This window comes from Neltuma alba, unplaced genomic scaffold (assembly GCF_004799145.2).
Source record: "Neltuma alba isolate B1F8T4 unplaced genomic scaffold, ASM479914v2 tig00012167_pilon, whole genome shotgun sequence".
In the NCBI taxonomy this organism is placed as follows: Eukaryota; Viridiplantae; Streptophyta; class Magnoliopsida; order Fabales; family Fabaceae; genus Neltuma; species Neltuma alba.
Window position 1 is genome coordinate 361,734 of NW_021636714.1, and position 103,257 is coordinate 464,990.

General features: G+C 36.8%; 17 protein-coding genes, 1 long non-coding RNA gene, 2 other non-coding genes and 1 pseudogene across 29 annotated transcripts; 13 read left to right on the forward strand and 8 right to left on the reverse strand.

Annotated features, from left to right (window-relative positions):
- Positions 1-8,421: 8,421 nt before the first annotated feature.
- LOC114724133 (TSL-kinase interacting protein 1) lies at positions 8,422-14,948 on the forward strand. 5 transcript variants are annotated; one of them, XM_028910438.1, is made up of 15 exons: positions 8,422-8,574; positions 9,652-9,846; positions 9,961-10,046; positions 10,137-10,184; positions 10,318-10,427; positions 10,564-10,648; positions 10,740-11,019; positions 11,218-11,352; positions 11,441-11,589; positions 11,681-11,919; positions 12,441-12,795; positions 13,204-13,425; positions 13,512-13,703; positions 13,780-13,908; positions 14,251-14,948. In XM_028910438.1, exons 2-15 carry the CDS (start codon positions 9,723-9,725, stop codon positions 14,413-14,415), a joined length of 2,319 nt encoding a protein of 772 aa, XP_028766271.1. In that variant the 5' UTR covers positions 8,422-8,574; positions 9,652-9,722; the 3' UTR covers positions 14,416-14,948. The 5 variants fall into 5 exon arrangements, with proteins under 5 accessions (XP_028766271.1, XP_028766273.1, XP_028766274.1 ...); XM_028910440.1 differs by having other exon boundaries at positions 11,230-11,352; positions 13,204-13,432; positions 13,519-13,703; XM_028910441.1 differs by having other exon boundaries at positions 11,233-11,352; positions 13,204-13,432; positions 13,519-13,703.
- Positions 14,949-21,913: 6,965 nt separating this feature from the next.
- Positions 21,914-23,731, forward strand: LOC114724052 (squamosa promoter-binding-like protein 13A). The gene is made up of 3 exons (XM_028910319.1): positions 21,914-22,612; positions 23,006-23,142; positions 23,229-23,731. Exons 1-3 carry the CDS (start codon positions 22,149-22,151, stop codon positions 23,729-23,731), a joined length of 1,104 nt encoding a protein of 367 aa, XP_028766152.1. The 5' UTR covers positions 21,914-22,148.
- Positions 23,732-26,946: 3,215 nt separating this feature from the next.
- On the forward strand, positions 26,947-29,387 carry LOC114724053 (F-box/LRR-repeat protein At5g63520-like). Its single transcript, XM_028910320.1, has 10 exons — positions 26,947-27,144; positions 27,235-27,342; positions 27,448-27,540; positions 27,656-27,799; positions 27,952-28,053; positions 28,140-28,179; positions 28,275-28,424; positions 28,506-28,687; positions 28,771-28,856; positions 28,946-29,387. Exons 1-10 carry the CDS (start codon positions 26,947-26,949, stop codon positions 29,385-29,387), a joined length of 1,545 nt encoding a protein of 514 aa, XP_028766153.1.
- Positions 29,388-30,234: 847 nt separating this feature from the next.
- Positions 30,235-35,887, forward strand: LOC114724054 (F-box/LRR-repeat protein At5g63520-like). Its single transcript, XM_028910322.1, is given in 12 exon segments — positions 30,235-30,545; positions 30,548-30,602; positions 31,333-31,440; positions 31,521-31,613; positions 31,694-31,828; positions 32,041-32,142; positions 32,258-32,276; positions 32,279-32,296; positions 32,777-32,932; positions 33,840-34,015; positions 34,596-34,712; positions 35,243-35,887. Coding segments are annotated over 12 exon segments (1,755 nt in total). The 5' UTR covers positions 30,235-30,249; the 3' UTR covers positions 35,723-35,887.
- A 689-nt stretch (positions 35,888-36,576) lies between these two features.
- On the reverse strand, positions 36,577-38,886 carry LOC114724100 (gamma carbonic anhydrase-like 2, mitochondrial). Its single transcript, XM_028910392.1, has 2 exons — positions 38,489-38,886; positions 36,577-37,356 (listed from the first exon to the last, which is right to left on the reverse strand). The coding sequence occupies exons 1-2, from the start codon at positions 38,862-38,864 to the stop codon at positions 36,980-36,982; spliced, it is 753 nt and encodes a 250-aa protein (XP_028766225.1). The 5' UTR covers positions 38,865-38,886; the 3' UTR covers positions 36,577-36,979.
- A 4,562-nt stretch (positions 38,887-43,448) lies between these two features.
- On the reverse strand, positions 43,449-43,959 carry LOC114724122 (uncharacterized). The gene has a single exon (XM_028910418.1). The coding sequence runs from the start codon at positions 43,801-43,803 to the stop codon at positions 43,594-43,596; it is 210 nt and encodes a 69-aa protein (XP_028766251.1). The 5' UTR covers positions 43,804-43,959; the 3' UTR covers positions 43,449-43,593.
- Positions 43,960-46,020: 2,061 nt separating this feature from the next.
- LOC114724055 (CBS domain-containing protein CBSCBSPB1-like) lies at positions 46,021-50,761 on the forward strand. The gene is made up of 14 exons (XM_028910323.1): positions 46,021-46,154; positions 47,172-47,340; positions 47,420-47,552; positions 47,645-47,815; positions 47,932-48,010; positions 48,128-48,241; positions 48,414-48,480; positions 48,693-48,798; positions 48,892-48,950; positions 49,411-49,526; positions 49,616-49,743; positions 50,037-50,119; positions 50,209-50,298; positions 50,480-50,761. The coding sequence occupies exons 1-14, from the start codon at positions 46,021-46,023 to the stop codon at positions 50,759-50,761; spliced, it is 1,731 nt and encodes a 576-aa protein (XP_028766156.1).
- Positions 50,762-53,017: 2,256 nt separating this feature from the next.
- Positions 53,018-55,669, forward strand: LOC114724132 (non-specific phospholipase C6). The gene is made up of 3 exons (XM_028910436.1): positions 53,018-54,381; positions 54,774-54,950; positions 55,054-55,669. The coding sequence occupies exons 1-3, from the start codon at positions 53,286-53,288 to the stop codon at positions 55,350-55,352; spliced, it is 1,572 nt and encodes a 523-aa protein (XP_028766269.1). The 5' UTR covers positions 53,018-53,285; the 3' UTR covers positions 55,353-55,669.
- Positions 55,670-56,807: 1,138 nt separating this feature from the next.
- Positions 56,808-58,625, reverse strand: LOC114724098 (mediator of RNA polymerase II transcription subunit 30). 2 transcript variants are annotated; one of them, XM_028910388.1, is made up of 3 exons: positions 58,077-58,625; positions 57,487-57,576; positions 56,808-57,189 (listed from the first exon to the last, which is right to left on the reverse strand). In XM_028910388.1, the coding sequence occupies exons 1-3, from the start codon at positions 58,458-58,460 to the stop codon at positions 57,091-57,093; spliced, it is 573 nt and encodes a 190-aa protein (XP_028766221.1). In that variant the 5' UTR covers positions 58,461-58,625; the 3' UTR covers positions 56,808-57,090. The 2 variants fall into 2 exon arrangements, with proteins under 2 accessions (XP_028766221.1, XP_028766222.1); XM_028910389.1 differs by lacking the exon at positions 57,487-57,576.
- Positions 58,626-60,766: 2,141 nt separating this feature from the next.
- Positions 60,767-62,256, forward strand: LOC114724097 (thylakoid lumenal 17.9 kDa protein, chloroplastic). Its single transcript, XM_028910385.1, has 4 exons — positions 60,767-61,126; positions 61,237-61,351; positions 61,465-61,534; positions 61,814-62,256. Exons 1-4 carry the CDS (start codon positions 60,855-60,857, stop codon positions 62,032-62,034), a joined length of 678 nt encoding a protein of 225 aa, XP_028766218.1. The 5' UTR covers positions 60,767-60,854; the 3' UTR covers positions 62,035-62,256.
- Positions 62,257-63,091: 835 nt separating this feature from the next.
- Positions 63,092-66,030, forward strand: LOC114724096 (protein NUCLEAR FUSION DEFECTIVE 4-like). The gene is made up of 3 exons (XM_028910384.1): positions 63,092-63,440; positions 64,159-65,066; positions 65,161-66,030. The coding sequence occupies exons 1-3, from the start codon at positions 63,096-63,098 to the stop codon at positions 65,633-65,635; spliced, it is 1,728 nt and encodes a 575-aa protein (XP_028766217.1). The 5' UTR covers positions 63,092-63,095; the 3' UTR covers positions 65,636-66,030.
- A 272-nt stretch (positions 66,031-66,302) lies between these two features.
- Positions 66,303-66,376, reverse strand: TRNAR-UCG (transfer RNA arginine (anticodon UCG)). Its single transcript has one exon. It is a non-coding gene; the product is annotated as a tRNA-Arg (tRNA).
- Positions 66,377-69,607: 3,231 nt separating this feature from the next.
- LOC114724056 (uncharacterized) lies at positions 69,608-71,742 on the forward strand (annotated as a pseudogene).
- Positions 71,743-72,787: 1,045 nt separating this feature from the next.
- On the forward strand, positions 72,788-76,237 carry LOC114724078 (nuclear transcription factor Y subunit C-1). The gene is made up of 2 exons (XM_028910354.1): positions 72,788-73,673; positions 75,929-76,237. The coding sequence occupies exons 1-2, from the start codon at positions 73,015-73,017 to the stop codon at positions 75,930-75,932; spliced, it is 663 nt and encodes a 220-aa protein (XP_028766187.1). The 5' UTR covers positions 72,788-73,014; the 3' UTR covers positions 75,933-76,237.
- Positions 73,681-75,322, forward strand: LOC114724080 (uncharacterized). The gene is made up of 2 exons (XR_003738291.1): positions 73,681-73,760; positions 74,930-75,322. It is a non-coding gene; the product is annotated as an uncharacterized LOC114724080 (long non-coding RNA).
- A 902-nt stretch (positions 76,238-77,139) lies between the features above and the next one.
- On the forward strand, positions 77,140-78,785 carry LOC114724079 (protein transport protein Sec61 subunit gamma-1). The gene is made up of 3 exons (XM_028910355.1): positions 77,140-77,349; positions 77,458-77,573; positions 78,453-78,785. Exons 1-2 carry the CDS (start codon positions 77,256-77,258, stop codon positions 77,571-77,573), a joined length of 210 nt encoding a protein of 69 aa, XP_028766188.1. The 5' UTR covers positions 77,140-77,255; the 3' UTR covers positions 78,453-78,785.
- A 557-nt stretch (positions 78,786-79,342) lies between these two features.
- Positions 79,343-81,328, forward strand: LOC114724077 (probable methyltransferase At1g27930). Its single transcript, XM_028910353.1, has one exon. It carries the CDS (start codon positions 79,906-79,908, stop codon positions 80,926-80,928), a length of 1,023 nt encoding a protein of 340 aa, XP_028766186.1. The 5' UTR covers positions 79,343-79,905; the 3' UTR covers positions 80,929-81,328.
- Positions 81,329-81,409: 81 nt separating this feature from the next.
- Positions 81,410-84,692, reverse strand: LOC114724076 (TITAN-like protein). Of its 2 annotated transcripts, none has more exons than XM_028910352.1 (7): positions 84,256-84,692; positions 83,864-83,990; positions 83,359-83,686; positions 83,170-83,243; positions 82,980-83,025; positions 82,340-82,755; positions 81,410-81,843 (listed from the first exon to the last, which is right to left on the reverse strand). In XM_028910352.1, the coding sequence occupies exons 1-7, from the start codon at positions 84,570-84,572 to the stop codon at positions 81,808-81,810; spliced, it is 1,344 nt and encodes a 447-aa protein (XP_028766185.1). In that variant the 5' UTR covers positions 84,573-84,692; the 3' UTR covers positions 81,410-81,807. The 2 variants fall into 2 exon arrangements, with proteins under 2 accessions (XP_028766185.1, XP_028766184.1); XM_028910351.1 differs by having other exon boundaries at positions 83,170-83,249.
- A 4,019-nt stretch (positions 84,693-88,711) lies between these two features.
- On the reverse strand, positions 88,712-92,724 carry LOC114724121 (protein indeterminate-domain 14-like). 3 transcript variants are annotated; one of them, XM_028910414.1, is made up of 2 exons: positions 92,165-92,724; positions 88,712-88,955 (listed from the first exon to the last, which is right to left on the reverse strand). In XM_028910414.1, exons 1-2 carry the CDS (start codon positions 92,632-92,634, stop codon positions 88,721-88,723), a joined length of 705 nt encoding a protein of 234 aa, XP_028766247.1. In that variant the 5' UTR covers positions 92,635-92,724; the 3' UTR covers positions 88,712-88,720. The 3 variants fall into 3 exon arrangements, with proteins under 3 accessions (XP_028766247.1, XP_028766250.1, XP_028766249.1); XM_028910417.1 differs by lacking the exon at positions 88,712-88,955 and adding an exon at positions 90,903-90,924; XM_028910416.1 differs by lacking the exon at positions 88,712-88,955 and adding an exon at positions 91,365-91,955.
- A 1,867-nt stretch (positions 92,725-94,591) lies between these two features.
- TRNAL-AAG (transfer RNA leucine (anticodon AAG)) lies at positions 94,592-94,672 on the reverse strand. The gene has a single exon. It is a non-coding gene; the product is annotated as a tRNA-Leu (tRNA).
- Positions 94,673-96,934: 2,262 nt separating this feature from the next.
- On the reverse strand, positions 96,935-102,637 carry LOC114724082 (ubiquitin-like modifier-activating enzyme 5). Of its 2 annotated transcripts, XM_028910358.1 has the most exons (14): positions 102,328-102,637; positions 101,850-101,918; positions 101,643-101,756; positions 100,703-100,831; positions 100,430-100,498; positions 100,141-100,293; positions 100,002-100,038; positions 99,497-99,579; positions 99,190-99,264; positions 98,875-98,949; positions 98,713-98,799; positions 98,499-98,614; positions 98,017-98,063; positions 96,935-97,287 (listed from the first exon to the last, which is right to left on the reverse strand). In XM_028910358.1, exons 1-14 carry the CDS (start codon positions 102,415-102,417, stop codon positions 97,148-97,150), a joined length of 1,284 nt encoding a protein of 427 aa, XP_028766191.1. In that variant the 5' UTR covers positions 102,418-102,637; the 3' UTR covers positions 96,935-97,147. The 2 variants fall into 2 exon arrangements, with proteins under 2 accessions (XP_028766191.1, XP_028766192.1); XM_028910359.1 differs by lacking the exon at positions 102,328-102,637 and having other exon boundaries at positions 100,703-100,838.
- Positions 102,638-103,257: the final 620 nt, after the last annotated feature.

Sequence of the window (103,257 nt, forward strand, 5' to 3'; positions counted from 1 at the left end):
CTCTTGTCTTTAAGTGAGATTAGCTAATACTACTTTCAGTCCTAATTATAAGAGCTGGTTGACTAATTTGAGGAGATTAAGGAACAAAGTTAAGTTAGTTATTTGTCATAAATAGGTGTTGTATTTCCTAAAATATTATTGCTAATCAAGTATATTGGTTAAAACTATCATTGTTAGAAGGACTATTTTAAAAAAATGCATAAATATTAGAGACAAAGTGAATTGGAGTCTTATATTTAAGACTAAAATAAAAGTCAAACGAGATCTTATATTAAGAATTGGAGGTAATACTTCTGTAATTCATATGAACATGCTCCACTCAGAGAAAAGGACATGTCTTATGGTTTTTTTTTTTTTTGGATTACTCCATCCGGTATCCCAGGGAAATAGGCGTCTTTCAGCCGTGACAACGTCCCCAGACTAATCCGGATTCGGGGGCTTGCAAGGATCCATACGGACGGCGCCCCCTGGCCCCTTGAAGTGCTGTGTTCCCACGTCTCGAACCCGAGATCCGTGGTTAAGCTAGGATGACCCCAGCCAGTCGATCTAACCCCGCGGGGTTAGCATGTCTTATGGTTATTGATCAGCAAAGAAGAGTCTCCACTCTGAGTTACCCATCGGGAGGGCTACATTAAAAGACAGGTTTTATAAGGCCTTAGATCAAGAGTATGGTTTTCCAAAAAACTTACATTCGTTACAATAATATGCTTTTATTGAGAGCTAATTAACCTAAAAGAGGGGAACCTTGCCCGAGTTTTTAAAAAAAATAAAAATTGGAGAGTGTATAATTGACTTGCTGCTCTCAGAGCACCCAATAATTTCTCCCTCATACGGCATCCAGAGAACGTTTTCGCTTGATATGTTTGGCTGCTTCATCTTCCTGGCTATCTTTCTCTCTAATTTCCTCCATATTTGTTCCCCGTCACTTTCCAATCCCACCACAAAAATTAATCTAAATGTGCATGCGATATAATTTATTTATGAAATGGTAGTATTCATTAACAAGTCTAGAAGCAGCAATATATTATTTCTTCATCAAGATCTGAATGCGGAACTCTATCGGACTTAGAGTATATCATTAGTCACTAATCCCAATTATGACACTGATCATGCAAGTCACATGCAGCGCTTTAACTACATGATTCAGCTTCAGCGTATACATCGCATATTTTTAATAAATATTCACCCACGCTACGCTTCCATCTGCTGGGACGCCTTTTTAAAGCCATCACCAGCACAGGAAATTACATCTCAAGTAGAGACGAACCAAAAATTTTAAAAATTTTCTGTTGTTTCTGGAACAAAATAAATGAAAGTTGACGATATAATAACTCTTGTACTACTTCCGGTTCTTAATATAAAAACTAGTTTGACTTTTAATTTGGTCCTATATATATAACTCCAATTTACTTTGTTTTTTATATGTATCTATTTTTTTCAAAATAATTCTTATAGTGACTATACATATTAAAGATTCTATTAAAAGATAATTCTAGTTAATATACATGATGAGTAAAGATATTCTAATACAATATCTAATTATTACAAATAACTAATTAACTTAAACTTTTTTAATATGGTCAAATTAGTTAACTATTACATTAAGGAGTGGAGGAAGAATATATATATGTGTTGTGTAAAACATGGTTAATGATAATCTTGTGCTCTTTGTTGGGGGGGTGGTTTTCATGATGGGACGATGATTCAACCTTATTTTAGTCGATGTATACCTAACTGATGGGATCAAGGTTCGTTCTCATCTCATCACTTCCCGGCATCATGAGTGCCGGATAATCTTAATGATTAGCTTCCAGCGGCGATGAAGTACTACTCCACACAGACAAAAATAGTTTTTAACTTTTGACGCAATAGATGATCATGTGGCAGTGTCTTGCTCTTGCCCACTGTTTTGAGCCATTAGTAATAAACCAAGACTGTGTACTTGACAAACTAAAAAACTGATGAAATGACTATGAAGATGTAACGGCCATGTTAATTGTTTATTTGGATTTATCATTTACATATGCTTTAAATTGGACCACTCATCAACTAACGCATATATATTCATCCGCAAAACACGACAAGAACAAGAAATTAACCCCATCATCTCACTTGATTGATCGATCGATGCAGACAAAAACTAGCCGTATTTGCAAGCCACTCTCTAGCCACACGAGAAACTGTGAATCTGTGATAATTCCATCACGAAGAATGAACATATCAAGAGTCTAGAATTCACTTACGTGAACTGCTTTTACGCCAACAGTAGTGAAACTCAGCAATCAATGTTAAACAGCAGTAAGGACAGATGGGATCACCTAATTACAGGACAAGAGAGGGAAGCGACCAAGACTTCAAAAAGGTGGGCAATAAAGCTTACGCTTGATGACGAAGCAGGAGAATATGGCGGTTTAAGGGATGGGATAAGAAGGCAATTAAGTGGAGGCCACTTTGTTGCCTCTCATTCCTATCCAAAAGTAATGATCGATCACATACATCTGTCTGTATAGATAAGAAAAAGGCCATTAGAAATCGCATATAAAGTTTGTCACTTATCTTAAAATAGATGTACTCACCACTCGTATATATAGGTGTAATCAACCATTTAGGGTGTGTTTGGATGAAACCAAACCGTGGTTTGGAAAAGTGATTCTGGAGAATAGATTATGGGGAAAATAGATTTTGTAAAAAAGTGATTCTGAGAAGTGAGAGTGTTTGGATAGTTGTTATCAGAAGCACTTTTTATATATACAAATTACTAAAAAAAAGACATAAGTTAATATGATAATTACAGAAAAAATAGATTTTATAATATATTTTAATTTGAAGGAGTAAAATTGTTAATAATATGTTTTTTACCAACATAATTAATAATACATAAGATAATATAATTAATAAATAATTAATGTGTATATATTTATAAAATATAAGATTAAATATATTTATAAAAAATATGTTTATAAAAAAAATAACAAGATACATATCATATAGGCCCTCACACTCTCCCTTTTCTCTAAAAGCAAAAAAATTTTGCTTTTTCCAAAACCATGGTTTTGGAGTCAAAACCATGGTTTTGGTTTTTAGAGGGGGTGTTTGGGTAGATTATTCCCCAAACCATGATTTGGGTCCCCAAACCATAGTTTGGGGTGTCACCCAAACACACCCTTAATCACACCATCCATGTAGGATTTCAAAAGAGCATGTATTTCAGTTAATGAGCGTGTGTGAAGAAGCTAACCTTCTGATTTGACATCTAATATTTTTACATGTCCGCGTTCATTCTCTCGTTGTTTAATTCACACACACACACACACACACTCTATCTCTCTATTCTGAGGCTTTCGTCACTTTGATCTGACTCTGCAATGATATCAAGAAGTCATCAATGTTTAAAAGGACAATAATCAAACTAAGCAAAAGTTTCAACTAAACTGTACGTGTATACATAAGGGCAATACATATTGACCCTATTGTACATGTTAGGGACACGTAAGGCCCTATATATGTATGCACACACGCACATGCAGTCTACACCATCAGCCGAACAGCTAGTAAAGTGCTAGTATGAATAGGAATCAAACTATTTACTTTTTCCGTTTCAGCTAGTTTTATAGACTTTCTTTTGTGAAAGTAATGCTCCCAGTGTGCAACGTCAATTGACGAGCAACAATACAGTTTGTAGTTACTATATGTAGATTCCTGTATATAAGAGATTGTTTTTATATAGAATGACAGTGATGCTCTGGAAGGAGACATTGTTAGGATTAACTTTTGACTGAAATTAAATACTCTTCTCACCCTTAATATAAGATTTATTTAGCTAATATGATTAGATTAAAAAAATTAAGTTAGTTAATTATAAGAAATGTTACATGTTTTTCCTAACACTATAATCATCTTTCTTAATATCTTTCCTCTCTCACTTACTTGATTATGATTAAGAAAGTATTCATAAAGGTAATTTAGAAGGAAAAAAACTGATAAATATGAGAAATAGGTCTTATATTTATGACCAAAATTAATTTAACAATTAGGTTCTATATTAAAAACTAAATGAGTATATAGCTAGGTCATAGGGTAGGATTATATGGGTGCTAGTTGGAATATTAATGAGTCATTAGTAGATGAGGGTGTCCCTAAATAAACATCATGCGTCATTAGAAATTATTATCCAACAATAAGAGCCATATGTATAATTTGATGGAAACAAGAGTTTGATTCAAGGAGAATGAACTGGAGAATCATCCCAAAGTGCTGGCTTTTTTCATGCGTGTTTGTCTCTGACACATCATCATCCCTAAGAACACGAGATTTGTCATTCCGAGAAGCAAAATTCCACTGTCTCTTTTTATTCCTTCAACAGTAAGCCCCACTGTGCTCAGTGCAGAGAACTGAGAGAGATCACTGAGGGAAGCGATATTGGGCTTCACCGACGAGGCCTAAGGCAGAGTCCGAGGAATTCGGGTGTTATAATAATGATATGAGCTGGATGGGCCATGTCGTTTTCTTGATGAATCCAAAGCAAACTAGGTTTGGAAACTTTTTTGTTGGGCTGAACCATCAAATCAGTCTTTTTGACTTTTGCAGGACATGTTCGGTTTGACGTCTTTCGCCATGGAAGCCTCTAGTAGTTTTCCACGCTTTCCGTCCCAATTGAGCGGTTCTCGGCTTTTTTCTTTTTTAGGTTCAAGCCACCAGTGAAGCGGGAGCAATTTATTTATATTGAACAGAATTAAGATAACTAATTTATTTTTGCCGACAGAATTAAGATAAATATAATATATCCAAGTTTAAAAAAATAATTAATGAACAGAGTTTATATAGATCTGATATCTATATTTAGATAACCTTGAATAAAAAGTTTGACTGTACTCTTCTTATCCTATTTATAAATCAATTAACATAGATTAAGAAAAATTTTAAATTTATTAATTCCTATTTAAAATTCAACAATTTTTTAACTTTATTTCTATTTAATATATATTATATCTCATATAAACTAAGTCAATACAATAATAAATAAAGGGTAAAATTATATATCCATAAAAAATATTTCTCTCAATACATTATTTATAAATAGGATTAAAAAATATCTTTTTTTGTTTATTTTATAAATATTGATAGGGACGAATGAATAAATGATAGCCCAGATTAAGCATGTCTCGAACACGAAGCAAGCGAGTCATTATAGAATATTCGCATAATAGAACATGCCAGAAGGCCACGGGAGAAATCATGAATTGAAAAATCATATCAAGTTTGTCGATGCTTTTTTCTTTTAACGTGTTCGTTCAAATAAATGATAGTTTTACAAATATCTCTGATATTTTAACTTTCTAAAAACTGAACTCGTGTTGTGATTTTATAACGCCCCAACGAAGGAACACTCAGGATGTGATAAAAATCATGAAAAAAAAAAATGGATCTAACAGGTTTGGCTTAAGTACTGAACCGGTGTTAAACTGCCCTAACCTATATGAATTTGTTTGGATGATTATACTGTTATTACTCCTATTTTTTTCTCATTCAGCTTTTAATATTTTAATTACTTCGAGTTTGAATGAATTTTAATGATGATTTTTATATCAATAATTATTAATTTTAGTTATTGAGAAATCATAAAGATTAAAATTCTCAAGGTTATTGTGTTTTGTTATTGTTATAATCAAATTATTGTTATACTTCTTTAGTTTTTGTTATTATTAATTATTAATGTAATTATATTTTATTATTTTTAATTGAGTTATATTATTTTAATATGACTAATTTGACACCTAAGTGACTCCAGTTTAACCCATTGATTCTTAAATTATTACCTCGACTAGTTGTTTTGTTCATTGATAAAAATATTCTCGGATGTGGACACCACTTTATACTAATTTCTATGGATTAAGAAAGTTGGTTCAAATTTATCAACATTTTTTTAATTATAGTACAATTTTACTCATATCTTAATCCTTGCCTCCGCCGTAAGGGCTTAATAATATTCACACGCAAACACTGTTAAAAAAAAATATTAGTTGCTGTATATATTTCACAAAATAACCTATGGTGACGCTTTTAAAAGAAACTCTTCAATATTCTTACAGTTTTTAATATAAGACATATTTAACTCATTTGATTAATTTAATGAAATTAGATAAGTTAGTTAATTATAAGAAACATGACATGTTTTTCCTAAAATACCATAACTATCTTTTTTAATACCGTCCTTCCTTCTTCCAATTGATTATAGTTGAGAGAGAATATCCATATAAGTAATTTAAGAAAAATTGATAAATATAAGAAATATGTCTTATATTTAGAATCAAAATTAACTCAATAATTAGATTTTATATTAAGGACCATAAAGTATAATTTTACTCATATCTTAATTCTTGCCTGTGTCATAAGGGCTTAATAATATTCATACTAAAACACTATTAAAAAAAATATTAGTTGCTGTATATATTATGCGAAATAACCTATGGTGACGCTTTTAAAGAAACTCTTTAGTACTCTTTTGCTCTTAATATAGAACCTAATTGTTGAGTTGGTTTTGGTCATAAATATAAGACTCATTTCTCATATCTATTAATTTTTCTAAATTACCCTTATGGATATTCCTTCAATCATAATAAAAAACATGAGGAGAGAGAGGGAGTATTAAGAAAAATAATTATAGTATGTTAGAAAAAACGTGTCACATTTCTTATAATTAACTAACTTACCTAACTTCCTTAATCTAATCAAATTAGTCAAATGAGTCTTATATTAAGGACCAGAAGAGTACTTTATAGATATAAGATATTTCAAACATTTTTTTGTAAAGAGTAAATAAGAAGGGTTATATTATGTTATTTGTTTAAAAACGTCCTCATATTTTAATTATGCCCTGACTAATTAAAGGGAAACCTCGTAATGCTTTCTCAAGCTGCAAAAAAGTTGCTGAACTCATGGGAGGTAAAAACAAAACATCATGTTTTGATCGAGTGTCTTATAATCTAGATCAACTTTTTGCTGGTAAAAAGAAAAAAAAGGTCAACTTTAATTTTTGAGAGGTAAATTACATAAGGCATCAAATGGAGTAACTTATTAAAAACTATATCACAAAACTAGTTGAGAATTTAATTTGGTTCTAAATAAAGTACACACATTTACTCTATATCTTGTATTTATTTTTTATTTTTAAATAGTCTCGATGATGATTGTCTATATCAAAAATTTACATTCTAACATATGTGATTAACATAGTATCTTAAGAAACATAACAACTATTTATTACAATAATTAACTGAAATAATTTTCTTAATATTATCAAATTAGTTTAATTCTTATATTAAGTGTCGGAAGTAATATTAAATAATCTGCAAATAGTTTTAGAAGTGCTCTTTGGATTGCAAAACATATATTCTTGGCAGGCCTCTAAAGACTAAACTCATTTCTTAAAAAAAAAAAAGAAAAGGACAGGTTAAATCATGCATAAACTGGAGAAGCAAAGGGAAACAAGAGCGAGTTTTGTTTTGGTCAAAACGAAAAGAGGAGCGAGTCAAGATTGATCATTGGGCCTGGAGAATGAGCGGAGTCCTGCTTTATATTGAAGCTGGGTCAAGAGTCATGGTTGACCAGACATGAGTTGACCGAGGATTTCAAATTCAAAGGACGCCCAAGTGGCCCAACAACACCTCGTCACCCCTCGCTTGCCTCCCTTATTCTTCTCTAACCGAGTAACCGTATTGGGTTGGGTTGACCATCCTCCACCCTTCTTTTCCTTCACTCGGCAGTTTCCCCCTTATTTTCAATTATTCTTCTGCGGCCCCAGAAATACAAAATTCTATTCCTCCCACCCTTCTCTTTCATTCCTTCCTTCTCTTCCCTCTGCAAGCAATCTATGCTTCTTATCTCTCACCTTTATTTTCTTCCAAGATAGGGTTAGAATTACACCTAATCCCTCTTGTTTTCACCCCCCCGGAAAAAAATATCACAGCCACTTGTTAAATTTCAATAAATAATTAAGCCAGAATACTAGACAATAATAATTATAATGTTTTCAAATCAATTAAAGTTTAGTTGTTTTGTTTATGTCTTCAAAGGAGAATGCAATGACATTATCAATAACAATTAATAAATTAATCAAAAGACAGAGTGTTTAGATTTCTTTATTAGCAAACCAATGTGCTTAGGAAAAGTAAGCCTAAACAATTTTCACCCTCTAATTATTATATCTATTCATGTGCCAAAGCTTAAAGCAAATATGGTACCCTATTGTTCAAAGTTATCATCCACTCCAGTCGTAGCCTGGTGAAAAATAAAGTATGTGGTACTATTTATTCATTATTTTTTTTTTGACCGGATACTATTTATTCATTATTACACCTTTTCAAGTGCCCCCCCCCAAAAAAAAATCCATTGTTTTTTTTCACGGGTAATAATCTATTATCTGTTATTTTCCTGTATTTTTCTGGAAAAAAAAAAGTAAATCCATTTCTTTGTTCTTCAACTGTAGACGTCTGTCGGAAGATTGCCTCCGATCTTGACTGCTTGCCTAACATCTGAAGTTCGCGACCTTGGCTCCAAGAATTTGCTCAATATCAGGTATTAGAGTTTTTGGGTTGTTATTTTTATTACCTGGGATTGGATTAATTGGTTTTGTTATTTGAGTAATTCATTTCGGCTGATAACAAATTCCGCGTAAAATTAATTATAATCCCGACAAAACACAATCTCGTGAGTGGCGGATCCACCGTTGTCAGCCCTGCGTGGCTGTTCTCGGGCAAATAGTGAAGAATGTTCGAACCCTAGGGCTTTTTTTAACTCCCAAAATCCGGTGAGATTGATTTGTCCAATCTGGCTATGAATTAGATTTGAATTTTTTCCTCCGCGTCATCTGCTCCCTGGGTAGTTGTTCTTGCTTTGTTTTAATTTTTAGTTTAATTTGGCTTTGAATCTGGTCGTGTAATCGTTTAAACACTGACGATTTTGATTTGGGAATATCTACAGATTGGGTTTAATTTTATTTTTACTAGTTTTTGCTTGGTATGTACTTGGCTATTATACTTCTGCCCTCTTCATTTTGATTACTAGCGACTTGTATGCATTGTGTTGTATTGTTTTGCATTGGATTTTTTGTGCATGGGCATTCTGTTTATTAATCTTTTTTATCATTAATATAGAAAATTCTCAGGGTATTTGTGATGTATGATCTTATAAATGACTTGGCTCGAGTTTTGGCAACGTATCTGGAAAAAAAAAAATTAGTAGGATACTAAATCAGCTATGCATACTTCAAAGATTTCAATGGGCGAAAATCCCCCTGCTCAGTGTAATATAGGTGCGCCTATGACTACGATCAATAGTGGCTCACCAGGGGAAAAATACAACCACTTCTGAAATAATGTTGAATTTCCCGACGAACTTCTAAAATGGTTCATTTTATTTAAGTTTCTGTATGTTTGCAATTATTGCCTGTGCATGCAAAGGAGCATGTGATACTTGTTCTCGGGTTTCAATTTTTTATGGCTGCAAATTAATTTGTGACCCTTCCAGTTGTGAGACGACTTGTCTTAACAATGGCCCTTTCAATTAATAAAAGCTGTGATTGTTTCTGCTGCTGCGCCCATTTTCCTTCCTGAATTCTGATATCCTGATATCTCCCTCTCTTTATGTTCCCAGGCGGCTGAATCTGGGCTTGCGCTCCTTAGCATTGGCTAGCTCATTATAAAAGCATGAGCATATGCTAAAATATGCAGTCTACGGCGCAGATCTCTCTAGATTCTAATTCTCACCTTCATCCAGAGACTGTCTCAATTCAAAATGGTGGTCCTGGAGTTTCCTCTACCGCAAATATTGTCTTGCCACAGCAACCAGGTCAGCTTTCATATTTGCACCTCATTATTATTTTTCCCCAATCTAGAGGTTTTGATGCTTGTGATTGTTGAGACTTGAAGAATGAATTGGTCCATTCTTAACTATCATTTACAGCTCCTAAAAAGCCAACAAGGCAGTGGGCTGCTTGGACTCGTCAAGAAGAAGAAAGTTTCTTCACCGCATTACGACAAGTTGGCAAGGTACATATATTAATTGGTATATTCTTCATGCGATCAATTCATTTGTTGTAAAAGTTTTTGCTAATTACATCACATTATCTTTAAATGTAGAATTTTGAAAAGATCACTTGCCGTGTGCAAAGCAAAAACAAGGACCAGGTATCTATTACTTGGCATACCTCTCCCTTTTCCCATTTGATTTTCCCTAGCAAATTTTATTTGAAATTTATTTTCGATAATTTCTTAAAATGTTCTCCTTTTCCAATCCTTTGTTTTGGGTGCGGGATTGCAGGTCAGGCATTATTACTATAGGCTTGTAAGGCGGATGAATAAGCTTCTTGGACCAGAATTGTGTTTGGATGCCAAAAACTCTAAAGATACAAATGCTGCAATGCTTCGATGGTAAGCTTAACGACACTCTGGCTGACTGTTTACCATATGGGAGCTTATTCGTCAGCAAGATGCGGAGCGCCCTATACTATCACTCAAAGCAGAATGATGGATGATTTCTGCTTATTTTCTCTCATTTTTGTCGCAGGTGGTCATTATTAGAAAAGTATAGCTGCAAAGCCTCAAAGCTTCACCTGAAGCCTCGAAAATTCAAAATATTTGTAGAGGCCTTGGTCAGTAAAATATCTTTAACCATCTGAAGATATCATATTCTATATGTGTTTCAGTTTGTGTTTGAGCTGACTTATATATGTTGCCTTAAAGGAGCACCAACTCATGAAAGACCGGAAGAAGAATGTGCGTAGGAGACCTTTGCTGGGGGAAAATTACCCTCCTGCTGCCCCCAATACTGTTTCAAATCAAAGTAGAACCTTGGGAAATGATGCTCGAACTGTTAAACTGGTTCTTGTTGATAGTCAAAACATTCAAAGCCTTGGAACTTCAAAAGCATCATTGAAGCGCAATGTAAACATGGGTGTTAACCGAAGCAACACTAAGGGAGAGTCAACTGCCATGAAACCTTCAAGGCAACGAAAGAAACCAGGTGATTCTTTTTTGTGTTCCCCTTGTTTCTACTAACCTTCTTGATTTATCTGCTTTATACTATTTTTATACTATTTTTGTCTTTCATATTAGCATTATTGATATCCAATAGAAAACATCCTCCATGAATGCTTCTTTTATTTTTTGTAATAAGGGATTTTGTATGGCCCTTGAGGCATGAGTGACGGATTGTTAGCAGGTATGACCACAGCAGCTGCATATAAAAAATGGGAGAAGGCTGCAATGGCTGGTGTTTCTTTAGTTGCAGATGCTGCAGAACATTTGGAGCGGGCTGCCACTGTCAAAGACTTTGAACATGACCAAGGGGCTCCAGGTAGCACTTTTACCTGTTACTTGCACCCTGAAGGACTTAAAACTTCAGAGATTTATAACTTCACACTGACTCTTCCATTTTATTGCAGTCGAAAAGTGTTCTGAACCTGTTGGCAGTGTTCTGCCCTCTTTGCCTACGCTTCCTCAAAATCATGTTGTTGATAACATACAGAATATTGTGAAGCTCAAGCTCCAGTTATTCCCAATTGATGATTGTACTCGAAGAGCCTTGGAAAGGGTGAGAACAACCTGCAAGCTTCCTACTATAGAATTTTAGATGGCTTCTTAAATGTTATATATATTTATTGTTCTCCAAAATTTCTTTACAGGATAATCACAATCCATACCTGGAGCTTACTCTTAGTACTCGAAAAAAGTTATCATCAGTAATAGATCATCTAAACCGTAAATGGGGTAATTCAAGCATAGCAGTTGGACAAATAATGCTCTTTCCTTATAATACTCAGAAAGAAAACTTGGCTAGTTATCAGAGATGGACACAAGAATCTACAGTTAGCGCAGGAGATGTATATGGAATGATTGGAAGCCCGCCCACATTCCGTTTGAGGTACCTCTTTAAATTTGAAGTGACTGAGCTGTAGCTTTTAAGACATTTAATGAATGTGATTATACTTATATAGTCATTTAGATGAAAAATACTTGTGAAAAATGGTTGTATATGTTTTCATCAAATGATTGTCTCTTAAAAATCATGCTGTTGTGTGTGTTTGACTATTGGGCAGAAGTGTGATTGTTGATGCGGTTGCAAGTCATGACAAAATAGTCAAAAAAGAAAGAAGAGAGATAAAATTAAGAAACATCACATAGACCTTGAATATTTTATTATTTTCATTTTAATTACTCTGAAGAAGAGTTTGAGACACAAAATTCTCATGCAGAAAGCCAGAAATTTTGACATAATCAAATTTGAAGGTTGATTTACAGTCGCATTTTATGTAGTACCCATACTTGTTTTTACCGAGAGAAGCCTATAAACTATGTATTGGTGAACCTATCACCGCAAACTTTCTCCTTACTAGATAGTAGATACTGATTAGATTGTGATTATGTCCACGTTTTTTTGTGAAGGTATGGATGGTTTTCCCATGCTGAACTTGGACCTTCGAATAATCAAGTGCCTGTTGCATTCAACTGTATGCCTGGGCAATCCAACATTGAAACGGTCAGTGTGGAGGGTCACATTGTGGATCCTTCTCTCCCTACGACATCAAGTAATTATCACCAGGATCTTTGTGAAGATCGAGGGACGTCTGCAACCAAGAATCTTGCTCCTACCACTACTTCAACTGATTTGCCTAATGCAAGAGATGACAATGTTTCCCTAAATCCAGGCATTAGGGAGTCTGGTGATGCTACACTCATTGTTTCATCACGAGGAGTAGATGCTGGGGATGAAATTATGACAAAACAAGCGGATGAAATGGTAGCCTCCCTTTCTCTTTCACTCAGATATGCTGGAGATTTTCTTCTTTTTGCATCACATGGCCTTGAAGTGGCACTTGTAGTTTATTCACACTAGGCTAGTGGCTCATACATATAATATATATGATTTAAAGTAAGAATTGTCAATCCATACGCTAGGAATGGGGCCACACATGGTAAGTTCTGCTACCTGATTTGAATATATGTTCAAGTCATGGATATCATTGGAGTCGTGAGATAATTTGTTGGCTCTGATGAAATGATATCTGTTAGAACATAGCTTCTCTCTTTTTTGTGACCTGCCCGTTAGGCCTTATTTTTGTTCGTGAAGTGGAAGATTATCTGTGATTGCTACCATCCAAATCTATATTGTCTTTCTGTTGATGTTTATCTTCCATTGTGTGTTCAGAATGAGTTGAGATTAAGCAGTGGAATGGGTTTCTCGGCTGGTGAATGGGCTGATAGCCTTACCAACATAAGTATAGGAGACCTACTTTCAGGGGCATCCGAGGATCTGGAAGATGTTAATCCAACTGATGCTGAGAATTGTAATGGTCTTCTCCAAATTCCTTTTAGCGCTGATTCTTTTGATGCTGCTATTGCCGCTCACATATCTCGACATCAAGAAAAGATGGGACATCACTTTCAGGCATCCATATATGTTCCAACTGATGGAGCTGAAGAAACATGATGATGCTGCTATTGTTATCAGAAAAGATGGGACATCAACCAACTTTGGCATCACATATATCTTCCATCTGGGACGCTGAAGAAACATGTGATGCATTTTTGTTCAGAAAAGATCCTGTTTCCCGCGAAGCTGGTCCTTGTTTATCTCCCGCTATTTCTGCTGAATCCCACAAACAGGTTCCAGGAAGAAACTCCGATTGCTCTGAGCCTTTGATTCAGGTAGTACTCTATAGTTTTGGTAATCTACTGTTAAAAGTTTATTGGGAATTGATGTTAACTTCCCTGCTTTTTGCAGCAGTCACCTAAGAAAGAGAGGCCTGGGGATAATTTTGTTCATGCAGTCCCTATGGATGGTTTTGAATCCAAGGCGGATTTCCAGGAGCATTCAGCAAAAGATTTCAGCGGGTTAGCTGATATTTACTGGGTATGTTGCTCCTTCCTCCTCCTTTTTTTTTCCTTTTGGGTCAGAGGTCGGTGGTTCTTTTATACTCCAGTTTTACTGTGTCCGTGACCTTGTGCACCCTATTTGGTTCATATGCTGCAAGGCAATTTCAAGGAATAAGTTCACCTCGGCCAAGCGTTGCAAGTTTCTTATTCTCACAGTGTGAATTATTAATCAAATCAGTGGAATCTGGGCAGCTTTAAAGATTTGAACTAGTGATTTAAAAAGAAATTACTTGTATTTGATTTTTGAACCTTTTTTAGTGGCTATTTACACTTATTGGTGCATAATTCCAACTCCTCTTTTGTCTCTATCATGTTGCAGCCTGATTCATTGGGACCACTGGATATAGATATACCATCAACGAAGTACCATAGCCAAGATTTAATTTTAAGTGATAGTCTTGGTGGTTTGAGTCGCCTGATAGCCAGCAGCCTGGATGCATTCCAGAATTGCTCCTTTTTTGGGATTGACAAGAAGGAATCTTGATGAATGATTGAAGTTAGAGAAACTGCCGTCTTTCATATTTTAAAGTTGGAAATGGTGGTTGAGACTCGATCTGCTTGGATGTTATCAAGTATTATCCCTTTTGCGTCGTGGGCTTCGCTGGCAGAAGTTTGCTATAATTAACCCTTTCTCACTCTGACCGACACGAGGGGTTATGCTGAAGGACTGGTTGAAGCCACTGCAACACTTTTTTGTGCTGGAAATTCTTCCGTAATCAGGGTCCCTTCCCGTTTGTACATAGAAACGACCTCGGAGGGATTATACGGTACTTCTCTTTCGGAGCATATGTACATTGTACATTAAAAAGGAAATCGTGTGATCCATGTAGTTTCAAGCTGATGCACAGTAACTTGGATAGCTGATTTTGATTCACTTGTAATTATCATATGATTACTTTATAATCAGTGTTGGATTTAACCATTAACCCATAATGTGTGGGCGCATGCATGCGTGCAACCAAAATGTCATGACAACTTTACCTACTTCAAATATTTGATTCAATGAGTCATGAAAAAGTGTACATACAATGGATATATTGCTTCCGGTTTCTAATATAAAATCTAGTTGATTAATTTGAGAAAATTAATACTAAGTTACTTTAAAATATTTATAGAGTAAAATACGCCAATTATCTTTCTATTTTATCTCAATTACTGAAATCTCTTTTTTATTTTGAAAACGCATATAAACTTTCTTTACAGTTACAACATGTGTTATACAAACCTTTCTCTTATATTTAAGATTTTATTTACATTCACCCAAATCATTAGTTGACCATTATGTTTGACTTTAAATTTTTTTGACCAAAATTTCCCTTTTTAAATTAATAATTATTTAGACATTTATATTTTCCAAAAAATGTTTTTATGAAATCAAAAAATAATTATCTTTAAAATTTCTAATATGGTATAAAATTTATTAATTTTGATCCAAATCATAAGATTTTATAATTTTCATATTTTACTTTAAATTATAAAATCAGTTAAATTTTTAATCAAATCTTTTATGTTTGCCTTAACTGAATGAAATTGATGTAACTGTAAAACTATAATTTAGGAATTTATTAGAATGAGGAGTAAAATGATAAATAAATTTTATTTTGATATAAATTTCAGTTAAAAATAATATTGTTAAAATATTTCTAATAGTGTTAACTAATTGGACTAAACTTTATGTTTTTAAAATAGAGGGGAGGTCTGTGTAATTGATGCAAACCAGAAAGATAATCAGAATATTTTACTCATTTATATTTATAATTTAAAATTAATATATAATCTAATAATACATATAAATATTTTAAAAATTTTTCTTGACAACAAGAAGGTGCCAGAGAACTAGATTAGGAAGGACATGTAACGAGCTGCAGGAGAAAACGAATCTCTTCCGTGGTAACTTATTGTGATTCCATAAAGCATAGGCGTCTATTTCTATTTCTAGAAGTAATTTCTTATCAATAGTCTTATAGTTTAGTATTGTGAATGCTCTTCAATAAAAGGCTATGACCATGTTCAATCCTGCCTGTAACTCTGAGACAATAATGCATGCCTTTTAATTCTAAAAAAATAAATTTAATTACTCGTATTCTTGCTTCGTGTCCTACCCCGCGATGTTTTCTTTGAGAAATTACTGTCCATCAACAAGATGCTCGTTGCGTTGCAACTGTTCAAACGTCATCTTACTTTAAAAATGAAAAAGTGTGTGAAAAATCAAATAACAGATTATCTGAAGACGTAGAAGTTACACATTATGATCATCACCTGTCAGGTTGGGACTAGAATCCCTTCAAATCCACCATAACTTGTGGCAGATCTCAGACAGACTGCAAATACAAGCAAAGCAATGCCAAAGACACCTAACATCACAATATAACTTCCTCCTTTAATCTTATTCCTCCTGTCTGCATCTGTCGCCACACAAACTGAGTCCTCTGCTCCCTTCGCTTTCGCCTCTTCTTCGCCGGACGCAAAAGGTGAAGACGATGACGACGAAGATGAATAACAAAACGACAATGATCTTATCGCTTGACCCATTTCAACTTCACCGTCCATGGCCTCAAAAAGTCGCCGGCCCTTCAACTTCCTTTCGTCTCCGGCGATCTCTGAGGTGCTGTCCTGAAGCTGAGACATGAGGTGTCTTGGAGAACGTTGAAGCAGTTGAATGGCTTTGACAGTTATACTTGAGTCGGGGCAACATCCACGCCTTGTTCTGGACTTAGATTGCTTATAGGCGTTCCAGTGTCGTTCCAAATCGTTGTAAAGCTCCTCCAGTTCCTCTGTTTCTTTTCCTTTTGCCTCCGTGCTTCTCATGGCGGCCTTTGCGTCTTCCTTCTCCTTCCTCACATCAAACAATGGCGTTTTTTTTTTTTGGGAAAAAAAGAAACAGGTGGTTGGACTTGGAACTGGGAGGATGAAATAAAATCAGCGGGGGGTTCAATTATTTTTGAATGGGGTGAGATTATAGCGGGATTATATTATAACGAATTTCGTTATTTCCTTTTTCTTTGTAATTAAAAAAACAGAGAATAAATAGATTTTCTGCTAGTTGGTTTTGATCATCTAGATTTTTATCCAAGTTCTAATTTACAAATCAAATAAGCTATATAATCCTTATGATACAATGAACGAGAATGGAAGCAGAGATGGAGATAAGAAGGATAGAAATTTTTTGACCCAAAGAAAAATCAGTTATTATTTTTAAATGAAATGAATAATTTTCATTGCAAAATACTGTCTCTGGTACTAATTATAAGAATTAGTTGATTAATTTAAGAAAATTAAAAAAATAAGTTAAATTAGTTATTTGTAATAAATATGTGTTGTTTTTCCTAAAATATTATTGCTAATTAAGTGTATTGGCTAGAACCACTATAATTCGAAGGACTATATTGGAAAAAAAAATATAAATATGAGAGACAAAATAGATTGGTATCTTATATTTAGGATTAAAATAAACTTCAAACGAAGTTTTATATTGAGGATGAGAGGTAGTAAGTTATACAAAGTCAAGTGATATACAAGCAGCAGGATTTACATGATTAAATTTAAAATGAAAAAACTTTTCAAATAATGCTTAAATATGTAACACGAATGAATGCTAGTTTAACCCATTTTCATGCATCAGTAAAAAGATACAAAATAATCAAATTTGTCATAAACATACAAGTAATTTTTACTTATTATCCTCATTAATTATACTAAGTTTTTGACATTATATGAATATCTATTCTCTTACTCTATCTTAATTAAATATGAACATTTACGAAAAAAGACATTTAATACTCTTTGAAACTAGCAAATGCTTCAAGGTCAAAGAAACTACCAAATGCTTCATAAAAATAATCAAAATCACCTCCTTGAGTGCGCTTTATAGCAAGGACACGAGGCAATAGTACTGTTAATGATCACTATAACTATCCCAAATTTTGGAAAAAGTAGTTCTCAATTACAAAAGTAAGGAACTGAAAAATTGTAGCAAATTATTAAAAAAGTTTGTAAATAACATGTGGTCAAATTTTAAGTAGTTGACTTACAGTTTATCCATAGCTAAACATGTTTAATATTTCATTAAATGGTAGTTCTAACTAATACACATGACTAGTAAGGATATTTTAAAAAAGATAGTACCTAATTATTACCAATAATTAATTTAACTAATTTTTTTAATATACTTAAATGAGTCATGTAGCTCTTATATTAATAACAGGAGATAATATTATATCCGATCTTTAATATAAAAACTAGTTTAATGTTCAATTTAATTCTAAATATAAAACTCAATGTTATTTTGTCTCTTATGTTTATATTTTTTTAAAAAAATAATCTTGTAGTAGTTTCAGCTAATATATAGGATTAACAAAATTATTTTAAAAAAAGATAATATTTATTTTTGACAACAATCAAGTTAACAAACTTTCTCGCTCTGTTTAAACGGAGATGGTATATTATTAATTTTGTGATGCGAAAGATGATGGCATCAAATCTTACGTTGATCAACCCTGTCATGAAAAAATCCAGGCCTTGGTTTCCGCCAGGGAGGGTGCTAAGGTGGCATGTTCTTTTCTAGTGAGGGGCAATATGACAAAAACATAACATATCCAAATTATGTTCGAGGACATGTGGATTGATTTCGGTGATTGTTGGAATTAGAGTTCTTGGCTTGTCACTTTGATGTGGTGAGTAATAAAATTAGTTTAATTATTTATAATAAACAAAAATTATATATTTTTAAATATTTTTATTAATCATATGTATTAAAATGACGAAGAGGGTGTTTGACAACCTCCAAATCATGGTTTCAGAAGCACTTTTTCATAAAACGAGACAATTTCTCTATATATTTACTTCGTAACTGTAAAAGCACTTCTAAAACTATGGTTTGGTTTCTATGCAAACACTCCTGAAAACTTCTTGGAATGCACAATTATCATAAGAAATATTTAAGACAAAATAAATAACTGAGCTTTCAAGGATGGATATGCATTTGGGTGATTTAATGTTGTGGGATCGGTTCTTCTTCTGTAGCAGAAGCACATACAATAACTGAACTCTGCGACACAACTAACGCAATCACACGAACCCACGCCTTCTGCGTGTGTTGATAATTGATGGACACATTAAATGAGAAATTATGGTTCAGTCCCCCCCACCCCAAAAAACCGAAAAGAAAAAAAGAACAGAGAAATGAGGACAAAGTTAATGGGCCATGTTTGGATGAGTTTGGGCTCGCGAGGAGCTGGCCATCAATTGTCATCGCAGAGTTGGAACCAAACATCATGGGGATGATAAGGTGGGACCCACTATGTTGGTTCTGCTTCTGCCAGAGGGCAGGAAACAGTACCTACACAGTACACACACGCTCGTGAAAGACATGTTTGGGCGAGTTGGGAATTAAATGCAAATGAACGGCTGTAGGGGTGCCTATGTGACTCCCGTGGCGCGTCCCCAGGTCAAGTCAAGTCAACTGAACACGCATACCTTGTGGCTTTGCTTAATGCAAAACTCTCAAATTTTGTAGCAGCCAATACAATAGTACAATAATTCCAGGACACCCAGCGCTTCCCTTCAGCTCGGATATCAGCTCTAAAGTGCAACTTCTTAATTAACGATGGTGTCCAATTTAATATCAGCTCTAAAGTGCAACTTCTTAATTAACGATGGTGTCCAATTTAAGCCGAACAAACCTTTTTCATTTTAACACGTATTATCGTACTATTGTATTGGCTGCTATTAATATCATTATCATCACCATCATCATCAGAAGCACGCATATATTCTTTTTACATCGCGGGATTCAAAATTTCTCTTTAACGTTTGAAACTTCTTAATGACATCGAATCATGTTATGTACGTTCTTTGCACTGGATTATATCGCTCAAGAGGGATAAATAATTTGTTCAAAACATACTGTTTTTTAAATAAATTTAAACGAGAAATATGATGATATTTGAGATCAGGATGAGGTGGAATGCTGAAATATAGTGAAAGTGATTGATAGGAAGGAGGCGAGCAGTGGAAACAGACTGACAACAGCAATTACAGCTGCCACACTGACTTGCGGTTGTTGCCGATTTAAAGCCCTTGTCTCTCTTTTCCATGGCATCCCCTACTTTACCTTCCCTCCCTCCCTCCCTCTTTTTACCAATTCACCCCAAAATTGCTCCTTCATCTCATTTAAACCCCACAAAAACAACTCAATACGAAAAATAGAATAGTGATCGATCACGTTATTCCCACTTTTCACGTAAAAGGGTTTTTGGAATTATCCCATAAAAAAATAATGGCCAGCACAAGTAAAGGGAGAGAAAAAAAGTGACCAATACGCAAGCCACTTTGACTGTTTAAGCGTGAAAGTTGAGTTCCGCTAGTGTGAATGTAAATATGTCTTGAAGAAAGTCATCTCCAATTATGTCACCAGAAAAAAAAAAGGTTATTTCTAATTAAGCCCAATTATGTTCAAATCTGACTTAATTAGATAATAATAGAGGGTTCTAAGAAATAATTTTTCTGCGGCATTAAGGGGATTGTACGCCACAAGCTATTGTTTAGTGTCGTGAAAAAGACGATGGATAAAAGTTTAAGGTACGATCAATAAACAAAATGACATGCTTATGCTGAGATGTGAAGATCAGAAAGACACTTTAGAGTTTTGAGCATATTTGGAGGCATTGTTCACCGCTGCTTTTTCTTTTTTTAAAATTGAGATAGGCAAAAGAAACAGGAAACATTGGAATTGGGATTGGAATCTGAATAAAAGTTGGTTTAAGCAAAGCAAAAAGAAAGTGAAGTGATCACATGATGGGTTTTGGTTGGGGGGGAAAAAACTATCTAACCTGGAGGCCTCTTCTTCTATTCAATTGTGGGTGAGTCTGCTCTGGCCCCACCATCACCCGTCATCATTATGCCTCCGCCTCCAGCCTTCCATTTTCAAATTTGGACCCCACGTCGCCCTTTATTTCTCTCTTTCTGTTTTTTTTTTTGTGAAAATTAACAAGTTACTTCAATTTTTTTTTGAACTAAAGATTACCTCAATTTTAAGTTGGATTTCTATAATTTATTTTGTTTGAATTGTAGTTTTATAATTTATTCTGCTAGGCATTTATTCTTGGATACACAACTTGTTGTTTAACTCTCGGAATTGAGGTGGGGCCTGCAGATTATTTTCTTGAATTATTATAATATTCCCCTTAATTCTTTTTTTGAAAAAAAAAAAAAACGAAGGAAAGACATGCCATCAAATGTGAAACACAACGCCACATGGCTTGCCTTGAGCATCTCATTCTTGTACTTATTTTCCCTCATTTGTAAAAGTTGAAAGCAACCCTCACCACCCACCTCCTCTTGTCCTTATTAATTTATTATTATTATTATGTGTATATCTGTCTATATTCTACACGCTTGCTTTCTCAGCCCTGTACATACTGGGAACAGCAGCCCCTATATATGGCATCATATATAATATTCACTCTAACCATATAGTTCCGCTTCGATTGCTTCGTTATTCTCAACTCCTTTTTGCCCTTCCTTCCTCGTCTTCCTTTCTCACTATCCAGTTTTTCTTCCCCTCTCTTTTACGTTATCCACTCTCTCTCTGCACAGACCCATTGCTGCATCTTCGTCTGCGACTGATAGGTGCGTTTTCCTTTTCTATTTTCCTTTTTTTTTTAAAAAAAATATCTGGATTCTCATCTCACGTCTCTTTTATTTGTTTATCCACTTCGTTTGGTACTTTAGTTTCCTTTTCCTGCAATTTTCTGCGGCTGCGCTCTTTCCTTCTTCCTATTGCTTTCAGTTCCATAGCTTTTCCTTGTTCGCTTCCCATTTTTTCACTCGTGACTCGTCTCCCTTCTGGATTCCCGCTTCCTCGGAACTCTACTTTTGTCGTTGCTATCCCATTCAGTCATTATTACTCCTTATAAATAACCATTTTTATACACTCAAGTGTGCCTACTCGTGGGTGTATAGCTAGCTAGTTTTCCCATATATAATATATAAATATATATATCTATACCTCTCCAGTTTAATTGACTTTGAATATCTGTTCGCCTGTAGTTATATAGATTTTCTTTTCTCTGCCGGTTTCTCGCTGTGATTGAGGGTTTGTTTCGGCCATCTGGACTGTAATCGAAGAGGCTGGTTTTTTACTGTTGTCTTGGATGCGACTGTGAAGCTTGGGATACCATCCAGGAGGTGAAGAAAAGAAAAAGGAAATAAATCTTGATGGATTGGAATTTGAAGGGTGGCTCGTGGGATATGACTGAATTAGATGGAGGAGGTTTACCCAACATAGAAACAACAACGGCTGATAACTATGACGGGTCAGGCCGATTTGGATTAGTGAACGGAAGTGGAGGCGAATTTTGCGTTGATTTGAAGCTGGGTCAGGTCGGCAATTCTGGAACTGAGTCTTCAGGGCCCAAGTGGAAAGTCGCCGCCGCTGCTGGCGGCGGCGGCGGAGGCGGAGTCCCCAGGACGGCAGCGTCGACTCCTTCAGGATCATCGAAGAGAGCTCGGGCAATTAACAACGGGATCCAAACGGCGTCGTGCCTTGTGGATGGGTGCAGTTCAGATCTCAGTAATTGTAGGGAGTACCATAGGCGTCACAAGGTGTGCGAGCTCCATTCCAAGGCTCCTGTGGTCACCATTGGTGGCCACAAGCAAAGGTTCTGCCAACAGTGTAGCAGGTCTGTGCTTTCTTCTTAATCACATCTATCCATATCTACGCTGCCTTCTCACTTACTCTTTGCCATCATTTCTTTAATCACAGACATTCAGAATTTGTGGTTGCCGAAAGAAATTTAAAGTAACCGAGTTCATAGCTTTCTTTTGCTTTGTTCCAGTTTTAGGCAAAATTCCCTAGCAACAAAAGAATCAAAGTACAAAGAACCTATTCTACTTCGATACTTTTTCCCAGATTACAGAATCAAAGTCCATCTAAAATATTTACAACATTCTTTATGCATGGAATCTCATAAAGGCGACTTGCCCGTATTATTACTGCTATCTATTTATGTATGTACTTCTATATATACTAACCAATACAATAAACCGTTTTCTGGCGCATCTGGTCTGTGTAGGTTTCATTCACTGGAAGAATTTGATGAAGGGAAGAGAAGCTGCAGGAAGCGATTAGATGGGCACAACCGACGGAGAAGAAAGCCCCAGCCAGTGCCTCTCACCCGGTCTGCTACTTTATTCTCGAATTACCACCAAGGTTAGTATAACTTGCAGGATATTATCCTGTATTTGACTTGAAGTAGTTGGTTTTGTTTGATAGTGTCTGGTGATTTACATTTTCAGGGAGGCAGTTAATACCCTTATCATCGGGCTCAAATCTCTATCCTTCAAGTGCTATGGTGAACACTGGTTGGGACTGGGAATGGGATGCTAGGACGACGATGGTTCATCATAATAATAAACACCAGATATTTCTTGGGTCTTCTGAAAGCGCCAGAATTAAGCAGGAAGTGACGACATATCATGAGAAGCCATGTGCCGAAACTGCTTCTGGGTGCCACACAGTTCTGAGGACGACGGTGGTCAGGCCTGCAGGGTCTTTCTCATCGGCGGAGGAGTCTCCTCCTCCGCCTTGTGCTCTCTCTCTTCTGTCATCACCGCCGGCACCCACGTACCTGTCACAGTCTCTTGGCCCCACCACCCTCCATGATCACGGCTTACAACAGGCCGTGGACACCACGCTTCTGGTGAGCAATGGGACTCAGCCTTCAATGTATAACTTGTTAGGGTCTGATGCATCCCAGGGGATCCATACTTCTCAATCACTTCCATTTCAGTGGGAATAAAATAGACGCCTCCTCGGAAGCACTACTTTACTTCCAAGTTTGAACCCACCCACTTACACTCGAAAACTCCTATTACATTTCATTTCAGAACAGTTTATGTTGATGAAGGCAAATATGGTTCCAATAACACTTTCCTTATTCACCAATATGATTGTATGAATTTTTCTTTTTTTTTTTGCTTTCCTTGCAAAAACCCTTTTCTGGGGCGATTTTTCCGGACGTTAGGACCTGGGGTTATAATGTGGTAGGACTTGGACATCTTTGATAATGAGGACGACCAAGACTTGAGGGGGGTTGGGGACAGCTACGGAGGAAGTCAAATCTCCGTTTTACAAACGAAGTTTACGAAAAGCACATGTTTAGGGGTGATGATTGGTAGCAGACGATTTCTGGATTCCACACCCACTTCCAACCTGAGTTTACAAACGCCAGTTTACAACAGCTTTTTTCTCGAAGAAACTGATTTATAAATTAAAAAAAAAATATAAAGAGGCTTCAAGAAAGGGAAATTTGATAAAAAATCTTTTGTTTAAGAAGTTAAATTTAAGCGTGGGTAAATATGATATGAATGCAAATATTTTTTTCCCAGTATTTCTTTTACTGTGTATAAAGATTTTTATATTGATAATTATTGCAAATCATTAATAATATGTTACAATGAAAAAATAGTTACATTCGTTATTATAGTTGCGTTTGTACAAATTTAGATTTTTGTAGCTAATTAAATTTTCAAATAGCAACTTTTAACCAAATCTCCCTTCAGCAAATTCAACTTCTACCATTTTAATTTGCGAAGGATGCAACCGGAATTCAATATATAATTTGATTCATAATATGAATTTTTGAGAATTTTTATATTTAATTTTTTACTCAGAGCTTATGAGTAATTTTTCTTTTTATTGAATTTAGGTTTTATGCTTCCTTCATAATTTGGCTATCAATTACTATTACATACACACAAACACATCAATATTTCCCATTGAACTAATTAAAAATTTAGGATGGATCATGAAATGGGCTTCGTAATTACGCTCAGTTGTTTTTTAATTTTACTCATTTTATATTAACTGTGAGCATTTGGCAATGCCTACTATTTTTCGTTAGCAGCAGTAAATTCGAAGGGGGAAAATAACAAAGAAGTCTCAGGTAAAAATTTGATCAGTAATAGGTCCCAGCCTGTGACATCTATATGTCATTATGTGATATTTTGTACCAGTTATATCCACTGGTAATTAAATTTTAGCTAAACTACACTTTTAATCTCTTAACATCACATAAAGTTTCATCTTTTAACTTTAAAAAATATATTTTTAATCATTTAATCTTAAAATTATTAATAAAAAATGATGATATAGAGATTGATAAGACATTTTCAAATGCTAACATATTAAGTTTAATTATAAAAACAATCATAATTATTATAAAAAAAATCATCATGTAAAATTAGTTTGGAATAAAAATGTACAGCTTGAATTTTTTTTAATCTCGGACTTCTATGCAGTTTTCTCCAAAAAAAAAAAGAATTACGTGGAATAAAAACAGCGTCTCAAGCCACAAGCATGAACGGGTGAGATTCGTGTTTGTCATGGACAATGAAAAACGGAAGCTCATGTGCCAAGTGATTGTTGTGAATATCGTTAGATCGCTGGTCTAAAAAAAGAACATCGTTAGATCACTCAAACGGTCAAGATTTATTGTGGCATCCGGTGAATTACTTACTGCAGCGACGTAGAGAATTTGCATCCCATTATTCTATTTTCTATCTTTAATATAAGAGTAAGTTGATTATTTTGAATAAATTATAAAAATTAGTTAATTATTTATAATAAATAGATATTATTTTTTCTAAAATATTTTTATTAATCAAGTACATTGGTTAGCAGTACTATTATTACAAGAATTATCTTAAAAAATATAAGAGATAAAATGAATTAGAGTCTTATATTTAGGATCAAAATAAAAACTAAATAAAATTTTATATTAGGGATGGAGGTAATATTAAGTTTATGCATGCATCTATACAAAATCCAAATCATTTATTATCTAGTCAACTAAATTAATTATTAGCAGTTATAGATGTCTAATTGACTGAAAAAAGATTAAAAGTCCATAAATTTTGAAAAGGACAACACATTCATTGTACTTTGATTAGAAATATAATAATTTATTAAACAAGAGATTTGCTTTAACAAAAAAAAAGAAAAAGAAAGAAAGAACGGGTGCATTCATGTTTTGAAAACTAAACGTTGGTGTACCTTTTTTTTTTAAATTAGCATTCCGGCCAAAAAATAAACAAATAATTCTGGAAATAAAATTTTAAGTGGGTTGAATGTAGGAGTTCATCAAAGTCAATACTAATATGATAGTTTGAAACTGTTGTCCCGAAATATTTTCATGTCGAAGATTTAACTTTAAGTTCACCTATGTCAAATAATCAAACACATATCCAATCTACTTGCCTCAATGTCAATACCCAGTCATTCTTAGTACTACTTCCACCAGTGTGATCAATATGAATAAATTAAAAAATTTGTTAAGTTAATTATTTGTATTAAATATATGTTGTCTTTTTTAGAATGTATTTGCTAATTATGTGTATTAGCTAAAACTACCATTTCATGAAACATTTAACATATGTAATTACTACAATCATTACCTTAGAAAAAAATGAATAAATATAAGAGACGAAGTGGATTGAGATCTTATATCAAGAATTAAATTAAAAATCAAACTAGTTTTATATTAAGAACCGGAAGTAGTATTTAAATAAACTCAACTGCAAAAACTTGCACAAAACATTAATACAAAATCTTAAACAAAAACAAACATTTTTCACAACAAACAATAATCGAGAATTTTGAAGAAAAAGTCATTGAATGTTTGCCCGTCAAATTAAACACCTCACTAAATAGTAAACACCACTGCCAGTATGATTTTTTTAAACAAGAAAAAATAAAGTAGAAGCCGGAGGCCTAATGCACATGACCCAATTCTTGGAAAAGTCCAAAACTAGCCATTTCAGTTTCATTATCCATAGTATTAAATAGAGAATCCATGAAAATCTGGAAAATTGAGTGATTTCATTAAAGATAGAAGCGTTTCATGCTGACGTATCAAGCACACATTGATTGACAGAACCCAACCCCTTTACTGCCCACATGAAATGAACTCCTCCTATATATACAGCTAAATCCATTCAGATCACCTCACCGTGCATGACCACCGGAGCATACGGAGGAGGCAGAACAATGAGGCGGCTCAACGACGATATCATGGCCAACATCCTGGCGAGGCTCCCGGCCGTATCATTTGCAGCCGCAGCTTGCGTCAACAAAACTTGGAATCGTCTTTCCTCCCAAATTCTTTCTCGTCCCAAGCTCGCTTCGGCTCTCTCCCTCAATCCCTCCCTCATTGTATTTACTACACCCACCTCAACACTACTTTCCCTCTAGTTGAATCCTTATTTTGATTTCTTATTTTATCTGAATTTTGGTGGTTGACAGCATGCTGTGAGGGAGGTTCTTGACAATGTTCTGAGCAAGCCAATTCGTCCCCACTTTGCCATCGCTTTCATCAGTGAAAAATATGGCTTGAGATTGGCTCACATGCTTGTACATATTCTTCCATCTTTAGAATATTCTCTTTACTTTCATTTTATGTATTGATTGCTCTATATTCTTGATCTGATTTGAACAATGGTTTATATGATTTTGCAGATTAATGACAGATTGAAAAACAGAGTTCCTTTGGTTGTTCACATCAGCCATGGGGTGATGGGCAAGGATGTTCTCTCAGATGAACTTCGAGAAGTATATTTACATAATTACGTTTGTCTTGATGAGCTGCAAGCTTATATACTGTGTGTGTGTGTATCACTCTTGTCAGCAAATATTTAAGATAGTAAGGAACGTAGTAAATATGCAGGTGAAATGGGAGTACTTCGATTATAGTGGCGATCATCCTCGAGAGTGCAACGTATATGGCAATATAAATAAAGGGGTTGTTCTGGTTCTGGGATTTGTCCCCGGACTCAAAGTTGATGCTATACCCTTATTTCGTCCACGCCAGGTATATAAATGGTCCTATCATTAATCTTTTGAATATGGTCTGTTTTTTTTTTAATCTTCAGTTAAAATAAAAGAGAGAGTAAATTAGAGTCATCATTACGCAAAGATTGAGTTTAATATTTATTCGTTGATTTTTGTGTGCGGTTATTACAGGATCCTGGTGGCGAGCAGGCAGACAGATTTTTAGCAGATATTAAGGCTTTCACAGCCGCAGCTTCTGGCCATGAATCTCCAGCTGCCATCATGATGTTTGGAGTTAAGCATTGTTTTGTTCTCCAACTACTTCCACATGTTCTGCCATTGATGATTTTCCTGACATGTTTTGCCTTTTCTAATCTTAGGATCGTAGGAGTAACATGAATTCTGTTGTTGCAAAAATGGGTAATGCATCACAATTCCCTTTTTCTATCTTCCCGCTGCCGGAAAATTATTGTTATTTTACTTTGCTTACATATATAGAAAATCATACGTGGCAGATCATGCTCTGCCAAAGGAGACAGTCATGATTGGAGATGCAGGCGGCTGCTTTTTGTTCAACAGTATGAATCACACAATAACTACTCCGAATTCCTATGTATTGGACGCTGTTGCGCTGGTGTTTGCTGAGGACAAAGACAAGTCTCCTGGTACAATGAGATTCCTTAATGCAGTCAACACATTATTTATTAAACCAGATTAATGCTGATGGTATTACATAAACTGAGCAGACGTGGGGGAAACAGAGTTCAATGTGGTCTTGGCGGAGGGTTTGGTGCCATTTGGTCCACCATTCGAGGTGATTGTCGTGGGAATGAATCCATCTCAAGAATGGACCGTTTTCTCTGCTAGAATGGAAGGATGTGATGTCATTTTGAGCAGCGACGCAGTTTTTGAGACAGTTCTTGACACTGTATGTTGTATCAACATTTCACAAAACCCATGACAATATGTGCATTCTAGTTTCCGTCTTTTAAATTAACTGTACAATCGCAGGTGAGTGATCCCAACTTTGAATTGTACATTGGCGTCACTCAAAGAAGAGGGGAAGAAGAATCCTTATTCTTCTATCGGGTTTTATCGTAAGACTAGTGTGATTAACTTGCTGATACTGATATGACGTATAATTCTGATCGTAGCTGATGATATTTGTGGCATGATACGAAAACAGGGGAGAAGGAATCCACTTTGTGGTTGATGGGATAGGCTTAAAACCTGGAGATTCCTTTGTGTTCTACCACACAGACAAGGACGGTGCAGTTACGAGCAGAGACATAGCCTGCGAGAATCTGGAGACGTTGAAGGAGATTGGTGATGAGAATGAGAGTGACGTGTTTGGGGGATTAATATTCGCGAGCAAGTTTCGTGGGAAGGCGTACTTTGGAGAAGAGAACGGTGATGTGATGCCATTGAGTGAGAACTTCCCAGGAGTTGCAATAGCGGGATCATTCTGCGACGGAGAAATAGGACGAGGTTGGTGTAGCTTCGTTACAGAAACAGAAGCTGAAGAAGAAGAAGATGAGGAAACCAGTGGTCGTTGCTCTCTTCGTGCCTTTTCTGCTCTTTACTTGGCCATGTCTTATGTTACTGCTTCCGCAGCAATCCATCGCTGACACTAGTCTTTGGATTTACATGTTGCTTACATAATTTAGTCAATTTATGCAGTTCATCTGTTCTGATATTTGCTCCCTTTAGACCTATGTGTTTGCATTTTTCAATCGTTTAAATATAAGTTGCGACTTTATTCTTTTCGTTTGCTTAATTTGCTTTTGTATTTTTGTTTTTACAGAACACAAGGATTTGCTTAGTCACCCAATAATACTAAAAAATAAATAAAATTATTTATGATAAGTGAATGATGTAACTTATATATATACACTCCTCCGGTCCTAAATGTAAGACCCTTATATGTAAAAGGGTCTTACATTTAGGACCGGAGGAGTGTATATATATATATATAGTACCACTATTATTCTCATTAATATATTTTAAAATAGCAATTCAAATTTTTTTAAAAAAATTATCAACAGCCATTTAAATAGGGGTTATATTTGTGCATTACACAGCTCAAACGAGTCATATTATTTATAATTTTACAATATTTTAAAATAGGAACTTAATGGTATGCTTTTTATTTTGGGCATAAACAATTTGGCTACGTGCTTAAAGATGTCATATCGGGTAAAATTCGTAGATGCAATATATTCAGAATCTCCGGAAGGAATATCCTTAATTATGATTAACAAGAATAATGTTAATATTAATGGCAAAAATATATATCCATTATTCTAGAAATCCCCACCTTCGTCTTCTTAATTTTTCCCCTGCCGACGTAGAAATCCCCTTCCATGTGATGAAGAATAGCGTATTATTGGGTGTAGTGTCAGTATTCTTTGGTCTTTTTTTTTTTGGGCCCAAATATTCCTGTTTTGTTTTTCGGGATACACCACGTTAGATGCATTTTGGGCCAAAACAATGGGCCATAAGCCCAGTAAGGAAGATTACATGCTTTCCTTCACCGCCACTTCCACCAGTCATCGGAAGCTGAATTCAGGCCGGAGGATACCGGGACCGATGGAGGAGACCCCATCGTCATCGATGGCCAGAACCAAAGCTAAGGCAAAAGATTCTCAAATGTGTTTATCGGGTTTTGATGGGATGAACGAGGACCTTCTCCTCAACATTCTGAGCAGGCTTCCCGCCCAATCCTTTGCTTCAGCAGCTTGCGTTAACAAATCCTGGAATCGAAATCGCGTCCTGTGTCGTCCTAAGCTCGCGTCTGTGTCGTCCTAAGCTCGCCTCTGCTCTTTCTCTCAACCTTCTCTCATGTACGTTTCTTTGGTCCACGTCTCTGGTCATGTGCATTTCACTTTTTCTGGCAATATCGCAGTCAGGAAGAAATGAAAATTCCGCACCTTAGATTGCGTTCCATTATCAAATGGTTATATTTCTACATTTCTAGGCATTTAAACGCTGTTAATGGTTTCAATCACCATTTGTTTCCCGCTTTGCTCCGAGAACACAATCAGGGCCAAGGAAGCAATGGCAAATCGGCCGTTGATACTGAGGGTGTTGATATGTTCAACGTTGGTTAAAAATGAAAATATAAGAGGTTACTTAAGTCAATAAGTACTCTCACCTAGTAGAGCTGGTTTTGTGGAATGAGCTCTTCTTATGGTGCAAGTCATTTAACGGGAATCAAGGCATCCGGCGTTCCGGTTGGTGTCGGCGTTGCTCTCTTTGCCTGGGGCTAGGAAACTAGGAGAAGCCAATTAAATGGGCCTCATGGTGGATTAGAGACCAAAGGACCCAGTTTTTCCAGTTTGTGAATCTTAGAAGTTCATAATCAATTATGCAGAATATACTTATTTCCTTAGATGATTTTTATGTTAAAATTTTCTTTTTTATAGTGAACAATGAAATATACGTCGTGCTTGCCTCACTTTGATGATAATTTCCGTTCTTCACAGATTGCATTAACTCTTGACTTTTTCCGTACTTACTTTAACAACTTACAACTTGCTTATTACTCTTGGAAATTATTGTACCTTCAAACAGGAAGCTTTAAAGGAGGTTTTCGATAAGATTCTGTCTGAGCCCATCCGTCCACATTTTGCCATTGCAAATGTTGGAAGTGGATTTGAACTACCGAAGACTCTAAGGCTTGTATGGAATTGCTCTCGCCTTCTTTTCTAAGTCCAAGAATTGTTTGTATTAAACCATTGACCTTCAGGTCTTCTGCACAGATTGGAATGAAACTGGGACGCTCTGTTCCCATCATTGTTTCTGTGGCTAACGGTATTATTGGAAGGGACACTCTTACCAATGAGCTTAAAGAGGTTAAATATCTATCGACCTTTGTTAGTTTTTATATTAGGAGTTTGATAAACTCAAGTGCTGACCCATGATTATTATGCAGGTCAACTGGCACGCTCTTTTGAGTGACCTCAGCGATGAAACAGATGCTGTACAGATAGGTGAAGGCATAGTTATGACCATTGGTTTTTTCCCAGGATTAAGAGTTGATGCGTTGCCACTAGTTCGACGATCAACAGTAATAAATTTTCTCTTTTGCTTTTTGAGTTTCAGGATACGTGTTGTGCTTTGTCAGATTTGCTTGCCTCGCTATCCTGATTGTTATGCATGCAATGTATTTTATTTAGCCACTTTTAAAAATGAGAAACCTATCCGTTCAGGATTCCATTAGGATAGTATTGAGCTTGTTGCTGTTCAAATTGTTAAGGTTGTTAGCTCTTATCCTACCAGATACCTGCAGAGTCAGCCATTGACAAGTTTGTAATGGATGTCAAGGAGTATTCTGCATCTGTTTCCAGGTGCTCGTTTCCTCAGGGTATTCTTTTATTTGGAGTAAGTAGATGGTAGTCACTTATTTATCAATTATTCATTTTATTTTGATTAACTCTTTCCGTTTTTTATTCACATCACTCTTGGTATTGTTGCTAACGGTGAGTTGGCTGTGCAGGAAGGAAGTACTGACATGAAACAGTTATGGAGAAGTTGGGTATGTGACAGTCCATATAATTATACACATCATGTTTCTACACTATGCTGCTGCTCATATTCAAACTTGCCTTTTAGTTTCTGGGGAAAATCTGTCAGGCATTTTGTTGCTTTGTTCAGTAGAACGTCTCAAAATTGGAGTTGACCAGAGAAGATTCAAAGAACTTATTATTTAGAGGCGTTTTTTTTGGTGTGTGAGCGCGCGGGGGGGTGTGAATATGATTTTTTAGAGTTGACAGACTCTTCACTTTATGATCAATCCATTTAAGAATATTATTGATTGCTTCCCTTGTAATAGTTTTGCTTTACAGCTTCTCATTGTGGGGGAATACATAAGTAGATGGAAACATGGAACAAATTTGTATTTTGTGTTAGTTTTATAACTGTAAAGTGAGAACTTCAATGACTTCTACAATTACAACCCTCTGTTTCTTGGCTTGTACTTGGCTAGTCTGTCCTGATGGTAAATGTTTTTATGCAGATTATGCCATGCCCAAGGACACGTTCATTGTTGGTAATGAGAGGGGCCGCATTACATACAGAAGCGGAAATGACTCTAGAAATGCTTATGCTAGAACAGGGTACTCAATAGAAGCTGTTGCTCTTGTTTTTGCTCGGGATAGGGACAGATCATCTGGTACTTCTTGCTATCTTTCTGGTAGATCTTTCTGCCGATACACGGTACAACTGATACAACTGCTACAGTTCATACGATTCTATTTTTCAATGATACAACTGATACAATTGCAGTTCATATCCCGTAAGACTAAACATGTTTGCTCTTTCAAAGGAAAGTATATGCCAAATGCAACTTTGTTTCTGTGTTTTTTTTTTTTGGTTAAAAATGATTAATGAAAGGAAGAAAATATTGCGAGTGCTGCTTTTTATGTCTCTTTATCTTGTTTTGGAAACTAGACCAGATCGGCGAGTTCAGCTGTGAAACTGGTAAACTGGTTACTAATTTGGTCTGAAACTAAGCCTAAATTGGCCCAAAGGGAAGCCGGTCATAGATTGGAGTAGTCAGTCAAAAACTGGTGAACTAATTAAGAAGCAGGCGGGTCATATAGGCATACACAAGCCCTCAGACCATAGGCTCATAAAGGGAAAAAGAACCTGATCCGAGGTTTACTAAACAAGGCCGCCTCCTCTTCCTTTTTATAGGCTCAATTACCCCACTTTCCTTGCATGCTTACCTGATGTGGGACCATGACTAAGAAGGCTTGCGAGCTAATTCCATTTCACCTGATGCAACCTTTGGGAAAAGTTTATTTTCTCCCAAATAAAGCACTCATGCAAGAAGCTGCTGATTGTGGAACAGATTCCCTTTAAGGCTCAAGTCTTTATGTTTGAGAATCCTAATTCCATATCCATTATTGATTATACACTCTAAATTCCGTTGACTACAAAAACCACTTAGCAGTGTGTTTGGTTCAAGTGCTATGAGACAATATTATAGTAATATGTTGCTTGAAAGTCTTCTATTTGATTTTTTTAATATATTTTGCTTATTACTTATATGTGCCGTGGAGTAATTAATGCTACAGGAGAAATTAAGTTTCACGTTGCACTGTCAAATGGTGTTTTACCTGTGGGTGGCAAGTACAAGACAGCTTCAGTCCGAACAAGAAGCGCTGAGAGTTCTACATGGCTGACTGCTAGGAGGGAAGGGCAACAGGAAATTCTTGATGGTCAAAGAATATTGGATGATGTTAACAATGAGGTTTCTAATGCTTTCGGAGTTTGAAGTCTTGTTGCCCTGTTTTTCTGATGAACCAAAAGTTTATGTTAATCACAGAACAGAACTAAGCTTTTTCATGATGCCGTTCATCTTGTTCTCTTTCCCAATATTCAATAAGACCAAGCCAGCAAGAGGCTTATGATTTCTTTAAAGTTCAAATGCAGTATACATGAACAAGTAAATAAATCTAATTGGTGATGATGCTTTACTGGTAATGGACTTTTAACTGATCCCTTTGTAATGAAGTCTGCACATACTATCACGTCAGACTGTGATTAAATGATCCGTTACATTTTTTTATCATCTCTCACATCAGCATTAGTTTGAGGGAAAAATTAATCATTCACTTGATTGTTGAATCTTTAGTATGCTGCGTTTTTTTATAGGAAAAGTGGAAGATAAAATATTATGATGACTACTTTTACTCTGCTTGGTTGGGAAGCCTTAATATTTGAGTATTTTGATGATAAACTTGATATAAACTTGCGTTAGCTCCTGTTATTTTTCCCCCTATATTTGCTTTCTTATCTATGCATGTTTTTGGACTTCAAAACATGTTCAGCTGCTAATCATATTGAGATGCCTGATTTGTACATCGGAGTATACAAGCGAAGAAAACTGTCCGTTGGATCAGAGAAGCCAAGACAAGAACATCTATTGCTTTTCATGGAGTTATGACGTATGTTATGAAACTCATTTGTTGGCCTTCTACTTTCTCATTGATATTTACACTTTTCTAAGGACTTCTGGAAAAGAAAATCAAAAAGGCAAAAGAACAAAAGAAAATTTTGCTGCAATGGCCTGATGAGCAGGCTCTATTTCTTATTCATCTACTACACTATTTTACTTTGTTCATTTGGCTCAACCAGCGTGGGTCATTGGTGATAGTTTATAGTTAGCATACTACATAATAATTAGATTAGGGAGCAATTGGTGAGTTGTCTAAATCTTTTTAATAGAAGTTTTAAAATTTGTTAAAGTCAAATTGCGTGATAAATAGATAAACGATTTCAGCTCCAAAAAAAAAGATAAATAGATAAACGATGATGGGATTGGTAAAACATCTAAGTATATTGGAGATTGGATTTCAGACTCAACAATGTTTTTATTTTTTATTATTTTGCTCCAGCAATCTTCTAGGCCCCAAGTTGTAATTTAGGGTTAGCAAACTCTGCAGTAGAGAAAAAGCATTGACCTATGATCTTCCAGCATTTGCAACCAAAAAAGAAAAATTTAAGGTCTCTTGTTTTGTACAGAGGAGATGAACAGTATCTGTATGTTGATGGGATCGGCTTAAAGACTGGAGATGTCTTTCAATTCTACCATTCAGATTGTAATACAGCATTAGCCTCATGCGCTCGGGTGTCTGATGAACTGGAGAAGATTAAGCTTGAAGCAAATTTCAAGAATCTCAGTGGTGGGGCCAGCAATGCTACTTCTGTGTTTGGAGGGTTTATTTTTGCCTGCTGCGGTCGTGGTGAATCATTCTTTGGACGACCCAATGTTGATATTTCCCCTTTCACAGAGAATTTCCCAGGGGTACCATTGTCAGGAATATTCTGTGGTGGGGAAATGGCCCGTTCTTCGTTCACAGAGAATGGCCAATGCAAAGGAGAAAACTCCATTAGTTGCTGTGTGCATGTTTACAGCAGCGTGTATCTGTTGATGTCTTGTGCGCCGTCACAGTAATACTGGAACCGTTCATGGTTCTCAATACGAGCATTTCTGAGACGTTGATGTTTTTTCTTGCCTGTGACCTTCTAGTTCATAGTCTTCAACATGTATATGATTCAGCTATATGCTTTTCAGCGCGTTTAGTGCAGAATCTTGTGCAGCTACAACAAATGCAGGTGAATATAATATCGTTTTTTTTTTTACCGGAAAATATAATATCGTTGATGCATATGATTATGGAATAAGTTCCCCCTTTGTATGAATTTATTTGTCATTTGCTTTATCATCATAAGCCCGAGTTCTTAGGGTGGAAAGCTCATTCTTTGAGATTTTCCCACAAAATTGAGCTTTCGAGCACATCTTAGTGGATTTTTGATCTATCATTTTGCTGAGCCAGGTTTCCCTCATCATGTCCAGCTAATGGTCGATTGAACTTGGAAAGATATTGGCCAAGCAACTAAGCAAAACAGAGAGAAAAAAAAAAGGGCGAAAATTGAATCTTTTTGAATCGAGAAAGAGCCATTGATATCACGGTCACAAAGTTTAAGTCATAGAAGGTTGATTTGTAGTGTTTTTTTTTTTTTTTAAGTATCCTTCTAATGGAAGACTAAATGTGAACACATTCTTAATTAACTAAATCTAATCCCGTTGGTGAATTCTAATATATTTTTCACATGTTTCACTGTTCTCAAATCATTTAGTCTTTTAATTAAAAAAAAAAAACTTATAAACACTTTACCATATATGACACGTCCTCCAGTTCTAGATGGACGACCATAGTACTCGCTAAAAATAAGCTCTGGAGAAGGCAGATCATGGAACATGATCAAAATAAAAATAAACTGCAATTTACACTGGAACAGAAGAAAACTCAAAGGGGAAAGTGGGTTACAATTTATAACTGAAAGGCAAGCATACTGAGAGTTATGTATGCGATCAATTAACAGTCATCGCACTGTGTCAATGGAAAGATATTGGCCAAGCATGCCTTAATTCGTCGGCTGCAGGCCTACAGATTTTCAGTGCTCTTTTTGTGTTTCATCTTTCAAACAAATGGAACATACAGCACAAATTTGGGGAGAAGGACACTTCAATACTAATAGCATGGTATTCAAAGACATCCCTTGATAGTTACTCTAGTGATAATACAACACAAAACCATCAGAAGGGAAAACACTGCAAGACAAAAGCTTGCTCTTTGTTTGGATTCTTATTTCATTACAAGCAAAATTCCAGTTAAACGATAAATTGAAGAATGACAACGGGGCCATCTCATATAGAAATGCCCAAGGACTTCTTAAAATTCTCAACCTCCAAGTATACTGTGGAATAAGGAAGGAACTCTGAGAAATGCTCTTTGCTAAGATCATTTATTGCTACCGCAAGTTTGGGGATTTCTAAGGTTTCTTCATGGGTCAAAGTCCTTACAAACCTAGCTGGATTTCCTGCCCAAAGTTCACCCGATGGAATTCGCCTCCCTGGGGGAACCACTGACCCAGCTTCAAGGATTGAGTGTGTCTCCACTAATGAGCCTTCCATCAGGATGGAATGCTGGCCAATAATGCACTCTGGCTCAATTGTGCAGGACCTCAAGAGGCTATATGCACCGACTGTCACAAACCTATCTATCAAAGACTCAGCTGGCAGGCCTGAATAACAGAAGGATGCATATATAATCAATAAGAATACATCCATTCATGATTAATTGTATATAGGAACACCCCATTTACATTTTATAAAGGATCTTAAGTTCCATTTGAAAATTAAATTCAAATCCATAAAACTAGAAGAAAAACACCAGCAAATAAGCACGCTGATTACTAACTCCACTAAATAATTGGTAAAACTAAATGAAGGCGAAACACAGAAAGCTTGTTTTAGGGAAGTTAAATATCTATAAGAAATATGTTACCATATTAATTCCGACTAGTGACCCAATATCATCTCAGGTAACAGTACCTTGGTGGCTCCAAAACCAAGGGAATGGAAGTAACGGTGTGGTATGCATGGGGACATAGCTCTTACAGGTTAGGTGTCAATGAGATTATTAACAGAAAATCAATCCAATAGAATTAGCTATCCATGGAAGGAGAAAAAATATCAAAGAGTACACACTTAAGAAAATAATACGGGGGCTTGTAGCTATTTAGAAAATGAGCAACACTAAAGAAGATAAATGCGGCTAACTTGTACAATTCAAACCAACAAAACTAAATTTTTGAACCAATGCCAGGGAAAGCGAGATTACAAAAGAGTAAAATAGATACTCCTTCAGTCCTAAACATAAGACCCTTACACTACTAGTACAAGGATTTTATATTTAGTAGTAGTATAAGGTCTTATATTTAGGACTGGAGGAGTACTACAATAATCAACCAATCTACAGCAGCTAAGCCGGAGTGATTGAGGAAAAGCACCCAGGACTAAGGAAAGAAAGCTCAGGGCATCCAGCCTCGAAGCAGCAACTATAAAGTCCTCGACAATTCTCAAGGAGATCTTTCAACATAGAATGTGCACAACCGATTAAACCTTCCTCTAGATTATTTATCACCGTTTCACTTAAATTAGAATCTAGACGGCCAAAGGCCTAACTATAATATGCTTAAGCTTTCTATTCATAGGAATTTTAGGAATTTCATATATAGTCATATTGGATTTCATTTTATGAGAAGACTAGCAACGCATTAGGATTCCGTGGCGAAACAGAATTTCCTCCTTGACGTCACATTTCCTCCAATTGTAATGTTAAATGCACCAACAATCAAAACCATTAGGACAAACCTGTTGGAGAAGACCAGGCGGCGTGAATAACACAGCGCTCCTGAACATTGGAGCAGAATCCGACTGTGATCTTATTGAGATCACCACGGAGGACGGAGCCTGGCCAGACCGAGGCTCCGTCGTAGACGGTAACTTGGCCAGCAAGAACCACGTTGGGCGCCACGTAAGCATCGACGGCGACTTTAGGGTTCCACTGCCCCAAGGGGATGATCTTGCGCTGACCTCTGTAGTCCCATTTCACGCGATCTGCCGAAGGCGTGATGGCCTTTGTCGCCTCCGTCGAAAGAGCACGGCCCAATAGCCGCGGTTGTAGATGGTGTTTTGATGCAAGCACGGTTGCGAGAGCTCTTCTGGAGAAGCGACCTAGAGTTGCCATGAGTCACAACTGAAACACCCAGTGGCCAACGGAGCAACACGACAGGACAGCGAAGTGAAGGGACCCGTTTGTGGGCTTGAAGATCAAGCAGCCAATGGGCCTTTAGCCCAAACCAAGCCCTATTATAAATAAACAGGAATGGCCCCACAATTCGTGGATCTGACGAGTTTATCGGAGCTCGGTGGCAAATCCAAGAGTCCAATTTTCTTCCGACGGACGAGGTGGGATTTTTTATCATCAAAAGATTGCTTCTAAATCACATAAAATTAATCCATTTACGTAATTTATTCATACGAAATAGTAGTACTATAAATTTTGGTGTTTGCTTCCCATGTCAGCTCTTCTGCTACATGCTAGCAGGCTAGCAGCTCCACCTGAGAACCATAAATTTAGCCCAACAAAATTTATTTTGGTTAGATTTTCTTAATAATTAAATTAAAAGACGTCATTTTTAGAGTGTATTACACTGTCTTTTAAGAACTAAATAACTAATTCACTTTAAGTTTATCAAACGCACACATTGCGATTTTATAACACAAGTCTCTCTCTGGTTTATTCTAGACAGCTTTAAATCAAGATTAATTAGAAGAGTTTGTGCAAAAATCAATTTAAGATATATTTTTGAGTATATTTAATAAGAATAATGTGAAACGGATTTGTACAAATTACTTAACCATCTATTTAACGTAAACAAATTAAAATATAACGGATTAACTGTTGACATTCTGGATTTTATTGTTGACACTTTGGATTTCACTTAGCTGCTTTTACAAAAGGATGTTTATTCTGTTGTGTTATGATTTTTTCTAATATACTCATTCAGTTCTAAATATAAGACTCTTATACACACTAGTATATGAATATTATATTTAGGACTGGAGGAGTATTTATTAAGAATAATTTGATTCTATGAGAGGACGGGTCCAAAACAGGGGTAAATTGAGATGTTGGTTTATAGTCGGATGATACAGCATATATTGCAGAGGAATCATCAATCCTTGGTAGTGAGTGGAAAAGCATCAGATGCCTGCCCATACATGCCTAGCTTTGAAGCTCGTAGCTGCATAATGTTGCACAATACTCCTCCGGTCCTTATTATAAGATCCAATTTGACTTTTTATTTGGTCCTAATTATAAAACCCAATCCATTTTGTCTCTTATATTTATGCATTTTTTTCAAGATAATCCTTCTAATAATGATAGTTTTAGCCAATATACTTAATTAGCAAGGATATTTTAGGAATAACAACACTTATTTATTATAAATAACCAACTTAACTTACTTCCTTAATCTCCTCAAATAAGTCAATTGGGTCTTATAATTAGGACCGGAGGAGTATATATATATATATGCAGCTTCAATTATAGTCGAAATTCACTCTCTTTTTTTTTTTGGTGAACAGTCGAAATTCACTCTTTTGTCAAGACAAGGGTTTTCCTCCTGCAGCTCCCTAACCTGCATATATATCTCAACAAAACTCTACATTAATTCATTTTTCTTCATAGAGCTCGTGCAACTTTAATTCCATCACAATCTTATCCTTCTTTTAAGCGCCTTCATGTTCTCTGCGCTGACGCGTCTCTGTCCACCATAACCAGATCGATCCGCAAACAATGCTCCTGTGTATCACATATATGTTTCCTATTGAGTTGGGATTACCTTTCCAGAGACGACGATCTCAACGCCAGTCTTCATTTAACACCAATCACACATATTCATCAACAAGCGCAATCATTCATTTACTCGATTGAGGATAACGATGCATAAAGGTGAAAATCTTAAAGACCACCATCAATTAAAAAAAAAAAAACAGAATATATATACCTGGACGGCTCTGAAAAGTATGGATATTAGAGTGAGAGAGTCCCCACCTGACAACGATACTTGCAAATAGTGCTGTGAATGCCGCGGAGAGGATCGTATTGATGATGGATGATAAGTAGTAGAAGTTGCGGTAATGGTATGTGAAAAAAAGAAGGGTAAGGCACTTATATATATACTCCTCCGGTCCTTATTATAAGACCCCATTTGATTTTTTATTTGGTCCTAATTATAAGACCCCAATCCATTTTGTTTCTTATATTTATGCATTTTTTTCCAAGATAATCCTTCTAATAATGATAGTTCTAGCCGATATACTTAATTAGCAAGGATATTTTAAGAATGACAACACTTATTTATTATAAATAACCAACTTAACTTACTTCCTTAATCTCCTCAAATAAGTCAATTGAGTCTTATAATTAGGATCGGAGGAGTATATATAGAGAGAGAGAGAGAGAAGTATATATGCGTACTCGTGGCCGGCAAAATGGCAGGACTTGGCAGAGGAAGAGAAAATGAGAAGAGCGACCTCGGCGTCGCATAAGATGGAGAGCTCATTTGCCTTCTTCATCAGCCCTTTAGCGTCCTGATGAATCCTGATTCTGGATGAACACGTTCGCCTACTACTAAACTTGCATTCAGTTCATCTTTTTCACGCTTCTTGTTGTCCCGATCATTTCCTCAGTCACCCCATTTTTAACTTTGTATTCTTTTTTAATTTCCAAGCACTACGTAGTTCTGTACAAAGACCCATAATCACAATATATGACGTAATTTGGAGGGCTTCCAAAATTTGTAATTGGAGTATCGACCTCACTACGAGTGGTTCACAAGCACAGGTCATGAAGTAGAACTTGAAACCATCTCACAGTCAGGTGTCCGCCGCATTTAAACGCTCACGTCTCCCTTTGGTGCGTATGGATGATTAATGCCGCTTCATCCTCGTCCATTATTCAAAGCTTTGTCTAACCTTCTGTAATTATGACTCCCCATTTAAAATAAGGCTCTCATATTTTTTAAAACTAACCAAACATACACGTCACTAGAGTATTATTTAGCCACAGAATTCCCGACTTAATATCGATAAACTTTGAATCAAATTGTCACTGCAGCTTAACATCAAATGGTACGGTTCTAATTATAAGACCCAGTTGACTTATTTGAGGAGATTAAGGAAGTAAGTTAAGTTAGTTATTTGTAATAAATAAGTGTTGTCATTCCTAAAATATCCTTGTTAATTAAGTGTATTGGCTAGAACTATCATTATTAGAATGACTATCTTAGAAAAAAATGTATAAATATGAGAGACAAAATAGATTGGGATCTTATGATTAGGACCAAATAAAAAGTCAAACGGGGTCTTATATTAAGGACCGAAGGTAGTATTACTTAATGTGACGGTTGGTTTGAAGGAATTATGATAAGGGAGTTGCAACAAAAATGGAGATGGAATCTTGAGAAATTTTTTTGGTGCCAGAATTTCCCTGCACTATCATGGTCGAATGAGAAACTTCATTCTCATGTTTGGACAATACGACAACGTAAGAAACTAATTTCTTATAACTGACAAATCAGAATTTAAATCTCTATTAAAAAAGATATTTTTATTTAATGTTTAACAATGCTTCAAATAAAATTACTTTTAAAAAATGACAGTCTTTTCTAATAAAAAATGGCATTTTATTTCTGCGTGACAATTTTTATTACAAGACCGAAATATCCCCCGTTCTATGATCAAACTAATCCTTTATTCCTCCTCCGTGATCTCTTCGCCGAATAACTCATCGGACTTTTTTAATTCGCTGTACAACTGACATCATTTTTACGCAAAGTTGTTTTTCACTTGCTTTTTTTACTCAGTCAAGCAGAAAAAAGCACGCAAAGGTGCTTTTTCAATGTGAGAACTAAGAATCAAGGTCACCTTCAAATCTTTAACTCAACCGAATTATATTTTTGACTTAATAATTTGTAATTAATTAGTTACAGTTATCTTTATTTACGTTTTATAGCATCAGAAACTGAAAAAAAAAATTCATGAAAAAAAAAAGAGCACGTGCGATGCGGGTAGAATCCTGATTCAGAATAATGATGTGTCCTGCTCTTGCGTCATTTGCCGCAGAGTGTGGCTGATACTGTCAAAACTAAATCCGCGGAAGTTACATAAATATGCCAACATGAAGATTTCAGAACTACTTTCTTCAATGTGAGATTGTACTTATTCAAGTGTTCTAGGTTGAATACTAACGATGATGTTTGCCAAATAGGGGAATACAATTTAACTTCAATTAAGCGGAATCCTGCACTTATCCCAATTCCAAATTCGACGCCCACAAACAGAAAAGCGCACCACGATTAAAACCATCTATGATTTGAGACCCGACATTTGAAAAGTCGAAATAAAAGTTCAGAAAAGTGAAGCAGCACCATAGCGCCATCAGTGTAACCAATCTTTTTTTTTTTTGAGTGAAGGTGAAACCTCTATCAACGCAAGAACTACCAGAATATTTACATCAAAGTCCTAAAAGTCCTAGTGTTGCTTCCATTTTGATCAACACTGAAATCAGACCCGCCGTCTTGAAGCAAAGTACAATAACTCTGAACATTTTATTATTCGATTCATTTCTTCCTTCCACTATTCTTTCATCCCTTTTAAATTCTCGTTTTCTTTTTTTAGGGTTCAACGGGAGATTCGAAGATTTTGGGGAAATAAAATTGAGAACAGAGGGGGAAAATAATAGTAAGAAAGACGAGCATCCAAATCAAGCATGCAAACCACACGAATAGACCATCCATTGAGATCAAGAAGACGTAATAACAGTAGCAGATTAGAGACATGCAATCTTAAATTCATGATCCTTAAGAAGTTTATACCCAAGAAGAACAAGCATAGATAGTACAGTCAAACTAGTCAGTGTAGATGTGAACCCCAATGGCGATGAGGAAGATGGTGATGAGGCCAAAGTAGATGATGGCGTGAACGAGGATAGAAGCGCCGCTAGTATGCATGTTGCCGAACTCAACAACCTTGCCTTTGGCCGGAATCTGAAACAGAAGACCTGGGCTCAGCAGCACAAACAGGAGCACCGCAATGATGACCGGACCCCAATCCGCCATATTCTTCGAGCTTTTTGAACACAGCGACAGAAAGGATCAGGGGATCTGGCAGAGAAAAGGCAGGCGATGAAGGATACAGAAGAGAGAGGGGCTCTGAGAAGGAAGGATCTGAGACGCAAAAGTGGGAGTGGGGTACAGTTGTTGAAAAGAGGACATGGACCGCCCAGTGCATCGATTATTAGGAAAGAGGAACCGGGAAGTTTCGCGTGACACGTCAGGCCAAGAGTGATAGCTGAGCGCGTCAATCGGGTCGCGTGGGACGTCAACGGCTCTCATACTCCACATCGGTCTTGGGAGAAATGATTCCAAACTTCGAAAACCTTTTTGGAGTTGATAACCTCATTTTTTCCTGATAAAATATTCCGGTGTACCGTACGTTCATTCCCCAGTTCCGAAGGTAGGTGCGGCCAATTTCCCCACCCCCCACACCTCAGCTTCGGAATCAAATCAATTAATTATGGGCCCAATTGAATATTCTGGGCTCTGGTTTGCAGTCCAGTGACAATGTGATCTTAGTAACATTCCCCCACGTCTATTGTCTTTTCAATACTTGATTTAATAATAATAAAAATAAGCCTATGTAGCAATCGCTCCTTATTTGAAAGAGGAACATATTTGCCAATTGCAATGTTCCGAGGTTTTGAATATTTTGATATTTTTTGTATAGTTAAGTCCCGATAATTGAGGAAAGAAAGAAAATTGCTAAATTTATTTATCATCAATAATCAATTTCACCATCCGAAGTTCCGAACTCGAACATTATTTGAATACATGGTTTCGCTCCAAAATGCAACCAAAGTATGGAAAGACATAACAGAGGATTAAACGGTGAACACAGTTAACAAGAAAAATAAAAGAAGGAAAAAAAAAAATTAAAACTAACATGGTCTCATCGAAGAGTTCCGTCACTTACATAATTATAAGAATGACCAACGAAAAGAGGGGGGAAAAAAAAGCATGGATAAAAAAACCTGAAAGCTGAAACAGGGGAAGGTGGGAAGAACATGAACGAGCAGGGAAGCAAGGCTAGCCAGCGTGAATATGGATACCGATGGCCAAAATGAGAATGGTGAAGACGACAAAGTAGATGAGAGTGTGAACGAGAATAGCCTTGCCATTAGTGCGAAAGCTGCCAAATTCCACGAAGCGTGCGTTTCCCGGCATCTGGAACAGCAATCCAGGCGAGAGCAGTATGAATAACAGTAAACCTATCACAACAGGACCCCAATCCAACATGGTTGCCTCTCTTCTCTTCTCTTCTCTCCACACTTTCTCAGCCCTCCCACTCACCCACTTCCAATACTTCAATTCTCAACAGTTACTTGTATTCTTATCTATGCTCATCATGCCTCCGCTTTCTATTTATCAATATTCTCACGCAAACCCCTTTTTACATTTTCCTTTCCATCAAAGAAATGGATCCTCTCCCCAAAAGAGTGCGCTCCAAGTTTAGCACATATTATTTCCCTTTTTTTTTTTTAGGCTCTCATTTTATTCAAGAACCAAATTAGTTTTAAGCCATTGCAAAAATGTCAGCAATTATTATGTCATTCGATGGAGATCAAATTTGCCAACGAAACAATGGCCCAAGTTAGAATTTTGAGAGGCCAGAGGCCACAAACTTCGTCCCTTATGCCGAATTCACCACTCGTCTCGTCGATACTGAATTTAGAGGTATTTTTGATCAAGGCTGCTGACGTGGAAGATTGCTATTGGCTCCACTGTCCTCGCTTTAAATTTCTCCTACCCCAATTTCCCAAAGTCCTCTTCCCGCGCGCGCTCCCTCTTTCGCTCCCTCTCATCTTTCCCGGTCGCCGGCTCGTCGCGTCGGTGTGCCTTTCGGGGCGACAAGAGTACCGATCGCTACTGTGCCATTGCCCGGACGAATTCGTGCACTTTTGAAGTCACCATATCTCTTCGGTGCATAAACCCGGCATCGTAGTTTTTATGTAATTTTCAAATTTGACGATAACTTGGAATTTTAGTGATAATAATTACGCCTCCGTTTGATCACGAACGCATTAAACCAAGATCGTAAAACCGGATTTATAAAAGAATACATTGTTTTCCCCCCTTCCCCTTGAGGAAATCATTTGGTGCCGCTGTTTTCTTGGTGCTACGTAGAAAGAAAAGCAATGAAGGAGAAAAGATGTTTCACCACATAATATTGCTTTTGTTGCAGCTGTTGGACCGGATTGAGTCAATAAATCGGAAAAGATGTCAACTTCAGGAAGCCCTCTTAGAAGAAATAACTCCTCACCGATCATTGGGCAGGCAAAGAAGAAAGCCCATGATAATGGATTTCCAGAGTCCCTTGCTCGAAAATCTATTTCGTCTTCACGCCCACCAAAGTACGTTCTTCAGTTGTTTTGTCTTGTTATTCTGAAGACCTATCAATTCTTTATTACTGCATATGGTTGCCTCTGCGTAGTCTATGCTTGTGGTTCTTCCAAGAGATGGTCCTCGTTACGTTGAATTAATCCTATTCTTACCTTTCCGAGCATTGTCTCTCTATTTGGCAAGAAATGTATCAGGATTGAAATCATTTTCCATTAAATTTGAAATTAACGTATACCTCGTCATCATCCTCTGTTCTTTTTCTTCCATGCAACAGGAAAACAATAAATAGCGACATTTACGAGAAAAATCATTATTTTAGCCATTCTTTGTTATCAGTTTTAACTTTGGACTCAGCTTGTACATGTGCCGTAATTGTGAAGATAGGTGTTTTCAGAATGTCAGCATTACACAAATGCCGCTATATGGAGCCTTGTCTAATCGATTGTTTAATGATGTTAACAGAGGTCCTTGATGTTATACTGCTTTTGGATTAGACTCTAGTCATAATTTTCTTGTCGTCATATTCTCTCACTCCATTGCCACACGATGATGTAATGTGTTTGTATCAGGAAATCTTATATCGCAGATATTGCAAACTAATATCTTATATTATTAAGACGCTTTGGTTTAGAGGTGCTTTAGATAAATACCCGGAGATTTCGTATGTAGAAGCCTTGTTGCTTCATTCCCCTGTCTGACCCATTAAAGAATTCGAGTGAATCATCGGTGATAGTGAGAAAAGATCATGCAATGCTATCTAATCTAATTTTAATACGAGATAAATGCTCGTGACAAATTAGTTTTATCTAAAAGCTTGAGCATGCAAAGATGTTTGAACCCTCTTCACCTCGGAAAGAGTCCAGGAGTTGGTAAAAAGAAAACATTTATTCGGAGCTTACTTTAAGCACATTAGGGACAGTTCCTGCTCATATAATCGAGAACACAATGGGAAAATGAGTTAGTGAATCTATAATTAATTTCAATCATGCAGTCATCTCATCCAATTGATTGTTTTGGACTTGGATTAGGGGATTAACTGGAGAGAGAACAGTAAAATCACTTAGGCTTTCAAAGGCCTTGACAGTACCTGAAACAACATCTATATATGAAGCTTGCCGTCTGATGGCTGCCCGTAAAGTTGTTGCGCTCTTACTAACAGATTCTAATGCTCTACTTTGTGGAATCCTCACGGACACGGTATGATTTCGCCTGCAAAACAAGAACAGTTTGGATCTATTTGTTTTAACACTCATGAATCTTTTTTTGGTTGTTAAAGGATATAGCAAAAAGAGTTATTGCTCGTGAGATTAATCTCGAAGACACGCCTGTTTCCAAGGTTATGACAAAGAATCCAACGTTTGTCCTCGCTGATACTCTTGCTGTGGAAGCCCTCCAAAAGATGGTGCAAGGTTGGTGTTTTACGGGGAGGCACATTTACCTTTAAATGTTACTTGCTATCCTGTTTCTTGATTTTTGAATACAAGGATGATACATTTCACAGGGAGATTCCGACATTTACCAGTGGTGAACAACGGGGAGGTTATCGCTTTACTTGACATAGCAAAATGTTTGTATGACGCTATTGCTCGATTGGAGAGGGCATCCGAGAAAGGAAAAGCAATCGCAGCAGCTGTTGAAGGTATCGAAAAACAATGGGGAACACCGGCTTCTGGTTGGTTTGCCTAGCTCTTGCATTTTTATTCTGGGCATACTTTGGTAGTAAGGTTCTGATTTCTTATTAAACTAAGCACTAATTGCATTGTTTCATGTTAATTGGTCATTGTGCAGGCTCCAATGCATTCATTGAGACGCTTAAGGAGAGAATATTCAGACCATCATTGTCTACAATCATCCCTGAGTTTCCAAAGTAGGTAATACCTTCTTTTATTTGGATTAAAGAGGGAAAGTTATGTTCAATAATATGTGGGCATGCTTGGATTACCAGCCTATCCTAGTTCTTCCAACCGATGGTAACATCTTTCAGGCTCGTAAGAGTTTCACCAACAGAGTCAGTTTTGAAAACAACAAAGAGGATGCTTGAACATGGTGCAAGCGCTGCAATTGTAACAGTTGACAACAAACCTCGTGGAATCCTCACGTAATTATTTTTCGAGTGAAATTAGCTTCTGTCCCCTCTTCTTTTAATTTTACACAAGTAGTTTCAATTTAACTTTTGGTTCCAGTTTATGAGACTCGAAATTTTAGGTTTTTGTTGCCACTATGCATTCTTTGATTAATTCTAATGGAATATAATCTACGTAAAATTCCAGCTCAAGGGATATCTTGATGCGGGTAATTGCACAACATCTGCCCCCCGAGTCAGCCCTTGTTGAGACGGTACTTTTTTCTTTTCATGTGTACAGTTTCATGAGATACTTTATTTCGTTAGCGTTTTCCATTCTTAGATGATGAAACACCTCGCAGTGTTTAGGACAATGTCTTGCGTGCTGCGTGATAGAGAAAACGTGGCCATTTTGGGTGCTCACCCTTTTCTCGTCTTCTTCTCTCTCTCTCTCTACTTTTTGACGTCTATACAACAAAATCTACAGGTCATGACCCCAAATCCAGAATGTGCAACAGTCGATACACCAATTGTTGATGCACTTCACACTATGCATGATGGAAAAGTTTTACATCTTCCGGTGCTTTATAGAGGTAATTCAACAATTTTTTTTTTGGGGGGGGGGGGCGACAGAAGGCTTTAAGCTTTGGGTTTCTGTCTTTTCTGATTACGCTGGTTAAAAACAGATGGCAGTATAGTTGCTGTGGTCGATGTGCTTCACATCACTCATTTTGCCATTGCAACGGTAAGTCAGATGTGTTAGACTCCACTATACACACTGATGACTTCTGAGTGCCTGTGAAATCCATTCCTACTCATCTGCAAAGACATAAAGGCTGGTGGAAAGAGTTTTGAAGTTGAACTACCTGTTTCTGATTCAAAACAGTAGAAAGAATGAGGAAAAGGAAGGGGAGAAAGAAAACTCGATAAATGAGGGGATGAGTACATCTATCTCTCTTTTTCTTAAATGCTTAATGCATAGGAGTAAACATGGGTTAAGAAATTAAATTGGGAGCTTATTAAGATGTATTTTGTCTGGCATTGAGAATCAACATGCTTACTGACTATGGCTTCTAACTAAAATACTCTGTTAACGATCAAGGTTGAACTAGCGGGCACTGTGATACTAAATCTAGTTTTCAGAGATGTAAATGTAATCTTTTGAAAAATTCATGTTGATTGTTTCGTTTTCTTACACTAATCAGGTGGGAAATACCACTAATTTAAACAACGAGGCAGCCAGCTCAATAATTCAAAACTTTTGGGAATCCACCATGGCCTTAACTTCGAATATTGACGATGATGATGATGAGTCACGAAGGTTTTATATCTGAATTGATGTTGCTGGGAGAAATGATCTCAATGTATTAGTGTAGTACTCATGCATTGTTTATGTCATATCAGCAGCAGTTCCTTGAAGATGACTTCTGAGGCTGGCGAAATTGGGAGATCTACTGGGCAAGCCTCGACCAGGATGCCAAATGCATTTTCCTTCAAGTTTCAAGATAAGAAAGGCCGAAAACATAGATTTACTTGCGGTATGGTACTTAACTTTGACAGCATGCAGATGACGACATTGACCTTCTATGTTCATTTACATATGAGAAGATTCATATTGAAGAATTAATCTGCATCTGTCATTATATTTTTATTCCATGTTGCTCTGCATCAGCAGGAGTAGGGCTGTGGTGATAAGTAAACATTTCTTTGTGTTTTGTTGAGTATGATCAAAGCGTGCTACTATACGACTGGATTCCATGTCTAGATTTTGTTTCGAATCAGTAAAAAGCTAGGAGTTGAATGATTTTGATGCTGTTGATTGCAAATTCAGATACTGTGAGCTTGGTAGAGATTATGACTTCAATCATCCAGAGAGCCAATGACATTGACCCACGTTACATGCCCCTAATTCTGGTATGCTTCCGCAAGTTGTTGTATTTTATCCAGCACGACTCAACGCTTCTGCCTCTTTAATGCGAGCTGGTCGAATTTGTTGTTTATAGTACGAGGATGAAGATCATGATCACATTGTAATGGCTTCAGACAATGATCTTGCTTCTGCCGTGGACCATGCAAGGATGGCTGGTCTTAAGGTACGGTTGATATTTGTGTTCGGAGGCACACTATGTAAAAGAAGTTTTATTTAGAGCAGGAAAAGATTAATGGGCTGTTTTGACTGTTTTCTTTTATTAAAATCTGAAATGGGATTGAGAGGAGTTCCAAAATGGAATACAAAAACCCATAACCTGATTTTGGAGTGATGGGATTTTGTAGGCCCTGATGTTGCATTTAGACTACTCAGAAGTACCAAGTGTTGGGAGAAAAAACAGCGCGGGAAGTCTGGATTATGCTCATTCTTCACATAGGTGGAACTCAACATATGGTGCCATAACCGCTGGAGCTGCAATTCTTGCTGTCTTGTGCGTGGTTACATACTTGACATTAGACGGCAGCGACAATTTTTTGACTCCAAACTCTAAACTGAGGTTCAGACAAAGCCTTGAAAAAGAAAACAAGAAGAATTCCAAGCAATACAAGGAATTTGAAATATTCTGACTTTTTTGTGACATGTTGGTATCCCATTCTTTTTTTATGACCGGCCAGTTGCCAATGTGTTATTTCTTGTACCTGTACTCATACACTAAAAGTTAATGTGTATTATTATACCATCAGGTCTAAAGTGCATTGGGTCGTTGATAACATGTCAAGGATAAATAATCTTTAATGTAAAGGACATATATTTTAAAATTTTGAATTTTTCCCCCCAATTTAAAAGGGTAGTTGTTAATTTTCCAATACCAATCCTAACAATTTACGACTATAAACATGTGTGAGGGGTTTGTAGTTTCCGCGGAAAAATACCCCCATCACCCTTGAGGCCTCATTGCAGAAGTGGGCACATGAGCACCATTTCATGTGCCAACTTCTTCTCCCCATCCCACGTGTTATTAAATAAAGCTTGTCTAATCTTGTAACAACCAATAATGCCTAACATTTTTTATTCTCCTTTCCCTCTCTATCTGTAACTTCTGTGATTGTTACTTGGTCCAAAAGAAACGGGGATCCGGATTTGACTTCATCACAGCACTGTACTCTCTTAACCAGGCGGAATAAGCTCTGAAGGTGGCTTCTTTCGTAATATTATCAATTAATATAAAAGCTAATTAAGTAATTTAAGTAGATTAAGAAAATTAGTAAGTTAGTTATTTGTAATAAATAAGTGTTATCTTTTCTAAAATACCTTTGCTAATCAAATGTCATTTGATTAAACATTTAACGTGTGTGATTACTATAAGGACTACTTTGAAAAAAATAAATAAATACGAGAGACAAAATGGATTAAGATCTTTATATTTAGGACCAAATCAAAAATCAAATTAGCTCCTGTACTATCTCCGGTTCTTAATATAAAACCTAATTAACTAATTTTGGGAGATCAAAGAAATTAATTAAGTTAGTTATTTGTAATAAATAGGCGTCATCTTTTCACCAAAAAAAAATAAATAGGCGTCATCTTTTCTAAAATACCTTTATTGATAATGTGTATTAACTAAAACTACTATCTGATAGAACATTTAACATGTACAACTATTATAATAATTATTTTAAAAAAATAAATATAAAAAATAAAATAAATTATAATTTTATATTTAAAACTAAATTAAAAGTTAAACTAAGCCGGAGGAAGTATAAGATGTTTTATTTAAGAAGGGGTGGAACCGGCACCACGGCACCAACCAGGGCTTCACCTACCAGAACGAAGCCCCCTTATGAGGCTGAGAAGTTAGCCCGGCACCTCAACAAATCGCTCTGCGCTCCCGTGTTCCCTTTTTAAAATAAATGAAGTTAGGCTTATAATCCCAACCCTCCATCATTTCTTATTGTATTATTTGACCAGGACCCGGAAGAGCACCGACAGTTTAGTGTACTGTTGTTTGGTACTTCGGGGGTTGAATTTGATAAGGACCAAACTTGTCAACCAGTTCTCCTCCGTCGACTTTACAGTCAGTTTCCATCTCCAACATATTCTTGGATGCATTTATTTGACAAAAACTAAAGTATAAATATGAATAAATGAATCTAAAATATATATATATATACTCATTGTTATATGCCATACGTTACGTTCATTCATAGTTAATTTGAAGCAAATCATTTATATATTGAGCAAGTGTTTCGCGTGCTGCATTGTCTATTAGCGGCCAATCTGACTGAAGTTGGCTTCCAATCATCGGCCGTGCTCTAAACGCGCTAATTAATAACAGTATCTATTACTTTCCAGAAACGCCTCAGTATCAAACTTGTATTATTAAGTCACAAGCATATTAAAACAGGGTCTTCATCTTATTTTCAAGGGTCTAAGGTTCCCCCAAAAAGTCCCGGTCTCTTCACCGTATCGAAGTTGCTTTCATTCTCCATTAATATGATAATTAAGAAAACACGGCCAACTGAAACGGCAGGAATCATCAAATTTATCAAGAAGCCAAGAGCCAACTCTTAGCTTTAAGATTCACGTACTTCAAATCGATTCCTTCCAAATGCACTCAGAATCCCCCCTCAAATTCTGCTCTTTTTGTCTCGTGAAGCCAACTCACACCACGCCTATAAATATTTTTATTATTAAAATAAAAAATTCCCCTACCAATATTTTTAAAATCGGGTTCTTCGGTGCTCCTTTTTTGTCTTTAGAAAAGAGATTCTCTGTGAAAGATAAAAAGCCGACATTGTCTGCCTCACATGATTGTATTTGATCCCCCTACGCGGCTTGACTTTAGCTACGCAAGAGCTTTGAGGGGAAAAAAAGGTAATTGAAAAAAAAAAGAACACTTGATCAATTACTTCACTTCTTTCCGTAGGCGCCACCAAGCATTAAGGCTAAGCTGAACCGCACTAATCCCATTTCCCACGAAACCAGATGCTTATAATCTAGTCTCTACATTCGAGCTCATTAATTTAGTAGAGAAGCATCTCGGGGTGACTGGATTCAAAAGCTCCTATTTGTCCAGTGAACTGCTTCCCGAATTGAACATTGCAGAGAGACAATTCCATTTTCCCAATATATATATTTTTCTGAGCGAGCATGAGTGGAGGAAGAGCCAAACCCAGATCACTACATTTCCTTCCCTCGATTTTCTTCTGTTTTCTCATTTTGTCGTGTGTTTTGAAACCATACCGTGTTTCAGCTTCACAACCCATCAAAACTATCGTAGTTCTGGTTATGGAAAACCGGTCCTTCGATCACATGCTGGGATGGATGAAGAAAGCTATCAACCCATTAATAGACGGAGTCACCGGACGAGAATGCAACCCGGTTTCTACCAAAAACCCGACCGATGACTCCATTTGTTTCACGGATGATGCAGAGTTTGTGGATCCGGATCCTGGCCACTCGTTTGAAGAAGTGGAACAGCAAGTGTTTGGCTCTGGTTCCATTCCTTCCATGTCTGGATTTGTTGAACAAGCATCCTCAGTGTCTCCCAATCTCTCGGAGATAGTCATGAAAGGATTTCGACCCGAATCCGTGCCCGTTTATGCCGCTTTGGTTAAAGAGTTTGCGGTGTTTGATAGGTGGTTTTCTTCGATTCCAGGTCCAACCCAACCAAATAGGCTCTTCGTGTACTCTGCTACTTCTCACGGTTCAACAAGCCATATCAAGAAGCAATTGGCTAAAGGGTATCCTCAGAAGACCATCTTTGACTCTTTGCACGAGAATAAATTGGACTTCGGAATCTACTACCAGAACATTCCAACAGCCTTGTTCTACAGAAATTTAAGGAAGTTGAAATATATATTCAAGTTCCATCAGTATGATTTGAAGTTCAAGAAAGATGCCAAGCAAGGGAAGCTTCCATCATTGACTGTAATTGAGCCCAGGTACTTCGATTTGAAGGGCGTACCTGCAAATGATGACCATCCATCCCATGACGTGGCAAATGGACAGAAGCTGGTTAAGGAGGTGTACGAGACACTAAGAGCAAGCCCTCAGTGGAACCAGACTCTTCTGGTGATTACATATGATGAGCATGGTGGATTTTATGATCATGTCAAGACTCCTTTTGTTAATATCCCTAGTCCAGATGGGAACACAGGACCTGCTCCTTATTTCTTCAAGTTTGATAGATTAGGTGTTCGTGTACCAACTATAATGGTTTCTCCTTGGATCAAGAAGGGGACTGGTAAGTTTCGTCCTTACTCTCATTATCTCTTTGTCATCTTCTACACTGACAGTTAGTCTGTGTTTAATCTGCTCTTAGGAAGACAAACTGATCATTTTACTCTACTCGACTAAGTTTACTTACTTTCACAGGATCATTTTTCTCTGTGTTAGCTGATAATCGATACCTTTACTTTGTGATATAGCTCTGACATGAATTTTGCATCTAAGTGAATAGTTGTCAAGCATGCGTGCTTATCCTTTCTCCTGGGTTTTGACTTCTGAGTGGATTACATAGCAAGGGCTATTTTAAGTTATGTGTTTAAAACTCTTTTGCATCACTGAAGAATCTACGTTCTTTGTGTTCGCATTCTCGACCTTCTACCTCATTGTTTTAATTTGGTGATTTTACAGTGATAAGCAGCACCAAAGGACCTGCAGAAAACTCGGAATTTGAGCACTCTTCCATCCCAGCCACCATAAAGAAGATGTTCAACCTCTCATCTAACTTCTTGACTCACAGAGACGCTTGGGCTGGTACATTTGATCACGTTGTTGGGGAATTAACTTCGCCCCGAACAGATTGCCCAGGTATCTCTCAACTTCTTCAATTCCTTCATGATTGATGGATTCACCTAGTCGGGTTTCCAAATTTTAGTAGAGTGAATTAAGAGGGTTGACATGTGTGATGCAGTGACATTGCCAGAGGTGAAGGATCTAAGGAGCAGCGAAGCAAAAGAGGAAGGCAGGCTATCAGAGTTTCAGAGTGAGGTAGTCCAATTGGCTGCTGTTCTGAACGGCGACCATTTCTTGAGCAGTTTCCCAAACGAAATGAGCAACAAGATGAGCGTGAAGCAAGCTCATGACTATGCGAGAGGAGCCGTTTCAAGGTTCATCAGAGCCAGCAAAGAGGCTATCAACTTAGGTGCACACGAATCTGCCATTGTAGACATGAGATCATCCCTCACTACTAGATCCTCAATTCACAACTGAGAAATATGAAAAAGCAGCAACGAAGCACTACACAATTAAATTAACTGTGACGTGGTGTTCAGTGGTTGTCTTTGTATTGTATTTAGCTAGTCTAGAGATGGTTCAAGCAGTGCAATGCATGCGGCGCTAAAAATGGGAAGCAATTGTTTGTTGAGTAAATAGGTATATCCGTGAATGAGTTGGTAATTACGAACGGAGTCATAGATATTGAATATATAAGAAGTCAGGCATGTTATGTAATGAAACAACTTTGCCATTGTTTTCAAAGTTTGTTGAGATTTAATTTTTAAGATGAAAGTGAAGAGTATTTTGACCTCCGCATGAACTCAATTTCCCGAGTTTGTCTTGGCATCTCAGCAATGTGGCACCTGAAGTAATCATGCTTCATTTCCATTAACTGAATACTTCTCTAAGATTTGTTTCATAAACATGTTAGAGTAGCAAAATAATAACAAGAAACCTCATTAAGGGTCTGTTTAGCTCAATGAGAGAAAGGAGAGGGAGGGATTTTAATGAAAATGAGGGGAGGGGAGTGGAAGGATTTTAATATTATCTTATTTAGATTTATAAAAAGAAAGGGGAGGGGAAGGGTTTTAATATTATCTTGTTTGGTTCATGAGGGGAGGGGAGGAAAAAATATTTTGACATGAACAATTGTACCCTTATTTTATTTAAGGTATAGGCATAATGATCATCACATAGCAAAATATGAACATAATAATCACAACATGACAAAATATTACTTTCCCTCCAAATCCTCCCAATTTTGGAGGGAAGGTTGAGGAGGGGAGGGGAGGGAAAATTTTTAAAATTTTCCCTCCCCTTCTAAAATTTGTGTGTTGCCTAACAAAGAGAAATTATTAAAATCCTTCCTCTTCTCTTCCCTCCAAATCTCTCATACCAAACACACCCTAAGATTAGTTAAATGGATGAAATATTTTTGAAGCATACTTCTGAGACTTCTTTTACCGCTTCTAATAGGGCTAAAGGAATAAGATTTTATTGGATAAAAGCAATTTGAAAGTACTAAAATAAAAAGTACTAAAGCTTGCCTTGTATGGAAGAGTAGAGATTGTACATATACTTTGTTCAATGTTTAATGGGTGCAGAGTTTAAAATATTTCCTGTTAATATCATGAATTGCAAGTCATTTTTTAGACTCATTTAAATGCTAACAGAAGTTTGAGTGGCATATGCCTATTTACAGAAAAGGCACAACCCTCGGTCAGCCACCCTACGGCCTGGTAATTAATCTGAGCCTTGAAGCCGGAGACTGCAAACTGTTTTGGCGATTTCTGAGTTTCACATGTTACACACGGATTAAATACTAACCAATAACAATCCTGCAAGATTACACAATCGGATATTGCATACGTGAGCGTAACTTCAATTTACCGATTGTAAGGAGAATGTCGATATGATAATCAAGATCAGTCTTATCCCTGATACTTCCCATACTAGGCAAAAAGGCACGTGTCATTACTACTTCCCTGTTTAACAGCGATCAAATGATGGATTACATAATATGGTTAGTAAAGATACAATCCTACAAGGCGATGCCCCTAGGACGAATATTTACAAATCATTCCACACTCTCGCTTTTCAAACTACAGTTTCGAAGAGGTAAGCTTTAGCCTATTGAGAGAAGCATGGCTGCCATATACAGCATTTCAAATTAAGGCTTCTATTACCAGGAAGCACTATCCCGCAGATATAATCTAAGTTTTCATCTTTAACTTCAGATAGAATAAGGGCTTTGCCATGCGGATATATCACTGATAAGATCCCGCATTTGATCTATGAGAGACTTCAGGTGCATGTTCTTGTTGGCAAGCTCCTGTATTTACAAACAGAAGTTTATTGGAAGTTGAACACAATAACTCCGACTCAATTTCAAGAGCAGTTAAAAATCTTAGCCAAAACTAAACCATTTCAGAAATAGCATTTTCTTGATGCTAGCTATTGACGCAGCGAACATGATTATACAAAAATCCAAGTTATTTTCAAATTTCAACAAACTAAAACCTGGGTCCCAAGGCTAAAACGACAATCCCACCGTTTAGGCTTTTTATAATAACAAGAACACAGAGATCGAGTTTTAAGCTATTAATTAAAACCTAATCACAAAACCTACCTTTCTTAACCGCGAGGCTCGTTCTTCCAACTTCTCTATGTTAGTTTCATCCGCCGGGCTAGCAGCTGAAGCACTGTCAAATGTTTTTGCCTGTTGTAATTGTAAGAGCCAATTCAGTTTCACTAGGAAAAACAGAAGGCCTCACTACCACTGAAGCAGTTCAAAAGCTCACCCTCGCATCGAGTGTACAAATTTAGAGGCAGCACAGTAAAACAGAGAGAACCAAAAATAAACTATGGCTGCCAATAAGAGAAACATCGTAGTGTCCATAATTTTCATTGATCATATCATCTCAAGCGTCCTCAAAGCCTGTTTTTGTGTGTGCGCGGGTAGGCTGTAGACGGCAGAAAATAAATTTACGGAATGTCTTAAACGTAGATTCAGTTTAACACAGTGAATAGTTTCAAATCCGTGCACATACAAATTCCACCAGCCCACTTATAATAATTTTTCAACTAAGAGACACAAATGCTAAGAATTAACAAGAAACGTTAAACACACTGAAAATTATTAGCAATTAAGCTTTCCAGAGAAGAATAAGAGAATAGCGCAGAAGTTTTTAGTAAAGATCAAACAGATGGAGACATTACCTTCTGAGAGTTGGGAATTGCGGTGAGAATGGATCGAAGCGCAGCGACAGAATTCTTATAGCGAAACCGAGCTTCTTCGAGAGCTCCTCCAGTACCGGCACCAACACTACTCTCCGCGTGTTGGATGGAGTTATCAGAAGTGGCATCACTACTAATGGCGCCATTTGAAGAGTGGGAGGAAGGACCGTTAGGAACCAAATTAGCGGACGCAGCAGACATGGGAGAGGTGGACCACAAGGAAGGGTTGCAGAGCTCGTCATTCATGGAAGAAAGGATCTGGAAAGCGTACTCTATGGTTTCTTCCAGATACTTCTGGCCCTCCATTGCCAGCTCTTGCGTCGTTTTGGGGTTGGACATCATACCATTTACGGACTGTTCTTCCATATCCTCCCAGCTAGCAACCGCTAATTGAGTAGGATTGTTGGAATTCAGATCAAATTTCTGTCTGATCCTCGAGAAAAACACGAGACAGGTGCGATTATTGTAGACAGGGACTTAATCTGGAGATTGGAGAGGGAAAAATACTGAAACCCTAGTAGTCATAAATAAATAAGGGTGTGTTTGGATGAAACCAAACTGTGGTTTGAAAAGTGATTCTGGGAAAATAGATTCTGTGAAAAATAGATTTTGTAAAAAAGTGATTCTGAGAAGTGAGAGTGTTTGGATAGTTGTTATCAGAAACACTTTTTATATATACAAATTACTAAAAAAAAGACATAAGTTAATATGATAATTACAGAAAAAAATATATTTTATGATATATTTTAATTTGAAGGAATAAAATTGTTAATAGTATGTTTTTTACCAACATAATTAATAATACATAAGATAATATAATTAATAAATAATTAATGTGTATATATATTTATAAAATATAAGATTAAATATATTTATAAAAAAATATGTTTATAAAAAAAATAACAAGATACATATCATATAGACCCTCACACTCCCTTTTTTCTCCAAAAGCAAAAAAAATTTTGCTTTTTCCAAAACCACGGTTTCAGAATCACTTTGCAGTCCGTAAAACCATGGTTTGGTTTCCCAAACCATGGTTTTGTTTTTGGAGGGGCTGTTTGGGTAGATTATTCCCCAAACCATGGTTTGGGGTGTCACCCAAACACACCCTAAATCTCAGTAATTGGACTCGACTAGTCGCGAGCCCTCTGATAAATCCGTTGACTTGCTCACTTGATCGTCTGGTCTGAGTTTTTAATCATTGATTTTTTTTTTTCTTGACCTTGTTTTAATCATTGATTAAAGGTTTAAAGTGCGCCAGCATCCCGAACTATTTACTCAGGTGCGTCCAGTGGCCTAAAGTAATTTTGGGTGCATCCAGTGTCCTAAACTAATTAAAATGATGCATCCATATCCCAGGCTAACAGAAATATTATATTTAACCGTTAATTTCTGACTCGTTTAAAGTTGACCCCATATATTCTAAATGGTAGACATATGGACATTTGATGTGTATTATTCTTACTCAAAATTGAATTTATTTCCTTCCTCTTCTTCTAAATAAATTGACTTTTGAGTAAGAATAATACACATCGGGTGCTCATGTGTTTACCATGTAGAATATATGGGGTCAACTTTAAGTTGAGTCAAGAAAGTAACGGTTAAACATAACATTTATGTTAGCCTAGGATATGGACGCACCATTTTAATTAGTTTAAGACACTGGATGCATCCAAAATTACTTTAGGCCACTGGACGCACCTGGATAAATAGTTCGGGATGCTGGGCGCACCTTAACCCTTTATTAAACTTCGGCGAAGAGTTTACTGAAGAAAATTTATTACTGATCGACTCCTAAATATGAATCTACTTTGATACTACTATCTCTGCTCTTTAATATAAGATATTGTTTGACTTTTATTTTGGTTCTAAATATAAAACTCCAATCCACTTTGTCTCTTATATTTATGTATTTTTTCTAAAGTAGTCCTTCCAGCAATAGTAGTTCTACCCAATATACTTGATTAGTAAGGATATTTTAGAAACGACAACACATATTTATTATATATAACTAACTTAACTTCTTTCCTTAATCTTCTTAAATTAGTCAACTAGCTCTTATAATTAAAACTAGATGTAGTATTACATTGGTTTTATATTTAAAATAGGAGGAGATGCATTTTTTTATTGGCAACAAAATTTATTATTCATAGGCAGGACAATCACATTGCCAATTTTCTTGCCAAACTCTCTTGAGGGATAGAGTAATTTTTGTATCTTTGATCAACCTCCATCTCTGAATCTATAGGAGAAAAATGACGAAGAAGGATAGTTGCAACTGTTTACTTGTTCTAGGTAATGTTATCCAGTTTTGATTCAAAAAAAATTATTATTATTATTTATTATTATATTACTGTAATATGTTTCATACAATATTAAATTTAGAAAAACATTGCCAAAAATTTTGGAAAAAATATAATAAGATATTCGCCGGACGCAATAAACATAAAAATAGAAGTAAAGTCATATGATATAATTATTCTTTTACCAGCATACAATATATTTACTCCAGTATAATGTACTACCTCCTGTGATAATTATAAGGTGTTATTTATAATTTATAAATAAGATTTTATCATTAAGACTGAAAATAATAATAATTATTCTATTATAATTTCAGAAAACATATTATCGCCTATAAATTTGAGGAAGTAACTATTTTGCCCCTTGGTCGGGAAAACAAACGGTAATGTCTGTAAGGCGGAACAAGTGAGAATGGCAATAGCAACCAAGTGAAATGGATAAGGAAGCCCAAAAAAGATGAGCTTCATTGCTCGTATTCTTCTCCCGACCATCGCTTCTTCCCCACCAAACTCGATTCTGCAACTACCTACTCCGGTTCTGAAATCCCACAATCGAAACCCTACACCCGTCATCCTGCCTAATCTCCTCTCTTTAGTTCTCGCCGTATCCTTCACCTCTCCATTACCTGCTTCCGCTATCCCTTCCCTCAATTCTCAGTCCTCGCCTCCCATCTCCCTCACCACTCCTTTTTCTCAATCTAAGAACTTGCAGCTTGGGCTAGAAAATGGGTATGTCAATTTTGAACAAGATGTTCTGTTTCTTTACTTGTTTTATCATTTAAAGGAATGCCTTCTGTTGGTCTGTGTTCAGTATTTTCTTAGTGTTCTTTTGTTGGCAGAAAAATTTTGCCTTGCCCTTCGGTCAATCCAGGTTGTATATCCACGAACCCCAGGTCATCTTCGTTTGCATTCCCTTGGACGATTCCTGAAAATTCATCAGACGATGCAATGCAGGTAACTTCAAAACTATTCTATATTTCCACTACCTCAATCTATAATTGTTCCCATTTGGATTATATCAGTCAATATTCCTGATTGGTAACGTTTGTTGCCATTTCCTTACCTAGAAATTGAGCGAAGCAATCCAAAAGACCCAGAAAAATGTGAAATTTCAGCCCGTGGAAGACACTCCTTACGGTAATAGTAACCCCTAGTTTTCGGAATCTGATAAATAATTAATGCTTCACGTCCCGGATTCTGGAACAACAGCAAATAAATGTGGCATGAAACAAAAAGAACAAGCAAAAGAAACCCTGTTTTCCAACAAAATGCAATACTGGAATGAGGAAGAAACTAGTATAGAGTTCAGGGTTAAAAAGTCAATAGTTTTGCATATAAAAAGGAGGGGTTTCAGTATAATAATATGGCCAGTTAGTTTAAAACGGTGGCTTCACTGATTATGAAGCGAATGTGCAGGGAGATATTTACAAGCTGAGGTTGATGGGGGATTTGGCAAAGACGTGCTTGAGTTCCTAGTGAAAGGAGATGTGGTTACTTACAGGTGTATGGCTACAAAAGTAACCTACGTGTATCCTTTCACTACAGCTTTAGGAGATTCCAAGGGTCAGGAAGCTAGACTCAAGCAAATTAGGGATCAGTTAGGCTGGTTTGCTCCGGATTTTGATTCCATGGAATAAGCTTGCTTCTTCTTTTGCTGTATTAGCTCTCTGATAATGACATTCGCACGTTGCCGAGTGACTCTGTGCCTATATTCTGTATTGGGATGGGTCGTGTGGCTTTATTCCATATGCCGGAGGCATTATTCTGCCTTTCCTTTTTCTTGTTCATTTTCGTTATTGTTTTCACCAGTCTTCCTGCGCCGTGTTCAAGTTAATGAAAATTAAAGCGTCCTACAGAAATATCGAAACTCAGTTCAATAAGCTAAAGCACAAAGCCAGAAATAGCATCACCGCAAGATCCATTGGGTTCTAAACCGCCATTACAGCAAATGGTTAGTTTTGTGGTGGATGACGAAATTTTTTTACTGCCAGGTGTTGCTGATTTGTAACTTTTTGTTATTGATTTGATGAAGTATTCAGTTTCGATTTTAAAAAACTTACGGAACACGTAACCGGAAAAAAACGGGGAAAGAAAGGAGCTTATGGACCAATTTTGAAAGCATATCACAAACTCTGTTGCTTTTCTGATGAGGCATTGTGTAACAATGGATTCGCGGTCTTCTTTTTAAAGATTCTACGAGGACATGGATATCGTTTTCAAGTTTTCCGGAAAGGCTACCTAAAGACCAACTTCCTGATATTTCCCGACTCCTTAAATATCTATTCCATCGCACCTCATCGGAAAGACGAAGATATTGTGAATTCCATGAAATATCTTCCACAAAAGGCCCAACGTCATCGCCATCTCCAGTTCCAACAATTCATTGCTTTTAATTAAATAAAATTTAATCAAGAATCACCCTCCACACATTCTGGGAAAATTTAGCAGATGGGTTCATATTATTCATAAATCATAGTCATTAAACCCATGATACAAGATCTAAATGATCTGATATTGGTGAATACGTAAGTAAGTTTTTTTATTTTAAATTTTTATTGTTTCGTGATGGTTAATAATTGACTCGAATGACCCGGGGAAAAAGCAAGGGAGTTGACCGTAATAATAAGGACACGTCACTAGATATTTAATAAGATCCCGCCATATATACACACAACAGGGAGAAAGCAGAGAGAAGATAATGGAGAGAAGGGAGAGAGTGAGTGAGAAATGGAAGGAGTTGATGAGAGAGAGATGGGTGGTGTTCGTGTGTTCGATGTGGGTGCAGTCATTTGCAGGGATGGCTTACATGTTTGGCGCCATATCTCCGGCCATCAAAGCCACCATGGGCTACAACCAGAAGCAGCTGGCTCTCTTAGCTGTGGCCAAGGACTTGGGTGACAATATCGGATTTGTTGCTGGCAAACTCAGTCAAGTTTCCCCAATCTCTCGAGTTTTAATCGTCGGTGCCCTTCAGAATTTCGTTGGTTACTTCCTTCTCTGGCTTGTTATCACCCACAAGGTCCCTTCTTTACCCCTCTGGGCGGTAAGCCACTTCACTTTCTAACTTCTTACACCTCAGTATCAGAGTATCTGGACTTGTTCAACTCTGCTTTCTCATTTTGCCTTCATCTATTTTTAGAATATTCGGTGAAATATTCCCCTCTGTAATTATTGCTTCGTGCTCCGTCGTCTGTGAACAGATGAAAGTGTTTCTCATTGTTGTTAAAATATATTATATTACCTCTTTAATAACTTTTTAAAAGAAAATATCTCCTTATCATGTCTTGACCCGGGCCTTGCTTCGTGAAAAATGATCCCAGTGACATGACATGACACATTAAAAAATCTTAAAGTAAGATATTTGCTCACGTAATATTCTTTGAAGAAAAAATGCTAATGGACAACTTGACTTTTGACGAAATCAAGCTTCTCTCAAATTTGTTTAAAATTTGAGAGTGGGCTCTTGACTCCCCGTAATAATTTGAATCAATCAATTAATTTTGTAGGGATGATATGTTGATTTAGGCATCCATATTCTTCTACCTCATCAGCAATAGACTAGACGGCCCCTCCAGCAACATAATTCCTCCTCTTGTTTCCTGTTTCTCTTGTTGCTTTGATACTATTGGACGGAGATTAAAATCTTGAGACCCATGATAAGCTTAATTATTCATGAATTCTTTTGGAGTTACGAATTGAGTTTAACTTGAAGTATGGGAGGGTTAAAGAGAGTAAAGTGTTGACCAGATGTTAATTTGCAGTTATGCATTTGTATATTTGTGGGAAATAACGCCTCCACATACTACAACACAGCTACTCTGGTTTCGTGCGTGAAAAACTTCCCAGAAAACAGAGGACCCGTGGTGGGGATATTGAAGGGCTTCGTTGGGTTAAGCGGTGCGATTATGACTCAAATTGTTGCCATCTTCAACACTCCTGATCAGGCCTCTCTCATTTTCATTATCGCCGTTGGACCCTCCATGGTTTCTCTATCTCTCTGCTTCATCGTCAGACCCATTCATAGTCACCAACAAGCTGGAAGACCCTCTCATGGTTCGAGCTTCTTGTTCATTTATTGTGTCTGCCTCCTCTTGGCCTCCTATCTTATGGGAGTTTTGATGCTGCAGAATATGATGGACTTGAACCAGAGCACCATCAAATTATTTGGAATCATTCTTATCATTCTCATATTACTTCCCATCATAGTTCCCATTTACTTAGTTTTCTTCTCAAAACCCAATACTCCAGACGAGGAAGAAACCCTTCTTGTTGACCCAGCAATGACAGAAAATTTGAACGGGGCTACTGTCGTTGAAGATAGAGAGGAGTATACGGGAAATTCAGTAGCGGAAGGGCCCAGGCAAATTGTTCAAATGCAAGCTAAGATTTTTCAGGCACTGACGGAAGCAGTGAAGAGAGTGAAGCAGAAAAATGGGCCACAAATAGGAGACGACTTCACCTTGATTCAAGCATTGGTCAAGCCTGAGCTATGGCTTGTCTTCTTCGCTCTAGTGATGGGGTCTGGAACAGGCTTGACAATTATAAACAACATGGGTCAGATTTGCCAGTCTTTGGGAGATAACAATGCAAGTGTATACGTATCCATGATCAGCATATTCAACTTCCTGGGTCGCGTGGGTGGAGGCTACTTCTCAGAAGTCATCGTAAGGTGCTCATTCAACTAAACTCTCAACTGCTATGACAAAAATGAATGACTTAAACTTTATAAAAGATGTATCTCAGAGAATTGTGTTTTTTAACAGAAAATTTGCGTACCCAAGGCTGGTGGCGTTGGCGGCGGTTCAGGCGATAATGATAGTGGGAGTTTCATATTACGCGATGGGATGGAGTGGGCAATTATACGTGGTGACCATATTGACCGGGCTCGGGTACGGGGCCCACTGGGCGATCGGGCCGGCAACAGCTTCGGAGCTATTCGGGTTGAAGAATTTCGGGGCGATCTACAATTTTTACACGCTGGCCACTCCAACTGGCTCCCTGATTCTATCTGGTTTGGTATCAAGCACTATATACGACTATTATGCAGAACAGCAACAGGAAGGAGCCAAGGCGAAGGATGGGAATGAGTTGCTTGTTTGTGAAGGAAACATATGCTATTCTGTAACGTGTGTAATCCTGGCGGGGGCTTGCTTGATCGGAATAATGTTGAGCTTGACGGTAGTTCACCGGACTAAGAGGGTCTATGCCCGACTTTATGGCAAGCCTCTTCTGACTTGAGAGCGGAATAAATCAACTACATACATATGTATATATCAGAACATCAAGAAAGTGTCACGCAAATCATTAATGTTTGTGACGGCACTCTGTGTGTGTATGTGTGTTTCTTTTCTGTTCTTTTTGTTTATTGAGCCAGAGGTAGAGGAGGTGTTCTCGAGGATCTCCTACTGGCCCCTGTTATCATTGGCAATGAGAGAACGGCGTTTGTTTGAATTTGAAGGCCATTCTTTCATGCATCTTCCTTTTTCTTGTAATTATACAGTCGGCTTACAGCTGCGTCACCTCGTTTTGTTTTGTTTTGTTTTGTTTTTTTAAGCCAAAGTCACCTCGTTTTGTTATGGTGTAAATAATCAAGTAAACTTCTGTATGTTTCAAAGGTGTTCTATTTCTTGCAATTTCATGCGTGCCGTTAAATTTTTCATTTTCTTTCATCATCTCTCCCAGTCTCTTCGGAAACTAATCCTTTCATCGAATTCTTTAAGGAAAAAAAGGTAATATTCTCTCACTACTCTGACATCAAAGGAAAAGCTACAGTACCGTTTGTGTTATACAGTACAGATTACAGAAGTTTCTGTAATGATGCGGTGGCACAGTAAAAAAATGATTTGGTTTCTGTATCCCAGAAAAGAAAAGAAAAGGATACAGCCATATTTTGAAAGGAACATCACGACCACAGTGGGAGTCGAACCCACGACCTTCTGATCCGAAGTCAGACGCGCTAATCCACTGCGCTATGCGGTCGGCAACGGGTGCGTCGACGATTTCCTTCTCATATTGAGGATACGTAATGCGGCCGGTCTCCCTTAACTGATTGTAGGATCCTTTCGCTCGTGTGGCTCTTGCATAGTTGCATGCGGCTTTGCCAGAAAGTTTGCCGATAATGACTCAGTTTGAATTATTTTATTTGTGTTGAAGAGCTGTGGACCCTTTTCCAGCCTTTCCGTTTCTTTTCTTCTCATGCACCATTGTTGTCACTATTCCTATATATCCAAAACACATGATAACAAGCTTCTCTCGAACTCATACACATATGTGTGTGTATATATATTTCAGAATCAAACATGCATGCTCTGCCTTCGCATTATTATTATGACAACTTCTCCGAATAAGGTTTCATTATGATATTTCAAATAGTAGTTTATATTACTCCTCCGGTCCTAATTATAAGACCCAATTAACTTATTTGAGGAGATTAAGGAAGTAAGTTAAGTTGGTTATTTATAATAAATAAGTGTTGTCATTCCTAAAATATCCTTGTTAATTAAGTATATTGGCTAAAACTATCATTATTAGAAGGATTATCTTGAAAAAAAATGCATATAAGACAAAATGGATGGGTCTTATAATTAGGACCAAATAAAAAGTCAAATTGGGTCTTATAATAAGGATATATATATATATATATATATATATAATATGTTCCAATCTTTCACCATATACACATTGCTGGTTGGAGGCTTTTGGTGTTATTGTTAACCCCTCTTGTTTCATTTGCATAATTGTTAACAGTAACAGCTCAAGCATGAAACTATATACATACATATGTATGTGTGTGTGTGTATGCTGCTGATTGATTATGCGAGTCAATGACCTATAGTTTAACAGCATTAATATAGTTTAACAATAGTGAGATAATTTGAGTAATTCAATGTAGCGTCAATCCCATACAAGAGAAGGAAAAAAGAGAATCAAAAGATTGCAGCTTCACGCATATGATATTTTGGATTTCATCATGAGTATTAATGCAATACATATATCATCGAACCTAACATTTCTCAAATAAATTGTTCAGCCCTATATAAATTCGAGAATGTGATGAATATCTCAACTAAATATTAAGTAAGGAAAATAATTGCTTCAAGGTCATGTTAAGTTTTCAATTGTACATAGATATATGTCTTTTTTTTCATATGGATTTATAACTTAATGATAATATTATAAAAGCAGGACCTATGACTATAGATGGAAATTAGGATTTGCTCACCTAATGCTAATAACTTATAAATAAAACCACAGAAATATATGTTAATGACTTCCTTTGAACCTTAACATATCTTAAATATTTATTTGATATGATTTTAAATAGGATATAAACATTAAATTGAGTGCCTTTAAAAATATCTAATAATTAAATTTTGGTTAAAAACAAAAACAAATTCTCGAACGTTTAAAGCTTCCTTATATCATTTATTGATATAATAAATGCTATTACACTGAGTAAATGTCTAACCATTGTTAGGAACTGACTATGGCCAAAAAAAAAAAATAAAGGAAAGAAAGCCATGCAACTATATAAATACAAGCCATAGAGAAAAATTTCATAGCTTATTTCGGGGGTAGCCTCTTCTTGCTAGGGCTGAAAAATATTTTTACCGAGAGAAACCGAAGTCAGGATTCCTTCTTTTGGTGGTTGATCTCGGTGTTATAACTGATGAGGTCGACATCAATTTGTGAATAAAGCCTCATCAATTGCGGTGCTACAAATCGCTTATCTGCACGTAGGTAAATTTCGTATCTACTCCTAAATTCTCTCTGATACAATGTAATATGGTGGCTATTATTGCTCCGTAACGAAGTTTGTTGTTAAATAGGTAGAATTTAGGGTTTGAGGTCAGAACTATTGAGATTGAGACACATTGAATGTTTAATCTTAGCTCTTGTCTAAACCTGCTGAAACTTCAGCTTTAAGAAAGTGATTTTGCTACTTTTGAGGCTCTTAGGATATATGTTTCATGTCTTAAAATTTTAATGCGAATGTTCTTATACACTCCTTCGTGATTGTTTTTGTTTTTCATTTTCGTAGAGCTGTCTTTGAGAATTTACTTCTGCGAGAAGTATCCCTTGTTTTGCTTTTCAAATGCTAAAACAACAATTATAATAGCTGCCTGGTCTTGCATTTTTCAAATATGTAATGCTTTCTGTTTTTCTTTGCTAGTGAAACATAAACTAATCATTTTGTTTCATCAGAAACGTTTTGGCAATTCCAAAGGTTAATGGGAGAAGATAGTCAAGATTGAGGATCTGAAAATATATTGGGAACATCACACCACGAAATCTGTTATTCTTGTTCGAAAGCTCGACATAAGTATATTGAGCTTGTGGATCACTAGGTCATTTTGCAATTAGATAATGAATTATTAGACTCTGGGAATTAATGCATCACACTGAATAGAATTTGGATGTTTATCAATCGCTATATCTGTTATTTAGTCAATATTTTCACTGTTTCATTGATAATAACACCATCCTACCACTATCTGTTTGTTTTTTCTTTCCTTTCATTGGCAAAGTTGTTCTGTCATTGTAGATTGATTATTTCATTTATCAGGATCCTATAATTGAGAGAAGCACCTTTACTGTGCATGTGAATTTGTTGTACTCTCCACATAAATATTAGCCGCCAAGTCGTCATTGATATCACCGTGGTGCATGCATAAATGCAGAGAAGCAATTAAGGAAGAGTAATTAGCAGTCATTTAGAGAAAAGTACCAAGAATGGAATGTAATAAAGAGGATGCCATGAAGGCTAAAGAGCTTGCTGAGAAGAAGATTTTATAGATGGATCTTGCTGGCGCAAAAACGTTTGCCTAAAGGCTCAAGACTTGTGTCCTAATCTTGTTGGTCTTCCTCAACTGCTAGCAACAATTAAGGTTTATGTTGCTGCTACTGAGAGAAGAAAACATGGGGAAGTTGATTGGTACAAGGCTCTTGGAGTGGACCTAGTGGCTGATGATGAAACTATTCGAAGGAGTTATAGGATCTGGCTCTAACGCTACACCCTGATAAAAACAAATCAATAGGTGTAGGTGGGGCTTTTAACTTAAATCTCTCAAGCATGGAATTTCCTGTTTGACAAAGCAAAGAAAATCTTGTATGACCAAAAGCACAATTCATGGGGTAGAAATAAAGAAACTCCACATGGGAAGTCTTCTGTACCAGCTGGGGGGAATGGTTTCTTTAATTCCTTCAATAATGCCGGTTGCAGAGATAGAGACCCCAGGAGTTCTGCTCATCCCAATCCTCCTCACGCACCTCTTGTGACCACAAAGCAAACATTTTGGAGCATGTGCATTTTTTGCAGGGCAAAGTTTGAGTACTCTTCAGCTTATCTTAAGTGCAATCTTTCTTGCATGTTTTGTCGTAGGCTCTTCATAGCTTTTGAGGTACTAACCCCATCTATATACAGGAATACTTCATCCACCTCAGAAGGAAGAATCTTGAAGAATAGATCATCTAAGAATCTGAAGAGAGCGCATGAAGATAACACAACTCCTGTCGTGATGGAAGAGGCCCTTTTTGGGAAAACTCAAGCTTTTAAGATAGTCAATTTCGGTTTAGCTTTTCAATCCTCTTGTTTTGGCTCTAATTCTGTTCCAAAAAGAGATAGGCTAAGGAAAAAAAGGCACATAGATAAGTGCAGAGAGGATAATGATAGAAAGGAGATGGAAGCGGGAATGGCACCTCACAATGAAGGAATAAACATGGGTGATGAGCATGAATCTCACAAGGGTCGTTATGAGACACAGACAGTGAATGCTACTAGAAGCTGCGAACATATTGGAATGAGGGATATGCCCCAACTGCAAATAAGGAACATGTTGATGGACATGGCTAGAAAGGATATTTGAATAAAGCTTGATGAATCAAGAGTTGCTTTTGTATTAAGGAATTTAGACAAGTTGAGGAATACTAACAAGAAAGCAAGGGAAAAGTGCAAAGGGAGGAGTAGGCATGCTGTGAAATCTGGTGCACAAGAATTTCAAGAACTTGTTGATTTAGAGACCGGGGCAAAAAGCACTCCTCTTCTGATACTGAGATTCTTGTTGCTGAAGCAATTGATTCTTAGTCTGTGAGTGTTCCAGACCCGGACTTTCATGATTTTGACAGTGACCGCACTGAAAAAGCCTTCGATGAGAATCAGGTGTGGGCTGTTTATGATGATGATGATGGTGGCATGCCTTGTTACTATACTTTGATCCATGACATTATTTCATTAAAGCCCTTCAAAACGAATACTAGTTAGCTTAACTCCAAAAGCAATGATGAACTAGCGCCAATAAAGTGGATTGGTTTTGGCTTTACCAAGACTACTGGTGATTTTCGGATAGGCAAGCATGAATTTAAAGGTTCTATTAATTCTTTCTCTAGTAGAGTCAAGTGGAAGAAAGGCTTAAGAGGAGTTATAAGTATACATCCGATGAAAAGGGATGTCTGGGCTCTCTATAGGAACTGGTCTCCAAATTGGAATGAATTGACTCCCAATGAAATCATACATGAACATGACATGGTCAAAGTGCTTGACAACTACAATGAGAAATGAGGTGTAACGGTTGCTCCACTAGTTAAGGTTGCAAGTTTCAAGACAGTATTCTGCCAGGATGTTGATCCTCGAAATATCAGGAATATTCCCAAGGCTGAGATGTTTCGCTTGTCACACCAGGTGCCTTCGCACTTGCTTACTGGTCAAGAAGGTGTTAGTGCTCCTAGAGGTTACCTGGAGCTTGATCCTGCTGCTTTACCTGTGAAACTTCTTCAGGTGGTAACAGAAGCACCAGAGCCGAAAACAGAAATGACGACCAGAAAATCTTCAGAAGAAACAATAGGGGCTACACAAAATTCCAAAGAAAATGTGGAGATCAAGACATTTCAGATAACCAAAGAAAAAGATTCTGTAGAAGATATTCTGGGAAAAGTAGTAGCTGAAGCAATGAAAAAGAAGGAAAATATGCAAGAGAATTTGATTGCATATAAGAGGAAGTGTAGGAGGGGAAAGAGAGAGGTGTAAAGTAGCAAGGAGTTTGTTAGAGACAGAGCCACCTCTTCTTGCCTAGGGACAGGGTTATGCAGAGTTTCTCCCATTTATAGTTTGATAGCGGCGAGGATAGTAGAAGTCAATCTCAAAAACTTCATACCTTAAAGTCGATAGTTTAATATAAATTAGTCCAGAATTTGGTATTTATATTTTGTTTTACCTTTTGTTTCTAGTCATGCATTAAAATATCGATATGGATTTGGATCCTCAAATTTGATAGAACAAGTTAGCTGCTTTTGCTACTGTTGTCGTTCTGCAGTTTTACAGTAAAGTTTGAAGTTTTCTTCGAGGGTTATTTCTACTACAGTATTTCATTGATTTCGAGGGGGACTAGAAATAGTTTTTTAAAAATGAATTATTTCATTTCCTTCAAAAGGTTTCAGGGAAAATGACAAATAAAAAAGCTGAAAAATGTAATATTTCAAATCAGGCATCTAAGGGTTAAAAATACTAAAAAGAAAGTAGTATCTGATATGGTATTTTACAAATTAATTAAATGACTAAATGCTTTTGTATCAAAAAGTTTATTAACAAGTGTTGAATAACAAAGCTCAAAAAAATATTGGTAATGACAAATTGTTTATTAATAAGCTGTGAACTAACAATAATAAACATTGAACAGCTAATAACAAAAAATATAATGACAATAACAAGTTTGATAGCTTTTTTTTTTTCAAATATGATATAAGGGCATTTTAGTTATTTAATTATATTTGCAAAATACCAGATTAGAAACTATTTTCTTTTCTATCATTTTTAACTTTTAGATGTCTGAATTGGAAAATGAAATTCTTTTTTTTTTGTTGAAATTTTTCCAAGCTTTTAAAATGATGCACTACCGGGATTTTTTTTTTTTGGTGAGTAAACTAAATTAGTGACCTTTCTATTCAAAAGTCATTTATAACATTTAATTAATTTATTCATCTAAGAACTTTTTTCGCCGACTAGTTGAGGTAACAAATCTGTATCTACATTGGCTGAAATGGGGTGCATTTAATTAATTATTTGCATTCTGGATTCTGGCGCATAGAACGAAATCCTGAATTGACCGCGTCTCTCCATCGGGTTAAATCTCATGTTACAGCTGACTTACGCCTGACTCGGCCTCTTCGTAGTCAAGAAGATGATCATTGGGTTAAAAGTCATTCTCATGCAATAAGGGAAAATTATCTTGTTTGCCCCCCCAAAAAAAAAAAAAGAACAAAAGAAAATTATTTTCGCACATGAAAAGTGCAAACAAACAGGTCGTACAGGAAAAATAGGAAAGGGCGGTCAACTAGCGTGACAAACAATAGAAAGAGGTAGGAGAAGTGGTAAAATAAAAATCAGAAGCGCCCAAAAGAGAGAAAGGGGAAGAGGGGGAGAGAGAGATCCCGGTCGGCTGGGTTGTATTGTACCTTATCCCATCCATCCGAGCATCACATTCCAATAATCCAATACGAATACGTTTGGGTTTGTTGTCTGCCACACAAAAATCAGAAATCCCCCTGAATTTTCGTTCACCCTTCGATCAAACCCTCGAAGAAGAACACGCCCATTTGGCCAATTCTGGAGAATCCTTTGCCCCATGGAGAACAACCAGCACCAGCAAGCCCAGTCCTCCCCGTACCCACCTCAAACCCCTGCTCCTCCTCCTTTCCACCACCTTCTCCAGCAGCAGCAGCAGCAGCTCCAGATGTTCTGGTCTTACCAGCGCCAAGAAATCGAGCATGTCAACGATTTCAAGAACCACCAGCTCCCCCTTGCTCGAATCAAGAAGATCATGAAGGCCGACGAGGACGTCCGCATGATCTCCGCCGAGGCCCCCATTTTGTTCGCCAAGGCCTGTGAGCTTTTCATCCTTGAGCTCACCATTCGATCTTGGCTCCATGCCGAGGAGAACAAGAGGAGGACCCTCCAGAAGAATGACATAGCCGCTGCCATCACCAGGACTGATATCTTTGATTTCTTGGTCGATATTGTGCCCAGAGATGAGATCAAGGACGAGGCTGGCCTTGGTGGCATTGTGGGTACCACGGCCAGTGGTGTTCCTTACTATTATCCTCCCATGGGCCAACCTGCTGGCCCTCCAGGAGGCATGATTATTGGACGGCCGGCCGTGGATCCCACCGGAGTGTACGTGCAACCTCCATCGCAGGCTTGGCAGTCGGTATGGCAGACAGCCGGTGAGGATGGATCATATGGTAGCGGTGGCAACAGTGGACAGGGCAACCTTGATGGTCAGAGGTAGGATCTTAGCCTTTTGGTCCTTTCAAATTCCACAAACGAGTAGCTTTCTCATTTAACAGTTTCCGATGTCGATAATATCAATTGGTAAGTTGTTTAGAAGCAGCGAGACTTGCTGTTTTTCCCGTTGTTTGTATAGGCTTTAGGTTAGGAAAAAATTGGAATGGAATTGGAGTGCTGCTGCATGTTTGTTTGTGATGAAGTGACGGATATTTTCCTCGTTGTTATGGTACATGGCAGAGGTTTGAACTTCTTACCCAGTGACTTATGTAAACTAGTCCAAATGGGATCTTGTTTATCTGCGATTATATAGGGCTGTGGAACTTAAGGCCACCTGCATCTTCTGTGGCAAATTAGGAGCTCGATATCAAGTTTGTGAGTTTGGTGTGAGTCACGGCCGTTCTCCTCATAACTTTATACCGTCCATTGCCACTTGAGTGCGGTCGCTTAGCGCAAAACTTCAATAAGTGGACGGATTTATGAAAGCAATAGGCCCTAATAGGAAAGGACTTGTAAGAGCTTCATTCTGAAAAGCTTTTAAACTTGTAGGGGCATGTTAAAATGGTTGTTGGACGAGTAAGCGTAACGCAACGATGATGGAACGGTCTTTGTAGGAGTCTGATTTTTTGAACATGCATGTGCTGCATATCGCCTATAAGGCAATTCATGAATTTTTATAATATTACTTTATATTCATGATTTATATTGAAGCACTCTGTTGTTGGCTTTTACCTGTTTCCTAAATAGATATTAGTACTGTTCTTCAGATGTCTTCTATTCTTTTATTCTCTTAGTCAAACCGATCTCACCCTCCAATCTAGAATACAGTAGGACCTTGAGAATAAATGATTGTTGATGTTGGCCATTATCTTTGCTACTTTAGTTCGTCATATATAACTTGGTGCTAGTTGGTTCCACAATCGGATAATTTTGGTTAGAATTAGAGCAGAAGGATTAAAGTTACCAGCATGTTCAGTTGTTTCATATGATGCATAAGCTGCAATAGTCAGGTTACAAGAGATGTTTAGATTGAACTTGAAAGTGTGGCTGACAGGATTTTTAGGTCTATTTTCATAATCTAATGGTGAGATTCCTGAGAAGATAAATACATGTACTGTCAAAATATAATTTTTCTACGAGTTTTTTCATGCACCATATGCATACCTTTTGGCTCTGAAGTCATTTTCAGAATTGAAATTTGCTTTTCATCAGATGTTTGTCCTGTGTAAACATTTATAGTTTGACCACATATGCAGATAAAATTACTAGATTTAGAGTTCTCAAGTTTGTGATTTTGAGAATGAGTGGAAGATTCATGATGATGATGAGAGACTTGTGCGTGCAAGTCCATGTCTTTCTCAAAGGAAGACAACATCTGATTTGAGTTTGGGGATTCTTGTTGTTGGAAACGTGAAATGTTCTTTGTCTTCCTTCATACTTCGCACTTCCTAAGTGTAGATCAGTTCATGATCATGTTTCGGCTGTCCCAGCCCAGTCCCACCTCCACCTTTTTATGTTGTTATTTTCATAAGTCAGGGAAGAGATGACCGAAACAAATTTCAGTAGCAATCTGATTAGGCTACTGAACTTGTTTCTATCTTTGTCACATTTATGTTTAACTGAGTTTATGCTGTAACAATTAGTCCTAATTGGCCCTTTCAATTTTAGCAACCATATAAACTGTAAACATGCAATTCCTTTCTTTATCATATACCTTCTTGTTGGAACATTAATTATTGAAATACCGTGAACGGAAAATTGTAGCTCACCAGTATCTTTTAGGGCTGTAAATGATGGATTATATTTCAGATCACTATATTAAACACTGAAAGACAACATTTTTTCCCCCCCTGAAAGCATTTTAGTATGGCTTTAACCCGGAATGAAGTCGCTGCATAAATGCCTGTGAGTCTTCCCTTCATGGAATACCCATAATCTGTTGCTCCGCCTACTAATCCATTGGAAAATTTGGTATGGTTTCTCATGAACACATATGAAAAGTAAATTTCCGGGGGGTAATCTGATGCCCTCCATGAGGGCTATAATTTACTGGTTCAACATGCGTGCCTTTGCTGCATTAGGTGATGTTGGTTGTATGAAATTATTTTGCGTAGAAATTTTAGAAGAAATACTGACTCGAAATATTTCGTCCAGAAATGCGATTAAGTGGCCCTTTTATACCGTTTGGTTTGTCACGCATGCTAGTGACCAAAAATGGGTCTGACGCCATTTGCAATCCTTTGTGTTTTTTGCAGTTGAGCAGCGATTATTGCGAATGATGCCGGTGTTGACTGTTGGGGTTATGAAGTTGGTGGCGTTGTGCTTGGAATTTTTGATTGCTTGTGATTTAGAAATGCTTTGTTAACTATTAATTTATACAGGATGACGTTTCAAACCTGTTAACTTGATCCAGCAATTAAACAACATCATGATTTAACTGTTTGATGTACAAATATCCGTAACTGATGAACACTGATCTTCTTGTGTCTAACGCATCAGCAACATGTTTGACATGACCCCTTCTATCCCTGAGAAGTATTTTTATGTCATTACTTGGATTTGTATCTCTCGTTCATGCTTCTTGCTTTTTGATATCTATTAGCTCCCTCTTGTTGATAAGTTCTGCCAGCATCGACGAGGCTTTTAACGATTTAGCTGGTTATTAATTTTCCTTCATATTGTATCCTATCGGGAAGTCATTTTATGATTAGTTCTAAGAGATCCATGATCCAAGTTTGCCTGATGTCAATTCCATCTTTTGTTTTCGGGCTTTAGTCAAACTGTTTCCTTAATCTGTTTTTTTCTCTTGGGCGGTAATTTATGCATCCATCAGTTAATGTGTCATTTTTGTAGTTTATGATTCTTTCATGAAAAGGACAAGAAGATTATCCCTTTCTCCTTCTTTCATCCTGTATGTTATCGTTTTTGTCCCGGATAATAAAGTAATAAACTATCCCAGTATAGAAATATTAGTAAAATATGCTTTCAAAATAAAATCTTATCATTTGGGGGGTAACTTGATTTTTGTTATTTCGATTTATACTTTTAAATTTAAATTTTATCCAAACTAAATTCTTAAAACTCCGCATAATTCAACTAATGCGTTGGGGATTTGAATGTCGGTGCAGCGCTTAAATCCTACTTAAGCTGGGTACAATTTTTAATTTTTACATATTTATTATTTTTAATTAATTTTGACCAAATTGATACACATGCTTAGATTGTTTATATCTTATATATGAGATTGCAGGCCAATCAATATATATTTAAAGATCGCATTTTTTTGGGATGTCATAAAGTCACGAAGATGACTGGTGAGCTTTGCAACCCTCGTTTTTAAAAAGGAAAGAAAAAAATCAAAATTAGATAATTAAGATTAAAAAAAAATATCGGCTGCAAGGGCTTTTTAGTCAATCTGTCTGATGGGCTTCCAGTTTTGACCGGCGACTCTGCGAGGCTGCTCCTATAAGTTAGCGATTAGCCGGCACAAAGCGCGTGCGAATCATCGTTGGCTTCCCATAGGCGTTCATAACCCGCAAAGCCTTTCCGCCTCCGCTTCCAGATCCACTGCCATCCGTGCCGATGGATGCCATCGATTCCGTCGTCGATCCTCTCAGAGACTTTGCCAAGGACAGTCTTCGTCTTGTAAAGCGTTGTCACAAGCCAGATCGCAAAGGTATATCTTTCGCCCCTTCCTCTTCTATTCCTTCCTTTCCTTGATTTTTCTTTTTCTTTTCTCTTTACTGATGTCTGGTCATCTTCAATTCGTCGAATTTTGGTGCAGAATTCACAAAAGTAGCAACCCGTACGGCTATTGGTTTCGTTGTGATGGGCTTTGTTGGATTTTTTGTCAAGTTGATTTTCATCCCGATTAACAACATTATTGTTGGCTCTAGTTAGGTAATGTTTCGATCCTTGTCAAGCATGTGCGTGCTTGTGTATAATATTCTCTTGCACGAATTGTTGAACTATATATGCGATTTAGGGTCTAAGGTTGAGGAAGAAAGCGTGCCTGATCTATCCTTAGTTGGGATGTTGGAGTTGCGTGCTTGTGTGTAATATTCTCTAATACGAATTGGTTTGGTTTTGAAGGTTGAGGATGAATGCTAGCACGATCTATTCTTAGTTGGATATGTTGGTGTAGCTTTAGGATAGATAACACTTAAATTTCTGGGGCCTTTAATTGTCGTTGAGGATGTCGTAGGGGTTAAATGCAGCAAGGATTTTGGATGATTGGACGGGAGAAGTGGAAGGACCTGGCACATTCATTTATACAAAATTAAGTAGGAAGAATTGATTTTTTTTTTTTGGGAGGGGGGATTTTCTGTTAGATCTTTCATCTACCCAAGTTTCATAGTGTCAATTGATCATAGTCAAAGCTAAACATTTGTAATGTTCTGTTTAATCTCTAAATACGAGAGAAAATTGGATGGTGATCTGAATTACCTCTTTCGTGTACTGTATAATTTCCGTTAACCAAGATTTTGGAGAATTGTAATTTACGTTGGCTTTCAAGTTGGATTCTCCCTTTAAATGGTTTGATAGAAGTTTTAAAAGTTTGAATCTGGAGACTAGGAAGGCATACTGTGCCATTGGCTCTTAGTCAATTACTGGTTTGTAGAAACTGGGTTGTAGGTTGCGCTTGCATAAGGATAGTCTTTTATTTGAATTATGGCTTGGAAGTTATATGCTGGTTGGGATGATTGTTAATCGCTTTTACAATGTTGTCTTTATTTGTTTTGTTGGCTCTCAATTTTTCCTTTTCCCGTTCAATTGCAGGTTAGGTCGAAGTTTGATAAGGGGTGACCGGATAGTATCACATGAATTCATAGCTGCTAGCTCTTTTTGTCCTTATTTTCCATTCTTGATTGAACGAGAACTTCATAGCCTTTTTTTATTTCAAAGTATATGGAATTGTGTCTTCTGACATCAGGTGTCTTGTATCGTTCTTTATTAACATCCATATGGAAGTACTGGTTTATTAAATCGATGCCATGCCCTTGAAATCATATAGAGAACGAGGGAAGGTGAAAATACAGGAGTATGAGATTTTATATACCTTCTTATGTCACACTTTCTTTATATTTGAGATATTTCGAAACGGGTCGTTAATTCTAGTATGTGGTATGATTATCGGGACTACCATCTTGACGATGACCAGATTTGTTTCATTAATCGCCAACGGAGTTGACTCAGCTGTTGTAGCATGCGATGATTCTTACGTAGGTTTATTTTTAGCCATATAAAAATTGGTTCTTTGAATCCAGCCGTAGAATCCGAAATAGTTACAAATGCTTCTCTTTGTTTTTTGAAATAAAAAAAGGAACAACTACACACACCCACATGCCGCAATGGGATAAAACGCGCGATCCCCTTTCGTTGAGAAGAGTTTTCGAGCTATTGTTTCTTGGTGAGTAGTGAATTGCATTGATTTAGTTCTTTATTAACCAGATTCTTAAAAATGTAAAATGATGCGAAATCAATCAAAAAGTTTTAACCAAAGAGGAGGTTTCTTCACTCCTTGCTCTGGATAACTATAAAGCAAATAATCAGAGGTTCAAATGGGGAAAGAATCCCATTCCAATATGCCTTACCATCTCATTGCTTATAAAATTGGGCATCGTTATATCTGAAACCACAGCACAATTTTCCTAGGCAAATCGGTGGCTTGTTGTCAGGAACATCTCGGGGGAAAATCAGAATGGCAAGTTCCAAACTAACCGAGTAACCACCAATCATTGCTCATCATTTCCAATAATGAAGGCAACATATGCAATAGAATAATCCAGGAAGTAACATGCACAGAACTTTGATAGTGACTCATAAACCACTAACTAGCTTTCTTCAAGCTCACTTAAAACACCCAAAAAAGATGTTTAGACTTGACAGATAATGAACCGATCTTCCAATATCGTTAAGACCTCTGTCACGATGTCGGCGTCCCAGAAAACGATTGGCATAAAAACGTTTTACTGGGTGGGACACGCATCTAGATTTACTTCTCAAGTTCGACGAGGTAACCAACCGCAACAATTAGGTAACTGGGAGCAGCTGAATAAAAGGAAGGCAACGCTTGTGACAAAAGCAAAAACCATCCCTTCCTCCCTACTCAACAAGATGCAGAAAAGACCAACCAGAACAGCCACTTTCATCAAAAACCCAATACACCTAAATGAGAAGGATGTAATTGTATTGTTGTGTTGCTCAAAGGTGAGAGAAGAAAAAACAAACAATGCCACCGGAAGTACTTCATTTTCGTCCTCTCTTACCACCCCTAGTTCAACTTTCTTCTCCAGTCACAACTCAACCACAGGAAAATCAACCTTCCGGTCACAAAGTGTCCCAGGAAACCAAGAGAATGGGCCTTACTAAAAGGGAACTCATCCCCATACTTGTTCTGATTCTTTCAGTCGTGTCAGTTATCAGACTTCTGAGCATCATCGTGAGTACTTCATCTTCCTCCCATGGCTCATCGGGTCTGTATCCAGGCACTCAACACCGTAGCTTCACCCTAAATGCGCCTGAAACTGGATCCTCAAAGAAGCCTAGAAGACCTCCCCGCGTCACCACCCTAACGAAAAAGGAATTCAGAGTCCTGTCAAACCTCATTGCCCAGAAAGTCCCCTGCAACATCCTTATATTCGGGTTTCACTCCCAATACCTTACCCTCTCTTCATTGAATGCAGATGGTAGCACTATCTTCCTGGAGGATGACCCTCATAAGATAAGCAAGGTAAGATTTACCTCGAACAACACCCGAATATACAGAACTGAGTATAACATGTCAGCAAAAGACGCCTACGAACTGCTCAAGGAAGCGAGGCAGAACTCAGCTTGCGCGCCCACTAACCCCAAAATGCTTCGAAAATCAAAATGCAAACTTGCATTGAAGAATTTGCCAGCAGAAGTGTACGAAAAGAATTGGGATGTTGTGGTAGTAGATGGACCCAATGGGGATTCGCCGGAATCACCAGGCAGGATGGCACCGATTTATACAGCCAGTGTTTTGGCGAGAGCAGCGAATGTCTCCAACGTGGTAGTGCACGATGTAGATCGTACCATAGAGAAATGGTTTTCTTGGGAGTTCCTTTGTGATGAGAATTTGTTGCATTCCAAAGGAAAATTGTGGCACTTTAGGATAAATCACTTCCATTCCACAAGATTCTGCACTGATGGAACACAAACCAAGCAGAAGAACCATTCTGCACGTGACAGAGATAGTAAAACGAGTTCGAGGGATCTCAAAAGTCAATGAGCATAAATCACCTTAAACAAGTGCCAAAGGACTACCGTTGATGCCTTGGCAACCTTTGTTTGGCCCAGGATCACTCTAGCTTGCATGATTGTAAGTGACGATTAGAGAGGAACTCGAACAATCACTCCTACCTCGCTGCTAAGTCCGAGCGACGCAAGAATAGCTCATTCAGCTCATATGGGCCTGAGAAGCAGAAGCATTTTTTATTCTTTATATTGTATTTTTTTGGGACCAAACTAGAAGCTGAGTCAAACCTGGCATGCCTATTATTTTTGTTATTATTACTACTATAATTATTATTTTGTAAATTTATTGTCATGGAGCGATTGAGAGCGGATATTATTTGTATTCTTGTAGATTCGACAAGCACATTTTTAGCACAAATACTGACTAATTACTTGACAAAAAGATTTAGTTGATCAAATAAATTCCTAAACTAGCCAGAACAAAACTCACTATAATATACACGCTACTCTGGGTGTGCGTTGGTAACATTCCTGCTGCCTACTTAAGAGGAAAGTATTAAAAAGTAACCTACACCCATCATCAGACCGGTTAGCAGAAATGCAAAACACCTAATATCGCCACAAAATGCTGGTTGATCAATCATCATGAAAATGATCATATAACCAGAATATATTAATTAACAGCAGTGGAAATAGCCGCACCAAGTGTTGGTGATTCCAGACAAATAGCTCGTTCATTGCTCGATCCATTAGCATATTGGGCACTTGTACGCACAGTCGCCGCAGGCACTTTCTTCCCAGCAAAAATTCACAGAAATTCACCATGTTTCATTGTGCTGATTCCATCCGGCCCCAAACCAGAGTCTAAAGAATGCAAAAATGGGGCTTTCCAAACAAGCTGTCACCAGAAAATTCAACCGCACATATGGCCACCATTATCATCCATTTTCTGCAAAGGGGAATAGATAAAAGAAAGATTTAATTATCTAAAAATTAATTATTGGAATATTAGTGCGGTGATAAAATTACAGTCTTGCATCCGAAAATAAAATTAAAGTCTGCTGCAGAAACAAAAGCCTACATTATATTAGTAACCAAGGTCAGACCCATCGATACTTCCACTTATTTTTTACCTCTTCCGAGAAGGATTAAGTATCTCATAATTACAACCAAAGACTTTATTTTCCAGACTAGGCAGCTTCAGATGTAACATGTAATGGCAAAAAAAATGAACAGCTTGAAAATATAAAATAAAGGTCCATATAACATAATCATATATCACCCACAAATGACAATTTCTCGATATAAAGGTTTCCCATGTCAACAAAATTTCATAATCTCACTCATGAGAAAGGGAGGAAGGAGGGGAGTGAGGGACTGATAAGCAACTAACATTAGAGAATCGGGACGAGTGATCTTAGAATATAGCATGAGATAAAACTCACCATTCTTTTGCTAACATAGGGCTGTATCGTGGTGGGTATTTCTGGTTCAACCTCAACCTTAAATAACTTCTGTTTCTCCCTCTCAAATTCCTTTCTAGATTCTTTTCTGGTACCAGATTGCCAGACTCTACCAAAATTAGGAAGCCAGTTAGCACCATAATCCTGCCTTACAGTCTCTCCCCTCTTCTCCATCTCTAACTCAACCTTTCTCCTCTCGGCCCAAGCTGCTCCTACACGTTTTGGATTTAACTTTCTAGACTTCCCAGACTTGTTCAAAGGGGAAACAAGATCACCTAAGGCGGCTTTATAATGCCTATCAAGTCCATCAGTTAACCATGGCGGAGGTGCTTCAGCAGGAACATTGCTGCCCATATTTTCAGTATACCCAGAAGAGATGGGAGAGGGATCTGGCAAACCTGAAAAAGCAAAAGGAGCAGAAGTATATATATCTATATATATAATATGCATGCAAGCTGGCCCCAATCTCAGATCTTCTTTAAAGTCACTGATGACCTTTTGAGTTATGATGTCAACGTTTTCTTCATAAGGACAAATACATGTTCACTTGCCCCATGCACTTCACAAATTTGATGTCATAAATGAAGCAAAGCAAATTATGAACAAAATTCAAAAAGAATACCTTCACAAAAGCTCTCCTTGCTTAACATTCTTCCATCCTTAGGCACCTGGAACATTCAATAAGATGCCTTACTTTAATCAGAATTGGAATAAGAAAGAAATTAGATAGAAATAATGCATAAAGAGAGGTATTATAATAAGGTAACACAAAAGCATTCCAAGCTCCTGAGATTCCTGAATTGGAATCTTACCTCTTTGGCACTGGAGCAACCATCACTTGACCATTGGCTATCGCTACAAGGGAGAGTATGGTAAGTCCCTCCAACTAAGCCTCAACAAACGCAAATAAAAGAAGAAACCAAGTTTCAGGGAATCCTCTGAGATGTACGTAAATAATTTTTAAGAAGAAGTTTAAGGTTCCCCAGACAGAATACGCATACCTGCGAAGTCTTTAGAATGAAATGCATTTGCACCAGAGCATGTTTCTGAAGGTAGAGAAGAGGTATCAAAATAAGGTAACAAACGAGCATTGCTAGCTCCTGAGATTCCTGAATTGGATACCTGATACTCATTTGTATGATATTGTAAAGGCAAAACACTATTTGAAGGATGTGATTTTACAGAATGGGAATGAGTAATATCAAATTTATCAATATTTCCATGATTGAATTGATTATGGATATCACTTGTAGTTCCAGAGACTTCTCCATGACATTCCTCACTCAATAAGACAGCTTCTTTTTGTAGGGTCGTACACTTCTTCTCCCACTGCAGGAAAATAAAAAATAAAAAAATATTCTAAACCATACCAGTTGTCTCATCCTAACAATGTAAAGGTTCAATGACGACTAAAATAGAAAAAAAGAGCAACAACAAAGATCCACAACAAGGAATAAAGATGAATCGTGTACTTTTTAAACTGAATCATGTACATTAAAACACGACCTTAGCCACATCAGCGTCCGAAACCGTAAATGCCTCCAATTGATCCATGGAACCACCATATTTCCAGGAGAATTGCTTCAAATTCTTCAAATGATTGACACTCGCCAAGTGACTGATTGCGTTAGCGCTGCAACAAGAAGCAACGACCTAAGCTATCGTGGAAAGACCAAAGGCACATGCACAATGGGACACTGAAAGGTAAGGATATATAATGCAGACTCCCGAAGATTTATCAATTCAGCTAACTTAAGATCACCGTGGTATCTATGAAATTTTAGTACCCTTTCTTTACACATGTAAGGAGCAACTTGGAGCGACTGGCAGTAAGTTTCTCAGTCCGAGAGACAATCTAAGTTATATAGAACCTTAAAAACGGATTAAGGCTTCCATACCAGGCAAAGGAACTAGTCAGTTCGTCCACATCGGTATCGCAGAAAATGCACCAAAATCGATTGCGAGAAGCGTGTTCTGGCCTGAGAATGGCAGGATTTTTAAGGAAGAAGGATATATCGGAGAATTTCTTTCGGAAGCGGGAGAGGAAGTTGGAAAGGGATTTCTTGTGGCTAGGAAAGTACTTGTGTCGCAGGCCTTGATTGTGATTGAGATTGCAGACCTTGCAGAACTCGAATTCGCTTTTCTTCTTAACGCCTCCGTGCCTCCCAGATTCAATTATAGGGTTTGGTTTGTTGCTCTGCGATTGCTCCCCCATCCCTGAGGCGACCTTTCTCTGCACTGTGAGATTTGTTGGTAGCCGCAAAAATTTTCCTGCCCCTACGTTTTTACGAGCCAAATCGAGAACCAGTGAGCAACGTGCGTTCCACTCCGCAAACCCCAACGACGACTTGGCGCGGCAGATTATACGGTCGTTTAAAGGCTTCTTTTCTTCTTCTCCCTTTTTTTTTTTTTTTAAGCCTCCATCGGATAATTTCAAATTTAAATATTTTTTTGGCAAGGCAAATTCAAATATATAACATTGTCTTAAATATACGTATGTACAATGATCTATTAATGCTAAATATTATCACATGACATTGAAGTTACTTGATTTAGAATTATTTTTGTGTACTTATTTTGACTTGAATTATAGAATAAAGTAGAAATTTTCCCCGATGCACGAATTAATATATTTAATTATATTTGAAATTATAATAAATTGCATTATTTATTATAGTTTAAGATTTACTTTTTATACGAGTATATTTTTTTATTCATTCAAATGAATAGGGTACTATAAGTTTTTAAGAATATGGTTTATGATTACAATTATTTAGCCCAAAAAACAATAATATGCCTAAAATCATGTATTATTTATATACCTCGAACACGGGTCTTTATTCAATACTTATCATAATGATGAGTACCATGTGCTTATTACTGTAATGCAATCTAAATCATTCAAAATCTAATATGAATGGTTCAGATTTAAAATTTTTAATATATCATTTTTTAATGATAAAATTATTTTTTAAAGATACATTACTTATGATATTATATTTCTTTTAAATTCTATATCTATTAAAACAAAAGATTGATTAACATATATAAAAAAAATTAAATTCAATCTTAACTATCTAAAATTGATATGGATTGTCCAAATCGTAATAAGCACTCCATGCTCATCACTGATGAGCATGGAATGTGCTCCCCCTCAAACACTAGTGTTACGTTAAACATGGGGAAATATATCCAATTCAAAATTTAAAATATATATATATTTGTTAAGCACAAATACCCTTCAATTCAAAAAAATAATATTTAAGATACTGTTAGTCATTACATGTAAACATTTCTCATAGCGGAAATGCAAACCATATTGGTAAAATTTCTAAATATATTTTAAGAAAGAAAATTGGACTTTGCATTAAAAAAAAAAACGGAGATTGGACTAGAATTTATACAAGCCCAAAAGGTAGGTCTTCGAATCCAACACGCCTTTAACAAATGAGAAGTATTGAACCCAAAAAGGAAAAAAAGAAACTAATGGGTAGCATATCTAGTTACAATCTGATTAGTTTACCAAATAAAATAAAGGGATTCAACAAGTGAAAAGGAAAAAGAATTAAAAGATCTATGCTTAGTAACACACTAATTCAATAGTTTTTCTGTTCCTTTTTAAAAGAATACCAAATGATGGATGTGGGTGGGGAGGTGTGAGTTGGGAAGATAACATTGTTTTGCGGACCAAGAAAAGAAAAAGAGAAAGGGCATTGTTTAAGGGTTGGGCAATATATGGGGGAGATGGAGAGATGAATGAATAATGAAAGTGATGGAGGAAGCATGGAGGCATTATTCAGGAGTCGTTGCCTGTCCTCTCTCTTTCTCTTTCTCTGCAATTACCATAACGACCCCCCTCTCTCTCTCTCTCATCAAACCCAATCAAACATCAATCAAATGACAATAATACAAATTACATATATACTCCTCTGGTCCTTAATATAGGACCCAATTCTTAAGTTGGTTTTGGTCCTAAATATAAGACCCATTTCTCATATTTATCAATTTTCTCTAAATTACCCTTATAGATACTCCCTCAGTCATAATCAAGTAGAAGAGGAAGAGAGGGTATTAAGAAAGATAATTATGGTGTTTTAGGAAAAAAGTGTCACATTTCTTATAATTAACTAACTTACCTAACTTCCTTAATCTAATCAAATTAGTTAAATGGATAGTTAAATAGATCTTATATTAAGGATCGGAGGAGTACATATGTATATCAGATCAGTCTCCCCCCCGGCTCTTGATGTGCCAAGGCTGGGGCGACCAATCAAAAGCCACCACGTACGCATCCCCACACAACATGCATATCCTTTTTCTGCTAGCCATCTCCTCATTTTCATCTGCACCAGACTTCAGTATCAAATTAATGAAGTTGAATATTAATAATACCTTAAATATATATTGAAAACATATATCCTGAGAGGCTGGAATTATGTAGATTGAAATAGAGATATAATTGAAAAATGGATTGGGTTTATAAAAGTGAGCTAATATATATATATATATATATATATATAAAAGAAGAAAGCATCTTGCACAGTAGTTATGGGTGATGGCCAAAACCTCCAATAATGGGAAATCGCTCTCACAAATGGAGATGGTGTCATTGTTTCAAGACTCTTCATTTTCCTACAGACTCGCAAAAGAGGCTCAACTTTATTCTCTCCTGATTTGATGGAACTGTCTTCGTCACTCTTCATCATCACCCCCTTCCTTGCTTTTTCCTTCTCTCATTTCTGTGCAACTTGAACGGAAACACATAGCAAACTACTGTTCCATCCTTTTTCCACATATAAATTAAAACATGACTTAATTACCTGAATCCTCTTCACATCTATAACACTTGACGAGTGAACACTGATCCTATCACTCTTCTCCCCCCCCCCTCCTCTAAATTCACCCACCCCATGCCTATACTGGCACTTTCATCTTCTGATCTCTGCGTATAAGATACATAATGTACTTCTTATTAGTTCTCAAGGAAATTCTCACTGCACTCACCCATACATGTGTGTGTGCGCGCGCGCCATTTAGTACTTGATATTTGCTCATTTCATTGTAGCTCATGGAAATTCAAAAAAACAAAAAGCAAAGAAAAGAAAAGAGGGTGCTTGTGGTGCTAATCATAGTCATCGCTTTTTCCGCTTGCTGCTGATACCTTTCTCCAACATGCAATTGATAAATCATATGTAATACGACAAGAACTGAGATACTCTTTGGTCCTTAATATAGGATTTAATTATTGAGTTAATTTTGGTCCTAAATATAAGACCTATTTCTCATATTTGTCAGTTTTTCCTAAATTACCCTTATGGATACTCCCTTAATCATGATCAAGTAGAAGAGAGAGAAAATATATTAAGGAATTACGGTGTTTTAAGAAAAACTTGTCATATTTTTTATAATTAATTAACTTACCTAATTTTTTTAATCTAATCAAATTAGTTAAATAAGTTTTATATTAAGGAGTGAAGGAATACTTTGTTTCCCGTTATTTAACTCAAACCGGGAATTTAATATTCAGGCCCCTTTTTTGTTTGAATTCAGAAAGTTACAAGAATCATGATGATGACACTGAAAAAAAGAGGCTTTTCTAGCTTTTTTCTTTGCTGTGCTAAAACTTTTTAAGTTTTCAACAAATTAAATCGTAGGTAAGCCCGCCATCCAGAAAGGATTCATAATAGTTTCTATCATCAATTGCAAGTTTTATTTGCATAAAGTACGCTTCAGCTGTGCTCCCTTTATTTGGGGTGGTTTATTGTAGTTGAACGTTACACGTTTTAGGAGCCCTATCCGTATTTTTTTAGTTCATTCTATGATATGTTTTTTTTTTTTTTGCTGTCTCCATTTCCTTAACCATTAACTTTTTTATACGCTCGAATTAAAAATTTTACATACATCCATTGAGATTCAGACGAAATCAATTTATTACATGCTGCCGTTAAAATTTAAAGATATGTTCATTATAATAGAGATTAAGTTGACCTTAACAAGTAAACTTAAGATTTTTTTTGCTATATCCGTTAAATAAAGATTTTAATACTACCAATATTTGCAATTAAATCACGAGAGGATTATTACTTTCTCGCCGATTGAAACCTATGTTTTTCAGTCATGAGTCATGACTACTAATAAACCTAGCTAGAATTTGGCCCAAGAAAAACCTAGCTAGAATTAATGGCAATAGGATTGACTGCGGCATAAAACCACTTCAACTCATACTCAGTATTTTAACAGCATGATAGCATATACCACAACTGAATTGATCTTTTTTTTTTTTTTTTGGCCGACTACAACTGAATTGATATGATATTAGTTTATACAAGTGCCAGACATAGAAGTTGTCCGGCATAAGTAAATTTAGGAAAGTAGAAGTACGGGTGTCGGATGCATATCCCTGCGAAGTAGATGAAGGATCTGGTTGTCTCGGATATCAACTGTGAAATAATTGGTTTGAAGGATAAATCCTGGCGTATGTTGGTTCGTGCCTGCATATGTGTTTGTCTGTGTATGTGTGAATGAATGAGAAGGACCTCTGCAGGTCGAGAGGATCCCACGAAGGAACAGTATCCCTTGACTGTCATAAGCGGACAACCTGAAAAGACAAATGTTAAGGTTTTGTCATAATGACCACTTTGATGCCTTCCCACAACACAGGTCCTACATCCATCTTTTTCAAAGCTTTCAACCCTCTCAAGCAATAGTTGATGCTTCTTCTTACTTCTTGATTACATCTCCATGATCATAACCAAATAAATGATAAAAGACATAATAATAACTGTAATCCAACCGACCATCACCTGTATGTCTTGGTACGCAGGAATATGATTTGTGGTTTTTTTTTTTTTTTTTGTTTATCTCATCAGTATATATCATATCAGGAATATGGAATATATGTGGGATGGCGTTGTAGCGATAAGATTTGATTTCGGATATGACTAGCTCGCCTGGGACTCATAATCCAGAACCATTATGAACGGTTGACTGAGCGTTGGATGGTGCTACTACGCAGGGGCACTCATTTTGATTCATCAGAGAAACTGTGCCTCTATATATATTTCAAATCCTCTTTTTCTGATGTGCAGATTTCATGGGGGGAAAAAGTAATAAAGTGCAAGTGCTGCTGGCAAACAACAGCTTTGAGTAGTGATGCCGATGAAAATGGCAGGGGCCGGCGGGAGTTAGTGGCATCCTAGCGCTGATTCAAAATGTTCAACCGCCTTTAAAATACGTACGAGAAATACTGTCATGATAATAAGAGGTATAGGGCTGGGTCAGATGGAATCATATAATCTCCTTAGGTAACGTTTCAGATTGGAGTCCTATATTTATTAATAGTGGGGAAATCCTCGTCTAGGGCTTGACGCGCGTGCATGTCTTAAATTGGTGTTTATTTAGAAGAACCAACTTCAGGTGATTTTTACGCAAGATAGTCACAGAAATTATAATAGCAAGAACCAACATATGAATAGGTTTCAATTTTCTTTTATTGACATCTAGTTTTCTCTTTTAAATTTTTGTCATAATCAGAGCCTCTAAAATACATTATTTTTCATGTTGAAGCAATTGATATATCGTCTAGAAAAGTTGTGACAAGAATTAATTATTGGTCATAGAACATATGTCAAACACTGACGTTGACATAGTAAACAAGCACGGTACACGTTGCAAATTTTATGGGTATATATATTAATTAAGGAGTGGTCCATGGTTGCTTGAGGAGAAAGAAAGAAGAGGGGGTATGAAAATGTCCCGAGAGAGAAGAAACAGAAGCAACGTTAATGTAACAACAAACAGGAAGCATCGTCATTGTAAAAGGACGAGAGAAACGTTGTTTTAAAGCAAGTAGATGGTAGTAGAGAGCACAAGTGGTAGAAAATAAGGTTGGGATCTTACCCAATTAGATATCACAAACACACACAAGATTTTATGCAATCAGATTGATAAGAACACAAAGGAAAGAAGGGGTTACCTTTCCTAGTTAACTGAGGAAGATTGTGACCTCACGCCTTCCTCCTTTGTGTTTCTAAAATGTACTTTTCCTCAAAAGTCTAAAGATCTGCCCCCACCACATATTGTTTTCAGAATCACAATAATAGAATCAATAGGGGTCGCTGTATTATTATTGTGTTGTGCCACCACACCTTCTTTACACGTTAACTGTATCTGAGTATTATGTGTTTACAACAGCAGCGGCTTCTTGAATAACGCCTTTGAAAGGATCAATCCCTGTTCACTGATTGATGCCTTTCTAGTCAGAGTCAGTCGGCAATATATGTATCCTTTTCTCCAAATAAATTATAAGAATCATTTTTCTTGTTTGGAAGGCAGACACGGATCGTGGGTGTTTGGTGTGTGATGAGCAAAAGTTAACAAGTTGAGTACAAACGGATACGGCTAAATGTACAGTGTCTTGTTATTAGACCTATACTTACTTCTTGTTCTGATTCATTTGTTCTATCGTCCTCACTGCCTTTCCCAACTTGACCCCCTTATAATTGAATTCACCCCTTTTTGTTGACTTCTCTTGACACCATTTCATCAATATTCTTCTTCATCAGTTTCTACAACGCATATATGAAGAATATGTACTCCTTTAGTCTCAAATATAAGACCCATTTTGTAGTGTAATTTACATTATAAAATAAGTCTTATATAATTACACTACAAAATGGGTATTATATTTAAGACCGGAGGAGTATATAACTATATACGAGATTATCTTATCCATATATATATGTATGGAAATAATCAGAATTTTGTTACAAAGAACACAACTCTTTTAGTAAGTGTGTTTCTTTTATTAATGGATGATTCATTTTTAATATCCGTAGGTGTGAGAGAGAATCCAATATCTCAAATGATCTCATGATAAACCTAGATACAAGGCCAAAGAAAAGAGAATATTTGACAGTCATCATATGATCATATTTACTGAAAATTGATGTCTTCTTTTTGGCAACCTTTTCTCCGCAATTAATTATCTGTAAAAGTTCTGACGGTATATTCTTGCAGCCCAATGCCATAACATTTAGTAAAGTTTATGGTACATGAATACCATCATTTCTTTTGATTCTGGAGAATCCATCATAACAGTAGCCCCCAACACACCATCTTCATTAATGCTTCTGTACTTCAGAATGTCATAAGTAAAGGGAACTAACTAATTTAATTGATCTGATCTCCTCACAATTCTCTCACGACTTACTTTCCAGCATGTTGTTTTGGTTCCACGCTATATCAGAAATCATCTGCATTCAACTGATTAAACTTGGGTATCTCTTGATATCCAAGCAAATCAATTCTACTTCTCGTTGGTAATTTTAAAGAATAACTTATTAATTGGGTGAACTATTTTGAGGTTTCCTGACTTTGGACTGCAAAAGATGCCTCAAATACATCTACTTGAAGGGAAGAAACGAATCTTCCATATTATTGTTTTATGGAAGTCCAGATGCATATATAGTGATCTAATCCTCATCCAAAATATACTGAGAAGTATAACATGTAGTTTCATCTCTTTCCTCTTCAGAAAACAACACGTAATTCTTCGAACAGGTTTAATTCTCCATACATGGAACTCGACCAGCTCCCTCTAAACCCGCATATATAGCGTTCATCAAATAGATTAAAAGGCCGGAAAGAAAAGAAGAATAAGTTAATCTTTATTTTTTTATTAATTTATTGGAAATTAGATAAATTAAAAAGGAGGAAAAACAGAAAATAAGTGAGCACAAGATTCAAATATTGAAATTAAGAAATTAAGTTGGAGCTAGCGTTTGGAAAGCAAATTAAGGCCTGAACCTTTGCCTGCAAGACTGGCAAGTGATCTCCATGCACGTAGAATCAGTTTGTCTAGTGGCTCTTTCTTTCATTCTCTCGGCTCTCTCAACCTCTTCCCTAGCCCTCTCCCACATTTGCCTCGCGCGTGCGAACTCCGATTGCGCCATCTCCATCTCTCTCCTCGTCAGCTCCCTCACCCTCTCCGCGTACGCCTTCTCCATCGCCGCCACACGTATCTGCTCCGCAGCCTCCCACTTCAGCGCCTCCACGCACGAACTCCTCTCCTCCTTGTAAACGCAGTCCGACCCAGGCCGCATCATCGGCCTCACGCTGATCGATAACTGCAAGTCCAGAGACGGCGTACCTTCCGATGACGACACCGTTGATCGGAACCGTAGCAGAGAAGAATTATCAGAGGCGACGCGAGATGCCGATGCTACAGAGTGCGAAGAAGGTAGAAGTTCAAGTTCCTTTTGGTCGTTTTCTTCCATATCAAAACAGACAACGAAAGAGAGAGAGAAAGTACAGAGTCGAGGCGGATGAGGAGACGAAGATGAGAGTTTTGCGTATGCCTGTGGGCTGTTGGATGGGTAAGCCCCGTGGTATATATAAACAACTCCAGGGGGGTCAAATGACGTATGTAGCCCTGCTGGGGGGAAGTGAATTATTGAGCTTGGCCGCTTGTCCGGCGTCGAGACGGGGAAGGGGTGAGGGGTATTATGGGGAAAGGGAGGGATGAAGAGTTTGAACGGCGGGAAATTCCGTTACAAGAAGGGGGGGGGGGGATAACGGATCGCGTTATGGAGGGAATGCGTGAAAAAAGTTTGGGCAACTATCTCGTTTTTTAATTGTTCTGAGATTGTAAAGAAATTTTGACTTTTTCTTTTTGGGGGGGATAGGCGAGTGTTGTGTGGATGTGTAATAATGATCGTCGCACGTGCGCTGGCCATTAGAGCATTTAATAATTTAATAAATAAATAAATAAATTTTTTGGTTTTTGTTTTCGTTTTACAGCCAGAATTTAAGCCTTTAGCCTCCACTTCATTCTAATTTTTGAGCTGTCCTATTCAGTCTTATATATTGCTCATCTTCGAAGAATGAATTGATTGTTTGGCCAATGTTCTAAAAATAAATTTATAATCTTATATATTATTTGCTTTATATAAAAGGTGAATATTTTGTTAGTTTTGTTGTTTGAATTACTCTTTTCCCCTACTTTCTATGAGCATATAGAAAATGAAGTATTAATTGGCTTTTCAAGTCTAACTTTTGGTGGGATAGTTAGAAAGTTATCTATATTAATAGGAGGGAGTAATCTTAAATGACCATATAACCCATTTTGGAAGGAAAAAAAATGTGTTTAAACCTTGGACTATCGTTTTCCATTGGCCAATTGAACTAATCTTAATTGGATGGCTAACCTTTTCCTTCTTTATTGAACCTAAAGATGGCCAACTTTTTTTTCTTTTTTCTTTTTAATGAACATGCAAAGCTTTTTATACTTAAAATTAATAAAAATATCTGTGCCTTCATTGAAATCATCCAACTCTATTTTAACGTTACAAACAAATGCGTCAAAATTACAAAAAATAAATGACAAAAATTCTTGAATGCAAACTCATTTCCGCTCCATTTTTATAATATATAGACCTCAAGTTCCTCTCAAAATATAATAAATATATATATGTATCATAACCAAACCTATGAAATGTTTATATCATCTCTGATTTTAAATATAAGAGCTGGTTGACTAATTTAAATAGATTACAAAAATAAATTAAATTGGTTATTTGTAATAAATAGGTATTTTCTTTCATAAAATATCATTGCTAATCAAGTATATTGGTTAGAACAATCATTATTAGAATAATTATCCTGAGAAAAAATGTATAAATATAAAAGATGAAATGAATTGAAGTCTTATATTTAAAATCAAAATAAAAGTTAAATAAAGTCTTCTATTAAGAATTAGAGGTAGTATAATTTACTAGCCCTGATTATAAAATCTCGTTTGTAAATGACTTATAATTAAGATCGGAGAGAATAAATTATACTACTTTCAATTTTTAATATAAAACCTGCAAATGAGAGCTTATAATTAATCGCCGAAGGAATATATTTTCATGCTGTGAGAAGTCTGTATGGATTTTTCATGTGAGGGGGTAAAGGGGAACTGGGGCGTGGATGAAGAAGGGGCAAAGGAGGAATGGGAGGGATTAGCTTTATAAAGGGTAGGGCAAAGGTTGTCGGCCATGGGAACAGGGTCGGCACGTGGGAGTCTCATCCTTTGGTGGGCCCCGCTATCTCTCTCTCTCTCACATCTTCTTAGAATGCAACAATAACCCCAACATGTGACTCCCCATTATGTCCTCTCACTCCTTTTGCTTTCTCTTTCATGGTTTCATTTCTCCGGAAAAAACAAAACCAAAGACTTAAAGCAAAATAAATTGTGGAGAGTGGGATTTGAACCCACGCCCTTTCGGACCAGAACCTTAATCTGGCGCCTTAGACCAACTCGGCCATCTCCACCTGTTTGTCAACTTTTCCCCTAAATAATTTATTTATTCTATGCCAGCATATCAAAGCCCAAGTTTTTTAACCCTGGGAAGAAGAAAAATTCAGCGGTTTTTCTGCAATGTGTGGTTTTAAGTTTTCGACGACAATATGATCCCCCCTCCTGCTTCCTTCCTTTTCCTTGTCATTTGTCAATCATTTTATCCAGAGACATGACAAATAACAGACTACAATGACGGTGTTCTTAAACTTCACCTGGGTTTGCAAATTCTTCACGGGATTGCAATCTTTCATCACGGTTAGACTGTTCTGCGTTTATGTTCAATGGACATTTAAAGTTTCAGAAACTAATATATGATGTGGGTGATTTGCTAATTAAGCTTACTGATGATTCAATATAATGAAACGCAGGTATAAATAAATGAATGTATTGTGGAAGTTGTATTTTTGCTACAGGAAGACATAGAAAAGGGAAAAGGGAAGTAGTCTTACAAAGGAACAAAAAGAAGGAACGGGATGCTTTTCTCATCCGTTGTGATGAAAAGTTGAAAAGTAAAACCATACGTATAAAGGGTACCCACCCTTATGGCCCTTATGCTACAACTGGCAAAAGGCACCTAAACCATCCTGCCCCTTAATAAAGGACTTTGGGGTTCACGAAATTGGGACCCAACGAACAATGTCACGGAAGAGCTTAGTTGGAGGGCATCATGAATGAATAATTGTCCTAAAGTCACCCACTTCACTCCCTCAAATTGTGTTTACTCTCTGCACCGAAGGGCAGACAAGTATTGCATTGCCTAATTAGATTCCAACAATACCAGAGGGTTTGAGGAGAAAGAAAAAGGAAGGGCACCATCCTCCCTGTATCTTCTTTTCCCATGACTTTGTTTTTTTATTTTAGAATGAAAGGCCACGAAAACATGCAAAACTAGTTGGTCACATGTGCCTTATAACTGAAGTCTTAGAAAAATGCTTTACGCTCCACCAGTGGAAAATCCATGTAAACAAATTTCAGCATCTGATTGATGTCCTTGGTGAGCCAAGAAGTCTATGCGCCAATTTGCTTCTTTTGACGTGTGGTCAAAAATAATTATTGACTATAGCATGGCAAGGTTGTAAATTTGTCTGATCCGATTATTAAGACGACGGTTCTAAGAAATTTTTTTTTTTTGGGTAAGAATATTGATTTTTAAACCTATTAAATATCCACTGCTGAGGTTTTCGTAATTCAATCCCAGGTTCTGACGAGGGAGCTTCCTTTTTTTTGCCTTTTTCTCTTTTGGGGTTTCGTCTCTTTCAATGAATGTGCCAAAGCACAACTATTGTCGCCTTCATGGGCGATTTTTGTGACCATTGCTTGCTTCTTACAATGAATGCGATCCGGTTTTTAGCCCTGTTCTGTGCTGTACATAATGGACTTTATGCAGATATAGATTTGGATTTTTATTGACCCCAAGCATAAATTTGATACCAACGATGGAGATGCCCTTTGCCTGCCAACCTCTCTTTGCTAGCAATCACCCGGTCTTCCCGTGTTCTTTCTACTTTTGAATCCCATCTTGCGTGCAGGATCAAGTCTTAAACTAAATACAAATATTCTGCCTACCCGATCATCAAATTCAGCAGCTTGTGAGCCTGTTGTATGACATTTACAACAAAAGCACTATCCCCCTGGTCCACAATATAAATAATTTTAACCAATTTGTTGATATAAAAAAAATAGTTAATTTGTTAAATATGTTCCGAATTGAATTTTTTTTAATTTTACTCATATTAAATGAAGTGAAAAAAATACAAGTTTTATTTAAGCATTGATTACAAGGACAAAATTAATAAACAAATATTTATTACTCTTTTAATGACATATATTTTAGAGCAAATCATTTTTTCTAAAAGTGATTTATATTGTGAACTGAAAGGAATATATTTAGTAATAATTTTTTGAAAAAGTCACAAAAAAAATGCTAAAAATTGAAAAATTGCATACAACAACTTGTTTACAAAAATTGTTATCATTTGCTTATGAATTATTGCCAAAATCAATACTAATATTATAACAAGTCCCTAGTTGCAATTTTTCTATTTTCAAGGTCTTTTTTTGCCATTTTTTCTAATTTTTTTTAACTTTTGAAAAGCACTTCTATTGATTCATTAATAGAATATTTGAGTAGAAACAAAATCATGATTTTAAAAGTATTTTTACCGTATACAAAGTAAATATATGAAGGAGTTTACCTCAATTTACAGAAAAATAATTTTAAAAAGCACTTTTACACTCATCTAAACACCCCCCTTTATTTATCTCATTGGTCAAATATTAAGTAAAATAACTCAGTAACAAATCAAGGTGAGGAGGTCAACAAAACTGTCAAGGGATATAAAGAAATAAACCCCCCTTGAAAAAAAAATTAAACCTAATTGCCGGGCTCTAAACCAAAAGTTTACAATTTCCAAGTATTCAAAAAAAGAAAAGTTCTATAAGCAGTGCTATGCAGAGTTGATGGCCTCAAGTTGCCTTCGGAGTGCTTCAAGGTCATCGTTGTCAGGGACGGGGCCTCCAGGAGCAGGCAAATTATTAAACTCATCAGCACTTGGAAGTTCGCGAGCGAGACCTTCTGGCAGGGCATCTGCAATGCATGGACAGATATTTGAGAGGCCTCTAAATTAAACAAATAATTGAACGGAGATGAGGCAAAAAGAATTTCTGTTGACTGTATGGACTTTTCAATCCATACGGTCAAACAGAAATCACACAGATGAATATTAAAAAGGCAAGCATGAACCGGAAAGCTATTTTTAATAAATTTAAAAATGACAACTAATAAACCAACACATTACTTTTAACCCAAAAAAGAGAGAGCTAGTCGAGTAGTACTACTAACACGAATTTTTACTATCATAACCATCGCAACCGAAATTTGGTTGCATCTGAATTCAATTGGACCCACTTGAAAAATGATTAAACTGGGAGCCCAATGAACTCGATCACTTGTGAGCGAGGGTCAGAATAAAATTTCTCGACATAGTTCAACAGACTACGACCAACATCAGTAGGGTCAGCATAAAAAACGGTTGATGAAATATAAGTCCCGAAAAAGTAGAGACAATGCAAGTGTGTAGGTGTCAGCACTTATGGCTTCTTCAGAAATCCAGAATCATTACCCCTCATTACATTTCATCTTAAATAGAACGGAGTCCCACGTCAAGTAATAATTCTTGTGGTCCCTAAGCAGCATGGTTTTTCCTATTCACAAGCTCGTTTTCAAAAGTGGGTTTGTCATGCTTGCAAAGGTCTCAATCAACCGGTAAGACTTCATCTGTATCAATATAAACTTTAGAATGTGACACAGAATTACCTGAACTCTTGGCTTCCAGAGCACCCAGTTCACAATCATCAACCACACTGAAAATTTAACAAAGGAAAGTCACAAAATTTGAAGTTAGAATTCCAAGGAAGGAACAAGATAAAAGTAGGCATCTCGAAACGCCAGCATAGTGTATATTCCACCTAGTACAGTTGTAATTAAAAGATTTAAGATCTCTTCCGACTTACGCATTCTCTCCCCTCCTCTCTTGCGCACGTTGAAGTGAAATATGAAGAATAAATGAGAAAAATATCATCATGGACCTTATATTCCCTTCGTTGTCATCATGAAGTTAGAATTTCAAGAAAGGGACAAGATAATAGTGGACATCTTGAAACGTCAGCATAGTGTGCATTTACCCAATACAGTAGTAATTAAAAGATTTAAGATCTAGTCCACTTATTCTTCACCTCCATTCTCGTGCACATTGAAGTAAGACATAAAGAATAAATGAGAAAAATATCATTAAGGACCTTATATTCCATTCATTGTCATCATGAAGTGGGCATTCCTCAGTTGAAAGTGCTTCAGCTTCCTTTTGGGCTTTTGCTGCAGCATCTCTTGCCGGCTTTGCAAGAGTGTACTCTTCCTGCATAAAGTATATAGTTGCATAACCAGGAGGACCTAGTAATGAGTTGGTTCATAATAACAAGTTCAAGCAACAAGGGCAGCATTAAAATGTCTTACCTGTCTTTTCAAGCAAGCTCCGTTGGAACATTGAGGGTTTGGCTTCATTTGCATGGTTGGGAAAAAATCTTTAAGAGAATTATATCCCTAATGACAAGTCAGGAAAGGGTGTTAGCTTTATTAGATTTACAAGAACAGAGGAAGAAGTACCATGGCATTTACCAAATATGGAGAGACTTGTCCAAAACCTAGCAAGAATTTGAGTGCGTTTTGGACCAGCAGCCCAGCTACAACTCCCTACAAAATTAAATTGGAACAAATAATTTTAGGTAATAACAAAATAAAAGTGACATAAAGTTCTAGATAATAATAAAATTAAAAATTAAATTCAAAAGGCACCAAAGGATATACTCTCTGCTTATTTCAGTTCTACAGCCATCGGATTCCTTAGAGTGAAAAGAGGAATCATCTCAAATAAACTAATTAAGTTGTAAGGAAGAAAAGCGTCAAATGCAAGCTATGTGAAGTACACTTTACCATGGTGGTAGGTAATGATGCAGCACAAACACCTTCACGCTTGAGTGTGCGTTCATCTACCCCAGATGCCACAACCTACATAGTAAATATATCTGTATTCTTCAAATGTTTGTAGGTACATTGGTTATTGTAAGATGGATGTAGTATTATAAATCAATGTATTTATTTAGGCGGTCCACCAATTGATACCAAATTGATGACCTAGTGAAACTACACTTGTGCCCAGATTCAACTAAAGTTAACACCATAAGGTCATCTATTCTCAACTTGGAATAACAATCTGAGCTCAAATAAGGGCCACACATACCAGAGGAGGTGCACACGCAAAACAGGCAGTTTCACCAGGAATAAGGAGCTGAATATGACCGGACACAGCATCCTCAGACACGCCTGTTCAAATTTTATATTCACGAGTTTCAGCTCAAAAAAAGTGTCCATTCATCTAGATATGCAAGTTCTCCCCAACAAATCAGTCCGATAAATGGCAGAATATGCTTACATATGATTCTACAAAATGAGTAGTGAGCATATGGATTACAACGCATGACATGCTGACGTATTCTAAAGGAAAAAAAAAAAAAACAAATGCAGTTTATCTACTTTTCATGGCTTGGATGCTTCCCGAATGCCAAGGCAAATTTTGTAAACAACAAAAAATTTCAATGCCAAATTTCCATGAAAGACATCGTTCATTTCTTGATGTCCAGGTAACGCAGTGATTAATTGATATTAATGATAATGATGATGGAGTCGATTCTTAGAATTTTATTCTAAATCAAGTGACTTTAAAACCACAAAATCCTATGGCTCACCTGACTCCAACCATGTCTGGCTCAGTTCATTGCAAGCCTGCATGGTGAAAATAAAAGTTAGCTGTCAGCCAAACATAAAAATCCCAGAGCAAAAAGAAAAGAGTTCATTGATTCTATACACATGTTAAGTTATTAATACCTGGTTAACAGCCATTCTGGCTTCATAATTATCCACGCAACTCAACACAAGGTCCACACCACTGCCTTGTTTATCAGGGCGAAATGATTTATTTTTCAAACTTGACATAAAGGTATCAAAACCTTCGACTGTAGTGATATTCAGTGTATAGCTCTAAATAGCATGGAAAAAGGAACAATCAGCAAGGAAATAAAATACGCCAACACATAAGAGTGTAGATGAAGTTTCATCTCAATAATAGCTTAATGTGTTCAATGAGCCTCAGGCCACAAATAGAGCTAATACTCACCTCAAGCACTACATCAGGGTTTATATCTGAAAGTGTCTGTACAGCCGCATCTGTCTTTGTCATACCTACCTGTGAAGCCAAAACACATAACATTAGCTTATGATGTTAAAGTCAATTTCTTGAAGGCTGAAGCACTTACATGCTTAAGCATATAAAATCTTTACATTGTACATCAACATAAGGCTTATTGTCACAGTCACCGCCTGACTTTCAATAGGCCAAGATCATTAAATAAAAAACATATCAAATATTATATTCTGATTGGATACTTGCCTGATCTGGACGAAAGAAGAGCCTATTCATGTTAGCGAGTTCCACTTTGTCATAATCATACAACAAAAGTCGACCAATGCCACATCTAGTTAGCATCTCAGCTGCTACACTCCCAACACCCCCTATTCCCTGTGATCTTGTGAATGAGAGCAAATCAGAATCTATTGCACAGGGCGAAAAGAAGTCAGGCAATAAAAAGGACAAAAAAAGGAAAGACAAAGAGAAAGGGACTTTCTGCAAAATAAAAAGTAGTCAGGATCCCTGGTTTTGCTCAGTCTTAAGAGAATTGACCATTTTCTATATTGAAGGTCAAAATGGTATGAACTAGATTTCCCGTCTCTTGTAATGGCCCAATGTTGTAGAAACCCTTTCCACACGTTTTGATCATATTTCTCATGTGTTGCTGCCCATCTTTTAGATTATGAGCTGACTTGGAGCAAGTATGAAGCAGGTTACAGTACTATGAACCCATAGTTCCACACAGATGCGGGAAAGATTTTAAATCTTAAACCTCTAAACCATCCCAGGACAAATGAAATATCAACCAACAATACTGAATCACAGATTTGACAAAAGTAATTGGTTTCCTCAATATCTAGTTCCAGATTATTCATGACTCAGAATCCCAAATGTCTTTACAGAAAATCAACCACCACGAATTAAAAATAATAAATAAATAAAGATTTATGCTATTTTGAAAATGTTTACCATGGTTAAAGTTTACATTTACATTTAATTTTCTATGTTGCCCAGGTTTTGGTGATTCCATGAGAAAACATACTCTTTTTGAGATAAAAATAGGAATCGAGTAGGCTAAGGAAAATCATGTCTCTTCGTCCCCAAGACTGATAGGTGTATGAAAAGGCTAACAAACATATATATGCACTGTGCGCAAACAGTTTACAAGCAACTAACGGTGAAAGAGAATATTAGAACATACAACAATGGCAACGGAGAATTCCCGTATTCTTTCATAGTTCTCCACAATACCCATTCTCTGAAGCGCCATAAGCCGACTGTAAGGATTGCTGTCTACAACCTCAGCGCTCATATCCTGTCAACACAATGACATGAGGAAGAACCGATAGAACTTCATAACTGACATGCATCCAAGGCAGACACGTAGAAGAGTGTCCAGAGCGTATACCTGAACTTTGGAGCGTCGAACAGGTGCAGCCTTTGCGAGATCAGCGAGATGTTCAACACGAGATTTAATCTTAAAAACATAAGATCGAAATTAAGCCAATGAATAAGTGAACATATTCATTTCAAACTAACAAAATATGATAAGAAATATTATGAGTTTAATTCTTCCACTCCTAAATTCAGCGTTCTTATGGCTTAATTTTCTCAGAATACCAACTGAGAACTACAATTGTGGGAAAGACGGACGAGGATTGATCCAAAAATCATTCAATCACAAAATGGAGCATAACAGCATAGGAGATATCGAACAAAATAACAATAACGGCCAAACAATATGCATGCCATCGCGCACTAAGCAGGAACTCGAATATCGCAGGGTTTACTTCACAATAACATTGCAGCGGAACGAGAGGACTCACAATGAGTATTAAAAACAATTCAGACGATGAGCCAAAAAGATGTGCGAAAATTGAAAGTACCTTGTCGAGGGAATCATGGAGAGATGGATTAGGAAGCGATTGCCTCAGAGATTGAAGATCGGCTAGCAGCTCTTTGAGTTCGACCTCCATTTCCCTCGTTTCTCTGTCTTGAACACCCAAAAGAGCTGAATCTCCAAGTCTCTTCCCCTGATATGGTTTCGGATCCGACACTAAAAAATTCCTTTAAACGCCTTTTCTTATGTGTCCTTTGTTTCGCTTACTTCACTATGGACTGGGTCTGAAGATGTAGAATCTATCACAACGCCAGGATCCTCCGTTGCTACAGCCTCCAGCTGCCTAATTTTCCTACTTAGCTCGACGACTCCTTTCTCTCGTAATTTTTTCCTTCTTTAAATCATTTTTTATATTATTTATAAATAATTAAAAATACTCCAATGCTTGTGGTTAAAAATCAGCTGCCAGCCTACCAGACTCGAATTAAATAGAAGAAAAGAAATATTGGGCCAGAGTTCAGAGATGAAACGTGGGCCTTGAATTGTGGGCCTCATTTTGAACACGGGCCTTATTACGAAGGTATAAGCGGGCCGAACACTTCAGGGTATGCTTTGTACCCAGTACCCCTTAAAATTATATGCTTTTTGCTTTTATTTTTTGCCAGCAAAAATAGATAAATCAAAAGAAGTGTGATTCTCTTGCGTTCGCCCAGTTTGAAGTGGAATCAGATTCAAAAATCACAAGTTGGGTAAGTCTCTTTAGGGGGGCCTTTTTCTTTCCACATAAAAATAAGAAAGATTGTGCATATCATTTATCTACTTGACAACATCCAGTCTCTGTCCCAATAAATTATTGAAGTCCACATCAGTGATGGTTTCCTCCCTGTTAAGCTCGCTGCTCACCTTTAGCTGCAACATCATAACACTTTATTGAACCTTAAAAGAACAAGGTGATATTTATGTCATATATGGATTT

Coding starts and splice junctions, on each gene's coding strand:
- LOC114724078 (XM_028910354.1), top strand. CDS start 73,015: ATGGAGAACAACCAGCACCAGCAAGCCCAGTCCTCCCCGTACCCACCT.
- LOC114724055 (XM_028910323.1), top strand. CDS start 46,021: ATGTCAACTTCAGGAAGCCCTCTTAGAAGAAATAACTCCTCACCGATC. Junction 46,155..47,171: donor TCGTCTTCACGCCCACCAAA/GTACGTTCTTCA, acceptor GACTTGGATTAG/GGGATTAACTGGAGAGAGAA. Junction 48,799..48,891: donor TCTTCCGGTGCTTTATAGAG/GTAATTCAACAA, acceptor GGTTAAAAACAG/ATGGCAGTATAGTTGCTGTG.
- LOC114724132 (XM_028910436.1), top strand. CDS start 53,286: ATGAGTGGAGGAAGAGCCAAACCCAGATCACTACATTTCCTTCCCTCG. Junction 54,382..54,773: donor TTGGATCAAGAAGGGGACTG/GTAAGTTTCGTC, acceptor GTGATTTTACAG/TGATAAGCAGCACCAAAGGA. Junction 54,951..55,053: donor GCCCCGAACAGATTGCCCAG/GTATCTCTCAAC, acceptor TGTGTGATGCAG/TGACATTGCCAGAGGTGAAG.
- LOC114724121 (XM_028910414.1), bottom strand. CDS start 92,634: ATGGAAGAAAACGACCAAAAGGAACTTGAACTTCTACCTTCTTCGCAC. Junction 88,956..92,164: donor TGCCAGTCTTGCAGGCAAAG/GTTCAGGCCTTA, acceptor TTGTCTTTTCAG/GTTGTCCGCTTATGACAGTC.
- LOC114724122 (XM_028910418.1), bottom strand. CDS start 43,803: ATGGCGGATTGGGGTCCGGTCATCATTGCGGTGCTCCTGTTTGTGCTG.
- LOC114724077 (XM_028910353.1), top strand. CDS start 79,906: ATGCCACCGGAAGTACTTCATTTTCGTCCTCTCTTACCACCCCTAGTT.
- LOC114724133 (XM_028910438.1), top strand. CDS start 9,723: ATGCAGTCTACGGCGCAGATCTCTCTAGATTCTAATTCTCACCTTCAT. Junction 10,047..10,136: donor CATTACGACAAGTTGGCAAG/GTACATATATTA, acceptor CTTTAAATGTAG/AATTTTGAAAAGATCACTTG. Junction 12,796..13,203: donor CAAAACAAGCGGATGAAATG/GTAGCCTCCCTT, acceptor TTGTGTGTTCAG/AATGAGTTGAGATTAAGCAG.
- LOC114724098 (XM_028910388.1), bottom strand. CDS start 58,460: ATGGAAGAACAGTCCGTAAATGGTATGATGTCCAACCCCAAAACGACG. Junction 57,577..58,076: donor CAATTCCCAACTCTCAGAAG/GTAATGTCTCCA, acceptor CAATTACAACAG/GCAAAAACATTTGACAGTGC. Junction 57,190..57,486: donor GAGCCTCGCGGTTAAGAAAG/GTAGGTTTTGTG, acceptor TTGTAAATACAG/GAGCTTGCCAACAAGAACAT.
- LOC114724079 (XM_028910355.1), top strand. CDS start 77,256: ATGGATGCCATCGATTCCGTCGTCGATCCTCTCAGAGACTTTGCCAAG. Junction 77,350..77,457: donor TCACAAGCCAGATCGCAAAG/GTATATCTTTCG, acceptor ATTTTGGTGCAG/AATTCACAAAAGTAGCAACC.
- LOC114724096 (XM_028910384.1), top strand. CDS start 63,096: ATGGAGAGAAGGGAGAGAGTGAGTGAGAAATGGAAGGAGTTGATGAGA. Junction 63,441..64,158: donor CTTCTTTACCCCTCTGGGCG/GTAAGCCACTTC, acceptor GTTAATTTGCAG/TTATGCATTTGTATATTTGT. Junction 65,067..65,160: donor TTCTCAGAAGTCATCGTAAG/GTGCTCATTCAA, acceptor GTTTTTTAACAG/AAAATTTGCGTACCCAAGGC.
- LOC114724082 (XM_028910358.1), bottom strand. CDS start 102,417: ATGGAGGTCGAACTCAAAGAGCTGCTAGCCGATCTTCAATCTCTGAGG. Junction 101,919..102,327: donor TCCATGATTCCCTCGACAAG/GTACTTTCAATT, acceptor TATGTTTTTAAG/ATTAAATCTCGTGTTGAACA. Junction 98,800..98,874: donor GACAAGTCTCTCCATATTTG/GTAAATGCCATG, acceptor ACTTGTCATTAG/GGATATAATTCTCTTAAAGA.
- LOC114724053 (XM_028910320.1), top strand. CDS start 26,947: ATGACCACCGGAGCATACGGAGGAGGCAGAACAATGAGGCGGCTCAAC. Junction 28,054..28,139: donor CTGCCATCATGATGTTTGGA/GTTAAGCATTGT, acceptor TTCTAATCTTAG/GATCGTAGGAGTAACATGAA. Junction 28,180..28,274: donor TTCTGTTGTTGCAAAAATGG/GTAATGCATCAC, acceptor CATACGTGGCAG/ATCATGCTCTGCCAAAGGAG.
- LOC114724052 (XM_028910319.1), top strand. CDS start 22,149: ATGGATTGGAATTTGAAGGGTGGCTCGTGGGATATGACTGAATTAGAT. Junction 22,613..23,005: donor TTCTGCCAACAGTGTAGCAG/GTCTGTGCTTTC, acceptor TGGTCTGTGTAG/GTTTCATTCACTGGAAGAAT. Junction 23,143..23,228: donor ATTCTCGAATTACCACCAAG/GTTAGTATAACT, acceptor TTACATTTTCAG/GGAGGCAGTTAATACCCTTA.
- LOC114724076 (XM_028910351.1), bottom strand. CDS start 84,572: ATGGGGGAGCAATCGCAGAGCAACAAACCAAACCCTATAATTGAATCT. Junction 83,250..83,358: donor TCATTCTAAAGACTTCGCAG/GTATGCGTATTC, acceptor GCGTTTGTTGAG/GCTTAGTTGGAGGGACTTAC. Junction 81,844..82,339: donor CCTATGTTAGCAAAAGAATG/GTGAGTTTTATC, acceptor TCCCCTTTGCAG/AAAATGGATGATAATGGTGG.
- LOC114724097 (XM_028910385.1), top strand. CDS start 60,855: ATGAGCTTCATTGCTCGTATTCTTCTCCCGACCATCGCTTCTTCCCCA. Junction 61,127..61,236: donor CAGCTTGGGCTAGAAAATGG/GTATGTCAATTT, acceptor TTTTGTTGGCAG/AAAAATTTTGCCTTGCCCTT. Junction 61,535..61,813: donor CGTGGAAGACACTCCTTACG/GTAATAGTAACC, acceptor GCGAATGTGCAG/GGAGATATTTACAAGCTGAG.
- LOC114724100 (XM_028910392.1), bottom strand. CDS start 38,864: ATGGCAACTCTAGGTCGCTTCTCCAGAAGAGCTCTCGCAACCGTGCTT. Junction 37,357..38,488: donor CGCCTGGTCTTCTCCAACAG/GTTTGTCCTAAT, acceptor TCTGTTATTCAG/GCCTGCCAGCTGAGTCTTTG.